At 37.5% G+C, this 144179-nt stretch overlaps 1 protein-coding gene across 5 annotated transcripts; it reads left to right on the plus strand.

Moving 5' to 3' along the window:
• The first annotated feature begins 11407 nt into the window (after window positions 1–11407).
• Window positions 11408–120400, plus strand: CNOT6L (CCR4-NOT transcription complex subunit 6 like). 5 transcript variants are annotated; one of them, XM_063610359.1, is made up of 12 exons: window positions 11408–11734; window positions 57269–57390; window positions 58941–59127; window positions 60497–60582; window positions 76675–76764; window positions 85214–85282; window positions 88620–88777; window positions 91171–91349; window positions 102278–102429; window positions 104737–104964; window positions 107437–107639; window positions 113164–120400. In XM_063610359.1, exons 2-12 carry the CDS (start codon window positions 57279–57281, stop codon window positions 113374–113376), a joined length of 1677 nt encoding a protein of 558 aa, XP_063466429.1. In that variant the 5' UTR covers window positions 11408–11734; window positions 57269–57278; the 3' UTR covers window positions 113377–120400. The 5 variants fall into 5 exon arrangements, with proteins under 5 accessions (XP_063466429.1, XP_063466428.1, XP_055153212.1 ...); XM_063610358.1 differs by lacking the exon at window positions 11408–11734 and adding an exon at window positions 11840–12017; XM_055297237.2 differs by lacking the exon at window positions 11408–11734 and adding an exon at window positions 11847–12088 and having other exon boundaries at window positions 91195–91349.
• Window positions 120401–144179: the final 23779 nt, after the last annotated feature.

Raw genomic sequence — 144179 nt, forward strand, 5'->3', positions numbered from 1 at the left:
TGGTCAATATATTTGAGAAAACACTATTAAAGTTAATCATATTTCTTTAGGTAAGATTTCTTAATTGTTTAACTTGAGTATCATGAGTTTTCAAGAGAAAAAAATGCAGTGTGTAGCATTTCCTACATTTATTTCAGCATAGAATCTCCCCTCTCCACATACCCTGAGAATCTCAAGGGAAATTGTGTTCTGCATAGCAGGTGTTGTGACACACTAATTTAAGATGATGTATGGTATTTTAGAAGTTTTTATTTTCAAAGGAGTCAATCTCCATGCTGAATTTTCAGGCATTATAATATGCAATGGTGAAAACAGTTTCAGGTAGTGATTCTCTTAAATCACATCATATGTTGGAATCTTAACTAATCCTTGTTAGTTCTGTTTGGCATAAAGAAGGAACTGAAAAGGTTAACTAGAGAACACAAATTAAAATGTATGATGAGCGTAAGTCATTTTAGAATCAAAGAGTGAAATACAGGCTCTATCTTCACATCAAAAGATTTGCTCTATTTCATAAATTCTGTAAAAAAAAAAAAAAAAAATAAAGTTTGGTTGGCCCATTGAGTTAAAACAGTTAAATCTAAAAGCTGCTTATGAAAAAAAAAGCACAAGTTATAGAAAGAATATACTATTATATACGGAAGATAAATAGGAAGAAGTTAGAAGATTTGAGATGTTAAAAATATTGTTCTTTCCTAGCTATTTTTGGGATTGGAACACCAATATAGACAAGCTAAATAAAAAAGTAGAATACAATTCTGGAAAGAATGCAAATAACGAGATTATTCCTGTTGCAGAAAAGCATAATTCTTTTTACTAATGATTATTTTAAAGGTCAGCTGGTGGAAGTTTACTGAATTTGTTTTGTGTAGGTGTACCAGCCGTTGGTATTAGTTTAAAACAAAAACAAAGTTTAATGCTTGACATTTAAGGAGTTATTTCATATTATATAAATCTCAAAATTCTTTCTTTTTTTTTTTTTTTTTGAGGCGGAGTCTCGCTCTGTTGCCCAGGCTGGAGTGCAGTGGCGCGATCTCCGCTCACTGCAAGCTCCGCCTCCCGGGTTCACGCCATTCTCCTGTCTCAGCCTCTCCGAGTAGCTGGGACTACAGGCGCCCGCCACCACGCCCGGCTAATTTTTTTTGTATTTTTAGTAGAGACGGGGTTTCACCGTGGTCTCGATCTCCTGACCTCGTCATCCGCCCGCCTCGGCCTCCCAAAGTGCTGGGATTACAAGCGTGAGCCACCGCGCCCGGCTTAAATCTCAAATTTCAAAATATAAATTATTTAGTGGGTGGAATATCTGTTGTAAAATTTTAACATCTAGTTTATTTTCCCTGCCATACAGTATGTTTCCGTGCGACAGTCTTCAGCACAAGATGGTGTATGAAAACTAATTTTAGGCCGGGCATGGTGGCTCACGCCTATAATCCCAGCACTTTGGGAGGCCAAGGTGGGTGGATCACTTGAGGTCAGGAGTGCGAGACCAGCCTGGCCAACATGGTGAAACCTCGTCTCTACTAAAAAATACAAAAATTAGTTGGGCGCGATGGTGTGCGCCTGTAATCCTAGCTACTGGGGAGGCTGAGGCTGGAGAATCGCTAGAACCTGGGAGGAGGAGGTTGCAGTGAGCCGAGATTGCGCCACTGCACTCCAGCCTGGGTGACATAGCGCTTCATGAAAAAGGATGGGAGTAAGCGCTTGAAGGATGTGCTTGATGGTGTGGAAAAGGAAAGTTGAGAAGTAGAAGCCATGAACAATGTGAACAAAGACACAGAGTTGGAAAGTCAGGGCGTGTATTGCGAACAAGTTTGGATAAGACTAGTGTGAATGTTTGAGTCCAGATTACAAAGATCCTTGAAAGAAAGGCAGTGGGGAGGCTTTGTTAGTTATCATATGCTTAGAAACACAGGTACAGGCATAATGAACACAATACTAAACTTTCAATGCTATCTTGGATAGGAAAAAGAACTCCTGTTAAGAGGACACTTTTAAAAAAATTATAAAATGTAAGGGAATCCTTCTACTTGATAACTCAATTTAAATACTGATATCCCTTGGCATATCAAAAACAAACTTTCAAATAGAGAAACAGAAAGAGAGAAATTATCATCAGTTTCTAAAAACAGACTATGAATGTTTTGTTCAAAGTGTCTTGCTTTAATTCAGATAAACATAATTGTAAGATTGCTTTGCTAGAGTTAAAACTCTTAGTTACGAAACTCAACAGAATGCTTTATTTCTTTGGACTCATCAACCATTAGACGTTGAAGTGATGAATCGTTATCTGTGCTGCACTTAGACCGTGGCTATCCAGTAGTTTATTTATGTTGGCAGTGTATCTCACCAAAACACTATGCTTTCCAGCTTCCCCTGCAGCTACTCATGTTCTTTCATTGCTTCTGGTCAGTGAAATCTAAGCAAGTATTTTTTGGGTGAGTCTTCCAGGAAAGTGTTTAGGGGTGGGGTTAATTTTTGTTCTGCCAGGAAAATGAGTGGGATAGCTGGAATCATGATAGCCATGGCATCTCTGTTAATGTTTTTGGTGCCTTTGAACAGAATAGGAAGAATCCCCCATCTTTGCAGATGAGTTAGAAAATTTCCTCCTCTGGGTAGAAGGAATCCCTCAGAATACACAGCCCCCATTCATTTCTTGGTCAGGTGTCTTCACAGTAAATAAACTACACAACTGTAAGGAAAGGAGGCCATGCTCTAAAGATAGCAAACCCAAGGAGAAAAGCAGCCTGGCCTTTGCTGCCCATGGATGTGCCATATCAGCATCAGCCCTGCATTGGCTACTTCCAGACTTCCTTTATGTGAGAGAAAAATAACATTTATTTTGTTACTGTTATTTCTGATTTATTTTACTAGCAGCTAATTGCTAGTAAAGTTAAGACTACATGGTATGATTTGAGAATTGCTATCATTAATTAATTAAGCAATTGTTCCTTGTGAATTCTGTATCAGAAATTCTATGATGTACTAGAGATAAACACAGAATTTGCAACTAGGATGTGAAAGACAGATATGTACACATACAGGTAATTATAGCATAATGTCATATGCTTGTTCAGTTTGCATACTGGATAGAGACATCTGGGCAAAAGGTTAGTGGGGACTGTGCTTTGATAGACTGCATGCACCCAGAGGGAAACATATCCTAATTCATCTCCACAAATGGGTACCTCTTTTTAAAAATGCTTCAACCAATAATAATGCTTTATCATTTAGTTCAGTGATTACCAAACTTATTTTAGCAGCCATTAGCCTTCTTTGAAAGAATAATAATACAGAAACACAACTTACTAGTTCAGATGTTTTGGAGAGATCTAACTCAGATTAGATATAAAAGAGAATTTGCTGGTTAATTTAACCACACTTACTGTAAGACTTGGGCACAGCCTGTTAAGGGAGTACATAGCAGGGTTTTTAGAAAAAGCTTCACAGAGGAAGTGATGCTTGAGATGAATCTTGAAGGATGATTTTAAGAAAAGGACAAAATGGGAAACAGCATACTATGCTGAGGAAAGATACTATACTTTGCATATGCAAAGATATCTAAAAGAGCACATCCTGTTTAAGAAGTGACAGGTGGTTCATTAAAGGCAAGGGTGAGAGAGAGAAGCTGGTGGTTAAATGGCTGCAGGTGCTGGTGGTAAGAGAAGGGCAAATCATTAAGGAACATATATGCTTGTGAAGTTAGGCTTTATTTTATAAATTATGTGAAGTCATTTAAAGAGCAGAGTCATTAATATGAACAGGGTATGTTTTAGGAGGATTTTGGGATTATACTTAGGATACTAAAACAATAGACGAAATGCAAAAAGCTCAGGCAAGAGCTGACAGGCTGACTTATAACTCTAGAGTGCATTAGGATGAAGGGGCTAGATTAATGAAAATATTTACTAGGCAGAATTGGTAGATCTTGGTGAGGCTGGGAGAGAAAAGTGAAGGATTACTCCTAGGATTCTGCATTAGGTGACTATTCATATTATTACATGATTTTTAGCGTGATAGTACCATTTTTTTTTTTTTTTTTTTTTTGAGACGGAGTCTCGCTCTGTCGCCCAGACTGGAGTGCAGTGGCGCAATCTCGGCTCACTGCAAGCTCTGCCTCCCGAGTTCACGCCATTCTCCTGCCTCAGCCTCTCCGAGTAGCTGGGACTACAGGCACCCGCCACCACGCCCGGCTAATTTTTTTTTGTATTTTTAGTAGAGACGGGGTTTCACCGTGGTCTCGACCTCCTGACCTCGTGATCCGCCCGCCTCGGCCTCCCAAAGTGCTGGGATTACAAGCGTGAGCCACCGCGCCCGGCCTACCATTTTTAATAAGAGAGGGTCATGCAAGACCAAGAATCAATTTTGGGGAAAAGACAATGAGCTCAGTCATAGACATATGTATCTTGCAATGTGTACAGCCTGTCTAGGTGGAGATATCCAGGAGGAAAGTGACAGTATAGATATAAATGTGTGATGAGAACTCTGGATTGAAGATGTACATTTGGGAGTCATAAGCATAAAGATGGTAGTTAAGACTTGTAGATGTGATCATCTAAGATTTAAAGCTTGTTTGGGTCCAATATGAGAAAGGGGCTCAAAGAGGAAAAGGGATCCATTATGGCCTCCATGCCACCAAGTATCTTCCCACTATGTAGTCAGTGTCTGAAATTGCCGTTGTTTTGATTTATTCTTTTAGGTTAAGGTTTATTTCTAAATAATTACCTCATAAAAATAGCTTTGGGAGGAATTAAACAGAGAAGCTTAATAAAGAGAACAAATGAACTAGGTATCCAGAGACCAGTTTCTAACACTGACTGCCTGGGTGATGTTCATTCAGCAAGTCATTTTGCCTCAGATTCCTAATGTGGAAAATGCAGAAGTAGGACCAAGTGATCTTCAACGTTTGGTAGACTACGATTCCACCAATCATAACGACTTAGTTTAGTTCAGTGATTTTCAAACTTATTGGGCAGCAATAAGTTTGAAAGAACTTATTGAAAGTTCAAAAGTTCTTTCTTTGAAGAATTTTGAAAGAACTCTCATGCAGAAACACATGTATTCAGATGTTTTGGTTGCAGAGGTCTAACTCAAGTTAGTTTGGATGTAGAAGAGAATTTACCAGTTAATTTAGCTACATTATGTGAAAAGGTGCAGCTGGGACCTCAGGGATCACCAGACCCTGAGACTGGTGCACTGACAGGAATTGTTCTCTACATTTCTCATTTGAGTGGTGGCTTCATTCTACACAAGGCCATTCACCATTCTGACTTCCTTCTGGGCTCTACTGCTATGGTGGAATAGCCCTTCTCCCCTTAGTTCCACCTGAAAATATCCTGGGGAAGAACTCTGCTTGCTTTGACTTGAGTCCTGTGTCCACCATTGTAACCAAGAAGTTGGGGGATTCTTTGAGCTGTAGCTGCACTAGAATTACCGATCATGGTGCAGGTAGAAACAGTTTCCCCAAAGACAAAGAGCATTGTTCAAAGAAAAAGGTTACTGGGCAGACAAATAGATGGTCAATATATTAACAGATAAAACACAGGCTTTCTTGTTCAGGACCCGTTTACCTTGTTCCGGACCCATTTACCTTGTTCCTTTCGTGTACTCTAGGTGGCTTCTGAAACATACCTTTGAAAACCCCAAGAAGATGCTTGGAGTACAGCTTTAAAATAGTTATCCCTCAGTATCCTTGGTGGATAGTTTCTGGACCCCCTCATACCAAAATCCATGGATCCGTAAGTCCCTTATATAAAATGGCATATATTTGCATATAACCTATGCATATCCTTCCACATACTTTAAATCATCTCTGGATTACTTGTAACACCTAATATAATGTAAATGTTATGTGAATAGTTGTTATACTTTATTGTTTATGGGGTAATGACAAAAAATAAGTATCTGTACATGTTCAGTAGAGACATAACCATTCACTTGTTTTTCTGAGTATTTTTGATCCTAGGTTGGTTGAAACCAAAGGTATGGAATCCACGAATGTGGAAACCACAGCTATGGAGGGCTGATTATAATCGATTTTATTAATTGGAAAGCATGCCAGTCACTTCCAAGGCCTAGACAAATTGAAGCACTGGATATTCATTGGTGGTGGTGGTGCTTGCCTAGTAAAACAATTTTGGGAATACAAGAGTGTGGTGTTAACTGGTGGGGTTGAGGTGGAGATTCTGAAGTATTCAGGATCAAGGGACTTGAGCTGGGAAGTGTAGAAAGGGGAGGTAGGACACCTGCCTTCAAAGTTCAAAGATGAACTCTGCTTACTTTATCATTTTATGGAGAACTGATGGATCACATGGCACACTATTAATAATGGTGAAAAATGTTCATCTTTGGCTAAGATAGTGGGAATGATCCTTGGTGACATCCACAGCCACTCCAGAGAAAGGAACAAGTAGGAGATGGATGGAAAGAGAGTTGATGACCCCAGAAAGGGGCAGAGGCAATGAGAAAAGCCACGTGTCTTGGACGAGTATGCCCACAGTAGATGGTAAGAAATATAAGAATAAGTGGGAGATGGGAGAGAGAGAGGAGGGAGGGAGGGAGGGAGAAAGGGGACTAAATATGTACAAGATAGGAAGATGGGGAAGACTGTAGTTCAGTAAAAGTAAGACTATGTCACTGAAATATAGTTTGGAGGTCCTGTCAGGAGGTCCAGGAAATAAAAATTTGTGATTATCTTGATTAATACTTGCTTTAAAGTTATTTTATTAATAAATATGATGTAAAATATATTTGTTACTAATTATACCTTACCGAATACACTTAAATGTGACATTTTTATTGTTATGTGGCTATTAGTATGGAGGTATGTATTAAATAAAATCAAATTTGCCAGGTGCGGTGGCTCACACCTATAATCCCAGCACTTTGACAGGCCAAGATGGGCAGATCACTCGAGGTTTTGAGACCAGCCTGACCAACATGAAGAAACCCCGTCTCTACTAAAAATACAAAATTAGCCAGGCGTGGTGGTGCATGCCTCTAATGCCAGCTACTTGGGAGGCTGAGGCAGGAGAATTGCTTGAACCTGGGAGGCGGAGGTTGAGGTGTGCTGAGATCGTGCCATCGCACTCTAGTCTGGGCAACAAGAGCAAAACTCTGTCCCCCTCCCCCCCCCAAAAAAATCAAATTTAATAGATTATCAAACAGTACTAATTTTCTTTTTCTTTTTTTTGAGGTGGACTCTCACTCTGTTGCCCAGGCTGGAGTGCAGTGGCGTGATCTTGACTCACTGCAACCTCTGCCTCCCAGGTTCAAGTGATTCTCCTGCCTCAGCCTCCCGAGTGGCTGAGACTATAGGCACACACCACCACGCCAGACTAATTTTTATATTTTAGTAGAGACGGGGTTTCATCATGTTGGCCAAGCTGGTCTCAAACTCCAGACCTCAAGTAATCCGCCTGCCTCAGCCTCCCAAAGTGCTAGGATTACAGGCATGAGCCACCACACCTGGCCAAATAGTACTAATTTCTTAAATAAAAAATTGAAATCTTTGTCTTTTGAATAAGCTGCTCAACAGAATTTCAGAAAAGAGACAAAAGAACAGTTACAAGAGATCTTATAGGACCTGCTACCTGTGTTACCAACAAAACATGGAGAGATAGGAAGATTTATTCAGCTCAAACATTAATTGCTAATTTGGAAAAGACACAGGTGGTCTCTAGAACACAAAGCACCTTTTTCTTTAATTGAGTAGGAATAAACCAATTCTCTAATAATACAAATAAACATAATTGTTATTTCAGAACAAATTGTACCTATACACTGCTGCTATTAAACCAATTTGGTCAAAAAGGCCACACTTAAGCCAGAAGCTTCAATTGGATAAATCATTTCTTTAAAGATATTTTTTTTTGAGATGGAGTCTCATTCTGTCACCCAGGCTGGAGTGCAGTGGCACGACCTTGGCTCACTGCAACCTCCTCCTCCAGGATTCAAGCAATTCTCCTGCCACAGCCTCCTGAGTACCTGGGATTACAGGTGCCTGCCACCACGCCTGGCTAATTTTTGTGTTTTTAGTAGAGATGAGTTTTCAGGCTGGTCTCGAACTCCTGACCTCAAGTGATTAGCCTGCCTTGGCCTCCGAAAATGTTGGTATTACAGGAGTGAGACACCACACCCAGCTATTTTCCTATTGCATTATTTCTAATCTTAAAAACTGCAATAACTGACAAACATGAAAAATCCTCAGAAATGAGATATCAAAAGCAGGTTACTCTCTGTAGCAAACTTTGATCCACTATAAAATTGCTTTTTTTTTTTTTTTCGAGACAGAGTCTCGCTCTGTCGCCCAGGCTGGAGTGCAGTGGCACGATATTGGCTCACTGCAAGCTCTGCCTCCCGGGTTCATGCCATTCTCCTGCCTCAGCCTCCCGTAAACTGCTTCTTAACAATGGCTAAAGTCCTACTCATTTGTTGTCATTTCTGGGATGTCTTTTGAAGCAGAATCTTATGAGGAACTATTTTTTTTTTTTTTTTTTGAGGCAGAGTTTTGCTCTTGTTGCCCAGGCTGGAGTGCAATGGCTAGATCTCGGCTCACTGCAAACTCTGCCTCCCGGGTTCAATTGATTCTCCTGCCTCAGCCTCCTGAGTAGCTAGGATTACAGGCGTGTGCCACCACATCCGACTAATTTTGTATTTTTAGCAGAGATGGGGTTTCACTATGTTGGTCAGGGTGGTCTCAAACTCCCGACCTCAGATGATCTGCCACCCGCCTGGGCCTCTCAAAGTGCTGGGATTACAAGCCTGAACCACTGTGCCCAGCCTGTTTGTTTTTTAATCTCACTGAAGACAATTTCTTGGTGTTTGTATAGTGCTATCTGAAAACTATTATTTCTCCAATGTCATTCTAATTGCAAATGAGAAAAACAGCAATCTATTTTTTGGATAATATAGTTAATATATAGAAGTATTGCTTGCCTTTTGTTTTTAGTGAGTCAATCAATTTGATATGGTATAAAGAGGACATCTTTGAGAGTAAATTCTAAACTTAACCTGCATTAAAATAAATGATCCTATGACAACATCCACTGTCCACTATTAACTCTGAAAGTTACAATTACCCCTCCCCGCCATGGATTGTGATGCATTTACTACTTAAAATTTAGAGGCCAACAAAGAACATCCCATACATAAAGTTGACCTTCAGGACCACCAAAGTCCACCATTTATTAGTGCTTCTTTAACATCCACAATGGCCCTGTGATTTTTCCCCATCTGTCACTACTGCTAGGCAGCCTGTGAGAGTGGGCAGATGTCAAATGGCTCACGTGTAAATGCCAGTGCTGTCAGCCCATCCTCCTAGACATTGTTGTGACTATTAATTTTGTGTCACCTCTCATACTTTCATTTCTGGTTTGTTCTGTGAGAATTTCCTGTTTATGTGTCAGCTTCCCCTACAATGATTGTGAGTTACTTAAGAAAAGGGACTATATATGCTTGGCTGTGTGTCTCCAATGCTAAACATAGAGTCTGGAACATAATATGCCCTCCATATGTGTTTATTGTATATGAATGAAAATTCATTGAATACTCATAGAAAATTCATATAAATTTATCATTATTTAAAGATGCTTAAATCTGTGAGGCTATCACATTATCTCATTTACATTTTTTCAGGTATTTCTTTTCCTCTTTCCTTCTATAATTGGTAGTATTTCTCCTTGGGAGGGAGTGTTTGTGTGCTAAGGAGAAATACTGTGGCAAGATGCCATTGAGGCAGGTCCACTATTTGGACTCGTGAAGCGACTTGCTTGGCTTTGCTGCTTACAAAGCCAAAGATAATTATTCATCTTATGTCAGCCTAGACTCTTAGATAGTTGGGAAAGAGTGAGACTTCTTTCAGGCTTAAGGCCATTTTGACATGTTTTACAGAAGATGGTGTGGGGCTGGTGTTGCTAGGGAGGGAAATGGAAAATCGACATAGGTAGAAAAGAAAGTAGTCTGTCGTCTTGTGAACTGAGGGGCTTTTTTACTCATTCATTCACCCTTCCTGGTGCCAAGATGAAAGTGGTGCAATAGTTCTGCAATTGTGGACTCTTGTAACAGCTGTTCAGTTTTAGCTAAATGATGATTTGCATTTTTACCGCACCTTTTCCCCCAAGAGATGAAGGCATTTTACATTCAGTAATAAGGCCTAAGATGAATTGCAACCAACGCAACGTGCTTAGTGTGCTAAACACTCCTGTGGGGGAAAAAATACTGAACATTGTTAATATACCCTTGACCAACACGGGTAAATACACGAGCCTGGGCATGCATTGAGAAAGAGACTAAAATTGTGCAAAACTGCAACAGCAGTACTCTGCCTCTACAGCCGGTGTAATTTGCTTTTTGGACTGCTGGCGGTAAAAGCTGAAGCTGGCCCACAAAAACAAAAACAAACCCCAGAAACTTAAAGTATCACAGCCACGTTCACCAAGTAAACACTACTATTTCTAATTTACATTTGGATGTTTTCATTCTGTAGATGGCATGGATAAACTACCAAACAACAAACTAAAGTCTACAACGAGAAGGGAGAATTAGAAAATAGGACCGGGTTATCTCTGAGCGTCACAGGTTCTTTTATTTACCTTTCACGATACAACTTACAGATGTTACACATTTTTAAAAAAATCCACCGAAGATGGCAGGAAACATTTCCTTCGGTCATTTCACCTCACCTGGCGTCTCAGCCACCTAGACCTACGCTCTGCTTCGCCGTCGGGTCGCCTCGGGCGAGGAGGGTGCAGTAAACAGCGCCCACACAAGAACCCGGGGTGAGGCGGTTTCCCGTCTCTTCCGCCAAGGCTATGTGGATGTGGGTTTTTGAAACCCTACCACTCTTCTTAGCCCCGCTCCTCGCTCAAGCTAGGAAAAGAGAGAGAAAAAACAGCCACAGCAAGACAGAAAACTAGCAAGAAGCCCGGGCCTCCGCGCGCTCACCGCGACAAAACACGGCGCACGGGGGGCGGGGCCAAGGCGCGGCGTAGGAGCTCCGCCCCGTCACCGCCCCGCCTCCTTCCCCTCACCCCAACCCTCCGCGCCGGGGAGTGACTGACTCCCGCCAGCCCCTCCACGTCAATCAATCCTCCTCCTTCTCGCACTCTCTGCACCTTGTTATTAATCTGAATACCGATATCGCCCGGACGCCTCTCCCCCGGCCCTCGGGGGTGTGAACGTGTGTGAGCGGGAGCGAAGGCACCGAAAGCTGGCGTCTCTGTTCAACCTCGGCCCCAGCAGCACCCGGCGCAGCGGCAACCCCCGCAGCGGCGGCAGCCCCAGCACCAGGAGGCCAAGGCCAAGGCCAGGCTCTGCGTGGCTCTCGAAGCAGTAGCCGCGGCTCCGGCCCTGCGGGGGCGCAGCTTCCTTCGGCTGGGGCCTTCGCGCCGGCGGCCGCGGCCCCGGGGCCTCTCCTGCGCGCCTGGGGTCACTGTCCTCGAAGCCCGGCGGCGCGGCCCTCGTCCCCCTTCCCGCCCCCTGGTCTGTCTCCTCCTCGCTCCCTTCAGCCGCCCTCCGCGCCGCCGCCTCTGCCGTTCGTCAGGCGGCCCGGCCCGGCCCGCCCGCCCAGCATCCCCTCCGGCCGGTGCCTTTCCCCCCCGGCGGGCTGCCTGCATGTCTTTGCTGCCCTCAGCCCCGCCGCCACCGCCGCCGCCGCCTCCCCCGCCGCCGCAGCACCAGCACCAGCCGCCCCGTCGCCGCCGCCGCCGCCGCCCGGACCCCGGCGCGCTGAATGCAGGTGAGGAGGGGGCGCGGACCCCCCGAGACCCCGGGCCCGGGTTCCCTGAGCGCCCGCCCGCGAGCCCCGGGTCCGGGCCCAGTGTGCCGCCGCGGCTTCCCCTCGGGGCGGGCGGGAGCGAGGCCCGCCGTGGGTGTTTGTGTTTGCGTCTGCGGCCGCGGCTCTGGAGGGGAAGCATCTGTGGGGGCCTGGTGCGCGCGCGCGCGCGTGTTTGTGTGTGTGTTTCCCCTGCCGCGGGGAAATGGCTGCTGTTGCTTCTTCTGGGCCAGAGGAAGAGAATGAGGTAGAGTGTTCTTTTGCCTCCGAGTAGGATCGAGAGTGTTGGGAAGAGGAGCGCGTCCCCGGGGAAATGAGGTGGGAGAGGGACAAATGTGCGTGTGGGTGTGCGAGTTGGGACTTTGGCGGGCGGGGAGGCGGCCCGAGGACCCACGGCGAGTGGGTGTGTGTAGGGTGACTGGAGGGGGCGGCGGGGCTGACCCGCGTCTCTTCAGAGGCGGGCGAAGGTTCCGGGGTGTGTGTGTGTGTGTGTGTGTCGGGGGTGGCCTGGGGCCGGGACCCCAGAGTGGCGTGTCCCTCCCGCTTTGTGGCTGAGGCTCCCGAGCCTCGCAGGTGAGAGCTGCTCCTCGGGGGCCGGCCGGGGAGGGCTGAGTGAGTGCGGCACACGCGCGGCAGCGGGGCTGGGAGAGCTGCGGGTCGGTGCCGCGCCGCCGATCCCGGGGCCGCCTTTCCCCGGCCGCAGCAGGAAGCGCGCCGGCCTGCAGCGCGGCCTAACTGCCTGGGCGCCCGCCCGCCTCCCCGGACGCCTCCCGGGACGCCGAGCCCGCGCGAGCCCACGGCGCTGCCTCGGGCCTGGGCAGGTGAGGGTCGGAGGCGGGACTCGCCGATTGCCATCGCCGTGGCCGCCTCCGCGTCTCCTGAGAGGCGAAGGCTTATTTTGGCGTTCCAGCTGCAAGCCTTCGCCCGGCCGGCTGTGGGACCCGAGGGAAAGTCAATCAGAACAGTCAGTCTTGGGAATACGCGGTGTCGTGTTCCCTTCTTTTCATCCTTCCCCTAAGGCTGTGTGGAGGGACTGAGTAAATATTTTGAATTTTTGTTGCAAATACTTTGCTGTTGGTAAGATTTTTTTTTTTAATTAGACAAACATTGTCTTGGAAGGGCTGAGGAAGAAAGGGAAACTGGCTTTTCCTGGCCTGTGGTATTGGTGGGATTGGATGGATTTTGTGCATTTGAAATTGTTTTATCCTGCCTCCTAGGGGGAGAGGCGTGTACGCGCCGCCGAGCTGAGGAGCTGGGTGAGGAAGAGGAAGTTACTGGAGCTGTCATCCTCCTCAACTCGGCTGGCTATTGAGCTTAGACTGTTTAGGTGGATTGTGTTCAGGGAGTTTAGCTGAGCCGTTTGTACACATTGGAAGCACAGTGTTACATTTTACCGTATTGCCTCTAGTTATCGTGTCAATCAGGATAGGCTCAACAAACACGTTTTCCTCAGTCTCCAAAAACTAGATCAAGCAACCTCTGTTGTCTACTCAGCATGTGCTGCTGGAAAACTATTTTGAGAATAGTCTAAGCAAAACCCAGTTGTAAAGATAAACCTGCTGCCAATAGGTCTACAGTGCATTTCAGAACCAAATACAAATGGCATTTGGATAATTATTTGCTAATGTGCTTTTCTACTCCAACCTCATTACATTTGTATGTAGTTAGATCATTTAGCTTGAACCCTGCTATGGATAAAATCATAATACAGTTTCGATCCTTGTAGGCTGTACTCTGTGTCATGGCCAGAGATTGCTCTTTGCACCTGGTCTCACAAAGAAATAGTGTATGCTGTTCACGGGGAAGTGGAAGGAAGAGAGGGAGGGGCGAAGAGCTGTTCTCTATTACCACTACTGGAAAAACAATTTAACCTACGTAGTGGGAAAAGGACTTGTTTTACGGACTTCAGTTAGCATCCCAGCTGTGTTTCTTAGCTGTTTGACCTTAGGCAACATATCTATAAGCCACAGTTTTATCAGTCACAGAGAGCTAATACCTTTATATTCATTTTGAGAATAGAATGAGAAAATATACGTTTGGCATATAGTAGATGCTTAGTTAAATTTTAGTTCTGCCTCCTGCAGCCCTGACTATGGGCATTGAAGAGCCTTTGCAAACACAATATGATTAATTATTTAGAGCAATATTAAGTAACTATAATGTAAAAAAGACAATGGAATCTTTCAGAGTCCTTCAATGTACAAAAGATATATATAAACAACTTTAATGTATATGAGAATTCGTTCTAATAATAAAAATAGTCATTAAAGTAGCCTAGTTATTTATAAAAAGTCATACTTAATTTTTTTTCATATTTTCAAATAGACCATCTCTCAGTTTCATTATTCTTTATGATTTTCGTTTTGTAGCCCTGGAAAAAAATTTTCAACCTCTATATAGCACATATATGTTTCAATACAGTTAAACATTAAAAAGGATCAAGGAACCAAAATTTACATAGATCCCCAAAGTTTAAATGCTACGAAAAATGCTAGCTCATGTTGACTGATTTGGTAAACAAAACCTCTTAGAATATTTCTCTGAATATAAGGTAAAATCTTCTGTCAACTTAATTTTCAATAACTTTCCAATTATGTTGTCTGGAGTAGGAAATGTGTTCATTAAATTTTAACTGTGCTGTGTGGAAAAAATAATGTCATGGAGAGGTATGGAATTTCAGGTAAAGATAACAGAAAAGTTAATATAAAGATTGTTTTCTTTTTGTTTTGGGAAAAGACAGGACAGAGAATGTGGGAGTTTGATTGGTTTAAGTTTGTCATGGCCTTATTTACAAATGCTAGGTCTCCCAGTAGGGCTTACGTAATTTATTTGTATCAATAATGATAAGCTTTAAAAAATCTCATTTTCTAAAATTCAAACTAAAATTTCAACACATTCAGTATAATTTTTATGCATATTTTTATATAAAAATTTCTGTAAAGGTAAGAGTCACAGGATGGGGAGGGGGAAGCTCTCATCATTGAGGGGCTTGAATTTTTATAAATAACTAGGGGCAACTATTAGAATGCAAAATGTGATTTTCTTAAAGTATGTGTTGTGGGAGTGTGTATTTACATTGAACAGAATCTTCTGCCATATGGTTATATTTAAAGAAATAATTCTTACCTTAAAACTATAAATGATACTTTTTAATACCTTAGAAACAATGAAATAGAAATGAATTTGCTCTTATTTAGTATTTGGTAAAGTAATTTTCATTGGACTTTATGAATTATTTTAAAAGACTATAATTTTTTTTTTAATTTGGGAGAACTGGGAAGAACATTTCTCTGTAGTAATCATGAAAACAGATGATATTGAACTATAAAGATATTTGGATATGAAGTGGAAGTATTAAGGTTATTATTTAGACTAAAGGAATTATGTTACAACAAAATCAAGGTGGAAACTTGTTTAGATTTTAAAATTTAATGTTACTTAAATGGGCTTTTAAGCAATCTTTCCAAAATATCTGTTATTAATGTCTGTAATTAGGGAGAATTGGAATACTTAGAAATTTCTGTATGTATTACTTTGGATAATGTTAATCAGAGTAATAAATACATTCCAAAATTTCAAAGAAGTTTACTTGCTTTCATGACACTTCCAGTGCAGATGTTTACTTGCTGTCATGACAGTTTACTTGCTTTCATGACAGTTCCAGTGCAGGTGCTCCTGGTTAGCAGGTTTCTTGTGGCTTTCCTCTATGTTGTTTAGGGACTCATACAACTTAGATCTTGTGACTCCAGCATTTCTTAGGGCCATGGAGTCCTCCCTATTGCCTGAAGACCATTTCTTAAGAAACTCCAGACTTAAATGACAACCATTCCTCCAAATTTTATTGGCAAGATTTGTCACAGAGTCTTATTTGAATGCAAGGGGAGTGGGAAATGTCCCTGGCTGGTGGAAAGCTTGGCTATCTCTGCTACAAGGGGCATTTCATGGTGTTATTTTAGATGTCAGTATATATTTATGAAATTACATCCAAAAGGTGAATTATGATAGTTAAGAATTGCTTTCCATCTTCAAAGAGTAAAATTGGGTGTGAGTGGAGAGGTGGGGAGAGGAGAAAGGAGAGGAGTCACAGGAGTGGGAGGGGGAAGCTCTCATCACTGAGGGGCTTAAATGACAGGTGAGTTTCTGTAGCTATTTAAAGATATAAATTTTTCAGAGAACATTACAGTTGGATTCTGTAACCTTTAGTGGGTCTCTCCTGTAGTATCCAGTTATTGATTGTCATTGTGCTTTAATGAGTTCTGGCAGTATGAGTTATTTCTCTTTGTATTTTGAAATCAGTTCAGATCAGTAGGACAAAACTCTGAATTTCAGTTTCTGGGTATAGTTTCATAGGAAACACATTTTTTGAATTTTCTTCCTCTGCTATTGGGATAGATGATGATTATTACTTTATACTTTGAGGGAAATCTCATTTAGGTGGACCTTACCATATTCTCTTGTTTGTTGCTGCAGTTTTTATAATTCTAAAGTTATTAAAATTAATACATGTGAGCCTTAACCCAGAAAGAACAATAAAATCATCAAGTAAACAACAGAGGCCTAATTATTAATTTGTGCTCATTCTTCGTGATGAAAATACTACAACTTTCTTTTACTAACTGCACTGACACTGGACCTTTAATACAGTAAGTGGCATTTTATCACTGAACAACTTTAATTTCAATTGAATCACAATTTATTCTGTGACTGCACAGGGTTATTATAATGTGAAACCTCAGCTGTATGTCACCTTTACTTATTTTTTATTCTAAGAGTTTGGTTAGGGATCTCTGGGGAGTTATATATAATCTCTTTATTTCCCAAAAGGAAGATTTTGGAGTAGTCTGGTTAACTTCTCCATGGTAAATACTTCTCTAACATCTTGCATCTTGAAAATTAAAAACCTAATCTGAGGACCCACTCTGTACCTATTATTATACCCAGTTCTGAAGAGAAGTATGAAAGATGTAGAGGCTTATAGTTTGTGAGTAAGGGAGATAAAGCATATAATTTAGTTATTTCAAAACAAATGAACTAGTGCAAGTCAATATGATATAAACTGTTTATAGACATTCTGAGACATAAAATGGAATGTCAGTTGGGTCAGGAATTACTTAAAGGGTTGCTTTTTTTTGGACAACTTTTATGAGGTATAATTTAGATACCTTAGAAGTATCCATTTAAAGGGTACAACTCAGTAGTTTTTAGTATATTAACAATTGTGCAACCATCGCCATAGTTAATTTTAGAACATTTTCATTACCTAAAATATAAATCCTGTATCTTTCAAGAGTCACCCTTCATTCTCTTATGCCCCTAGTTCTGGGCAATTACTACTTCCTTTCTCTATAGATTTGGCCGATTTTGGACATTTTGTACAAATGCAATCTTAATATATGGTCTTTTATGATAAGCATATTTCACTTACCATGTTTTCACGGTTCATCCGTGTCATAGCAAGTACTTCATTCTTGTAATGGCTGAATAGTATGTCAGCATAAGAATACACCACATTTATCCATGAGCTAATGGACATACACTTTTTGGCTGTTATAAATCATGCCTCTGTGAACATTCATGTACAAGTTCTTACGTATGTACGTTTTGAATTCTTTTGGGTATGTACCTAAGAGTGGAATTGCTGGAACATATACCACTTTGTGTTTAAATTTTTGAGGAACTTCTAGACTGTTTTCCAAAGCAGTCGCAGTATTTTACATTTCCACCAGCAGGGTATGAGAGCTCTAATTTATCCACTTCATGCCAACAATTGTTATTATCTCCTTTTTTCATCATAGCTCTCCTAGCAGGTGTGATTTGATCCTGGTTTTGATTTGCATTTCCCTGATGGCTAATGATGCTTTTTATGTGCTGTTGGCCATTTGTGTATCCTCTTTGGAGAGAAGTGTGTGAAAAGACTCAAATTCTTTGCCCATTTTTATAATGAGTTTTTTTTTAAATTATTGAGTTGTAAGAGTCTTTTATATACTCTAGATGTGTCCCTTATATATGATTTGCAAATGTTTTCATCCATTTTGTGAGTTGTCTTTTCATTTTCCTGATGGTGTCATTTGAGGCACAAACATTTGTAGCTTGATGAAGTGAAATTCTTGTTATTATTTTTGCTGTGCTTTTGGTGTCATATCTAAGAAATAATGATTTCTTTAATCTAATCGATCTATCTATTTCTAATCTATATCTAATCTATTTCTAATATATCTAATCTAAGGCCACAGATATTTACTTCTCTGTTTTGTCCTGAGAGTTTTATAGCCTTAACTCTTACATTTACATCTTTGATCCATTTTGAATTAATTTCTGTACATGGTCTGTTGTAGAAGTCTAGTATCTGTTTGCCTGTGGGTATTTAGTTTCCCCAGTACTATTTATTGAAAAGACTATTCTTTCTCCATTGAATTGTATCACCACCCCTGTCCAAAATTAATTAACTGTAAGTGTGAGGATTTATTTCTGGACTTTTAATTCTATTTCATTGATTTATATGTTTATGTATGGTCTTGACTACTGTAGCTTTGTAATTGAGAGGTCTGAGTCCTCAAACCTCAAAGTTTTTCCTTTTGAGAAGAAAAAAAAAAAACTCTTTTTTTCTTTTTCAAGATTGTTTTGGCTATTTGAATCTCTTGTATTTCCATATCAATTTTAGGATCAGGTTGTCCGTTTCTGCAAAGAAATCAGCTGGAATTTTGATGGGGATTGTGTTAAATCTGTACATCAATTTTGGGACCACTGCCATCTGAATATTAGGGCTTCCTGTCCATGAACATGGGATGTTTTTCTATTTATTTAGATCTTCTTTAAGTGTCAACAGTGTTTCATAGTTTTCAGAATATAAGTTTCATACTTCTGTTGCTGCATTTCTTCCCAAGTATTTTATTCTTCCAGATGATATTGTAAATGGAATTAAAAAAATTTGGGGGGTTTTTGCATGGCAAGTGTATAAAAATACACTTGATTTATGTTTGTTGATCTCGTATCCTGCAACCTTGCTGAATTTCTTAGTTCTAATAGTTTTTTTTTTTCTTCTTTTTTTTTTGAGACAGAGTCTCACTCTGTTGCCCAGGCTGGAGTGCAATGGCGTGGTCTCGGCTCACTACAACCTCTGCCTCCAGAGTTCAAGTGATTCTCCAGCCTCAGCCTCCTGAGCAGCTGGGATTACAGGCACCTGCCACCATGCCTGGCTAATTTCTGTATTTTTAGTAGAGATGGGGTTTCACTGTGTTGACCAGGCTGGTTTTGCCGACCTCGTGGATCCATCTGCCTCGGCCTCCCAAAGTGCTGGTGTGAGTCACTGCACCCGGCCAGTTCTAATAGTTTTTAAGTGGATTCCATAAGATTTTCTACATACAAATATCATGTCACCTGCAAACAAATGAAGTTCCAATTCTGCTTTTCCAATATGGATGCATTTTATTTTCTTGCTTAATTGCCCCGGATAGAACCTCCAGAACATTACTGAAAAGAAATGTCAAGAGAAGTCACTTGACTTGCAGCAATCCTAGTCTTGTTCCCAGTCTTAGGGGGAAAACATTCCATCTTCTGCCATTAAGTAGATATTAGCTGTGATTTTTTTTTTTTTTTTTAACTGCTCCTTGTGGAGAAGGGCTAGCCCATACACAGGCAGTGTGCGGAAAGTAATGTGCTATAAATTTTTCATTAATAGCCTTTATCAGGTTGAGGAAATTCATTTCTTAGATTGTTGAGTGTTTGTTTGTGTGTGTGTGTGTTTGTGAGAGAGTGTTAGGATTGAGTTTTGAGAGAATTGTGAAATGTGAATTAGAAAAGTAAAGATGCTATGTCAGGTAATAAGGGACAGATAATAATGCTTATCTTGCTGGAGGAAGCGGGGCTAGATTTTCCTCTTTTTCTCTCTCCCTTTCTTCCCCATTCCTTTCTTGTTTTTGTTTTGAGACGGAGTCTTGCTCTATCGCCCAGGCTGGAGTGCAGCGGACTAATCTCAGCTCACTGCAACCTCAGCCTCCCAGGTTCAAGCGATTCTCCTGCCTCAGCCTCCTGAGAAGCTGGGACTACAGGCTAATTTTTGTGCTTTTAGTAGAGATGGGATTTCACTGTGTTGGCCAGGCTAGTCTCGAACTCCTGACCTTGTGATCTGCCCACCTCAGCCTCCCAAAGTGCTGGGATTACAGGCGTGAGCCACCGCGCCCAGCCCTTTCTTGATCTTTAATCATCTTCCCATCAGTCCACATGCACATTTGGAGAGGACTTATAGTCTTTTACTGATCTGAATAATTAAGATTTTTTGAGCAGTGGAAGTATCCTTTCTTTTGAAAAATACTAAAAACTGTGTGGAGAATTTCTTACTGAATAGCTTGATAGCTAGGTTTGGAGGGCATCAGAGAAGATACTAAATTGTAAATGAAGTGCCAACCATGGACTTACAAAGAAGTGAACACAATGGAATACTTCAGCCATAAAGAATGAAATCTATCTTCAAAAAGAATGAAATCCTGTCATTCTTGGCAACTTGGATGGAGCTAGAGGACACTGTGTTAAGTGGAATAAGCCAGGAACAGAAAGGTAAAACACCACATATTCTCACTTATAGGTGGAAGCCAAAAAAAGTCGATGTCATAGAAGTAAAAAGTAGAAAAGAGGATTCTAGAGGCTGGGAAGGGTAGGGGGAAGAGGGCTGGGGAGAGAAATTGTTAAAGGGTACAAAATTATAGCTAGATGAGGGAGTAAGTTCTAGTGTTCTGTAGCACTGTAGGGTGACTATAGTTAACAATATTATTATGTAGTTTCAAATAGCTAGGAGGAAAATATTGAATGTTCCAAATGCAAAGAAATGATAAATGTTTGAGATGATGGATATGCTGATTACCTTGATCTGATCGCTACACATTGTATGTATGGAAACATCACTGTGTACCCCATACATATATACAATTATGTGCCAATTAAAAAATTTAAAAAGTAAGCAAACCTTTGCCATATTGGGGGGTATGGTTACTAAAAAATTTTATGTTTAGTTTAACGTACTTTGAATCTAGCTGTCAGCTGACATTCTCCCACCCTAAACATTTCAGCATCAATGGCTTTGTTTTTATAAGTTTTCTTTATGATTTTCTAAAAAATTTAATAAATTTCATATGAAACTTTGCTCAGTAAGGTAAAGTTGTGTTTCGCTTTGATGTGGTGATTACCCTTTGTTTACTTTTTGAAATTTTAATTGCGTTCCCATGCATCCACATTCTGATTAGATAAATATTTTTAAAAATTTTTATTGTAGGCCGGGCGCGGTGGCTTACGCGTGTAATCCCAGCACTTTGGGAGGCCGAGGTGGGCGGATCATGAGGTCAGGAGATCGAGGCCACGGTGAAACCCCATCTCTACTAAAAATACAAAAAATTAGCCGGGCGTGGTGGCGGGCGCCTGTAGTCCCAGCTACTCGGAGAGGCTGAGACAGGAGAATGGCGTGAACCCGGGAAGCGGAGCTAGCAGTGGGCTGAGATTGTGCCACTGCACTCCAGCCTGGGTGACAGAGTGAGACTCTGTCTCAAAAAAAAAAAAAAAAAAAAAAAAAAAAAATTATTTTTGTCTTTCATGTATAGCTCTCAGAAGTTAAGATAACTTTGAGTTTAGCTAAGAATATTCCTGTTAACAGGTGAAATTGGAAAGTGGTAATAGAATTTTTGTTTTGTATTTTTGTTTTGTAACAGGTTTATTAGTTTTCATTAATTCTTTTTAGTCTGCTTTAAAATTTTAATACAGATACAATTTATAATTATTTTTAAAGAAATAAGTAGTTTGTTTTGCTCTTTGAGAAACTCATCATTTGTACTGAATAGATGCCTGGTAATTTGTGGCTTTCAAATATTGTTTTCATTTATTAACAGTTGAAATTGGTGACACAAGATAGAGATTAAAACACTTTATGTTCCTTATATTCATCTTTTGCAGAGAGAACTTCCCTCTCTAATCTTAAAGTTTAAACTCTATTTTTCTCTTTCCCATATCACTTAAATAGATTTCCTAAATGAGTAACATAAATTAGAGTTATATAATACCAGCTACAAATACTGCTAAAAGAATAGAACTAAATTTAGTATATCCCAACCTTAATGTCTCTCTATACAAAGACTTTGTTGGAATCTCATATATCCATTTCTTTCTGATCATAATGTTTATTATATTTAACAAAGCAAAACTCAGAAATTACTTACAGGGTATGTTCTTCTATAGGTTCATATTTAGTACAATCTTCTGCAATATCTACATATAATTTTATGAAACAACATAATGTGAGTTATATACAGAATGGTAGCCTTGAAACACTGTCAGAATTTGAATCACCAAAATATAACCTGTTAATTAATATTTATTAAGCTTCTATTTGTTATAGACTATTGTATTCAGGGTTCTGGGGAATAAAAAGAAATGTAGAATAATCTTTCTACCAGGGAATGGAGCTAATATTTTTTTGACTACTGAGTACCAAGGAATGTGAAAAGCCACTCCCCTCCTTCCCTTTAAGTGTGTAATCTAAATTATTCTTCATGAAAATCCTATGAGAGAGGCAGTATGATTCTCATTCTGAAGCTGGTTAAGAAAGTGAGCCTTGGGTCCTCCACTTTCCAGCTCTACGGAAACTCATTTAACTTCTCCATGCTTCAGTTTTCTCATCTGTAATAGGGAGATAATATTCCTTATCTCGTAGAGTTTTGTGAGGATTAAATGATGTAGTACTGTAAAGTATTTAGGACACTACCTGGCACATCTGTAGTAAAAAACCAAACTAAAAAACAACACACGTACACTATTACTGTTTCTTATTAGGAAAGAAGTTAATTAACGTGCCCAAGATTAGACAACCAGATCTATTTGAATTTAAAACACTCTTATACTATAATGCTTACACTTATAGGATGTTTAAGTCTGGATCTAATAAACAGGTGAAGGCAGAATATGCTAAGTGACTAACAAGTGCTATGACATACAGAGCACATATGGATTTTAAACTACAGGGATAAGTAAGAGAGGAGATAGATGTTGCTCTTGCCTTTATCATGAGAAGAAAGGCAGGGAAAAAATTAATAGACTACTGCAATATCTTCCTTGCTAGTCTACAACTTCCATTATATCTCCTTTAACATCTTTTCCTTTGTACACATTGTCACCAGAGAAATCCTTGTAAAATTCATCCCACATTGCTTAAATTCTCTACTTACAGTCGTTTAATAATAATAATTACTGTTTTCTGGTTACCTACTGTGGGCTAGGATAGGAGACAGCAAGCTTCTCTTCTTTTCTCTCTTTTTTTTTTTTTTTTTTTTTTGAGATGGCAGAGTTTCACTCTCACCCGGGCTGGAGTGCAGTGGCACGATCTCAGCTCACTGCAACCTCCGCCTCACTAGTTCAAGTGATTCTCCTGCCTCCAGCCTCCCGAGAAGCTGGGATTACAGGCGCACACCACCACACCCGGCTAATTTTTGTATTTTTAGTGGAGATGGGGTTTCACCCTGTTGGCCAGGCTGGTCTCAAACTCCTGACCTCAAATGATCCACCCGCCTCAGCCTCCCAAAGTGTTGGGATTACAGGCATGAGCCACCTCGCCAGGCCTAGCAAGCCTTTTTCTAGAAAAAATGAGTCCAGGTTCAAGGGTGGTGGTGAGTGGGAAAGTAAGTAAATTTCTGGTTAACTTCTAGGTCTTGAGTGGGAACATGAGGTTAATAAGGCAAATTGGAGAATGATCATGGAAGGGCTTGAATATCTTGGTAAGGAATTTTAATTTTGTGCTAGAGTCATTGATACACAGATTTCAACTCTAGAGCAGCAGGTGTTTTTTAAATCCATAACCTGGGTTCTCTTAACACACAAATTGTATGTTGTAATATTGCTTTAGATATTTTATAGAACATTCATTACCTAAACAATTGTTTTGATTAATAGATACTGCAAGATGTAGCTCTAGAATATCATAATTATCAGTACTACTGTTAAAGACATTGGGAGCCATGGAGTGATTTTGAACAGGTTGGTGGCAGTTTGAAATTAATTTTTTTTTTTTTTTTTTTTTTTGAGACTGAGTTTTGCTTTTGTTGCCTAGGCTGGAGTGCAATGGCGCAATCTTGGTTCATTGCAACCTCCGCCTCCCGGGTTGAAGCGATTCTCGTGTCTCAGCCTCCCAAGTACCTGGGATTACCGGCATGCACCACCACGTCCGGCTAATTTTGTATTTTTAGTAGAGATGGGATTTCTCCATGTTGGTCAGGCTAGTCTCGAACTCCCGATCTCAGGTGATCCTCCAGCCTCAGCCTCCCAAAGTGCTGGGATTATAGGCATGAGCCACCATGCTGGCCTGAAGTTAATTTTTTAAGAAGATTAATCTAGTTGAGGTATTCACAATCAGTTGAAGAGATGGGACTGGGAAGAAGGAGGCCTTTTAAAAAAAAGTTAAAATATAAAGTGATAAGTCAATGATTGACTATGAGGAAGTCAGAGACGAATAAGAAAAACGGAAGAGGCAGGTCAAGGAAGGAAATTGTGTATTTTTTGTTGGTTAAATTGATTGCTGTGAATTCTGTTGGAGTGATTTCTATTGTTGCCTGAATTTGGGCTCTGCTTACTTTGTGCTTGAATAATTAGAATACTCTTATGATTGGTTTCCCTTCCTGCCGCTAATTCATGGATTCTTAATCTTTGGTGCTGTGGACCTTTTTTCAGTCTGGAGAAGGCTGTGAATCCATTGTAGAATAACAATTTTAAAAGAGTGAAATAAAGTAAATAGGACTTGAAAGGAACTTGTTATATTGAAATGCCAAAATATGATACAGTAATATATATGCTTCTCTATTAATACTGTTAAGTAACATCTTGCAATGAGTCTAATAGCTACCATAATTTTGGAGTACTGGTACATATAGATATTTTGAGATTTCTGTAACAACTATAATATGAAATGAAAATGTACTTCTGTTAGTGACAGAAATCACAGGTACTGCTAATACTATTATGGTTGATTGTTTAGGTTTGTGTGAAAATTTTAGAGATTAGTGAAAATGGTGATGTAATTTTTTTCTATATAAATTCACAAGTTTCCTGAGATTAATGGAACCTAGGTTAATTATCTTTGCTTGTATTGTCTCCTGTTTTACTCTCTTCTATGTATTTTTGTCATAGTAATGTACTTTTCTTTGCAGATGATAGTATTTTTATTTTGCGTCGTCTGGTTTGGGAAATAATATGTACTCTTTGTAAAAAAAAAAAAATTCAAATGGTAATAAAACGCATAATTTTCTGGTTATCCTGCTTCATGGCGATCAAACTTGTTAGTAGTATAATATATACAGTAGTCTCTTGGTATAGAGAGGATTGGTTCCATGACCCTTGTGTATGTCTAAATCCATGCATACATACTCAGGTCCTGCCATGTATATGAAAAATTGGCCGTCTGTATACATGGGTTTCTCATCTCACGAGTGCTATATTTTCCATCTGTGTTTGGTTAAAAAAAAATCCCCACATGAGTGAACTTGTGCAGTTCAAACCCATGTTGTTCAAGGCTAAGCGGTAGTACTGTTATCTGTTTCTGGTCAATATATACTTACATAACCACAAAAACATAACTAAAATAGATTCATACTGTGTATACTTTTTTTAAATTTGCTTTTTTTCATTTGAAAGCATTATCTTTTTTTATTAATAAATACACCTCATGCTTTAAAAAATTGTAGGATAAAAGTTGAGATATGTATTACATAACACAAACATTCATCATTTTAAAGTGTATATTTCAGTGGTTTTAGTACATTCACTATGTTGCCAACCACCACTACTAGCAAATTCCAGAACATTTCCATCACCCACAAAAGAAACCTCATAGTTAATATCAGTTCCAGTTACTCTATCCATTGACAATTTCTATTCTACTTTCTGTCTGTATGGATTTGCTTCTTCTAGGCATTTAATATAAGTAGAATCATATCATATGTGACTGTTTGTGTCTGCTTTTTTCACTTAGTATAATATTTTCAAGATTCATGTTGTAGCATGTAACAGTATTTCATTCCTTTTTTTTTTTTTTTTTTTGAGATGGGGTCTTGCTGCATCACCCAGGCTGGAGTGCAGTGGTGCAATATCGGTTCACCACAACCTCCGCCTCACAGGTTCAAGCAGTTCTCCTGCCTCAGCCTCCCGAGAAGCTGGGATTACAGGAGCCCGCCGCCACGCTTGGCTCATTTTTTGTGTTTTTAGTAGAGACGGGGTTTCACCATGTTGGCCAGGCTGGTCTCGAACTCCTGATTTCAGGTGATCTGCCCACCTTGGCCTCCCAAAGTGCTGGGATTACAGGCATGAGCCACCGTGCCTGGCCAATATTTCATTCCTTTTTATGAGTGAACAATATATTATTATACATACTTGGTTATAAATAATTCCCGTATATGGTTTTGTGAAGACGTATGTTTTCATTTCTCTGAGGTGTATACCTAAGAGTGGAATTGCTGGGTCATATGTATTTCTGTGTTTTAACTTTTTGAGGAATTGACAAACTTTTCCACAGTAGCAGCGCTGTTTTACATTTCCACCCCTCACACTTTTTTCTTTTTTTTTTTTGAGACAGAGTTTCACTCTTGTTGACAGGCTGGAGTGCAATAGTGCGATCTTGGCTCACTGCAGCCTCGGCCTCCCGGGTTCAAGCGATTCTCCTGCCTCAGCCTCCCAAGTAGCTGGGATTACAGGCATGTGCCACCACGCCCGGCTAATTTTGTATTTTTAGTAGAGATGGGGTTTCTCCATGTTGGTCAGGCTGGTCTTGAACTCCCGATCTCAGGTTATCTGCCTGCCTCAGCCTCTCAAAGTGATAGGATTTATAGGCATGAGCAACCGCACCTGCCCTACCTCACGCTTTTTAATGGCTTCATTGTAATCCATTTTATTGATGTCCTATCATTCAGTCCCCTGTTGATTGACAATTTATTTCTGTATTTTTGATGATTATCAACACTAATGCAGTGAAAAAACTTGTATAAACACCGTTTGCACACTTTGCTAAAGTATAAATTTTTAGGAAAGGAATTGCTGGATCAAAGTAATTACACATTTAAGATTTGATACATCTTGTCAGATTGCCCTTTAGAAATGTTTTATAAAATTTTACTCCCAACAATTGTGTGAACAATTGTGTGATATATGCTTATTTTCCCAAACTTATATTCACATTATTAATTTTTGTCATTTTGATAACAAAAAGTCATATATATTTTAAATTTTGGAATTTGTTAATTATAGTGGAGGTAAATTTTTTTTCACATTTTTTTTTTGGCCACTGCATTCTTTTGTGATTTGCCTGATCATGACCTTTACCCTAAATTTTTCTATTGGGTGTCTATATGTTTTTCTTATTACTTTCTTAATAGCTGTTTACATTTTAGAAACATTACCTTATTGCTCATTATCAATATTGCAGAGACTTTGTTCCAGTTTCTTGTTTATATTTTGACTTTATGACTTTGCTCTTTGCCTTATAGACATTAAATTTTTAAAATACTATTTATCATTCCTTATAAAAGGCCTTTGCCTTGCTTAGAATAAGTTTTCTGCACCCCAAGATTATAAAATATTTTCTCCGCATTTTCTTCTGGGAATGTCTAAAATTTGGCGTGATTTAGTAGAAGCTTGGTTTTTGTAGTTGGTCTTAACTATGTTCAAATTCCCGTCTAGCCACTTACTAGCTGTGAGGTGTTAGATGTCTGCACAACTTCTCTGTATCTCACCTTCCTCCTCTGTAAAATGATAGTTGATAATTAGGGTCTATACTTTTGGTTAAGTTAAATGCAATAATTCAAATTCTCTAGTGTACCATCTGGCCACATACTGGGTGTTCAGTGCATGTTTTCTTTTCTCTCTCACCCATAAACTCCATCTTCTATCAGTCTAGTTAAAATCTGGTCCAGAAGGTAAGGGAGGGGAAAGTTTCAGGAAATAATGTTGCCCTTAGTTTTCAAAGCCAGAGAAGCCATGTGGGATGAGTACTGGCTGAAAAGGAGATTGAAAATTCATTTAGTAATTAGGAAGTAATTTATGTTTAATGAAAACATTTTTTAGTAGCATGATAAGAGGCATATTTTAATACAAAGAAGACTAAAACCTATATAACATACTTAAAGGATATGTGCATGTGCAACATGTATCCATCATGATTTGTAATATTTGGGAGAAATAGTTGTAACTCTATTCTTTTCTTATTGTTGGAATACTGGTAAGAGGATAGAGAATCAATGCTGGCATACATATATTTATATTGTATGTATAAGTTGTACATAAATTTAGGTAATTTTTACTATTAATAGTTACAAATTATTGTATTTGTAACACACCTCACAATCATCAACTTGTATTAGAACTACTGCTCCATTGGAATCTTCTTAGTAGCATTATAATGGACTTTAATGGAATTTACACATATTCTTCACTAAATTTATGTATAAACAGTGTTATATTTCTTTTGGGGAAAGCAACTTTAAATACATTTTAGAAAGAAATGGGAAATAAATGTTTACAATATGGTAGTCATTGTTTACATTTTTCTCATCTTGTTTCCTGGACTATAAGGATTTTAGGACAGGGGGACATAGTTTTTGCTATATTGCACAGGCTGGAATACAGTGGCTATTCACAGATGTGACCATAGTTCGCTATAGCCTCGGGCTCCTGACTTCAAGCAATCCTCCTGACTCAGCCTCTGAGTAGCTGGGACTACAGGCACATGCAAGGTGCGTGGCTTATAATGGGTTTTTGATAAATATTTATAAAATGTTATATTTCCCCCCCTTTTTATCTTCTGGTAAAATAATTTCAGAATAAAGGTTTTAAAATTTGTTAAGAAAAATAAACCTTCCTCAAGTGCAGTAATAATAGACATGGATTCTGTGCAATTTGTTTTCAGAAAATGATATCAAACTCTATTCCTTGACTCTTAGTAACTGTCTAAAAATTTTTTTTAGTATGTTATATGTATATTGTCATTATTTTGTCAGCTTCAAAACAAGAAGAAAATTATTCTGTATTGGTTAGCTCAGGAGGAAGGTAATGAGTTTTAAGTAACAAAACAGGAAATTAGCTCCTCTGTGACCTTTGATGAGTTTGTGAAGCTGGCGTTTTGAGTGCAGGATTGAAATTGTGAAGAGCATTATATGTATTTTGCTTTGTTGCTTTTGCAGAGTATCTATTTGCCAGGAAAACCTAGGAATTGAAGTTAAAGGCTCTGCTACCTTTGTGGGAAATGAACAATACTATTCCTTCTGCTGGCAAAATCTGGGTGTCTACTTTTCAGTGGCTGGTTTTTGCTTTCACATAGGGTCAGAGTATCCTTTTCCTGGAACCAAGCTTGACTCAAAGCCATTTTAAGTTCTCTTGTTCTTTATCCTTCTAATCAACTATTTTAGGAGCAATTTTAAAGTTGACACCCCTTCCCTTCTAACCTTTCCGCTCAATACAAAGCACCACCTTCTTGGCAGTCGTTTATATGAGTAGAGTGGATACTTTTGTAGGCATTTTATTCATGCCAAAAAGTTAAGGGTTAGCTCTTTGTTTAATGCTAGTTGTTTTGGATCAGTGTGAGTCAGCATTGGCCTTACCTTTCTTTTAAATCCTTTTGTAATTAAGATGTTGGTACCTTGGAACCCTTTCCTGGATGGAGCTTTTCTTTATACTTTATCAAGTTTTATCTCAGACAGTTGGGTTACTAAGATTTTTCTGTTTTACTCTACTGTTTTTAATGGAGACTTGTAGAGTTTAGATACGGCTTATACACATTCTAAACCCTGGTTCTCAGAATAGTCGTACCTAGTTTTAACACCTCTTTACACTTCTTTTATGTTTATCTAACATTAAAAGATTGTATAATTTGGTTCAGATCAAAAGTGTGGGATAGCTGTTACAGCTATTCAGACTTTCATATTGTTCAAAACTTTGTATACAAGTCTTTATTTTTAAAAATTTTTTTTTTAAGAGACAGGGTCTTGCTTTGTCGCTCACATGCCGGAATGCAGTGGTGTGATTATAAGCTCATTGACCTCCTGGGCTCAAGTAATCCTCCTACCTAAGCCTCCCAAGAAGCTGGTGTTCACTCACAGTCACATGCTACTGTGCCTGGCTACTTTAAAAAAAAAAATTTTTTTTTGGTAGAGATAGGGTCTCACTATGTTGCCCAGGCTGGCCTTGAACACCTGGGCTCAAGCGGTCCTCCCACCTTGGCCTCCGAAAGTGCTGGGATTATAGGTGTGAGCCATAATACCAGGCCTTTGTACAAGACTTAATTTAAAATATTTTCCTGAAGTCTCAAAAAAAAAAAAAAGAAATAGAAAAGCTAAAGTAATTAGCTTTATGAAAAGGATTCATTAGTTCAGTTTTTGATACTATCAAGTTCAGTTTTCTAGTAATTAAAACCAATTTCTTGAATTAGTTTTTTTTTTGTTGTTGGCGTATAACATTCTTAGTTTATATACAGGTGATTGTTTATATAAACAAACAGATATTAAATTTGTGAAAAAATACTCAATTCTTGGATTTGCCATATACCACCAGAGAGGCAGAGCCTGAAATTGGAAGGTAGGAAAAGGAAAAAGATGAAGGATTTTATATGAAGTGTTAGAATGTTACTTCAGTTTTTTTCACATTAAAACATGGACTAAATCTACTAGAGGATTTATTACTTTGAATGAAAGAGCTCTCATACACTTGGCTTATAATAGATGATATGTGATCCTTTTACAGGTACCCTTGCAACTTCTTAGTTTGAGTCTGAACATGTTCCTTTTTTTTTTTTTTGATACAGAATTTCACTCCCCTCACCCAGGCTGGAGTGCAATGGCACAATCTCAGCTCACTGCAGCCTCTGCCTCCTGAGTTCAGGCAATTCTCCTGTCTCACCTCCTGAGTAGCTGGGATTACAGGCACCCACCACCACTCCCAGCTAATTTTTGTATTTTTAGTAGAGACAGAGTTTCACCATGTTGGCTTGGCTGGTCTTGACCTCTTGACCTCAGGTGATCCATCTGCCTCGGTCTCCGAAAGTGCTGGGATTACAGGCGTGAGCCACCACACCCATCCTGAACATATTACTTTTGACCTTGTTTATACTAGCCTAGGCTGGAGTGCAGTGGCATGAGCGTGTTACTGCAGCCTCAACCTCCTGGGCTCAAGTGATCTTCCTGAGTAGCTGGGACTACAGGTGCATGCCACCATGCCCAGCAAAGTTTGTTTTTTTGTAGAGACAGGGACTTGATGTGTTGCCCAGGCTGGTCATGAACTACTGGCCTGAAACAGTCCTCTCACCTTGGCCTCCCAAAGTGTTGGGATTACAGTCATGAGCCACTGCGCATGGCCTGTTTAACAGTTTCCAGTTTTGGGCTATTATAAATGAAGCTCTAAGAACATTTGAGTTCAGTTGAATCTTTGGGTGAACAAATGTTTTCATTTTTCTTGGGTAAATATCTAGGAGTGGAATGTCTGGGTCATATGGTAGCTGCATATTTAACTTTTTTCTTTTTTTGAGATAGGGTCTTGCTCCTTCACTCAGGCTGGAGTGCAGTTGTGTGATCATGGCACACTGTAGCCTTGACCTCCCAGGCTCAAGCAATCCTTCTACCTCGGTTGCCGTAGTAGCTGGGATCACAGGTGCACACCACCATGCCTGGCTATTTTTTTTTAATTGAAATGGGGTCTTACTATGTTGCCCAGGCTCATGTTGAACTCCTGGCTCAAGCAATCCTCCCACTTCGGCCTCCCAAAGTGTTGGGATTATACGTGTGAGCCACCATGCCTGGCCTGTTTACCTTTTTAAGAAACCTTCAAACTTTTTCCCAAAGTTGTAGCATTTTGCATTCTCATCTTTAGTGTATGAAAGTTCAGCCATAAGAAATGATGAGTTCGTGTCCTTTGTAGGGACATGGATGAAACTGGAAAACATCATTCTCAGTAAACTATCGCAAGGACAAAAAACCAAACACCGCATGTTCTCACTCATAGGTGGGAATTGAACAATGAGAACTCATGGACACAGGAAGGGGAACATCACGCTCCGGGGACTGTTGTGGGGTGGGGGGAGGGGGGAGGGACAGCATTAGGAGATACACCTAATGCTAAATGACGAGTTAATGGGTGCAGGAAATCAACATGGCACATGGATACATATGTAACAAACCTGCACATTGTGCACATGTACCCTAAAACCCTAAAGTATAATAATAAAAAAAAAAAAAAAAAAAAAAAAGAAAGTTCTGGTTGTTTTCTCGGCTCGGTTTTTTAAAAACTTAGCCATTCTAATAGGCCAAAGTATAGAGTAGAATCTCATTGTGGTTTAATTTTCACTTCTCTGATGACTAAAGCATCTTATGTACTTTTTTACCATCAATATATCTTCTTTGGTGAAGTGTCTCTTAAAATGTTTTGTCCATTAGAAATTTTTTTATTACTGAATTTTGATAGTTCTTTATGTTGGATATACATTCTTTATCATATACGTGATTTGTAAATATTTTTTCCCAGTGTGTGGGTTATTTTCTTTTTTTAAAAAAAATTATTCATCTATTTTAGAGAAAAGATCTCAATCTGTTGCCAAGGCTGGAGTGCAATGGTATGATCATAGCTCACTGCAGCCTCTGGGCTCAAACAGTCCTCCTGCCTCAGCCTCCTGAGTAGCTAGGACTATAGGCGCCTGGCTGATTTTGTATTAGTTTTGTAAAGACGGGGTCTTGCTATATTTGCCCAGGCTGGTCTTGAACTCCTGCTCTCAAGTGCTTCTCCTTCCTTGGCCTCCCAAAATGTTGAGATTACAGACAGGAGCCACCATGCCTAGCCTATTTTCCTAATAATGTTTTTCAAAGAGCAAAAGTTCTTGAAAGTCTAATTTATCAATTTTTTGTTTTATGGATCATGCTTTTGTTTTGGTGTTGAAGAAATCTTTGCGAAACTCATAGTCACCAAGGTTTTCTCCTGTGTTTTCTTCTAGATATTTTATAATTTTGGCTCTTAAATTTAGGCCTGTGATCCATGTTGAACATAGAGTAGTCCCACCCTTATTTGTGGAGGATATATATTCCAAGACGCTCAGTGGATGCCTAAAACTGCAGTTACCACATGAATTTCTGTTTCCTTCTTCACAATGTCATAGGTAGAAGATTAATTCTTGCCATAGATTTTGGCAGCCTCACTATATGATTTTTTTCTTCCCTTATTAAATTGAGAATTTTCACCTTTTCACTTAAAAAGGAAGCCCCTTATGGTTTCTCTTTGGCATACCTGAATTTCCAGCATCACTACTCTTGTGCTTTGGGGCCATTATTAAGTAAAATAAGGGTTTCTTAAACACACTGTGAGACTGACAGTCTGATAACTGAGACAGATACTGATTGACTAATAGGCAGGTATACTAAACAGTGTGAATATGCTGGACAAAGGGATGAATCATGTCCAAGCAGGACTGAAAGAGACAGCATGAGATTTCATCACACTACTCAGACTGGCACACAATTTAAAACTTGTGAATTGTTTATTTCTGGAATTTTCCATTTAATATCTTTTGACCCAGTTGGCTACAGGTTACAAACTGTAGTGAAACTGTAGATAAGGGATGGAGATGGGGGGGCTACTGTGTTTATTTAATATAGTATGAGGTAAAGTTTGAGGTTCATTTGTTTAAAATATGGTAATCTAATTGCTTTAGCACTATTAGTTAAAGATTATTCACCCCACTGAATATCCTTGGCAGGTTTTTTTTTTTTTTTTTTTTTTTTTTTGAAACAGGGTCTTCCTCTGTCAGGCTGGAGTGCAGTGGCACCATCACAGCTCACTGCAGCGGCACCATCATGGCTCACTGCAGCCTGGACCTCCCAGGCTCAAGTGATCCTCTCACCCCAGCCTCCCAAGTAGTTAAGACCACAAGGACACCACCATGCCCAGCTAATTTCTTACATTTCTCTGTTAGACATGGGGTTTTGCCATGTTGTCCAGGCTGGTCTCAAACTCCTGAGCTCAGGCAGTCTGCCTTCCTCACCCTCCCAAAGTGGTGGGATTACAGGCATGAGCCACCACACCTGGCGTCCTTGACAGTTTTGTTGAAAATTAATTGACCATATATGTTTGTGTTTGTTTCTAGACTCTGTTCTCTTGATGTTAATCTTTGTCAGTACCTTATTGCCATGATTACTGAAGCTTTGTAATAACTCTTGAAATTACATAGTTGTGTTAGTCTGTTCTCACACTGCTATAAAGAAATACCTGAGACTGGGTAATTTATGAAGAAAAGAAGTTTAATTGACTCCTGGTTCGCAGACAAGAAGCATGACTGGGAGGCCTCAGGAAACTTAGAATCATGGCAGAAGGTGAAGGGGAAGCAAGCATGTCTTAGCATGGCAGAGCAGGAGAGAGAGAGAGTGAAGGGGGAAGTGCCACATATCCCCTTCAAACAACCATCTCTCATGAGAACTCACTATCACAAGAAAAAGCAAGGGAGAAGTCCTCCCCCATGATTCAATCACTTCCCACCAAGCACCTCCCCCAACACATAGAGATTGCAATTTGAAATGATATTTGAGTGGGGACCCAGAGCCAGACCATATCAATAGTGTAAATCCTCCAATTTTATTTTTCTTTTTCAAAGTTGTTTCAGCGCTAGCTTTTCTAGGCCCTTTGTATTTCCATATATATTTTAGAATAAGCATGTTGATTTCTATAAAAAAATATGTCATGGGGGGAGCAGGGCTGAAAAACTACCTATTAGGTATTGTGCTTACTACCTAGGTGATGCGATCATTCATACCCTAAACCCCAGCATCACCCAATATACCCATGTAACAAGCCTGCATGTGTACTCCCTGAATCTAAAATAAAAGCTGAAATTATTAAAGATAAAAGGAAAGAAAAAAGATCACTTTCAATGAATAAAAAAAAACCACCTTATGTATTTCACTGGGATTGTGTTAAATTTGTAGATCAGTTTTGGAAGAATAACAGCTTAATATTGATTCTTCTGACCCATGAATATAATATATGTCTTCATTTATTTAGTTCTTTAATTTTTCTCAGTAATGTGTTATAGTTTCCAGTGTACTGGTGTATTAGTCCAGTCTCACACTGCTGTAAAAACATACCTGAGACTGGGTAATTTATAAAGAGATGAGGCTTAATCAGCTCATGGTTCTGTGGGCCCCGTACAGACTTCTGCTTCTGGGGAGGCCTCAGAAGACTTAACAATCATGCTGGAAGGTGAAGGGGAAGCAGGCACATCTCACAAGGCCAGCAGGAGAGAGAGAGAGAGAGAACAGGAGTGAAGGGGAAAGTGCCACATACTTTTCAAATAACCAGCTGTCTTAAGAACTCTGTCATGAGAACAGCAAGGGAGAAGTCTGTCCCCATGATTCAGTCACCTCCCACCAGGCCCCTCCTCCAACACTGGGAACCACAACTGGACATGAGATTTGGGTGTGGACACAGAGCCAAACCATGTCAACTGTTTTGCACATCTGTTTTCATATTAATCTCTATTTTATTTATGTCATTGTAAATGATACTTTAAAAAATTTTACTGGCCGGGTGCAGTGGCTCACACCTGTAATCTCAGCACTTTGGGAGGCCGAGGTGGGTGGATCACCTGAGGTCGGGAGCTTGAGACCAGCCTGACCAACATGGAGAAACCCCTTCTCTACTAAAAATACAAAATTAGCCAGCTGTGGTGGCACAGATCTGTAATCTCAGCTACTCAGGAGGCTGAGGCAGAAGAATCACTTGAACGTGGGAGACGGAGGTTGCAGTGGGCCGAGATGGTGCCATTGCACTCCAGCCTGGGCAACGAGGGAAACTCTGTCTCAAAAAAAAAAAAAAAAAATTTCTTTTTTTGCTTTTGCTTGTTACCTGTATGTAGAAATAAATACACTTGATTTTTTTGCAGGGGGCATATTAATCTTGTATTCTGCCACCTGTTAAACCTGTTCATTAGTTCTGGTAGATTTTTTTGTAGATTCTATAGGATTTTTTACATAGACATAATTTGTTTGTGAATAAACATGAGTTTAATTCTTCCTTCCAGTCTCCATGACTTTTATATCTTCTCTCTTGCTTGATTGCATGGGCCAGAACTTCTGGTGTAAACTTGAATAGAAGTGAGAGCTAACATCCTTGCCCTGTTTCTGATCTTAGGAGAAAAGCATTCAGAATTTCACCATTAATGTTAGCTATAGATTTTTCATTGATGCCATTTATCAGGCTAAGTAAATTCCCTTTTGTTTTTTAAATGAAGGTTTTCTTTTTAAATAGGAATGGCTGTTGGATTTTTCAGATGCTTTTTATGCATCTATTGAGATGATCATGTGTATTAAGTTTCTTTTTTTTTTTTTTTTTTTTTTTTGAGACGGAGTCTCGCTCTGTCGCCCAGGCTGGAGTGCAGTGGCGCGATCTCGGCTCACTGCAAGCTCCGCCTCCCGGGTTCACGCCATTCTCCTGCCTCAGCCTCTCCGAGTAGCTGGGACTACAGGCGCCCGCCACCACGCCCGGCTAATTTTTTGTATTTTTAGTAGAGACGGGGTTTCACCGTGGTCTCGATCTCCTGACCTCGTGATCCACCCGCCTTGGCCTCCCAAAGTGCTGGGATTACAAGCGTGAGCCACCGCGCCCGGCTGTATTAAGTTTCTTAATAGGTGGTTATTATTATTTTGAACGTTAAATCAACCTTGCTTGCATTACTGAGGTAGTCACCACTTGGTATAATGATGGATCACTCTTTTTTTTATATTGCTGGATTTGATTTGCTAAACTTCAAAAAAAACTTTATTTGCATTTATGTTCATGAAGCCCATAGTTTTCTTGAACTCTTAATTGTTTCATTTGATATTAGGGTAATGTTTGCCTCAACTTTATGGAAGAGTTTATGTGGAATTGGTATTGTTTCTTCCATAAAGGCTAACCAAGGTTGAGAACTACCAGACTATAATCTCTCTTTCCTTCTATTTCTAAAATCTTTTTTTTTTTTTTTTTTTTGAGATGGAGTCTCACTCTGTTGCCAGGCTTGAGTAGAGTGGTGCGATCTGGGCTCACTGCGGCCTCCGCCTCCTGGGTTCAAGCAATTCTCCTGCCTCACCTTCCCAAGTAACTGGGATTACAGGCGCCCACTACCATGCCTGACTAATTTTTTGTATTTTTAGTAGAGGTGGGGTTTTACTATATTGGCCAGGCTGGTCTCGAACTCCTGACCTCAGTTGATCTACCCGCCTCAGCTTCCCATAGTGCTGGGATTACAGGTGTGAGCCATGCACCCGGCAGGCTATATAAAATTAACAAAAATTGTTTTACAATTTTTAAGTTTCATGGGAGACATATTAGTAAAATTTATAACGCATATACCTGTACACTCTTACCCCATAGAAAGCTTATCTGTCTTCTAATCTTGAGCAGTTTCTATAGTAATCATGTTGGCCATGTCTTTCTCAGCTCCCCTACCCAACACTCAGAAATCAGTGGCTGATGCTTAGTACTCAGGGAAATGCCCAGAATTCCTGTCAAGTTTTTCTCTGTTCTCCTTCCTGCTCTGTCCTCAGAGTTTTCCAAGTCCATCATATGAGACAGGGGCAGCATGATGTAGTCTCTGCTGCTAGGACTGTAGAGCCAGACTGCTTGGATTAAATCCCACTGTGCCACCCACTAACCATGTGACCAAAGGCAAATTTCAGAATGCCCCTATGCCACTCTGAAATAAAGATAATTAAAACACCTCCAACTTAAAAGTTGTGATTACTGACACGTAAAACACTATGGATAATGTTTGTCACATGGTTGGTGCTCGTTGAATGATAGTTATATCCTATTATTTGTCTCCAGTTGGAAATTGCTGGGATGCTCAGCCTTTGGTGGAATAGCTGTCTGCTTCTCAGCATCTAGAGACACTTTTGATGGCTAGAATATCATCATCTTTTACCAAGAATTTGGAAATAAATACAACTCATAACCTCTGGCTTTTTCGTTTCTCTCTGATATAATGATTTCTTTGCATGGTACTTGATTTTCTAAATGCTTTTTTCAACAGATACTATACTCTGGACTCATGCTTAGGTCATATTTGTGCAGGGATTTTTAACCTTAGCACCACTGGCATTTGGGACAAGATATTTCTTGTTATGGGGGCTGTCCTGAGTACTGTAGGTGTTTAACAGCATGTGTGACCTCTACCTACTAGATTCCAGTAGCACCCCTGCCAACCCACCCAAGTTGTGTTAACCAAAACCATCTCTAAACGTTGCCAAACGTCTCCTGAGGGGCAAAATCACATCTGGTCGAGAGTCACTTTTTTAGAGGGGACTTCAGTATGTGCTGCCATAGAAAACTGTGATTTGTTTTTTTAGTATTTCTTGGAGAGAGCCATGACAGTTACTAATCAATACTTATTTTCTAGACTGTCTTTTTTTTTTTTTTTTTTGAAACGGTCTCACTCTGTTGCCCAGGCTGGAGTGCAGTGGCGCAATCTCGGCTTACTGCAACCTCTGCCTACTGGGTTCAAGCAATTCTCCTGTCTCAGCCCCTCAATTAGCTGGAATTACAGGAGCATGCCGCCATGCCCAGCTAATTTTTGTATTTTTAGTAGAGACGGGGTTTCACCATGTTGGCCAGGCTGGTCTTGAGCTCCTGACCTCAGGTCATCTGCCCACCTCAGCCTCCCAAAGTACTGGGATTACAGGTGTGAACCACTGCCTGGCCTATTAATTTTACTTAATACATTTTTCTCATATTTTCAGTTTAGCATAGCTACTTGATTTAGTTGCTGCCACTGGGATTGGTCAATAAGGGCGTCTGTATTTTTTTTTAATTTGCTGATTGTTCAAACTGATGGCTTAAAGTATATAATTTTTGCCTCTATAGTTGCCATGGATGTAGGCACCTAGGGAGGTTATCAGTGGTTAACAGCATCCAAATCTATACTTTTTTATATGTCATTGCACTTTGGTTTCAAAAAGAAGAGACATAGCTTACTGATGATTCTACTTATGTTATGCCTAGAGGTTGTTGGGAAAACAAGTATTTTCTATCTCAAGACAGGATATTACTGCTTGGGGATAATCTATTATCCATGGGCATTTATAAATTACCTTTAGGCGCTTCTAAACAAAGTAAAGTAACTCTGGGTAATTTTATTTGAATTTAAAATTATTGAACAGCTGATGAATAAATACAGTATAAAGTATCTTTGTTTTTAAACATGCTTTTGAATATGATATTTATGCTCCAAGTATATGTATGTACGTACATATATATTCTCTGGGAGGAATATGGTCTTGAATCTATAAATTAAGAAGATGCAGTGTTTCCTTTAGATGCAAGGTTTTCCTTATCGGAATATTTTTCACAATACCAAATGATTTTTAAAATATTATGGGTATGTGAGTGATTTACAGTCAAAAATACCTACCATTTATTGTTTAAATAATACCCAAGCAAAATCAGATTAATTTTTCTCAATCAGAATATGAAAAAAACTTAGAAAAATATCATGAGTACAACAGAAGAATGAGCCTTAGAGAAATTATATGCCATTAGTATTAGGCTTATAATAACAAAACATTTTATAAAAACCATAAATGTTCTGCTTTTGATCAAAGAAAATATGGATGTTTAAATGGACACTGAACTTTTTACATACCCATTTATTTTGTGAATCTGTAAGTATTCTTAAACTACTTCCTCTACTTGGCAGTATTTTCTCATTTTATTAATCTTTGCTTTTTTTTTTTTTTTTTTAACCGTACACATTTGTTACTTATCTTGATAGTTTGCAGATATCTTTAGGTAATATATAGCTTTCTCAGTGTTGATAACATGCTAGGCTATCAGAAATATGACAAAGATGATGCTGAAGATGATGATTATGATTATTATTTGGAGACGGAGCCTGGCTCTGTTGCTCAGGTTGGAGTGCAGTGGCGCTATCTTGGCGCACTGCAGCTCCCACTTCCCGGGTTCGTGATTTTCCTGCCTCAGCTTCCCGAGTAGCTGGGATTACAAGTGTGCACCATCACGCCTGGCTAATTTTTGTGTTTTCAGTATAAACGGTGTTTCATGATGTTGGCCAGTCTGGTCTGGAACTCCTGACCTCAAGTGATCCGCCCGCCTCAGCCTCCCGAAGTGCTGGGATTACAGGTGTGAGCCACTGCACCTGGCTAACAAAGATTGTTTCTAAAAATGTGAAAGTTTTGGCTGGGCGCAGTGGCTCATGCCTGTAATCCCAGCACTTTGGAAAGCCGAGGCGGGTGGATTCGAGACCAGCCTGGCCAAGATGGTGAAACCCCATCTTTACTAAAAATGAAAAAAAAAAATCAGCTGGGCGCAGTGGTGGGCACCTGTAATTCTGGCCACTCGGGAAGCTGAGGCAGGAGAACTCTAGCCTGGGCAACGGAGCAAGAATCCTTCTCAAAATAAAAAAAAAAGGGGAAGAAAGTTTTATGCATATCTTCAAATATAGTCAAATGCCTTTTTATTTTTTAATTAAAAGAGCCCTTTGTAAACAACAATGAGATACCAGTGTACCTTTTAGAATGGCCAAGTCCAAAACACTGACAACACCAAATGCCAAGGAGGATGTGGAGCAATGGGAATTCATTGCTGGTGAGAATGCAAAATAATACAGCTAATCTGGAAGACAGTTTGGCAGTTTCTTACAAAACTAAGCATACTCTTACCATATGATCCAGCCATCATGCTCTTTGGTATTTACCCAAATGAATAAAAAACTTATGTCTACACAAAAACCTGCACATGAATGTTTATAGCAGCTTTATTCATAATTGTCCAAACTTGGAAGCAACTCAGATGTCCTTCAGTAGGTGAGTGGATAAATAAACTGTGGTACATCCAGGCAGTGATGTGTTATTCAGTGCTAAAAAGAAATGAGCTATCAAGCTATGAAAAGACATGGAGGAAACTTAAAATGCATAATACTAAATGAAAGAACCCAGTCTGAAAAAACTACATACTGTATGAGTCCAACTAAATGACACTCTGGAAAAGGCAAAACTATGGAGGCAGCAAAAAGATGAGTGATTGCCAGAGGGAGAGGGAGAAGGAATGATAAATAGGCAGAGCACAGGATATTTAGGGCATGCTTCATATTTAAAAATTTGTATGTTGTATTTAGCAGATGGGAATTTTTTTTATTTTTTTTTTGAGACAGTGTCTTGCTTTGTCACTTAGGCTGCAGTGGCACATTCACCGGTCACTGCAGCATCCACTTCTTGGGCTCAAGCAATCCCCCCACCTCAGCTTCCCAAGTAGCTGAGAACATAAGCACATGTCACAATGCCCAGCTAATTTTTGTATTTTTTTGTAGAGACAGGGTTTTGCCATGTTGCCCAGGCTGGTCTGAAACTCCTGAGCGCATGCCATCTGCCCACCTCTGCCTCCCAAAGTTCTGGGATTACAGGCATAATCTATCATGCTTGGCTTTTTTTTTGAGATGGAGTTTCCCTCTGTCACCCAGGCTGGAGTGCAGTAGCATGATCATGGCTCACTGCAGCCTTAACCTCCTGGGCTCTCAAGGAATCTTCCTGAGTAGCTGGGACTACAGGCACGCACCACTACCCCAGCTAATTTTATTTTTTGTAGAGACAGGGTCTTGCCATGTTGCCCAGGGTGGTCTTGAACTGCTGGCCTCAAACAGCCCTCCCACCTCGGCCTCCCAATGTGCTAAACAAAAAAAGACTGGCTTTTTTTTCCCCTTTGGCTAACAGTTCCTTGCATTGTATCTGAACATTTTGTTAACGAGAAAATTGAGTTGACTAAATGGTTGCATTGGGGCGAGGTTGGGGGGACGTAGTGGGGGAGCTGTGTACTCAGCATAGTCAGTTTGTAGGATATCTTAAGTTTTTCCTTGAAAACAAGCAGTTAGAGGGTTTACTATCACTTTGGGTTTGACTAAGAGCTGTATGATTAGCTAAATAGTTTAACAGTTTGGGAGACAGCTCTGCATTGAATCATTCTGTGTTGACCTTAATTCTGTTTTGGCCTAAAATCCATCCCATTCAAGCATACCAGTTTTAGCTGCTTAAAATTAAAAAATTGAAAACATTATCTTCATCGTAGTGAAATACTGTTGATGTGTGGAAGGGGAGTTGGTGGAAAATTTGTTTATCTATTTTTTTATTTTTATTTTATTATTATACTTTAAGTTTTAGGGTACATGTGCACAATGTGCAGGTTTGTTACATATGTATACATGTGCCATGTTGGTGTGCTGCACCCATTAACTCATCGTTTAGCACTAGGTATATCTCCTAATGCTATCCCTCCCCCCTCCCCCCACCCCACAAGAGTCCCCGGTGTGTGATGTTCCCCTTCCTGTGTCCATGTGTTCTCATTGTTCAATTCCCACCTATGAGTGAGAACATGCGGTATTTGGTTTTTTGTCCTTGCGATAGTTTGCTGAGAATGATGGTTTCCAGATCCATCCATGTCCCTACAAAGGATATGAACTCATCATTTTTTATGGCTGCATAGTATTCCATGGTGTATATGTGCCACATTTTCTTAATCCAGTCTATCATTGTTGGACATTTAGGTTGGTTCCAAGTCTTTGCTATTGTGAATAGTGCCGCTATAAACATATGTGTGCATGTGTCTTTATAGCAGCATGATTTATAATCCTTTGGGTATATACCCAGTAATGGGATGGCTGGGTCAAATGGTACTTCTAGTTCTAGATCCCTGAGGAATCACCACACTGACTACCACAATGGTTAAACTAGTTTACAGTCCCACCAACAGTGTAAAAGTGTTCCTATTTCTCCACATCCTCTCCAGCACCTGTTGTTTCCTGACTTTTTAATGATCGCCATTCTAACTGGTGTGAGATGGTATCTCATTGTGGTTTTGATTTGCATTTCTCTGATGGCCAGTGATGATGAGCATTTTTTCATATGTCTGTTGGCTGCATAAATGTCTTCTTTTGAGAAGTGTCTGTTCATATCCTTCGCCCACTTTTTGATGGGGTGGTTTTTTTTTTCTTGTAAATTTGTTTGAGTTCATTGTAGATTCTGGATATTAGTCCTTCATCAGATGAGCAGGTTGCAAAAATTTTCTCCCATTCTGTAGGTTGCTTGCTCACTCTGATGGTAGTTTCTTTTGCTGTGTAGAAGCTCTTTAGTTTAATTAGGTCCCATTTGTCAATTTTGGCTTTTGTTGCCATTGCTTTTGGTGTTTTAGACATGAAGTCCTTGCCCATGCCTATGTCCTGAATGGTATTGCCTAGGTTTTCTTCTAGGGTTTTTATGGTTTTAGGTCTAACATGTAAGTCTTTAATCCATCTTGAATTAATTTTTGTATAAGGTGTAAGGAAGGGATCCAGTTTCAGCTTTCTACATATGGCTAGCCAGTTTTCCCAGCACCATTAATTAAATAGGGAATCCTTTCCCCATTTCTTGTTTTCATCAGGTTTGTCCAAGATCAGATAGTTGTAGATATGTGGCATTATTTCTGAGGGCTCTGTTCTGTTCCATTGGTCTATATCTCTGTTTTGGTACCAGTACCATGCTGTTTTGGTTACTGTAGCCTTGTAGTATAGTTTGAAGTCAGGTAGCGTGACATATCTCAAAATAATAAGAGCTATCTATGACAAACTCACAGCCAATATTATACTGAATGGGCAAAAACTGGAAGCATTCCCTTTTGAAACGGGCACAAGACAGGGATGCCCTCTCTCACCACTCCTATTCAACATAGTGTTGGAAGTTCTGGCCAGGGCAATCAGGCAGGAGAAGGAAATAAAGGGTATTCAATTAGGAAAAGAGGAAGTCAAATTGTCCCTGTTTGCAGATGATGTGATTGTATATCTAGAAAACCCCAACATCTCCTCAAGCTGATAAGCAACTTCAGCAAAGTCTCGGGATGCAAAATCAATATACAAAAATCACAAGCATTCTTATACACCAATAACAGACAAACAGAGAGCCAAATCATGAGTCAACTCCCATTCACAATTGCTTCAAAGCGAATAAAATACCTAGGAATCCAGCTTACACGGGATGTGAAGGACCTCTTCAAGGAGAACTACAAACCACTGCTCAATGAAATAAAAGAGGATACAAACAAATGGAAGAACATTCCATGCTCATGGGTAGGAAGAATCAATATCGTGAAAATGGCCATACTGCCCAAGGTAATTTATAGATTCAATGCCATCCCCATCAAGCTACCAATGACTGTCTTCACAGAATTGGAAAAAACTACTTTAAAGTTCATATGGAACCAAAAAAGAGCCCGCATCGCCAAGCCAATCCTAAGGCAAAAGAAAATTTAAATCAATTGATTTACTTATGAAAAGAGAGAAAGGAGTCTTGTACTGTTATATAGATATGGCTGTATTTTATTTAACTACCTTATTGTTGAGAATAAACTCTTGTCTTTAGGCTTAGGTTAAATTCCTGAAAGTGGCATTGTATTTTATTGCCTCATGTTTTCCATTTAGAATGAGGTTAATTTTTTTATATATGTATTACACATTTGTACTTTCATCAATTGCATATTATTATTATTATTTTTTTGAGACAGAGTCTTGCTCTGTCGCCCATGCTGGAGTACAGTGGCGTGATCTTGGCTCACCGCAACGTCTGCCTCCCAGGTTCAAGCAATTCTTTTGCCTCAGCCTCCCGAGTAGCTGGGACTACAGGCACATGCCACCACGCCCGGCTAATTTTTTGTATTTTAGTGGAGAGGGGGTTTCGCCGTATTGCCCGGGCTGGTTTTGAACTCCTGAGCTCAGGCAATCTGCCCGCCTTGGCTTCCCAAAGTGCTGGGATTACAGGCGTGAGCCATCGTGCCTGGCCGAATTGCCTATTATTATAATATGTTCTTTCTCATTTAAAAAGGTGTTATGCAATCTCTTAGTGTGTTTAAAACTGTTAACCTTATCATGCATGTCATACATATCTTCCCTATTTTACTTGCTTTTCATTTTGTCTTATATAATGTACAGGAGGTTTGAATTTTTAGATAATCATATAAATATGTCTTTTTATGTTTCTATTTTTGGATTCCTGCCTGAAGAGATCTTTTCCCATCCAAGTTTTTAAAAAACTGTTCGCTTACATTTTACCTTAGTATGCAAAAAAATTAAATCTTGAATATATTCATTAAATCTTGGAATGTGATCGAGCTATTTTAACTTATTTTTTGCCAAATTGTGGAATGTAGATTTCCCACTAATATTGGAATAGAAAAGAAGTTTAGTCAAAGAAAGTAGATTTTCAGATTTATGATACTAGTATGGGAGATCATTTTGAAGGTTTTCAAACTTTAAAGACAAAGGATTTATTGAAGGCATATATCTGAGGCAGATCAATGTAGTGGAATTGGATTAGAATTCCATTACTGCTGCTTGCCAGCAAGCTTCTAAACCTCTTTATATTACAGTTTTCTGAATGCTAGAATTGGAATAGTAGTACCTGCTTACAAGATTGTTGGGAGAAATGAATTAAGTGAAATAAAGTTAGGTAAATAACTTATATGTAGTAGCTAGTAGTTGGTAGTTGCAGTGATGGTGATTATTGTCATCATCATTTGCTGCCCCTAAAGAATCCCAAATTTAGAAATACATAGTGTAGTCTCCTTTAAGTGGATTCTCTGAGTTTCAAAGAAGAGTTTGAGTACAGATTTTAGATTTGAGTCTCGTGCTAACTGAACGAATCTCTTCACCACACTAGTGATTATAATTGTGTATGCTGAGAAACTGGGGGTAAGTGTAATGACAGTGAAATGCCATGCTATAGTTTGCTTTTATGATGGCAAGTGACAAGAGTATTTTATATTTAATATAAGTACAGGGATTTTAAGGCATTTATAATGTCTTTAAGAATGTGATAGCGAAATCAGTAGAGGATATAGGCTCACTCAGATGTGTAACTAGAAGCAATGTTGTTGAGTAGAGGAAAATAAAAGGGAATGAAGGAAGGAGGCAACTAGGATTAGTAGTGTCGTTTATTATTATTATTATTGTTGTTATTTTTTGAGACAGAGTCTCTCTTTGTTGCCCAGGCTGGAGTGCAGTGGCACTTTCTTGGTTTACTGCAGTCTCCACCTCCCAGGTTCAAGCGATTCTCCTGCCTCAGCCTCCCAAGTAGCTGGATTACAGGCGCCCGCCACCACACCCGGCTGTTTTTTTGTGTTTTTAGTAGAGACGGGGTTTCGCCATGTTGGCCAGGCCGGTCTTGAACTCCTGACCTCAGGTGATCCACCCACCTCGGCCTCCCAAAGTGCTGAGATTACAGGCGTGAGCCACTGCTCCCAGCCCCATTTATTATTAGACTCTTATGGATGGCAAATTCTTTACATGAGGAAAATGATTTATAGGAAAGATTCAGTAAAATATAGGCAGATTTTTGAAGCTTTCTATCTTTACATATAGAACGTCATCTCTCCATGACTCTGGTGATATTTTTCAGCAACCCCGGTGAACAGCTTCTCTCCTCATATTGTTTCCTTTTTTAAAAAAATTTTTAGGCCAGGTCTTGGCTCACATCGTAATCACAGCACTTTGGGAGGCCAAGGTGGGCAGATCACTTGAGCTCAGGAGTTCAAGACCAGCCTGGGGAATGTGGTGAAATCCTGCTTCTACAAAAAATACAAAAATTAGCAAGGCGTGGAGTGGTATGCACATGTAGTCCCAGCTACTTGGGAGGCTAAAGTGGGAGGATCACTTAAGCCCAGGAGGTCAAGACTCCATTGAACCGTGACAATCCCACTGCACTCCAGCCTGAGTGACAGAGTAAGACCCTGTCTCAAAAATCTTTTTTTTTAAATTTACTTTTATTTTCTTTAGCAATACAGACAGGGTCTCTCTCACTGTGTCACCAGGCTGGTCTCGAACTCTTGGACTTAAGCGCGATCCTTCCATCTCAGTCTCCCAAAGTGCTGGGATTACAGGTGTGAGCCACTATGCTCAGCATCCTCATGTTATTTCTTTTTTCTTTCTTTCTTTCTTTTTTTTTTGAGAGGGAGTTTCGCTCTGTTGCCCCAGCTGGAGTGCAATGGGGTGCAATACCAGCTCACTGAAACCTCTGCCTCCCAGGTTCAAGTGATTCCCCTGCGTTAGCTTCCCCAGTAGCTGGAATTACAGGTGCTCGCCACCACGCCCAGCTAATTTTTGCATTTTTAGTAGAGACGGGGTTTCACCATATTGGTCAGGCTGGTCTTGAACGCCTGATCTCAGGTGATCCACTCTCCTTGGCCTCCCTAAGTGCTGGGATTACAGCCATGAGCCACCATGCCCGGCCATGTTTCTTATTTATGTGTCTTTGCTTATGCTTTTATTTTTGCTTTGTCTGTCCCTACCACACCTACAACCCCCTTCCTTGAGGGAAATGCTGATTCCTGTTCATTCTTTAAGATTCAGCTTAGTGTCACCTCTTCATGGAAGTCTTGCATCATCTCTTCTACTTCAGCACTGTGGCACTTTGAGACAAGTTTTCTTTTAATCCCTCTTGTTTTGTGCGTGTGCATGCAGACCAAATCTTCCTCAGCACTAGATATTGTCAGTTATTAAATTTAATCCTTCTAATGTGTAGCGATATCTCATTGTGGTTTTTAGTATTTCTCTGATGCCTAATGTTGTGCATCTTTTCATGTGCTTATTTGCTATCCATGTATCCTCTTTGAAGTATGTTCAAATATTTTGGTAATTTAAAAAATAAAAGATTGCTTTATTATTTTGTTTTGAGAGTTCTTTATATATTCTGGAGTGTTTTCTTTTTTTCAGATACGTGTTTTGCAAATATTTATTCTTAAACCCTGACATATCTTTTCCTTCAAATTTCAAAGAGCAGAAGTCTTAACTTTTCTTGAAATTTAGTTTATCAGTGTTTTTTCTTTTATGGATCATGCTTTTTATGTTATATCTAAGTAATCTTTGCCTAATTCAAGGCCACAAAGATTTTCTCTGATGTTTTCTTCTGATGTTTTATAGTTACTGGTTTTATATTTAAGCTCATGGTCCTCGTAAGTTTACTTTGTGATGCAAGGTATGGATTGATGTTTATTTATTTTTTCCATACGGATATACCATTGTTCTAGCACCATTTGTTGAAAAATCTGTGCTTTCTCTATGGTTACCTTTTTGTTGTAAATCTCTTGACCATGTATGTGGGTCTATTTCCAGCTTCTCAGTTCTGTATGTCTATTCTTTCATTAATACCAAACTCTCTGGATTACTGTAGTTTTAGTAAGTCTTGAAATCAGATAGTGTGCACATCTATGTTTATATCTTTTTGAGAAGTGCACTGGCTATTTTAGATTGTCTGTCCATATAAATTTTAGAATTAACTTGATTTCTGCATGGGGAAATATAAATTTTAGAATTAATTTGATTTCTGCATGGGGAAATATACTGAAGAAGAGGTGAAAGATGACTTAAGCCAAGAATGATGAAAAAGAAGTTGATACCCATTAAAAAAGATGAAAACGTACATATCAGAGGAGAAAGAAAACACAAACTAAATAAAAAAGTGGAAAGAAGGCTGGGTGCAGTGGCTCATACCTGTAATTCCAGCACTTTGGGAGGCTGAGGTGGGTAGATCACTTGGGCCAGGAATTCAAGACTAGCCTGGGCAACATGATGAAACCCATCTCTACAAAAAAATACAAAGATTAGCTGGATGGTGGTGGTGTGCACCCGTAGTCCTTGGTACTCAGAAGACTGAGGTGAAAGGATCACTTGAACCCAGGCGGTTGAGGCTGCAGTGAGCCGAGGTTGCACCACACTGCACTCCAGCCTGGGTGATAAAGTGAGACCAGTCTCAAAAAAAAAAAAAATTAGATTAGATTCAGTATCTTTAGATGAGTGGGAGGCATTAAATGCAAGGCATTAAAGCATTGTAATTGTTAGGTGGAGACTAAGACTTAATTTGGAATTCTGGGAGGAAAATCATAAGCTTAAGTTGTCCATATTGATAATGAAATAAAATGAAACATGTCTATAGTAGCATTATTTTTGAAATTTTGAAGTGATTGATAGATTTATAACCCCAGGTCTGGTCTCAGTTTTTTATTTTAGTATTTATTTATGTTTCATGTTGTTGCTGCTGCTGTTGTCTTGTATCTCAGATATGGGAGAAAGTTTCTAAATATGCAGAAAAGGAATTGTATTCGATTTCTTTCTCCTTTATTTCCTCCTGGTAGTACTGTAACTGATGAGTAGACTATGCCCTCATCGCTTTCCAGAACCAGAAGCTTCCTGTAAGTTATCTCTGGATTGCCATAAAGTTATCTTTGGATTACGTTTGGAAAGATGTATAACAACCAATAACGTTTTCTCATATTCATATAGGGGCTTTATTGCCACATATTCGTATGCATTTTATTTGCACAGATAACTAGTGTTTGACTTGAGATATATTTGATAAATAGAGCCCCAAGAATAAACTGACTAGAAATAAGACATATTGAGTCCAAATATTTCCTTGTTCCTTGGGTTATCTAATTATTTGGTTTGCTAGCAAGGATTGTAGAAAATAATATTATCATTGATTTAGGAAACCAGTTGCTATCATCTTAAGTTAAATGTACTAGTATGTGTTTAACCTATTACCTTCAGTCCCATTCCCCAATATTAGGCCATTTAAAACTACCCATTCTTGTCCTGGGAACTTTGTTCTCTCCACCTATTCTTGACCATGCCAGAGGTTATCGGTTATTCATCACCCTCATCCTTTGTGATAAGGATGTTTTCTTTTCCCTTTAGTTGTTCTACTTATTTTAGATTAGTGACAGTAGAGAACAATGCAACTACCTGATGAGGGAGAAAAAGGAAGTAGTAACAAGAAATGCCAAATTCCTTGCAGAATTATTGAAAAGCAAAATACTGTATAGCTTTTCTTTTTCAAGTAGTGCTGTGAAAACAGTATATGCTCCATGAGGGTAAGGACAATGTCCAACTTGTTCACTATTGAAGCACCCTAGTGCTTGGTACAGTAAATGTCAGTCGTAAGCAATAGGCATGCAATAAATATTTCTTGAATAAATGTTAAACTGATCAGAAACATTAGACTTCAAAAGTCTGAAGGTTTTTTTTCAATAATGATGAGTGACTTTGCCATTATAAAACATGTTTTTTTTTTTTTTTTTTTGGAGTGGTCACAGAGCTGGAGATGTCATGAATACTTGGAATTAAGTCTTTTTTTAAAAAATGTTTGCATTATTTTATAATGTATGGACTTCAGTTGAATATATAAAGAAAGACAAATGCCATCCACAGGCCTTTGGTATGGAAATGGAATGGGGTTGCTAATGAAATTGTTCTTTATCCCAGGGCATCATTTAAGCTCTTGTGATTGCCATAAATCTTTAATTTTGTCAATATGATCTTACTATATGCAGTATAGTTTGCTAGGGGCAGTTTTTGTAGTATCAGCTGCTTATCCCATTCAGGTGAAGTACAAATTTAGTATGACAGTTGTAATGATTAATAGTTGTGTATAGTTAAAAATAAATATTATAGTTGGGTGTAGTGGTGACACCTGTAGTCCTAGCTACTTGGGAGGCTGAGGCAGGAGGATTGCTTGAGCCCAGGAGTTTGAGGCCAGGCTGGGCAACATAGGTAGACACTGTCTCTTTAAAGAAAAAAAAAAAAAAAAAAAAAAAAAAGGCTAGGCACTGTGGCTCATGCCTGCAGTCCTAGTAGCACTGGGAGGCCAAGGCAGGAGGATCTCTTGAGGGCAGGAGTTCAAGACCAGCTTGGGCAACATAGTGAAACCTTATCTCTACTAAAAAAAAATAAAATAAAATTAGCTGGGTGTGATAACATATGCCTGTAGTCCCAGCTACTGGGGAGTCTGAGGAGGAAGGATTACTTGATCCTAGGATTTCAAGCTTGCAATGAACTATGATTGTACCACTGTCCTCCAGCCTAGGTGACAGAGCAAGACCTTGTCTAAAAACAACAACAACAACAAAGTTATTGATAAGGAAATAGAAACTTTAAAAATGGCACAGTGCAAGAGTTATTTGCTTTGTTAAGCAAGATAAACACAGACACATTTTCTCAGGAAGGAAGCTCATAATGGTTAAGACCAGATGGGAAAGATATTTACTTATTAAGATGCGTATGTAGTAAGACACAAAAAAACATGTTTTCCCTTCTGTAACTTTTGGGAATAAATGCCAGTATAAGACAGATTTATCTGAGAATGTGTAAAATGGAATAAGTTATTGATATTTACTCTGAGCTCTAAATTAAGCCTCATATAGGCTTAATTTTGTGTTCTTTCAATTTTAGGAACTCTGCCAGCATCTGTGTCTCTGCCTATGATTGATTTTGCAAACTATTGTTGAGATAATTAGTGATTTGTATTTTGGATTAGATTTCATTGAGTTAGCAGTCTGATTCATTATGAAGCACTCTGGTGCTTGTAGGATTTTTAGTCTGAATCGTAAATGAAATAACATTAATTGTGCCAAACTACAGACTGAGGTAAAATGACCTTACACTTAGGGTGATAAGAGAGAAACTGTAATTTAACACTATAGGACTTACATCTTTACATACACTATAGAGGCTTCTGTTTTTTTAAGCTACTCTAGATGACCAGTATTTACAGAAGCTTAGTTCTAGCTTTTACCAGTTTGCCCTGATTTGGCCAGCTTGTTTTTTCAGGGGGAGTTATGCTACTTTATTTTCCTAGTGCTACATATAAAACTTGAGATTTGGGGTTCTTTAACAATAGTATATTTGTATGTATTTCATATGTATTTTTAAAATATACCTTTCATTGAAATGGCATGTTATGTAGATTTATTTGCAGTTTTGGAAACTCTAAATTTAAATTTTTCTGTGCAAAGCAGACCTAGCGTTACATATAATATTGCTTATAAATTAAAAAACTAAAATACAAAAACCCCTTAAAATACATTAAATATTTTTTATTTTTAATGTTTTTAAAAATTTTACTTTAAGTTCTGGGATACATGTACAGAACATGCAGGTTTGTTACATAGGTATGTATGTACCATGGTGGTTTGTTGCACCTATCAACCCGTCATCTAGGTTTTAACCCCTGCATCCATTAGGTATTTGTCCTAATGCTCTCCCTCCCCGTGTCCCCCACCCCCTGACAGGCCCTGGTGTGTGATACTCCCCTCCCTGTGTCCATGTGTTCTCATTGTTCACCTCCCACTTAGGAGTGAGAACATGCAGTGTTTGGTTTTCTGTTCCTGTGTTAGTTTGCTGAGAATGATTGCTTCCAGCTTCATCCATGTCCCTGCAAAGAACATGAACTCACTCTTTTTTTATGGCTGCATGTTTTTTTTTATGTTTTTTAGAGGCAGGGTCTTGCTATGTTGCCCAGGCTAGAGTGCAGTGGCTATTCAGAGGTGTGATTATAGTGCACAATGGCCTTGAACTCCTAGCTGCAAGCAATCCCTCCACCTCAGCCACCCAACTAGGTGGGACCACAGGAGTATACTGCTGTGCCCAGCTTTGAAATACGTTTTCTATGAAGTCAATATTTTACAGACTTATCTGAAGTTTTTGTTTAATAGAACCAAAGACAAATTTATTGAAGTCTTCATTCTGTGGCAGTCTTTAATCAGCCTTTGGTGATGGAGATTAAAACTTTTTAATGTAAGGAGTATATAAGAAGTAGGAGAAAATCGGGTTCCTTATCTAGGACTGATGGTTACTCTCAGAAATTTTACTCAGAGTCTCTGAGGCCTTTGTAGGAGACACGCTAAGAAATAGTGAATGGATGGCAGACTCAAAGCAGCTTGTGTAGTATTTGAGAAACTAAGTGGAATGTTTTTCGTACTGTTGAAATGGAGTTAGATGGCAAAGTTGGAAAGGTGTTGCTAACAGGCTTTGTTATGTAATCAGGATTCCCAGTATAAATTTGGTTGATGTAATGGGAGGATCTTTTGAGAATCTATGTAAGTTGCTGGAGAAATTAGAAACTCTTGGAAAAACTAATTCAAAAACCTGCCTCTTCATTAGTTTGAAATTAAAGATAAGAAATTAACTGTGCTACGTTTTCCCAAATAAAACATTTCTCTTTCTTGGATGAAAAATGTTAATTACTCAGTATTTAAGTCTTGAACTGAGCTGTATATGAGACTATTTGAAACCATATGAGCAGTGTCACATTTAGAGATTTAAATTACATTTGAATAATTTATTTCATAATTTTAAGTTATTTTGAAATAGATTTTTGTGGTATGCCTACAGGGTGGAAAGTTGATGCCGAGACCTGAGAGGGGAAAATACAGCTGAATGGAAGGGTTTAGTAATGTTAATTTCCTGAAATTGAGTTCTCTGTTATTGATTGATTGATTGAGACAGGGTCTCACTGTGTTGCCCAGGCTGGAGTGCAGTGGGAGAGTCTCGTCTCACTGGTGGGGGCGTCTCGTCTCACTGCAAGCTCCGCCTCCCGGGTTCACGCCATTCTCCTGCCTCAGCCTCTGGAGTAGCTGGGACTACTGGGGCCCGCCACCATGCCCGGCTAATTTTTTGTATTTTTAATAGAAACAGGGTTTCACCATTTTGGCTAGGCTGGTCTGGAACTCCTGACCTCAAATGATCCGCCCGCCTTGGCCTCCCAAAGTGCTGGGATTACCGGCGCGAGCCACCTTGCCTGGCCAAGTTGCCTGTTTTTAATAGCACAGTGAAAACCCGATTTTGGGGAGAAGGACAGTAGTGACCAGAACTATACTAAATTACTTAGTAAACTCAAATGAGAAATTTTTTAGCTTCAGTCACTTTTTTTTTTTTTGAGACGGAGTCTCGCTCTGTTGCCCAGGCCGGGGTGCAGTGATGTGATCTCAGCTCACTGCAAGCTCCATCTCCCGGGTTCACGCCATTCTCCTGCCTCAGCCTCCTGAGTAGCTGGGACTACAGGCGCCCGCCACCACGCCCGGCTAAATTTTTGTATTTTTTTTGGTAGAGACGGGGTTTCACCGTGTTAGCCAGGATGGTCTCAATCTCCTGACCTCGTGATCTGCCCACCTCGGCCTCCCAAAGTGCTGGGATTACAAGGCGTGAGCCACTGCGCCCGGCCTTCGGTCATTTTTATTGGCATCCTAATCAAATCCAAAAGAGACCTCTGACCCCTAATATGGCAGTATTGATGTTACTTTGGGTTTTACATATTATAGATATTGGTAAACATTTTATGGAACTTTTTTTTAAGGAAGAGATTTTGTAATTTTAATGGACTTACAATGATTGAAACATGAAGAATTAAAAAATAGAAATCTAGTTCTATATAATATCTGTTTTAGAGATTAGAATTGGAGCACCAGAAAAGATGGTAATTATTTTCTATCTAGATTTTTAAAATATCTGGGAAAATTGAACATGTGGATGAATTACCATTTCTTTGTATCAATTTTTAGAAAAGCATTGGGTGTTAATTGGCTGTGAGATGAGTAGGAAGGGAGGAAGGTGGCAGATTTTAGGATTACAAAGCATGTGATCATTGATCATTCCACAAATACATGTTAAGTGCTTCCTATGTGGCGGGAACTGTATAGAGATATAAAAAGGATATGCCTCCACACAGAAACATAGTCCCCCTAAGGAACTATACATAGTCCCCCTAAGGAACTATACCATCTAGTGGGAGCCGTGATTAAAAATACAAAAAATTAGCCGGGCGTGGTGGCGGGCGCCTGTAGTCCCAGCTACTCGGAGAGGCTGAGGCAGGAGAATGGCGTGAACCCGGGACGCGGAGCTTGCAGTGAGCCGAGATTGCGCCACTGCACTCCAGCCTGGGCGAAAGAGCAAGACTCCGTCTCAAAAAAAAAAAAAAAAAAAAACAGATTAAATTGCCTTCTAATCCTATGCGTGTGTGTGTGTGTGTGTGTGTGTGTGTGTGTGTGTTTGATACGGAGTCTCGCTCTGTCGCCCAGGCTGGAGTGTAGTGGCGCTATCTCGGCCCACTGCAGGCTTTGCCTCCTGGGTTCACGCCATTCTCCTACCTCAGCCTCCCGAGTAGCTGGGACTATAGGCGCCCGCCACCATGCCCCGCTAATTTTTTGTACTTTTTTTTTTTAGTAGAGACAGGGTTTTACCGTGTTAGCCAGGATGGTCTCGATCTCCTGACCTTGTAATCAGCCCGCCTCGGCCTCCCAAAGTGCTAGGATTACACGCGTGAGCCACCGCGCCCAGCCTGCCCTGTGTTTTATAAAAATGATCTAAAATTGGGCAGGGTGCCGTGGCTCATGCCTGTAATCCCAGCACTTTGGTAGGCCAAGGCGGGCGGATCACAAGGTAAGGAGTTCGAGACCAGCTTGACCAACATGGTGAAACCCCCATCTCTACTAAAAATACAAAAATTAGCCAGGCGTTGTGACACACGCCTGTAACCTCAGCTACTCAGGAGGCTGAGGCAGGAGAATCACTTGAACCTGCGAGGCAGAGGTTGCAGTGAGTCGAGATCTCGAGATCGCGCCACTGCACTCCAGCCTGGGTGACAGAGCAAAACTCCGTCTCAAAAAAAAAAAAAAGATCTAAAATTAGTGAAACCTGTTTTTGTAAATTTAGGGTGTTTTACCCATTCTCGTTGTAGGTAATAAATTATGTAGTGTGTCTTTGGGTCTAGATCTGTTTGATTTGGCTTTGCTTAATCTTGTATTTTTTTGTAGACACTTATGTTATTACCCAAAAGTACCCAAAGAGACACATGTGCCTTATGGTGTACAGAAGAAATTCTGAAAACCTTGTTACCTAAAAACTTTATTTTCAGAAGTATTATATATAGGCTGAATATGGTAGAAATCAAATTTTTCTCCTGTGGAAAATGATCATATTCTTTGTGCCATATGAAGTTCTGAGACATTTATGGAAAATAAAATACGGTTTAGCATTGCCCAAATTGTGTAAGATTAGGGTTGAAGAGCTTAACCTGGAAAGTTGGAAACTAATTACTGTTAACATATGAACAGATATGGAAAACTTTCTCTTTACTCCTTTAAGTAAGTGGAAAGGAATGACTATTTTCCCTTTAGAAATGTGAGAGAAAATGATAGTATGGGAAATTTTCATTGCATTCTTATGAACTAGCTTTTTGATTTCTTGTTACATGATAGAATATCTCTGTTTTCTTTAATCTCTATATGTAACAAATTTCAGATGACCTGAAAGCAACTCTTCAATTTGGAATATAAGTTCTAAACTTTACTTGGAAACAGTTCCAGATTCAGACACTTGGTTTTCGGGTGTGTGTATATATGTTAATATATGAGCAAAGAACCCAATATAAATACTATGTGGCGATTTATTGAAAGCATGCAGGAGTTTAATTTAGGCTCAGGACGTTGTGTCATTTGCTATTGTTAGATATGAACTGGATTTTATTTTGTCTACTACCAAGCAGTACTTCTTATATTGGACCCCTTGAATAAGGTTACTTTTAGAGCCATTTGTCACCTACTTCATACGTAGCACATTTGATAAGTTTTATGTCTAGCTGGTCATCATTGATGATTGCTCAGTGATTATTTTGGAAGTTAATAGCAGGAAGATGGCACAGTATAGTCATGTGCTGCATAACTACGTTTGGATTGCCTAACAATGCATTTCTCAGAACATATCTTTGTTAAATGACACATGACTGTACTAGTTTTGATTAGGGTGGCCATGTAACTCATCCAAAGTGGACTCTTTTGAGCATGAAAAGGGATGATAATAATAATTGCTTCAGAACAACAGATATAAACCAAGACTGACCCAGGCAAACTAAGATATGTACTCGTACTAATTAGGACACTTTTGATTACTAGTAACAGAAAACACAATTCAAACTAGCTTAATAAGAGAACTATATTGGCTTGTGTATCAGAAAAGGCCAGTATTTGGGTGTGCTACAGGTGTGATTCAGTGAGGACTCTGCCTTTGTTTTTCTGTTTTCCAGGCTCTGCCTTCCATGGCTGACTTTCCTTATCGTTGTTGCATGGCTGCCAACAGCAATTTGGGCTGTATTCTTCTTTGTTTATGACCAGCAGGAGAGAGAAGCCTGCTTCTCCTATAAACATAGAATGAGTTCTGCGGTTTTGTGATTATTAGATTCTCCTGAACTAAATCTCTGCAAGGGGAATGTCATGTGCTGATTGTCTTAGGCATGGGATATCTGAATATCACTGAGGAAAGGAGGATGGAATTACCTGATTCTCTTAGACTAGTCAGAGTCCATTCATGAAACTGCTGTGTGGGAAAGCAGTGCAGCTAAATGAAGGGAAGGGGTTAGGAAGCAACCATAATGTTCATTGCAAAGTCCAGTGCTGTTGCTTATTTGCATTTTCCCTTAGGCATCTGATAATGAGTTCCTGCAAGATCCTAGCATACTGCAGATAATGTGTGTGTTTTATTTTTCTGCAAGTGAGAATTTGTAGTATAAAATGACTTACTAGACTGGTAATGGGAGAGAAAAGGAGTTTACCATCCTATTTTCTCTTTTTTAAAGTAAGACTATAATAATTGTTGATCTCCTTTTTTTTTTTTTTTTTTTTAAACAGACTAATAGGGATGCCAAAGGAAAAATATGATCCTCCAGATCCTCGCAGAATTTATACCATCATGTCAGCAGAGGAGGTAGCCAATGGGAAAAAATCTCACTGGGCAGAATTAGAAATCTCGGGTGAGTGGAATCTGAAGCATTTAATCTGGAATGTAATAGTGATAATAAAGTTGAGTATTGCTATATTTTTTGTACATTTTTAATTAGATGGACTCGTTGAAAAGCTACAAGATGGTAAGATACTAGTGTTTAATTTATCTGTTTTATGTGTGACTGAATATCTTTGTTTCCATTCTTTGAGATTAATTACATTGAGCAGGCATCTGGAATTGAGGATATTGATTTAGTTTCTAAGTAAAACCAGGTTCTTTGATATAATATATTTTGTTTAGGCTATTTCAGAGTAATTATTTTTGCAAATTGAAATCTTTGCCATCCTCCTATCTCAGTGTCGGCAAAGAAGGAAACCTGGAAGCTATCTATTTATTCTAATAAATATATAGTAACTGTGTTACAGGACCTTAGTACCTGTTTAGGATTTGGTAAAATAGAATGTGATTCCCAAAAACTCATAATTCCAGTCTAATAATGAGAAAAACATCAGACAAACTCAAGCTAAAGGACCTTGTGCAAAATACCTAACTTGATTAATACTCAAAATTGTCATGGTCATGTAAAACAAAGGCTGAAACTGTCACAGACCAGAGGACACTAAAGAGAGGTAACTAAATGCAAAATAGTAGCCTGCGTTGAATCTGGAACAAAAAAGCATAAAAACTGGTGAAATCCAAATAACGTCTAGAATTTAATTAGTAGTAATGCACCAGTGTTGGTTTCCTAGTTTTGACAAATGTACCATGGTGATGATGTAGATTCTAATGTTAGGAAAGCTGAAGGAGGGGTATATAGGAACTCTCTGTGTTATCTTGGTAACTTTTCTGTAAATCTAAAATTATTACAAAATTTAAAGTTTATTAAAAATAGAATATAAGTATTTTTCTTTTATGAATTGGTATAATACAGATTATATATAAAATGCCATTTTTTCCCCAGTAGGCATTCATTTGGAAGAGTTAAACCCCACATTGTAATGTCAATAGCAAGAATTACTTATACATTTAGCTAAAAGGGAACTGGGTGGATGGATGATTGGTAGTCAAAAGAATGAATATGAGCCAATCTTACTAAGTTAATGTAGGGTTTCTTAGCCTTGGCACTACTGACACTTTGAGCTGGATAATAGTGGAGGGCTGTTGTGTGCATTGTAGGATGTTTAGTAGCATTCCTGGCCTCCACTCACTAGATAGCAGTAGTACCCCTTCAGTTGTGGCAACCAAAAATGTCTCCAGGCATTCCAAAATCCTTTGAGGAAACAAAATTGCCTCTGGTTGAGAACTACTCAGTTGAACTCCAAGGGTTTCTACATTTTGCCACTTCTCATTTAATACATGGAAGGTTCATGAGAAAGAGTGGTTGTCAGGTGAAAGTGGCATGAATGTAAAGGAGGGCCAGGTGTGTTTGGAAGCAATCAAATGGCATTAAATAAAAAATTAAAATGTCAGAGATACAATATCCATGTGTATTTGCAGCCTCTCTTACCACTTTTAGTCCTTGTAATTTAGGTGTCATCTTGGGCCTGGGGTTTTACACTTCAGTATTTTGCCTTTTAGGTAGAGTGCGGAGCCTAAGTACATCACTTTGGTCATTGACACACTTGACAGCGCTGCACCTAAATGACAATTACCTTAGTCGCATTCCACCTGATATTGCCAAGCTTCATAATCTGGTTTACCTGGATCTGTCATCCAATAAACTCAGAAGTTTACCAGCAGAACTAGGAAACATGGTGTCTCTCAGGTGAGAAAGTAAAACAGACATGACTCACGATATAAAATTCTAAATTTAAGAAAATGAGGGGATGTTACTCAATTACAGTAGGATTTCTGTGTGTTGTAACTATCAAATTATATAAACTATCTAAGCATAGTGCTTGAGTTGGCCTCCGTTGAACATTTCTTTTCCTTTCTTTAAATTTGGAGGTTCCTGAATTAGAGTGTGCTTGTATTACCAGTTTCCTTGACAAACTTGAGGTGGGGTGGGGCTAAAATAGTAAGTCTCATTATCCAATATGATAAGACTGATTAGAAGTACTTGAAAAATGAAGATTTGCTGATGAATACAACTTATAAGAACATATCTCAATTATATGAGTCAAAGTATATTTATATTTCATAATACACTCCTTAAGGAAACCTTAAAACCTGATGAAATGGATTTATTTCTAATTTTTAGGGATTCTTTAAAAATTCCCTAAAGAAATTCTAAAAAAATTTTGCAGGAATCTTAAGATCTTATCTGAATGTTTCCAATGATTATCTGTTGAGTAATAATTTTTAAAAATTGCTATCACATGTTTAAAATTAAACATACTGTTTTAAAATCTTGTTCTTCACTATCCTTTACTTGCTTTTTTTACTTTTAGTCATCCACTAATGAGAGTGCTATTTTTTTCTATAGTCTGCTCAAAATTTCACAATCATAAAGTTAGATCTTATTTATGCTATCCTATTCTTGTCTGTACTATCTATGCTTTATTTTAATATTTATGTTTCATGTCAGTGATTGTCGATCATAGTATATTTTTTCATCTTTTCACATTTTGTTTTGTCTTCTTTAATATACTTCACCTGTTGTTTCTTATTCTTTTAATTAATTTTTTGGTTTGTTTTCTAAGTATTTTGATATGATTAGAGTAGTATTCAGTTACTTAAAAAGAGATACAGGTGATTGGCTACTAATTACAGTTTATTCCTGAAGTTTGTGTAAAAATTTGTACTTTTTTCTATTAATTAGACGAGGTTCAAGGATATCTGTTGTTTAGCTACTAAGGATATCTGTCACATTTGCATTTGATAGGCATTTTGGGTGAGCAAAAAGGGGGTAGATTTAGCCTGAGAATGATATGCAGTTCCTACACCTCCAACTTTAATGTGAGCTAGCCAATGAGTAAATTGTAGAAATAGAAACATTGTTAATAGTTGTGGCAATTGCACATTTTGTAGTACTTTAATATTGTGCAGTGTTTTTGGATGAGCACATAGAAATGTGCCTTGAATATAAACAATCACTCATAGTATGTTAGAAGGAGCCTTAAGAATGGCAAATACAGATGTTAATAAAACTTAGTATATTAAACTAATTTTTTTTTTTTTTTTTTTAAAAACAGGGAATTGCTTTTAAATAACAATCTGTTACGGGTTTTGCCTTATGAACTTGGTCGGCTCTTCCAGCTACAAACTCTAGGTTTGAAAGGTAAGTGATTTTTAAACAGTTTTGAGGTATTCTGAGCCTTTTAAAGAGCCTTTTGGCCTTTAAAAAGGTAAAGTTTTAGTATGATTTTTAGAATGTGACTATGTGTACTTTCTCTTGAAAGAAAAGTAGTTTTTTTGTTTTTTTTTGTTTGTTTGTTTGAGATGGAGTCTTGCTCTGTCACCCAGGCTGGAGTGCAGTGGCGCAATCTCGGCTCACTGCAAGCTCCGCCACCTGGGTTCATGCCATTCTCCTGCCTCAGCCTCCCAAGTAGCTAGGGCTACAGGTGCCCGCCACCACACCCGGCTAATTTTTTTGTATTTTTAGTAGAGACGGGGTTTCACCGTGTTAGCCAGGATGGTCTGGATCTCCTGACCTCGTGATCTGCCGTCCTTGGCCTCCCAAAGTGCTGGCATTACAGGCATGAGCCACCGCGCCTGGCCTAAGAAAAGTAGTTCTTTATGTATCAGATTGAACTTGAAGATTTCAATATGTGCCATCATTTTAACAAACTTGTAAGGGGAAGATTTTTTGGTTGTTTTTGTATCTTACCTTTAATTTTCTATAAAACTGAAATTTCTTAGAACAGATAATTTAAATTAACACTTAAAAAAAAAAGGGAATACGGCTGGTTTGAGACCAGCCTGACCAACATGGAGAAACCCTGTCTCTCCTAAAAATACAAAATTACCTGAGTGTGGTGGTGCATGCCTGTGATCCCAGCTACTTGGGAGTCTGGAAAATCGCTTGAACCCAGGAGGCGGAAGTTGCGGGGAGCCGAGATCGCGCCATTGCGTTCCAGCCTGGGCAACAAGAGTGAAACTCCGTCTCAAAAAAAAAAAAAAAAAAAGGGATTACTTTACCTAATAATAGTCTAAACCTCAGCCAGAATGCCTCATGTTTAGCTAAAATAGATAAAATAGCATTGATGTGATTACAGGAGAGAAAACATTATAATAGTAAAATTAGCTGTACCTATTAAGTAAATTATTCTAGGTAACGTGTTAGTTCAAAATGCATGCTTCTCTAACCATCTTTCTCAGTCAATTTGGGATGAAAGGCATACTCAATTCATAGAAACCCCGAAATTTTTATAATTTTCTCTTATGGCATAGCATATAAGAGTTTATGAATTAATAGGACCAAATACAAATGTTCTGTATTAGTTAAACATTTTCTTCTGTGTTCATGAGGAATAAACATCAGTCAAAGCCTTGTAAAGTATACACTTTCATAGATTTTATTTTCCTTCTTCAAAGACTATTTTAGTTTCCATGATAATGTTCTGCCTGCATTTGCTTATGTCATATAATGGATCATTAAGAATGAAATTTGAATAAGAATAGAAAGAATGCTGATTTTATTGGTTGAAATAACACATGATAATTAAGTTTCCTTATTCAGTTTCATAAATTAGACAATTATATGAATGGTTTGAATCTTGTGTTTGTAGTTTCTCTGTAGGATTTTATTGATTTTTTAAATCACATATGAAGTAGAGAGGGAAAGTATTTATATCTAAAATATTTTCCTAAGGATTGAGGATTAACCCAAGGCGTTTGAAATTGTACTGTTGAGACATTTCACCTCATTTTCTTTATGCTCAGTCTTACTCTTATATAGCTGAAATAGCCATTCAGCTAGAGTTGGAGTAGGTGCAAGTCTATTCCTCACTAGCAGCTATTTTCTTCTTCCTGATATTGATAGAAAGCATATCAATGACAAATGAATAATTTACTTTTTTTTTTTGAGATGGAGTTTCACTTTTGTTGCCCAGGCTGGAGTGCAATGGCATGATCTCAGTTCACCGCAACCACGGCCTCCCGGCAACCTCTGCCTCCCAGGTTCAAGTGATTCTCCTGCCTCAGCCTCCCAGGTAGCTGGGCATGCACCACCACGCCTGGCTAATTTTTTGTATTTTTAGTAGAGACGGGGCTTCTCCATGTTGGTCAGGCTGATCTCGAACTCCCGACCTCAGGTGATCCGCCCACCTCAGCCTCTCAAAGTGCTGGGATTACAGGCGTGAGCCACTGTGCCGGGCGAATAATTTACTATTGAATCCAGTGGACTTACCCTTTGTATTAGAAACATTCCTGAAAAAGCAACTGTTAGTATTTCTTACTCTTTCATAACTCTGTTTCATATCATCTCAAGTACAAGCATGTTTCCAGAAAATTTGTACTAAGTATCAACTGAATGAGTAATTTTGAATATTATCTCCTTAGTCCTTCATTCAGTTTTTCTAGTTAAAATGGTAGTTTTCCAAACGATTGTCTTTGGCTGGCCTTCGATTCTAGTGACATTTTGTCTACTGATTTACATTCTTTAAAATCTATCAAGTCAGACACCAGCTCTGCTTCACCAACTGTAGCTTAGCTTTGTTTATGCCTATGAATAAATTCTTTTTTATTAAATTTCAATTTGCTATATGGTAAGTACCTATATGTAGCCCTTTTCTAACTTCTTTGAGAGTCTATTTAGTTTTTTGTCAGTGCCACTTTCCAAGGTGATCCAGAAAACCAGATCTCTTCCTTTTAAAAAAGTTTAAGGATGGTAATAGCAAGAGTGACTTTTGAAGCAATTGAAGGGATACAGTGTTGCTAATGAATGGTAGTTTTATATTCTTAGGAAGGTAAAATTTGAAATAATTTCAAAGTCAGTTTTATTAGCCATATGGTACTTTATGTCAAAAAAAATGGAATGGAACATTTGAAATAGCACTGTGATATAGTTAAAAGAAATGAGAATGAACTGCTTCTGAGACATTTTGTCTTGAAACTGGAAGATTTTTTTTCTCTATATCCTTTTCTTCCTTTGAAACTCAGATACTGAAATCTTAGTAATGATTTGGGTCATGCTGGCTCAACAAGCTAATTTTTAGAAATTTTATTTTGAGATTTGAGAAGAGCGTGGAGAGTAGGTTATTTGAGGAATTAGGATAAGAAGGCCAATTTTAAAACTATAGACACAGACACGGCCATTCTAGTAAGTTGGAAGTGTTCTGTGAAGTCACTTAGAAAAATAAAAATGTATTAATTTTATGAAGAAAAGGCATAAGTAGAAGCAATTCTCATACAGTTATTTTAAAAGAATTTAGAATTCATGTCCTAAGGTGTAAGGCAATACTTTATCTGACGTACGGGCCAACAAATTGTCCTTGAGCAATAAAAATTGATGTCCCAGGTCATAAAAATATGTAGGACCTCACTAATTTTGAAAATTTCTAGCTTTCTTCCAAGGATTACTTGGTCCGTTTATGGACCATGTCAGTGAAAGACTTTCTTTTACTTTGTAAATTTGTTTTATTCTTGAAATATAATATAAAAGAGTAATTAACATAGATTTTAAAGAAAATAATTAAATGAATAGTTGTTCTCCTATTAGCCAATATTTTAAATACCTGTTTTAAAAAAATGCACTGGGAAATATAATTGTCATTTATATAGGAGGCAAAATACTTATTTTTGTGTTGTATGTGAGCTTCTAAAAATCAATAAGAAAAAACAGTCTAGTAGAGAACATATTAATAGTTCATACCAGATGATGTACAAAAAGGTCTAAAATTGGACTTGATCAGCCTTATGCATAATAATAGTACAAATTGAAATTATATTCAATTACATTTTTCATCTATCAGATTGGGAGAATTCGAAAAATTTGACAAAATAGCCCTGTTGGTGATATTATGGGGAAATAGGCACAATCACACCTTGTCATTATAGATCCCCTATACCTTTTATGTTTCCTGCGTTTTCTTTCACGATTACGTCTTTCTCCCAGATGTTACTACTACCCTGAATTTAGATATTGGGGTTATGTATGCATCTGTTAAAGGTGTTCTAACCTTTTTATGAATGGAATCCTACTGAATATAATTTTTATGACTTGGTTTTTATTCAGCCTTATGTTTTTATGATTCAGCCATGTTGATGGATACATCTAATGACAGTTCTTTGTTTTACTGCTGTATTGTATTCTGATATGTGAATATGCTATAATTCATTCATTCTGCTGTAGATATTTAGGTTGCTTCCATTTTTGTTTTTGGCTACTATAAGCAGTACAGCCATGAACATTCTCATACATGTCTCCTGATATACTTCATAGGAGTGGAATTGGGATGTAGAGGTCTGTACATCCTTAGGTATTTTAGGCAATACCATAATGTTTTACAAAGTAGTTGTACTAAAAGATTCTACTCAAAATAATACAGTTTTCATTTTCAGTCTTTTCTCCAACACTTGATATTGTCAGATTTTTAAGTTTTGCCAGTTATTGAGTATGAGTTTCTAACTGTACTCTTAATTTACATTTTCCTAATTGCTGATAAGATTTTGCATCTTTTCATGTGTCTGTTGGCCATTATATTTCTTTGAAATTACTGTTGATGTTTTTAACCTATTTTCTATTCGATGGCTTCTTATTGAATTGGAGGAGTTCTTTTTTCTATTTTGCGTTATAAGTGTCTTCTCCCACTCTATGGCTTTTCCTTTTGTTTTCTTTCTGGCATCTTTTTAATGAGTAGATTATATATATATATTTTAGACAGTCTCACTCTGTTACCCAGGCTGGAGTTCAGTGGCGCGATCTCGGTCACTGCAACCTCTACCCCCTGGGTTCAAGTGATTCTCCTGCCTCAGCTTCCCAAGTAGCTGGGATTTACAGGCATGCATCACTATGCCTGGCTAATTTTTGTATTTTTAGTAGAGACGGGGTTTCACCATGCTGGCCAGGCTAGCCTTGAACTCCTGACCTCAGGTGATCCTCCCACCTCAGCCTCCCAAAGTGCTGGGATTACAGGTGTGAGCCACCACGCCCGGCCAGATTTGATATTTTTAATGTAGTTGAGTTTTAAAATCTTTTCTCTTGTAGTTAGTACATTTGTGTCTTGTTAATAACAGAAACCTTGCCCTTCCCAGATCAGAAATATATTCTCTTGTATCGTCTTTTAAAAGTTTTGAGGTTTTGCTCTTCGAAGTTAATTCTTTAATTCATTTGTAATTGATTTTTTTTTTTTGGGGGGGGACAAAGCCTCGCTCTGTCGCCCATGCTGGAGTACAATGGTGCAGTCTCAGCTCACTGCAACCTCTGCCTCCTGGGTTCAAGCAATTCTCCTGCCTCAGCTTCCTGAGTAGCTGGGATTACAGGCTCCCGCCACCACGCCCAGCTAGTTTTTGTATTTTTAGTAGAGACGGTGTTTCACCATCTTGGTCAGGCTGGTCTCGAACTCCTGACCTTAGGTGATCTACCTGCCTCAGCCTCCCAAAGTGTTGGGATTACAGGTGTGAGCCACTGCACCTGGCCCTTGTAATTGATTTTTAAATATAGTATGAGGGGTCTAATTTGGGGAGGAATTTAATTTTGTTTTTTCCCTATGAGTGACCAGTTGTCTCAACATCATTAGTGAATAGTTTTTCCTTTTCTCAGTGATCAGTAAAGTCACTTCTCTTATGTATTAACTATGTCTAGGTCTATTTTGGGAATTTCTTTTCCTTTCCAGTAGTAAATTTGTCTAACCTTGTACCAATTAGCATATTGTCTTAATTATGGCTTTATATTAAAACTTGATACCTGGTTTTGAAAGTCCCCTCACATTTTTCTTTAGCAGTGTCTTGACAATTTGGGCACCGTGGTTCTTCCTCATACATAAGAAACAGCTTGTTAAGTTTCATGAAAAACTCTGAGCTCGAATTGCATTGACCGTCCGGATCAATTTAGGAAGAATTGACATCTTAATTGTATTGAATCATCCTATTCATGAATTTGGGCTCTTTGTCCATTTATTTAATGTCTTCTAATAAAATTTTATAGCTTTCTACACCAATCAAGTACATCTGTTAGACTTATTTCTAGGTACTTTATACTTTTTTTTTTTGTTTTTATTGTAAACCACAACTGTCTTTTTTCCCTTTTTTTTGTTTTTTTGTTTTTTTTTTTTTTTTTTTTGAGACGGAGTTTCACTCTGTTGCCCTGGCTGGAGTTGCAGTGGCGCGATCTTGGCTCACTGCAACCACTGCCTCCCGGGTTCAAACGATTCTCCTGCCTCAGCTTCCTGAGTAGCTGGGATTACAGGCTCCTGCCACTACACCCAGGTAATTTTTGTGTTTTTAGTAGAGACAGGGTTTCACCATTTAGCCAGGCTGGTCTCAAATTCCTGACATCAAGTGATCCACCCTCCTTTGCCTCTCAAAGTGCTGGGATTACAGGTATGAGCCACCGTGACTGGCCAGCTGTTTTATTTTTCTTTTTTTTTTTTTCTCTCTTCTTATTTCCTATTTGCTATTGGGTATAGAAATACAATTGGTTTTGTTTTTTGTTTGTTTTAAAATTAATCTTATAGTAAGCCTTCTTGGCTAAACTCTCATTCTTCTAAAAACTTGTCTGCAAATTTTTTGGAGTTTTACATGCAGTAATCATTTCATCTGCTGAAAATTACAGCTTTTTTTTCTTTTCCAATTCTTACATATTTAATTTTTTTTCTTATTTTAATGCACTGACTTTAGGATAATTCATATGATGTTGAGCAGAAGCATTAATACTGGGCATATCTGTTGTTTCCACTTTTAAAGGGAATGCTTCTAATAGTTTTTATTAAGAATGATACTTGCTGTATGTTTTTATTAAAAAAGTTTTTTACATTTTAGAATTTTCCTTCCATTCCTACTTTGCTAGTTCATTTTCAGATATTTTATCAAGTACTTTCCTCCTGTAGAGATGATTATATTATTTTTCTCATCAAAAGTTAATAAGGTTAAATATATGGTAAAATATATATATACATGTACATACACTTTTTTTTCCAATTTTAAGCAAATTTGCATTGCTGAGATAAACTCAACTTAGTCGTGTTGTTACATACTTTTATATAATACTGGATTTAATTTGATAAATATCTGTCTAGAACTGTAAAGGCTTTGAGATTTTACCCTACTTAAAAGCTCATAAGTTAGGCAGTTACTGGTTCATGGATGGTGGCAGAAGACATGAGATTCCTGGGTCAGAGAAAAGGAACATTATTACTCAAGCTACAAAATGGGCCCAGATGCATACTGTGTACACAGTCAGTTTGTATTGCATGCAATTGAGTAATCCAGGTCTGGGGTCCAGCACTTTTTAAGTAAGCAGCAAATATTGTAGCAAAATAGCACAAAGCTACTAGTCTCGCTTCCCCAGGATAACAGTTACATGATAGTAATGATGGGTTGCCTTGACCTATTTAGTTGCCTATATAAGTAATTATAGAAACTACTCAGTATGAAGAGACAGATAACCCTTGGAATCAGTCACACTAACCAAGAATGCAGAGGGAGGCACAAGGCCCATAGTAGACTGATTCTCCTAACAATTTTTTAAAGGATTTTTCTGTGTATGTTCGTGAATAAAGTAGACCTGTGTCTTTCATGCATGTGTATCTAAGGCTTATAATGACCGTAGAAGCAGTGGGGAAAATTCTGTATTATTCAGTTCTCTGAAAGAGTTTATGTAAAATTGAATTAACGTATTCCTTGAAATCTTGGTAAAACAGTCCTGTAAAACTGTCATTGCCTGGTGTTTTCTGTTTTCATTGATGAAGATATTAACTACTATTTCAATATATTTTAGTTATGAGAACTTTTGAGAAATTCTTTTTTTTTAAGTGAAAGCAAGTTTATTAGGAAAGTAAAAGAATAAAAGAATGGCTACTCCATAGGCAGAGCAGCCTTTAGGGCTGCTGGTTGCCCATTTTTATGGTTATTTCTTGATTACATGCTAAACAAGGGGTGGGTTTTTCATGCCTCCCCTTTTTAGACCATATAGGGTAACTTTCTGACATTGCCATGGCCTTTGTAAACTGTCATGGATCTGGTGGGAGTGTAGCAGTGAGGACGATTGGAGGTCACTCTTATTGCCATCCTGATTTTGGTGGGTTTTAGCCAGCTTCTTTATGCAACCTGTTTTACCAGCGAGGTCTTTATGAGCTGTATCTTGTCCTGACCTCCTATCTCATCCTGTGACTTAGAATGTCTAACCATCTGGAAATGCAGCCCAGTAGGTCTCAGTCTTATTTTACCCAGCCCCTACTGAAGATGGAGTTGCTGTGGTTCAGAGACCTCTGACATTTCTCTGCTCCCTTTTATAAGAGAACCTTTAATCCTAAGGGTTGCAGAGGGACGAGAGTGCATCTTCTGTAACTTCTTCATGCTGAACAGGGGCGATGATACTCCTTTCTAACTTTTAGGGTTTCTTGTATTTGGGGTAGAGAGGAGCTCAGTCAGAAAGCGTCAGTATGTTGAGAGCCATTCATAACTCCGAGTTCAGACAAAAGGTGATACCTAAAGTTGGCCGATTGCTGTTGTGCGCAGATGATTTTCTTTTGGGTCAGGGGTCTCTTCACTATTACTGCTTCCATGGTTTGCCAGAAAGATGTTACTGGAAAGGGGTCCCAATTCCAGTTCTTGGATCTCCTGCAAGAAAGAGTTTGGGGCAAAGCAAGTAAAGTAAAGTGAAAGCAAGTTTATTAGGAAAGTAAAGGAATAAAATAACATGACTACTGCATAGGCAGAGAGCCAAGAAATTTCTAACTGTTAATGAGTCAATTTTGTTGGATCATCTCTGTGATGTTTTCTCTTTTCTCTTTTTAAATGGGACATATGATTTATTCATATTAGATTTACATGTTTTATCTAATTTTATTATCTTTTTCTGAAATATGACATCCAATAAATGCAATATATTAGTAAAGTGATTCATATATAGTTACTATATAATTATCTATATATTCATAGTCCATTTCCAGCTATTGTTTAGCTGGTATTAGACTGTGATACTTAAAATGTGGAGATTATTATGCCTTTAATTCCATATTACCGCGGAGCTTCTTCTGGGTCTAACAAGACAGCAGAACTCAACTATGCTAAAGGCATCAGCATATGTTGGTGGCAACTATGCATTGTTTGGTTCTGGAAGTTGAGATAAATGTGTACCTATACTGGATTATAGATTTACATACTTTCAAATATAAGCATTTAAGGCTACAGCTTTGCCTGTTTGGCTACTTTTTTGTTGCATACACTATTTTGATAGGAAGTATTTCATTACTGTTTCAGTCTAAGTATTTTTAATATGGGTTATCATATCTCCCTTGACTTGTTGGTTATTTAAAATATTATTTAAAATTTCCATGCATGTGATTTTAAATTTATTTTTATTGTTAGCTTTAAACCTAATTGCATTATAGACTAATGAACCAGTTCTGTGACATTTGTTGATTCTTGCCCTATGGCATAGTATATGATTGGTTTTTGTAAATTTTTAACCTGTATCTGAAAAGAATTTTTTTTCTCTAATTGTTGGGCACAGGATTTATATATTTGTCCATTAGTTCAATTTGTAAGTTGTATTTCTCAGATTTCCTATGTCTTTAGAAATTTTTGACTGTTGACTTTTTCAGTATTTTTGTTAAAATTTCCATTAAAATGGAATTGTTTATTTTCTTATGTAGTTCAGTCAGTTTTTGCTCTATATATCTTGGGTTTATTTTATTAGGCAGTACCCACTTAATATTGTTACAGTCTTCTGATGATAGTGTCTTTCGGTGAATTGAACCCAATACTAGATACTGAGCTTCTTATTAGGATTTTGTCTTATAGTCTGTATTTCTAATATAGCTATGCCAATTTTCTTTTGGTTAATGTTTGTCTAGTTTATCTTCTCTCATCCATTTACTTTCAGCCTTTTGTGTGCTTATGTTTAGGTATAGCTCTTATAAATAGTATATAGCTGGACTTTGTTTTTAATCCATTCTACTCTTTGTTTTTAATGTGGGTTCAGACCAGTTGCCTTACATATAATTATTGATATTTTTGTTATTGCTGTCCTACCTTTTGATTCCACTGTGTGTAATTTTTTTCTGCTTCCTCACCTTTCTAAAAGTAGGTTTTTTTCCATATTTTTCATTCTATTTCCTTTCTCTTTGTTTGAAATTGCTCTATTCTGTTTCTAGACTCCTTGTGTTTATTCTTGAAATGGTGCCTTGAATATATTTTTTAAAAGATTACTTTTAAAGTAACTTTAAAAATTGACCTGCTATTTATATATAGTGAAATTCTTACCTCTTTGGTGTATAGTTCAGTGAATGTTGACAGACATGTAGTTGCATAACCAGCACCACAGTCAAGAAATAGAACAGTTCCATCACTCTCCAAAATTCATTTATGCCTACTGAAGTCAATGCCTTCTCTCAGCCCTTGACAACTACTTTTCCAGAATGTCATATATTGGAACATACAGTATGTCACCTTTTGAGTCTGGATTCTTTGGTTTAGCATAATGTGTTTGAGGTTCATTCATGTTGTGTGTATAACACCTGTGGCACATCCATATAATGGAATATTACTTAACAATAGAAATGAAGGCAAATTTGTTTTTTTGAAATTTTATAGTTTTAGATTTTACCTTTAGGTTGATGGTTTAATTTTTATATATGGCACAAGGTTTATTATTTTGCATGTGCATATCTAGTTATTCTAGCACTATTTGTTGAAAAGATTATACTTTCTACATGGAATTTTCCTTGCAACTTTGTCAAAATTCAGTTGCCCCAATATGTGTGGATCTGCTGCTAAACACACTATTCTGTCCCATTGTTCTATGCTAATACCAAAATGTTTGATTGTTTTAGTTTTATGATCAGCTATGATACAGGGATTATGAGTTTCCAAACTTTGTTCACAGTTTTCCAAGTTGCATTGACATTTCTAGATGCTTTGCATTTTCATATACATTTTAGAATGAACTTACGATTTGTGCAAAATATCCTGCTGGAATTTGTCATGGGATTATGTTGAATATACAGATCAGTTTGTGGATAATCAATACCTTAATCTTGAGACTTAATATTGAGTCTTTCACTCCAGTATAGCTCTTCATTTACACAGATCTTCTTTGCTTTATTTTCGTATAAAGTTTTGTAGTTTTCAGGGTATAGATCTTATAAATATTTTGCTAGATTTATATCTACTTACTTGATTTTTTATGCTATTGCAAATGGTACTGCTTTTTAAATTTTCAGTTATTCATTGTATAGAATTAAATACAATTGATATTTAATTGTATTGGCCTTGTCTCTTGTGATATTTGTAAATTTACTTTTTCTTGGAGCTTTTTACCAACTCTTGATCTGTGAACAGTTTCATTTCTTCCTTTCTGATACATATTTTTAATTTCCTTTTTCTTGCTTTATCACATTGGCTAGGACCTCTAGTACTATATTGAATAGAAGTGACAGTGGTGCACATCCTTACCTTGTTCTTGATTTTAGGGGGAAAGCATTATCTTTCACCATTAATATTAACTGTAGATTTCTGGTAGATATCCTTTCAGGTTAAATAATTTTTCCTTCTTCCCCACATTTGCTGAATGGTTTTTGTCATTAATGCAAGTTGAATGTGGGCAAATACTCTCTCTGGAGGTTGTTGCTATTACTTTTATTTTCAGGAAGAGTTTTCAGAATGCTTTAGAACTCAAAACGTTTCTATTACTGCTTTTTTAAATGATTGGTAGCATTTTCCAATAAAACCGTATGAGCTTGGAATTTTCTTTATGGAAACATTTTTAACTTCTACTTCTATTTCTTTTGTAGATACAGGTCATCAAGGTTATCCTCCCACCTTTTTCTTTTTTTCCCCTATAGCCATGTCAGCTCTCTCCTGCAGTCATTTGGTTAATTCTCAGTGTTCTCAAATAGTTGATTCTGACAGCTTTTTTGTTTTGTTTTGTTTGTTTGTTTGTTTGTTTGGATTTTTTGGTCGTTGTTGCTTGTACAGAGCAGCAAATTTTTGGAGGTTTTTACCCTGGCATTTTTGCTGATGTTTTCTATCCATTTCATTTTGAGTGAGCTTTGGTAGTTTCTGTCTTTCAAGGAATTTGTCCATTTCTTCTAAGTTGTTAAATTTACACGCATATAGTTTTCTTAATATTTCCTTTTCCTGGCCGGGCGTGGTGGCTCATGCCTGTAATCCCAGCACTTTGGGAGGCCAAAGTCAGCGGATCATGAGGTCAGGAGATCGAGACCATCCTGGCTAACACAGTGAAACCCTGTCTCTACTAAAAAAAAAAAAAAAAAAAAAAAAAAAAAAAAAAAATTAGCCGGGCGTGGTGGTGTGCGCCTGTAATCCTAGCTACTCAGGAGGCCGAGGCAGGAGAATGGTGTGAACCTGGGAGGCGGAGCTTGCAGTGAGCCCAAATTGTGCCACTGCACTCCAGTCTGGGAGACAGAGCGAGACTCTGTCTGAAAAAAAAAAAAAAAAAAAAATTTCCTTTCCTTTCACTGTCTTTTTGGCTGTCCTTCATTGTTGATATTTATAATTTGTGTCTTTTCATTCTGGTCAAAGAGAAAGTGTATCAGTTTTATTGCCTCTTTTTCAAACTGTGCCACATTTTGAATTTGGTATTTTTTTTTAAATTGATTTCTGCTCTTAGTTTCTTCTGCTTGCTTTGGGTTTCATTTGTTCTTATCATTGAATTTAGATCTTTTTGTTTCTAATATCAGTATTTAAAGCTGTAAGTTTCTCTCTAAAAACTGGTTTTCCATATCCTACAAATTTTGATAATGTCATGTTTCCATTTTAACTCAAAACATTTAATTATACTTTTATTTTTTGAGACAGGGTCTCAATCTGTCACCCAGGCTAGAGTGCAGTAGCCTCTAACTCCTGCACCCAAGCAATCCTCCTGTTCAGCCTCGTGAGTAGCCGAGACTATAGGTGCACACCACCATGCCCAGTTACATAAATTTTTTTGTTTGTAGAGATGGGGTCTCACCATGTTGCCCAGGCTGGTCTTGAACTAGGAGCCTGGCTCATGGAGTTCTCCCACTTTGGCCTCCCAAAGCACTGGGATTACAGGTGTGAACCACCATGCCTGGACCAATTAAAACATTAAAAAATCTCCTTCTGACATCCTTTTTGGCTCATGGATTATTTGGAAGTGTGATGTTTAATTTCAGAATATTTGGGAACTTTCCAGATATTTGTCTGTTGGTATCTAGTTTTATTTCGTTAGGCCATGACTGTATGTTTTGTATGATTTTATTTCCTTTTTAATCTGTTACAGTTTGTTTTCTGGCCCAGAATATGGTCTCACTGGTGAATGTTCATGTGCACTTGGAAAGAATGCATATTTTTTGGATTCTGAGTGGAGTATTATGTAAATAATAGGCCAAGTTGGTTGATAGTGTTCTGTTCTTCATCCATACTAATTTTTATGTGTGCTTTTTTCTGTCGATAACCATAGGAGTGTTTGAAATCTCAATTACAATTCATGTAACTCTTTGGAGATACTATTTTATTGTATTCTAGCTGCTGTTGTCGCTGTTGACACGTCATTCTCCTGTTTATTCTTTTGATATGATTGGTTCTTTCAACCCATCTTGGTTTTTTGTTTTTTGTTTTTTTCTTTTTTTCTTTTTTGGAGACAGAGTCTCGCTGTGTCGCCCAGGCTGGAGTGCAGTGGCGCAATCTCGGCTCACTGCAAGCTCTGCCTCCTGGGTTCACACCATTCTCCTGCCTCAGCTTCCCGAGTAGCTGGGACTACAAGCGCCTGCAACCACACCCGGCTAATTTTTTGTATTTTTGGTAGAGACGGGGTTTCACCGTCTTAGCCAGGATGGTTTCGATCTCCTGACCTCATGATCCGTCCGCCTCGGCCTCCCAAAGTGCTGGGATTACAGGCGTGAGCCACCGCGCCCAGCCACAACCCGTCTCGTTTTAAAGTCTTCTGTTTGTCATTTTCTAGTTTGCACTATAATCTGTTTTTAAATGAAATCCTTTCATAAACTTCTTTGTATATATTGTGCATCTTGTATCAGTTCATTTATTTAAAAAACTGGTTTTTGAAAATTTGCAGCCTTTCCTCTTCAGATATTGCCTTTTCTCACTTCTCTCTCTCATCTCTCTTTCTGGCTAGGAGTTAAATATGTTTACTGTTTGCTGTAGGTGTTGATGTAGTGGTAAGGTGTGGAGGGAGAGGAAGTGCCCTATAGTCCTGTAATTAGGTTTGCCTTAGTGAGCCAGAGCTGACTATTTCCCTACTTGATGTCAAAGGCTAGAGAGGGCATTTATCTTACTCTAGGTCTGTTAAGCTTTGGGAAAACTTAGATTCTGGTAAAATAGTTTCCTTTGAAGATAGTTCTTATTAAGGAGAACATTACTTTCTGCTGCCCCCTTTTGGAAGAATGAGGAGATTTTTCTCCAGTCTTTATAGTGAGAGCCTGGTAAGACTCCTGGAAGTAAAACTTAGGAAAGTGTGGGAATGCCCTAAGACTAGGCCCTTTTGGAGTTTTTAACTCTCAAGCTAATCTACATGGAGCCTCCAGTAATTTGTCAGTTACACTTTAAAGTGTTCTAGTTCTAGTTCTAGTTCTAGCTGTGGACTTCTGCTGCCAGTAAGTTGTGATTCTCTGTATCTGCTTGTTTGTGTTTGGGACAGCAGTTTGTCCTATAACCTCAATTGTGAGGACGGGAGTGACAGCTTTTAAAATCTTTACATGTTTGATCAGAACTTAAGTCTTGTTCTTCTTTCTAGAACTCCGATTTCATATAGTATTCTAACATCTATATCTTTTACTGTCTTATGTTTTCCATCTTTGTGATTCTCAGTGATGCATTTTGGATAATTTTCTTTGAATCTGTTTTTCTTGATGACTGATTTTCTTTTCAGCTGTGTCTAATCTACTGCCTAACTCATTCATCAAGAGTTTTTTTCCCCTAGTACTTGGAGTTATAATCACATTCAGTAAAATATCCAAATATTTAAAATCCAGTTTCACTAATATTGACAAAGGTATACACCTTAATAGCCAGCACCTAAATCAAGATATAGAGTATTTCCATCACCCTAGGAAGTTTCCTCTTCCCACTTGCAAGTCAATTAGGAACTACCAACCAGACTTCCAAAGTATTCATACCATTTACCAGTAATCGAAGTAGAAGAGTTCAAGGTATTCTGCATTCTTTGTAACATTTGGTTGGTCATTAAAAAAATTTGTTTAGGCCAGGCACAGTGGCTCATGCCTGTAATCCCAGCATTTTGGGAGGCCGAGGCGGGCGGATCACTTGAGGCCAGAAATTCAAGAGCAGCCTGGCCAACATGATAAAACCCTGTCTCTACTAAAAATACAAAAATTAGTGGGCGTGGTGGCGGGCGCTGGTAGTCCCCAGCTGCTTGGGAGGCTGAGGCACGAGAATCACTTGAACCCGGAAGCTGGAGGTTGCAGTGAGCCCAGATTGTGCCAGTGCACTCCAGCCCGGGCAACAGAGTAAGACTGTCTCAAAAAAATTTGTAGCTGTGCTGGTGGGTATGTGTTGCATTGAAGGTTTGGTTCATTTTTTATTTAACAGAACCTTCAATTTTGGAAGTTCTTTGGTTTTTATTTTTTCAAATTTGAATGCTAGACTGTTGTTTCATGCTTGTCTTAATGAACACCTCCTTTATTTCTTAAGGGACTATATAGTCTGTTACCAATAGTGTGTTCTTTGATGTATGATAAATCTGTACTCTTAGTACTCACACGTTCCTAATTACTGTTACAACAAAATTCTTTTCTTCTCACATTTCACTAACATATCTTGGTAACACATTTTCTTCTTACTCGAAATGTGTTTGTTTTCCCTAAATGTAATATGAATATTCTAAGAAGACCCCTTCTTTTTTAAGATATCACTCATTCTTTCTCCTATAGGGCTATTTGAGTTTGTCTGTGGTCTTAAAAGATAAATGCAGGTTTTCAAAGATTAATGTAGAACCTATAGGATTACTTCAAGGTGCCAGGTTGTGATATTACTTCAGAATTGACTAAGATTAATATATATGCTTTTATGTATATGTGTATATATGTTTTGGACAAGCCCAAATTTTAGAGTTTGAAGATTCTGAAGTTTTTCTTTATGACTATCTTAAAGAGAATATTAATTTACACATACATTTTTAAAATATATATAATAGATTAAATACAGTAGAATTCAATTTAAGAAATTAGTATTTTATTTTGTAGTCTACATTTCTGTCTTGCCTTGCAGTTGTAAGTTTTACAGGTTTTATTTTTATCTTCTGCTTTAGGCAATCCTTTATCACAGGATATTCTCAACTTATACCAGGACCCAGATGGAACCCGAAAGCTACTGAACTTCATGCTTGACAATCTCGCAGGTACCTGTTAGTGACAAAGCTGTAAAATACATTCTACAGATATTATTAACTAGCTAATATATGTTGCTCAAGAGCATCTGACTGTTTTTTATAATTGCTTATGGGTTTGGAGTTCCTTCCATTGTATATCCTATGTTAGTGGAACATTCTTCTTTTCATATACTGAATATTTTCTATTTACCAAACAATATGTTAGGAGATTAGTTGCATTATTTTGTTTAAGAACCTGGGACATAGGAACTTTAACTCACAGTTTAGAGATGCAAATTCTGAGATTCAGAGACTAAAGTAATTTATTTATACATAGCTAATCAGTGCCAGAGCTGTGAATCTAAGATTATCTTGCTCTTAATCACAAAAATACAGTTATTAGTTGTTTGCATTTGATGCAAATTACTTGGAACCCACACATTTTACACATTTTTAATGAATGAAATGACTAGTTTGATTCACCACACGTTTGTGGAAATTTTGCAACTAGGTTTTAAATTAAGAACACCAGATTTATTTAAATACAATTTAAAATCATTGTATTCCAAATGGAAGTTTTCTTCTATAAGAAGACCAGGCCAGATGTGGTGGCTCACACCTGTAATCCCAACACTTTGTGTGGCCGAGGAAGGCGGATCACCTGAGGTCAGGAGTTCCGAGACCATCCTGGCCAACATGGTGAAACCATGGTGAAACGTCTTTACTAAAAATACAAAAATTAGCCAGGCGTGGTAGTGCGTGCCTGTAATCCAAGCTACTCCGGAGGCTGAAACAGGAAATTGTTTGAACCTGGGAAGCAGAGGCTGCAGTGAGCTGAGATCGCACCACTAGACTCCAGCCTGGGTGACAGAGCGAGACTCTGTCTCAAAAAAATATTTATTAAAAACAAAAACAAAAAAAGAAGACTATTAGGTATTTGATTTAAAACTTTTTTTTTTTTTTTTTTTTTTTTTTTGCTTAAGCTCTGAAAATATGGGTAAAAGTATGGAGGTACTACTACATACAAATATTTTTCTTAGCATGATGTCTTTCTAAAATACAGAATTCTGAAACCGCTAGAAAAATCGTAAGTTCTGGCCTAGTGGCAATGATCACATTTTGGCTATATTCTTTTACAATTTTCATCATAAGATGCCCTTCTTCCCCACTCCTTCACATAAAGTAAGGTTTATAATAAGGTAAAACTAAATTAATATTATCTGAAAAGTTTATGGCTAAAAAGACTAAAAGTTGATCAATAGAAATCAGCAAATTTATTATAGAGGCCTTGTTAGTAAAAGAATTAGGAATATGTGGCAATTTAATTAAGCTGTATACATAGCATGTGTATGCTGTTTCTAACTTACTTTAAAATTAAATATCTCTGTCGGGCGTGGTGGCTCACGCCTGTAATCCCAGCACTTTGGGAGGCCAAGTGGGCAGATCACGAGGTCAAGAGATCGAGACAATCTGGCTAACACGGTGAAACCTCATCTCTACTAAAAATGCAAAAAATCAGCCGGGTGTGGTGGCACGTGCCTGTAGTCCCAGCTACTTGGGAGGCTGAGGCAGGAGAATTGCTTGAACCTGGGAGGCGAAGCTTGCAGTGAGCCAAGATTGCGCCACTGCACTCCAGCCTGGGTGACAAAGTGAGACTCTGTCTCAAAAAAAAAAAAAAAAAAATCTCTTGTCTCTATAGATGTAGCCAGTCAGTCCAGCCATATGTGTGTGCTGTGTGTGTGTCATTTGTAAGGAGTTCTTGTATGTTTTAGATGTAAGCTTTTTTTTTTTGGTAATATGTTGCAAATATATGCTTCCATGCTGTTATTAAATTTTTCATTCTCTTAATTTGTCTTTTGACAAACAGAAAAATTTTAATGTACTCCAGTCCAATTTGTTGATCTTTTCTGTTATGGTACAGCTTTTATCCTTTTTAAGAATTTTTTCATACCACAAGATCATGAGTATATTCTCCTATGTCATTATCTAGAAACCGTTTTTTTTTTTTTTTTACTTCTAATGTTTAGAATTAGATTTTATGACTTTTCCATATGTATTTTATATTGACTCTGAGCCATTTATTGATTAGGTTGTCCTTTCACTATTGTTTTTTAATGTCATCTTTGTCATAAATCAGGTGTCAATGTATGTGTAGGTCTGTTTCTGGATTCTTTATTCTCTTCCATGAGTCTTTATAGCAATATAACAGTGTTTAATTATGGACAGCTTTATAAAAAGTCTTGAGATCCAGTAGAGTAAGTCTTCCCCCTTGACCTATTCGAAAGAATCTTGGCTAGTTCTGGCGTCTGTGTTCTTTTACCTTGTATTTTTATTAAAATTTTTAGAATGCGGTTTTTAAATCTCTCCCCTCTCCAAAATGTAGAGATTTTATTTGGGATTATATTGAATCTATAGATGGCTTTGGAAATAATTGATACGTTTACAACAGTGGATCCTATTCTTTTATTTGTTATGCTTTTTATAATTTCTCTCAATAGTTTTAAGTTTCTATGTAATGGGCTTGCCCATATTGTATTACATTTATTCTAAATACTAACTTCTTAATTCTCTTAAAAATAGTCATTTTAAAGATACATCTTACTAACTTAATGGTTGTTACTGATTAATGGAATACAATTGAGTTTTGTATATTTTTGGTATTCAGTCATCTTCCTAAACACTTACTAAATGCCTTGCTAAAGAACATATTCAACCACTTTGCTAAATAGTTTTTAATGCTAATGCATTTTTTATTTTAATGTATACAATTATGTCATCTGCAAGTAATGAGAGTTGTATTACTCCATTTCTAATCCTTTTAATTTTCTTGCCAACCCGCACTTACTGCACTAGCTATCGAAAAGTGGTGATAATGGTCATCCTTGTCTAATTTCATAATTTCTGATTAAGTATCATATTCACTTCAGTTTTTATATAGATAAACGTCATCAGATGAAGGAAGTTTTTTCTCTTCCTAGTTTGCTAGGCAAGTTTTTTTTTTAAATATGAGTAGATTTTGAATTTTATCAAATGCTTTTGTTAAGATGAGTAGATTATTTTTATCCTTTAATATGGTAATTATATTGATGGTTTTTTTGTATGTTATACCACCTTTGGTATTCCTAGAATAAAGCCAACAAGGTTATGATAAATTGTTATCTTTTTATACCCTAGATTCAGTTTGCTAATATTTTATTTAGGATTTATTTATTTATTTTTATGAGATGGAGTTACGATCTGTCACCCAGGCTAGAGTGCAATGGCGCGATCTCGACTCACTGCAACCTCCACCTCCCAGGTTCAAGCAATTCTCCTGCCTCAGCCTCCTGAGTAGCTGGGATTACAGGCACGCCCCACCACGCCTAGCTAATTTTTATATTTTTAGTAGAAACAGGGTTTCGTCATGTTGGCCAGGCTGGTCTCGAACTCCTGACCTCAAGCAATCGGCCCGCCTTGGCTTCCCAAAATGTTGGGATTACAGGTGTGAGCCAGTGCGCCCAGCCTATATGGGATTTTTTGCAGCTGTGTTTATGAGTGAAATTGGCCAGTACTTCTTTTTCTTCAGTGTCCTTGTCAAGTTGTGATATTAAAGTTATACTGGCTTTGTAAAATTTGTTTAAGTATTTCCTTATTTTCTGTTGTTTGGAAGAATTTATTTAAGGTTGAATTTTTTTTTTCTTTCTGGGTTTTTTTTTTTTTTCTGGTAGGAAGTTTTAAATTACTGATTTAGTTTCTTTAATAATTACAGTACTATTCTGATTTCCATTTCTCTATAAGTTTCTGAAAGTTGTGTTTTCTGGAAATTTGCCCATTTTATCTACATCTTCAAATTTATGGGCCGAAAGTTGTTCAGAATATTTTATGATGTCTTAATATCCATAGGTTGTGTAGTGATGTCTTTTTTCCATTTCAGACATTAATTTATGCAGACAATAAATTATGCAGGCATTTATTAATATTTTCTTTGAAAAGAAGAACCAACTTTTAGCTTCATTGGTCTTCTTTATTGTATGTTTGTTTTCAATATTATTAATTTCTTTATTTCTTCCTTTCTTCTGGTTTCATTTGCTATTCTTTTTCTAGCTTAAAGTGAACATGCCTTAATTTCCAATCTTTCTTTTTTTTTCCTCAAATATATTTATGTATATGTTTATGTAAAAATATTTCTCGAAAGTGGCTTTTAGCTGTATCTCACAATCTCACAAGCTTTAGTTTGTATTATTTTCATTATCATTCAGTTCAGCATATTTTCTAATAGCCCTTATTTCTTCCTTGGCCCGTGAGTCATTTAGAAACTTGTTTCTTTATTTTCAGAGGAGTTCTTCTAGTTTTCTTTGTCATAGGTTCCTAGCTTAATTCCATGGTGGTTAGAGAACATACCTTGATTAATTTAAATGTTAAAAATATCTATTACCTCTGCAGATGATTAATTTTTGTAATTAAGTATGCACTTGAGAAGAATGTCTCTTCTCATTAGATGCAGTATCCTGTATGTTAGTTTGTTTGTTAATTACATTGTTTGAATGTGTTAGATGTACTTAATGATTACTTTGGTTTTATTCATTACCAATAAAGCTACGTCAAAATGGTAGGTTTGTCTTTCTTCTTGTAGTTATTTCAGCTTTTCAATTACATATACTTAGGGTATATTTTCATGTGTTTTATATTCATGGTTCTTCAAACTTTCTATCTTGCTGCACATTTAGTTTACTGATTCCTTGTTCTTTCCTTTTTTGTTCCATTTCTGTTTTTCTTGATATTTAGAGAGTTTCCTTAGCTCACTGCAGCCTCCAACTCCTGGGCTGAAGTGATCGTCCTATCTCAGCCTCCCAAGTAGCTAGGGACTACAGGCTCACATCACCATGTATGGCTAATTTTTAAATATTTTTTAGAGATGGGATCTCACTGTGTTGGCCAGGCTGGTCTTAAACTCCTGGCCTCAAGTGATCTTCCCGTCTCAGCCTTCCAAGGTGCTGGGATTATAGGTGTAAGCCACTGCATCTGGCCCCCTTTTAGCTATTTTTTAAGGGCAGGTCTGCTAGCAATGGAAGTGTTTTCCTTTGTTAATGTCTTTATTTCCCCTTGATTTCTGAAGGATAGTTTTTCTGGATACAGAATTTCCAGTTGACAGTTCTTTTCTTTCAGTCCTTGAAAAATATTATACCACTTCCTTAGGCTTTCATGGTTTCTTAAAAGAAATCTAGTGTCATTTGAGTTGGTGTCCTATAGGTAATATGCTATTTCTGTCTGATGTTTTTAAGGTTCTTTCTTTAGTTTTCAGAAGTTTAGTTACGATCTGCCTTGTCATGGATTTCTTTGGGCTCTTGATATTTGAAGTTTGCTCACCTTCTTAAATTTGTTAGGTGTAAGTCTTTCACATAAATTTTGAAATTTTCACCTGTTCTCTCGTAGAATACTTTTTTAGCTCCACGTCCTTTCTCCTGTCCTTCTGGAACTCTGATACTACGAATCTAGATTTTTTTAAAAAATTATAGTTTCACAGGTTTTTTCAGGCTCTGTTCATTTGTTTCAGTGTTTTTTGTTTTTCAGACTAAGTTCTCCTGATTCATTCTCAAGTTCACTGATTGTTATCGTTTGGCATCTTTATTATTGTGCCTTTCCAATGAGTTTTAAAATTTAAGTTACTGTATTTTTCAGTTGGATAATATCTATTTAATACTTTTAAAATAATAATTTTTCTGTATTTGCTGGATTTTTCTATTCTTTTCAGGGATATTTGTAATTACTTGTTCAAGCAGTTTTATGATGGCTGTTCTAAAATCTGTCAGATAATTTCAACATCTGATTCAGCTCAGTGTTGGTATCTGTTGGTCTTTTAACACTTAAGTTGTGATTTTCCTGGTTCTTGGTATGACCAGTGATTTTTATTTGTACCCTTGACATTTTGGATATTATGTTAGGAGACTTCTGATGCTTTTTAAATCTGTGATTTCAGCAGACAGTTACCCTGTTTAGGTTTAGCATGTAGATTTGGTTGTCTCTTCAGGTTCAGCTGACACCTGCACTGTAGGCAGATCAGGCCTAGTGCTGCCAGTCAGTGTTAGGTGTGGGGAGGAAGGTTGGCTCTCTTGAGCTCTGTCGAAGATTGGGTCACCAATATATTTATTTACTTTATGTGATAGTAGCCCATATAACTCTTTATTTCTTTGTTTTGTCATATCATTGGCCATGTAGTTTCATCTTTAAAAAACCTGATTTTAGGCCAGGTGTGGTGGCTCATGCTTGTAATCCCAGCACTTTGGGAGGCTGAGGCAGGCGGATCACAAGGTCAGGAGATCGAGACCATCCTGGCTAATACGGTGAAACCCCGTCTCTACTGAAAATACAAAAAAAATTAGCTGGGTGTGGTGGCGGGCACCTGTAGTCCCAGCTACTCGGGAGGCTGAGGCAGGAGAATGGCGTGAACCTGGGAGGCAGAGCTTGCAGTGAGCCGAGATCGCGCCACTGCACTCCAGCCTGGGCGACAGAGCGAGACTCCGTCTCAAAAAAAAAAAGATTTTAAATGCATGTCTCACATGAATATATTATCCTTTTGTAAAAAAAACGTTAAAATTACTGTTATGATTAAAATTTCTTTTAATCATTACTTTTAATCACAGTCCCTTCCATGCAGGTAATCATACTTGTGAGTTGGGTATATATCCTTTTACTTTCTGGTAGGCATTTACATACAAAAATTATACCAGCAGAAATTTTATACTATTACTTTTGTGTGGTTTAAACCTTTTTAAATAAAATCTATCACATTTTGTTATTCTATTTTTTCTACTTCTTTTTACTTAACAGTATTCCATGGATATGTTTCCACTTGAACACATATTTATCTTTTTTCTTTTTAAACTATAGCATAGACTTTCTTAAAATGGATATTATTTAGCCATTTACTATTGCTTTCATTAATATAAACAATGGTGTAAGGGATATCTTTTTGAATCCTGCTTAAAGAAGATAGGGCTGATCCCAGGAAATAGAATTTTGCTCAGTCATAGGGATATGGATGTTTTAAATTTTAAAAGATGCCAGTTTGTTCTCAAGATAGCTGTACTAATTTATATTCCTACCAGCTGTACATGCTGTTTATCGCCATCACCAGTCCTGGATGTTATTGGACTTAAAAATTTTGTATGAACTTGGGTAACAAATATGCCGTCTCATCTTTTTAATTTTGCTGGTTGGTAGTGAGATAGAGTATTCGCTCATATTATGTTTTTGGCTCTTTGGATATTGTTGATTGCATTATACTTAAACTGCTACATTGTGAAACACTAGTTAAGATTTAGAAGCACCAAAACGTTGATATTATATTACCTGTTTTATTTTAGAAGTTTCTGGATTTCTGAATTTTTAAGCAAGCCAGCTTAGGTAGATTTTGCTAATTAAGGATCCCAATAGCTAGAAATTTTTTTGCTTACTTTTTCTGTTTCTATATTTTTCATTTTTGAGACACTTGCTGTGACTCTGCCATGGCACTCACATAGCCAGAAGATTGTTTTCTGGGATTCAGTATGTTGAACAAGCTGGATGATTTGTCTGTCATCTTATAACCTTCTTTTCTTTACTGGCAAGATATGGAATATATGAAATAGTGTTCATTCTACTCTGTGAAAAGTATGGCTGCTAAAACAGAGTACCATATAGGTAGACTTTCAGAACACTAAAACTGTTAGTAAAGTGACAGTTTTAAAGATCTAGGCAACTGTGGTCAAAATTTCTGTGGCTAGATAAAGATGGAGTGTTTTTTGTTTTAAAGGAATACATTTCTCAGCCATTACTACCATGGGCAAATCTGCAAACTTGAATCAAGTTATCCTGTAATTTCAAAGATTTTGAAAGGAAAAGAAAAGGGGGTAACTTATCTGGTAGTTAGGTAGCATTTAGTTCCATAGTATTGATAACCATATCTGAGCAATTAATGTTTAACAAGTGCCTTTCTTTTTTCTGCATAATGTAGTTCTATCCTTATCTCTTGTTTTGTGTTGACATTATAAAAGAGTAAAATCAGGAAATGAAGGCCCCACTAGAAAACTCACTAAGTTTAATACATCCATATGTACTTTTTTCTATTTTAAAGATGTTTGACTGTTTTAATTCATCAGGGTTGGAATTTCAGATGGCTTTGATTTCCCACAAGGCTAAGTCAATACAATTTACATATATAATTAGAGACTTAAGATTTTACATAGGGTTTTAAATAGGTACTTTTTATAAATACCATGTAAGTGAAAATGCCATTAATGAATTTCCTAATGTTATTTTCTTGTATTAGTTCTGTGTTCTCTGCATAGCTTTTCTTAAATTTCCTTTGGCTCCTAAATCTTCATTAAATTTCAGCATTAGATTAAGTCAGTTTGCAGGCCGTTACAGCAGAATAGAAAACAGAAATGTTTTTGACATTATAAACACATTTCAGATTTCAGAAACACATGAAATTAACCTATATTTACAAACTTTTTTTCAGTTCATCCAGAGCAGCTTCCTCCGAGGCCATGGATTACATTAAAAGAACGAGACCAAATTCTGCCATCAGGTAAATAGTTTTTCTCATTCTTCCTTTTTTATTTTTCAGAAATACTTAAAATGTTATTTGGGCTTCATGATCTGTAATAAATAAGCCTTCATTCTTACCTCTCATGGGTAGATGCTTTTAAAAATACTGATGGATAGACTTTTAAAAAGTCCACATTAAGATAGACCTGTCAATAGGTGCCTTTATCTTTCACAGCAATGCAGTCCTTGGTTTTAAAATTATTTCTATAATACAGCTTTCCAAATGGCATCTTCACAGAGTATTGGGTGATTTAAGAAAAATGAGAACAATGATTTTTCTTGTGAAAAATTTTAAACTACTGAGAAGTACTTGATCTTTCTTGAGAGGTAGATAACATTTATGGAAGAATAATGTAGACTGAGCATATATTTACTATACTGGCAACAAAGTATAATACCAGCCCAGGGGTGTAGAAATAGTACATGGTATTTGATCAATATAAGGATATAATCTAGCATTTCTAGAACTGAAGTAATGTAGAAAACATAAGCCTTTATCTGTTTGCAGGGACCAATAATGGTTTGACATTCTTCATATTTGATATTTTAGGCTTGGGAATTCTACTTAAAATAAGTTATGAATTACCGTTTTTAGAAATGTCTTTTTTAATCAAGAGTAATAATTTCCATGATATCTAATTTCATTTTAAAATTAAATGAAAATTGTAAGTGTTTGGATATGAAGATTAAACCAGTCACAGAATAGTACTACATTAATAAATTTTGGCTGGGCACTGTGGCTCATGCCTGTAATCCCAGCACATTGGGAGGCCAAGGCGGGCAGATCTGTTGAGGCCAGGAGTTCAAGATTAGCTTGGCCAGCATGGTGAAACCCCATCTCTACTTTTAACACAAAAATTAGCCAGGTTGTGGTAGCGCACTCCTGTAATCCCAGCTACTCAGGAGGCTGAAGCACGACAATTGCTTGAACCTGGGATGCGGAGTTTACATACAGTGAGCCAAGATTTTGCCATTGCACTCCAGCGTAGGAGACAGAGCAAGACCGTGTCTCAAAAAAACACAAGATAATTAATTGTTAAAGGGTAAATCACAATTAGACTTTATATATATTTTGAGCAATATAAAGTCCTTTTGTTTGTGAGTTTTGGGCTTTTTTTAAGTTAAGAGGATTCAGAACAAGTCTTTAAGTATTTGGAAATGTGGGATATGTAGCCTCTTCATGGTTCTATTTGCATTTTAATAACACTACAAAATATTATAATATGCAGTACATTTTTGTGTCTTTCAGAGGTAATAATTTTAAAACCAAACCACTCCAGAGCTGTAATATCAGCTTGTTTTAAGAGGCACTGTGTCAATGTTATGAATAACATTTTTACTATCAGGTTGCATGTTGGTGTTTAAGTGAAAGGAGTACCTAAGGTTTTCTACAAAACTTAAAGCTAGATAGATTTATTTTATACTTGGCCTTTCCTGTTGTATAATTAATTATTCCCTTCTGATGTTAAAAACACCATTTTCTAATTCTTCGTAGTAATCCCTTTTGAATATGAGTGAACACAGTCTTGAAGAAAAGATTTTCTAATATTGCACAGCTACATTTCCATTAAGAAAAGAAACAATAGAAACAAATTTTCATTAATTGCTGAATTCTCAAAGTAATCTGTTCTTGGGTTTTCTTTATTGAAAAACTAGTGTGGACTTTTCTTGTGAGGTATGGTGCTTCTCTGAGTAGGATCTGAGTGCTGAAAAAAAGTTACTGTTAAAAATGCATTTTAGTTCTGATGCATAGAGGGATGTGTATAATTATAATACTTCATGGTGGCTAAGGGTGATTTATTGCTTAAAAAAATGATAAACTATATGGAAATCAAGCCTAGATAATGAAAAAGGTCCCAGATAGAAACAGAGTATAAGAGATGAGTGGTAATAACACTTAGGTAGTTTTCACTTCTGTTTAAAAATTGCTGGTTCATTCTCAGGCACTGGCAGGGATATAAAGAGTTTTGGCTATATTATAAAAATTGAGATCTCTGATCTTTTTAATGAAATCTCATTTTACAAAGTCTTAGGAAAAAACTGAATGAAGCAAATGGCAATCTGCCTCTTTCGCCTTACTTCCAAATGGCATTTCAAATCCTGAGAAGCATAGTAAGGTAAATTCAGGGTGCTTACTTCACAGCGTAGTGGCTTGGAAATGATGCTGGGTCATTTCCAAGATAAATATTCAGAAAATACAAGTCAACTCAAATTGAAATTTAGCTCCCAGTGTACAAAATGGTCACCAGTCAGACCCCCAGGGGACTGAACTGAGTTTCTCTTAATACCTTTTCCATCATCTGAAACAGAACCAACTTGAATCAAGTGTCACTTCACTTTGAATTCCTCACGTCTTATTTAAATAAGTGATTCTCAACCATGTCTGTTCATTATAATCACCTGGGATGCTGGGATGCTTTTTAAAAATACGAATAGCTAGACTCTTAATATTCTGACTTAATTAGTCTGGAGTCAGACCCTTACTTCAGCATTTTTCTTTATAAGGTCTACAAAGTGATTCTACTATGCAGCCAAGATGGAGAATTACTGATAAAAATTAGGGCTTTTCAGACTTTAACATGCAAGTGCATATGAATCACCTGGGGGTTTTGTTAAATCGTACATCCTGTCCAAAAGAGGTGTTTATGGGGCCACAGATTCTGCATTTCTAAATTCCCAGGTGATTGATTACTGATGCTGCTGGTCTTCACAGCACACTTTTGAGTAGCAAGGATGCAAACCATCTTCTACTATTAGTTTGCTCACAGTCTTTTTATAGTTAAAGGACATTTTAAAATGAGCATTTTACTTCAGAAATGAACATTTGATTGACAAAAACGATTCTCTTACAACTAAATTTTGTTAGTCCATACTCTTCTGCTTCAAAGTAATGATAGCAGTAGGAGGCAAAAAAAAAATACTTAGATATTTTGTTAATAAGAAGTAATGAGATTAGAGCTCTTTAATTAAAATGCAACTACAGTTTACTTTTGTTCCACTCATTTAAAGAAGCTTTTCTCAAAGTTATAAGCAAAAAATTAGCAGATTTAAAATTTAAATTTTTTATTAAAATAAATTTCCTTAAAACTCTCAAATATGAACTGTTAGTCTAATTCTAGACTTAGTAAAATAAATTTTGTATGATGGACTCCAATGATGTTTTAGTAGATTAGCAATCTTAATCTTGCCTAGGCATTTTACAATGATGATATGTGGCGTATGTGTGTGTGCTTGTGCAGGTGTACACATGATATTGCTTTAGAAAAAGTTGCCTAATTTTCTCCCGTTTGTCTGTTGTTTTTTCTCCCACTTCTTAGCATCATTCACGGTTATGTGTTACAATGTGTTATGTGATAAATACGCTACCCGGCAGCTATATGGCTATTGCCCATCCTGGGCATTAAACTGGGAATACAGGAAAAAGGGAATTATGGAAGAAATTGTTAACTGTGACGCAGATATCATTAGTCTTCAGGTAACACCATAGAAATTAAACTGTCTTTAACTTAAAAGGTGAACTTAAACATAAGAAAAGATCTGACCACTGGGAGAGATCCTGTGTTTAGAGCCAAAGCTCAAAAAGAATTGTTTTCTCTCCTTCTCTTAAAAAAATGGATAATTTAAATAAGCATTTAAGACATTTCCATAGTGAAACTATTTTGCTGACTGAATACAACCACCTACTTATATTTATTTACTATTTTCTTAAGTGGAAATAATCTTACCCATTATTCATGTTAATATTCACCTCATGATCATTGGTATTGCTGAAAGAGAAAACCACAGAAGATTGCTAGTCTTTTAGGAATATAAATTTACCTTGTATTGGAGTCTGTTTAAAAAAAAAAAGCTTGCCCACAGTTATTCCTTAAACAGACATATTTTAATATATTGTACTATAAATCATGCATATTTGCCTTACCTTACTTTATAAACCATCTCTGAAATTTAGATTCTTCTGTTTTATAGCACTTTATTAATTGAACTTTACTGAAGAAGCAGCATCTTTTCATGAAATGTGTTTTGTTGCTTCAAAATTTAGCTAATGATTAGCCAAAAAGACGTTTGAGTAGGTTTTAGTAACCTTTTTCTTAGCAACTTTCAAAACATGTTAAGTGCTTAAAGGTTTAAAAAGTTTTAATTGACAAATAATTGTATATGTTTATGGAGTACACTGTGATGTTTTGATACATATATTTTTTTAAATGATCAAATGAGGCTAATTAACATATTCATCAACTCAAAAACTTACTATTTCTTAAAGGTGTTTAAAAATGTTATGTGTTACAGGCCGGGCATGGTGGCTCACGCCTATAGTCCCAGTACTCTGGGAGGCCGAGGCGGGTGGATCCCTTGGGGTCAGGAGTTTGAGACCAGCCTGGCGAAACCCCATATCTACTAAAAATGCAAAAATTAGCCAGGCGAGGTGGCGTGCACCTGTCATCCCAACTACTTGGGAGGCTGAGGCATGAGAATCGCTTGAACCCGGGAAGCAGAGGTTGCAGTGATCAGTGATTGCACCACTGCACTGCAGCCTGGATGGCAGAGTGAGATTCTGTCTCAAAAAAAAAAAAAAAAAAAAAAAAAAAAAAAAAAGTTGTGTGTTACAATTTCACACATTCTTTTCATCATAGCCTGAGAGGAAAAATTATTAAAAAAATTTTTATGTAACAGAGTAGCTTGATAATGTATTTTTATGTTGCTTGGGAAAAAAGTAAAAATCTTTTAAAATTAAAATAAAGTTTCTTCTAAATACTGAGACTAACAGAGAATTGGGGAGAGGAGGAGGCAAACGAAATCAGGCTATTGTAGTTTCTTGTCTACTTCTTGGTTTAGTGTTTGTGGTGATAACAGCCTCACACCTTCCTAAATATAGCAGTTTGAAGGATAAAACATAATTTAAGAAAGTTGTCTTATTATAAAAGCAATGCTATAATACTATACTGTATTAAAAAGAGATCATTCTAGAGAAGTTGAAAATTTTGAAAAAATATAAAGCATGATGGAGGGAAATACCTAATTTCATGTCATAAGATAGTTGTGTTAAAACTTCTGGAGTATTTTTCTTCTACACATTAAATAAACAAAATATACTTACAGATACATTTTGTTTCTTATTTATTGTACTTAATGGATTTTCCATGTTACCAAAATTCTTCAAAACTCATTAATTATATGAACGTATATTGATTTAGCTTTTCCCATACCATTGGACACATTTAGTTGTTTATGGGTTTTTGCTGTCATAAACTCATGCTGTTAGAAACATCTGCATACATAAATTATCTTCATATTTATTTCATTTCGAAAGACCTGTTAAAATATTTTATGAGTCAAAGAATAAAATAGACTAATAATTATCAAATTAATAGAGGCCATTGGATGATTGCGATTTAGGTACTTAAAAATTTCTTAAAGTAGAATTTTTTGTGGATATATTTTATGTTTCTCACTCTTGGGTATCATTTCTTTCCACCATAGTTCAGAAGGATATGCAGTTTTTTAAATTACCTTTTTATATATAAAACATACTATTCCCTATCACAGAATCTATCATATACCCAACTTGCTTGTTTAGTTGCCAGTCTTGAGGAAGTAAAGTATAATGGAATGAACTATAAGTTGGGAATCAAGAGACCTTGGGATGTAGTCCTACTCCTGTTACTATCTGTGTGAGCATGAGAAAATCATGCCACCTTTCTGGTTCTTTCATGTTTAAAAAGCTGCCATTGTCAAGTAGCAGCTGCTAGCGATCAGGTAAGATAGTAAGATAATATTTGCTATGTGAATTATTTTTACTAAGTTACATCTTACTCATAATGCTGAACATCTTTATATCTTAATCAGCATTTTCCCTCTGTCATGTAGATGATAACTTTTCTTTCATCTCAGGAAGTGGAAACAGAGCAATACTTCACTCTCTTTCTGCCAGCATTGAAGGAGCGTGGATATGATGGATTTTTTTCTCCAAAGTCACGTGCCAAAATCATGTCTGAGCAGGAGAGAAAGCATGTAGATGGTTGTGCAATATTCTTCAAAACAGAAAAGTAAGTTAAGGAAACAAAGCACAGTGGTGTACTTTTATTTATTTAAATTCTTACACTTTAAAATTGTCTTTGGTTTGGCCCTATAAAATCAACAGAAAGCTAGAAAACAAGTATTATGCAACTTAAAACTGTTGTTAATGTTTCATTTCTCAGGCTGTGTACTTGAAATAAGGATATTTATTGTATTATTCCTTATGCTTTTATTACCAAATAACACTAAACATTTTAAGAGATACAGACTCGAATGGTCTCATATTTCAGAACATATTTTCATGAAGTAAAATATTAGTTTTTGTGTAAAAAAAGAAAGTGATACCTTTTAAGGTTAGCCATAAGTGATCTGGGTTTCTTTTCTGTGATTTTTTTTTTAATAACTGATTTTTGAGAATCATTCATTTTAAAATCATTTATTCACTAAATGTATACTGAGCATTTGCTTTGTGATAAGTCTTGTGCTAGACACAACAGACACAAAGATAGTCAAGACATAGTTCCTAATCTCACTGAAAGCTCAAATCCAGTAGGAAAAACTAGGCATATAAGACAATTACAATATCATATGGTGTAATATAAGATAGAGATCTGCTTGGGTAGATAAGAGAGGCAGGCACAGAGCATATGGAGGTAGAGAGTTAAAAGGGTTGACTGAGACAGGGCAATGGAAAATGAAACATGACATCTGATAGAGGTTGAATCCCATGGTTAATAGTTTGGATTTGATACATTAGGGAATCATCTTACAGGATAAGCATATACATGCTTACAGTTATTTTCCAGTATTTTCCCATTTTACATCTATTTTATCAAAGCGAACCTGTTTTTATTGATCCAGGCATATTACCAGCATGACGTGCTATTTTAAGTAAACAAATTCAGTGAATTTGAAAGATATTTGGTCCACTTCCCATTTATACTATGCCTACTTTCCTATCTTTTCCATGAATTTGTAGTAGAGATATTCTTATTTTGGTTGATAATTAGTACAAAGCCTTGTAGTATTTGAGGTCAGAATATACTAAATTCTTCTAATGGTTTGGTAATTTTTTATGCATTTTAGAATAATTCTGTTAAAACTACATATCTCTTAACTACAGGAATATGTTCTGAGAAATGCGTCATTAGGTGATTTTGTTGTTGTGGGAACATCATGGAGTGCACTTACACAAACCTAGATGGTACAGCCTACTATATACCTAGGCTATAAGGTATAGCCTATTGTTCCCAGGCTAGAAACTTGTACAGCATGTTACTGTAGTAAACAGACAATTGTAACACAATGGCATTTGAGTCTAAACGTATCTAGACGTAAAAAAGGTAATGTGCTGTGATGTTAAGACAGCTACAGCATCACTGGGTAATAGGAATTTTTCAGCTCCATTGTAGTCTTGTGGGACTACCATCGGCATGTAGTCCCTTGTTGACTGAAATCTTGCTATCTGGTATATGACCGTACTTCCAGAGTGTTTACCATCTGTCAGCCTTTTCGAATTGTGTATATTAATTGTCTTGTTCAAATTTTAAAGCAACCATTACAGGCAGCTATACAGCTATTTCCTTGTTTTTAAAGATGAGGAAACCAAGGTACAGACAAGTTCAATAACTTGCTCAAGTTACACGGTAGTCTGATTTCATAGTCCATGCTTTTAACTACTGTAATAAACTGAATCTTCAGGCTTCTTGTTCGAGCTTTTGATATCACTAATAGCTCTTATAAGATTACCTCATTTAGAAAAATTGCTCTGAATTTGACATTTGCTTTTGTTTTTAGACAGGGTCTCAGAGTCTTACTCTGTCACCCAGGCTAGAGTGCAGTGGCGATCATGGCTCACTGCAGCCTTAACCTCCCCAGGCTCAGGTGATTCTGTCACCTCAGCACCCTGAGTAGCTGAGACTACACGTGCATGCCACCATACCTGATTAATTTTTGTATTTTTTGTAGAGATGGGGTCTTGCTGTGTTGCTGTAGACTGGTCTTGAACTCCTGGGCCCAAGCAATCCACTCACCTCAGCCTCCCACAGTGCTGGGATTACAGGCATAAGCCACCGTGCCTGACGATATTTGTTACCTATGTTCATACACAAATCCCCTTGAAACACCATAGCTTAAAAAAAAATGCACCAGTAAACTTGAGACATCTAACATCAGGCTATTTTTCTATTTGCTATAGTTTCTTTCAAGATAATATGGAAGATTTTTATTATTACTCTCACAGTTTTGAGAGGAAAAATCTAAAATTCCTTAACAATTTACTAGAAGTAGTTAAGGCTTTGAAATAACAATTAGAACTGTTATCTGGGTATTTGCAAATTGATTCTTGAATTATTAAAAATGCTGTGAACTAGTTAAGTAATGAGCACATAGGAAGTACTTAGATACATCACCTGTTTTTCTTTTCTTCCTCAACTCTTTTTTCCTGAATAGTAACATGGATCTGGCAACAGATTAAGACTGAGTGTGATACATGAGTATATTGTACCTCTTTTCAACTTCTTTCCTGGAATGACAGGACTGTAACCTCCTATAGGTAGAGCAAAACCACCTTTCGTCCCAGTATCGGATATTTATCCGTGTCTTAGCTGACTATTCAGTGCCAACTATTTGGAATTTAAAGTATTCTACCCTGCCTTTATTCTTTCTTCAGATTGGAAATATAACATAGGGCAAAAAAAAGACTGTGAGTTTTGAAGCCAGGTGCTTCTTCTATTTATTTAGCTATATAATATTGAAAGACTTACCATTTCTGGACCTGTTTCTTCATTTGTATATTCTTATCTTGTTAGATCATTTTTGTAGAGGTTACAGAACTAACAAAGATAATTGTGGAAGAGTAGTCGACACTGTACTTACTCTCAGTCTCTTTCTTCTGTAGTCAGAGTATCTGATCATTCCTCATCTTCATTGATGACTGTTTAATCATACAAGAAAAACTGCTACAGAATACACAATGATAAATGGAAACTACCATAATTACCATTTATAGCAAAATACTATAATAAAAATCTCTAATCCATCATGAAGAAAGGATAGAGTATTGTTTAGTAAAGGTTAGGACACAAGTTAACAATATTCAGATAATTAGAATATAATACACTATTCTTTAAATCATATTATTCTAGTTTAGTTTTGGGGGATTCAGAACCTACTTCAGGATTTGGCAGCACCTGTTTGGTCATCATTATGAACATCATTTTTTGGGAGTTAGATGCATAGAGATACTAGAAAATAGAACTTTGAGCGATAAAATGCCAGAGCTCAGCTTTTGCTTTGTCTTTTAACAAGTACTATTTACATTCCAAAGCATTTTATAAAATACATTGATACATATGCATATGTTTTTTATATGTATATAATGTATATGTAGAAACTGAGTTGTAAATACATTTTTTTTTTTTTTTTTTTTTTGATACGGAGTTTCACTCTTGTTGCCCAGGCTGGAGTGCAGTGGCGTGATCTTGGCCCACCACAACCTCCGCCTCCTGGGTTCAAGCAATTCTCCTGCCTCAGCCTCCCGAGTAGCTGGGATTACAGGCATGTGCCACCATGCCTGGCTAATTTTGTATTTTTAGTAGAAACGGGATGTTGGTCAGGCTGGCCTCAAACTCCCGACCTCAGGTGATCTGCCCTCCTCGGCCACCCAAAATGCTGGGATTACAGGCATGATCTACTGTGCCTGGCTGTAGATATATGCTTTAGACTCATAATTTAAATTTCTCTTTTGCCATGTTTTGTCCTATAGACTTAACCATTAAGTAGAAATTGGATCTTGGAGCCAGATACATAACTTAATAGTAGGGGAAAAAATGAAGATGAAAGCAGACCTATATGCTAGACTTGCTGTTCCTGAGGTTAGCAGTTCTGACCTCCTTATTGCTTTATTTCAAGTCAACGAGAAAGGGAAAGATGAGAACAGCAATTTAGAACAGTGTGATCATTGCACTGTGAAGAGGCAATCTCTTATCATAGGATTGGGAACTTAGGTTGTCATGGCACTTAGTTCTTGCTGTACTTCCTAACCTGCTTCCATTCTCAGAGGTACCAGGTAAGGCCAAGTCCTTGCTTTTTTTCCTTCTATTATCACAGATAGTTTTGTGCTTGGAAAGAGGGTTTTCAGAGGTCATAGTATCATTCCAAAATGGTACAGTATCATTACTGTTGTGATACTCCTATCTCACTGGTCTCTCAGTTATTAATTTCCTGTGTCATAGGTGGTTGTTGCATTTAGAATTTGTACATAGGATTTTTTTGAAAATGAGATTTTGATTTGTACTCTTCTGGTAATTTCTATTCAATCTGGATCATAACATGACTTTGTACTACAGTTTCTGTACCTTTCAAATATAGATAATAACTGTTCCACTTTAGAGGTTTCTTATGGGGTTAAAATAATGAATGTGGATGCACTTTCAGTGGTTAAAAGAGCTGTACAGGCTAGGCACGGTGGCTCACCCCTATAATGGCAGCACTTTGGGTGTCTGAGGCAGGTAGATCACAAGGTCAGGAGTTCAAGTCCAGCCTAGCCAAGATGGTGAAAACCTGTCTCTACTAAAAATAGAAAAATTAGCTGGGCTTGATGGTGGGCGCCTGTAATCCCAGCTACTCAGGAGGCTGAGGCAGAGAATTGCTTGAACCCCGGAGGCAGAGATTGCAGTGAGCCAAGATCGTGCCATTGCACTCCAGCCTGGGTGACAGAGAAAGACTCCATCTCAAAAAAAAAGAAAAAAAAAAGCGGTACAAATATAGGATATTATTTATCTACTTCCTTATTTAACCTAGTCTCTCAGCTTACCTTTTCCAGTTAGTTACCTTCTGACACTCCCATGATTACTTAAAGGGACCAAGAACACATTTTATAGCATTTTATACTGAATATAGTAAGAACTTATATTTGGTTTGGTTTTAACAATGTTGGGATGTGATCCAGAAAGGGTCAGAGTTAACTTTTTGTGATTATACTATTGTCTGGACTGTGTATTACATTGTCCCTTTTTACTTGTAAATGAATTCAGGGAGGGAATATTACTTAAATCCTATAGATTGCTTTAGTTTCTCATAGTTGGCAGTCAGTGTCCTCTCTCTAGTATTAATTAATTATGTCACAGCCCACAAAGTTGTTTTTAGACTACAAGTTGGTAAGAAATTGAGTTATATCTTTATTTGAAGGACTGTTCTGGACGTGTTCGTTTTGCACATGAAACATCCAATCTAATAATACTTCTCAAATCATATAGGGGGATTTTTTGGTCATAGCAGTCTTTATTATATTAATATATGTTCTTTCTTTTACCCATTTGATCTTTCGTCTAGTTTTTTTTCAAAAATGTGAATATACAGAAGAATTCTTAGAATAAAATATCATCAGGAATAATGCTTTTAGCATCTGTATACCAGTCACAGAGTGTGAATAGTAAACTAATGTATCGAAAGAGACAAGTTTAAGATTTTCCATATTACCAAGGCTATATGGCTTGGAACAATGATTGGAAGGTAACTATAAACCAATATGTCTAATTGAGAAGAAACATCTAATAATAGAAAGAATGGCAGAAAACCTCTGTATTTCAAAATGTTATGGAATCTGTATGGAAATCTGTGAGAAAGAAAGTAGATGCAGAAAGGACAAAAAACCAAACACCGCATGTTCTCACTCATAGGTGGGAATTGAACAATGAGAACTCATGGACACAGGAAGGGGAACATCACGCTCCAGGGACTGTTGTGGGGTGGGGGGAGGGGGGAGGGACAGCATTAGGAGATACACCTAATGCTAAATGACGAGTTAATGGGTGCAGGAAATCAACATGGCACATGGATACATATGTAACAAACCTGCACATTGTGCACATGTACCCTAAAACCCTAAAGTACAATAAAAAAAAAAAAAAAAGAGGCTAAACCGGAAAAAAAAAAAAAAAGAAAGTAGATGCAGAATAGAGTGCATTTGGTTTGTATGGGAAGGGAATGTAAGAAGTAGCATTGTTAAGGTAGTAGGGATAGAATATGGGTAATTATATCTTACTATATTATAAATTTATTCAAGTTATAAACAAGGAAATAAGATAAATTGTAGAAGATTACAGCCATCAGCACTAATGCTAGAAATCTCATTCTTTTAAAAACAGACTATGTGAGAAAGTCTTAAAGTTCAAGAAACAAGTCAACACTCTTATTTACTAGAAAGAAGGAACTTTATTTGGTTCAACTAGTTTTCAACTCTCTCTTTGGTTTTTTCAACCCTTGGTGAAGCTGAAGTGATAAAACTTGAGTGAGAATGTGTGCCCTAGAGTTTCTCAGTGGCAGTGGAAGGGAGTGTTAGTTATAATGACATACGCATCCTGTTTAGGACGACTAGTTTTGCTTTTCTGGACTTCTGAAACCAAGACACTAAAAACCAGATACCTTTAAAAGGTTGAGAAGTTTTAAAAGTCAAAAGTATGGCAGTATATACCAATGAGAAGGAAAGTTGGAAGGATAGTTGCAAGCATCTGATAACCCAGTGGTTGCTCAAGATTTATGTTTAAAGAATTATTTAAATGAAGAAAAATCAATAACTAATCATGTATTTTTAAAAAAGTTTTATGAACCTATGATCATTACCAAGAAACTTAAGAAAAAGAAAAGGCTGGGTGAAAGTGCTAAGGCAATGAGGAGGATATTTTAACTAACATTATGCACTGTAAATAACAAGGAAGGAATGGACCCACTGCAGACTGTATCATCAGTAATTGACGATCAACAGAAAACAGCTATATACAATTTATGTTTTGCTTTCATGATTTCTATTGAGAAGAATTTTCCTCAAAGTAGAAACACTAAGACCAGGTAAAGAGGAGAATGGCAAACCAAGGTGAGATTGGTAAGCCAAGAGAGTCGCTAAACTGCACTAACTAGTTAGGCTTTCAAATGAAGATAATTATATCTTATGGTATTAAAGATCTTACAGAAGTGTGGTTAGAGAACTGGCAAAGGTAATCTGTTATAAATATTGGATTAGAGAAAAAAATTCTAGGATTTGGGGGATGGATGAACTATCAAACTTTTCAAAAAGACAGACTTGCCCAGCCTCGGTTTTCTTCATCTTTGTAATGGCAATAGTAATACCTCCTGCTGCAATGTGGATTCTCCAGAAAGAAGATTCAGAGATAGTTTGGTGTTCAGGAGTTTATTAGATATCAACACCTGTGGAAAGAAAGGGGAGGAAGCAGAATTGGACATATGGAGAAAAGTGAAGTGTTGCAGGCCTGACTGCCTCAGGTGACTCAGAAGGGAGCTTTAGAGCTTATGTGGCCTGTCAGAGTTAAACCACAAGGGGCCCAAATCCCTGGACTTTTAACTTTTGCTTTTGATTTCTAATTGGATGGTGGTGCTCCTAGAAGTATGTGACCATGAGTAGGCAGCTTTCTGCAACTGAAGCAATCCCTGAAGGACTGATGAGGAATCTGAGCAGTATATCTCCATGTGCAAATTTTAGGACTAACATATTTGAAGTACTTAACACAAATCTTGAGATTGGATAGATCCTCAATAATGGTAGCTTTCATTATTATTTTTATTATTCTGTCCTATTGAGAAATTTATTTTGAGAGAAGAGAATGCATGCTCATAACATTTATAAATGTCCAAAAGCTGGCAGGGATATTTAATCTATTAGAAAAATAGAATTATATCCAATAGAAAAATAGAATTATATCCCATAAATTTGTACACCTGTCTTATATATCTGTAAAAATTAAAAATTAAATAGGATGAAGTTTCAGAGCACTTAATATCCGAATAGGTGAACTAATGAGCAGAAATTCATGAAGTGATACTTAACTGAGGTAAAGATTGCTGCTCTTAGATTATTAATGGAAGGAATAAAAAGAGGGAGGGACAAGAATCAGCTGAGACCACAGAAAAATATATGTAGCAATGTTCATTACGGCATTAGTTAAAATGTGTAAGAAGTAACTTAAATGTCCAACACAGGTTAAATAAATTATGGTGAATCTGTAGAGTGGACTATAATCCAGTCATCAAAATTGATTTGGAAGAATATTAAATGTTATAGGAAATGTCCCTGATAGGATAGTATTGTTCTAATTGCGTAAAAATATCTGTGTGTGTATGTGTGTAGAGAAAAGTCTGGGGAAATATATTAACTTTTAAATGGAGGTATTGGGTTATAAGTGACTTAGTTTTCTTTGTTCTCATATCTCCACAATAAACATATTTAATGTATCATTTTTTCCACGTGTTTTGAAGTACCTATAAATGCAGGACTGACAAGACCTTGTTTAAGAGCAAAAAGATCAAAACATTTCAGATATATATTAGTTCCTGTTTGGCTTATAATTAATATGGCTGTCCCCAAACTGAAGTTTTACTCTTTATTAACAAAAGTACAGTTAAAAAATGAAGAAGGCTGTAGTTCATTTATGCCCAGTTATAGGTACTGCACCTTTGGGTAAACTTGAGTTGTTCAAATGAACTTTTCAAAAAGACAGACCCAGTTGTCAGTTCAATTTAAATTTGTTGAGCAAATTTAAACAAATTGTTCAGATGAACAACATCACACATCATATAAGTAACTGATCATGTCTTTTCCGGAGAAGACATGGAGGGTGGGAGAGCATTGACATCTACTGTCAGATATTTAAAGTGGTGTCATTTAGAAGAGAAATTAGATTTAATGTATATTCTTTTAAAGCAAAGATCTAGAGCTAGGTTTAATGGAAAAAATGGGAGAATACAGGAAAGCAAATTTTAGTTAAGATATTTCTTTTAGAGTCCTGTGCTCCCCCACCCCTCCCCCCCAAAGAATGACCTAGCTTTGGTAGAAGTAAAATTATTCCAGTTATAAAAATATTATAATTAACCGGATTTTTAAGACTTTTTTACAGAATCCTAGGTTCCTGTAAGTATACCATAGAAGTTCTGTGAATATTTAGAAGATATCTCAAAAATTAAATATGAATAATTGAACTGTAATTTGAAAATAACATGTTCATTCACATGTTTCAAATACAAGTTTTAACATTTTGGAAATCATTAACGTGTTCATAAAGTACTGCTTAGTTAACTTGTTTTTGGTGCAGACCTCTGAATCAAATTTCTTCATGCCTGCTTCTTTTTTCTGAGTATAGGGCCAGTTATTTACCATTTATAGCTGTGTGCATCAGGATTTTTAATAATACTCTGTAACCAAAACAAAATACAAAAATTGGTCACTGAGACTGATATAAAACTATATCATCTCTGTCCTCTGATTTCAAATTTTTATACTCATCAAAATAGGTTGCTTGTTTTCAGTGGTTGATTTATTCTAACATAATGCTGCTTTTATCTGTTTTATCTGTGGGAATCTCACCAGAAACTGTAAAAGGTATTCCACAGCTTAAAATTGTTTGAAGAAGTCTGATATGGACAATGGTCAATCCTGTCTATAGGACACATTTTGAATCTGCTTACTCCTCTTGATTTCTCTTGCCTTTGTTCAAGCCACCATCATTTCTCTTTCAGATAACCTCACAGACTTTCTAATCTGCGTCCCAGTTATCAGTTCTTTAATTGAGCAGCTAAAGTGATCTTAAAAAATATAAATCAAATGATACCATGTCCTGGCTTGGAACTTTTATCTCTCCTCTTCAGCATCATTTCATACCCTTCCATTCTTTTCTAACACATAAACTTGCAATGCTTTTTGCTGTCTCAGGACCTTTCACATCTTCTACCTGGGATGCTCTTAAGCCCATTCTTCACCCTAGTAACTTTCATCTTTCATATTTAAGCTTATAGATTACCTCTTTAGGGGGTAGAAACTATAGTCACTTTAAGCACTCTGGGTTAGAAATAGGCACATAAACTGACCCTTTACACTTGTCAGCCCATCTGACACATCCAGAATTGGAGGAGGGAAGGGAATATTGCTTCATTTAGTACAGCATCCTGTGGCATAGTAAGTCAATATTTTTGAAGAAACAGAAACTAGCTTCTGTTTTCAAAGCTTGAAGGAAAGTGGGGAGGGGATCTGTTATGAGACTAAATATGTCTTCTCTCCACTGAACACCTAGTGCAAGTAATATATTTAGTAGATTTTGATTACTTATAAATATTTCACAAATTAATAAAATTAGACTGAAAAAGGTTAAATGACTTGACCAAGATCCCACTGCGATTAAATGTCAGCACTAAACTAATTCTATTAAATCCTACAACTCTACAATACTTAATAATTTGGCATTAATGAAGGAAAGAAAATATTATTAGTGCAGAAGCTGTAATCACAGAGAGAGTCATTTCTTCATCTTGCAGAATCTGTTTCTCAGAATACTTATACCCCATTGCAACTTTCTAGTAAAAGTCAGATGGAAAAATCAGTTACTCTTTAGCTGAGATAAAGGTGTGCCCCTGCATTTTGTTGACACATATCTTGATGTGGTAGAAATAAAACTACAAACAGGGTAGGTGGATTGTATTCTTTTTATCTTTTTCTCATTAACTTAGTTGAGATTATGTGCACCTTTAAATACCAGAAAATTCTAGCAGTAGCTTAAACAAATGAGGGAAGGGTGATTTTCTCACACAAGAAGTCCAGAAATAGGCAGTCCAGAACTGGTTCAGCTGCTTCCCCATCTTTAGAAGGTTGGCTTTTGCCTTCTTGCTTCATATTTCATGGTCACAAGATGGTTATTATTTCTCCGAGCACTAGCTGTAAGGGGCAAGGTATAAAAGCATGAAGGAATATATATGCTATCTTTGTTAGGTGGGGCCTCTGAGAAACTTTTTACAATAATCAGACTTCTTGTGTCTTAGTGGCCAGAACTGTATCACATGGCCACTTGCAGCTAGAAAATGACAAGACAATGCATAATGTCATGTTTCTTTCAGTTAATATCTTTCAGCATGATAGTCTAGGTGCCTAAAATTATTATAATAATGTACCTTTTAGATTTACATTGGTGCAGAAGCATACAGTGGAATTTAACCAAGTGGCGATGGCTAATTCAGATGGATCCGAAGCTATGCTGAACAGAGTGATGACAAAAGATAACATTGGTGTCGCTGTGGTATTAGAGGTCCACAAAGAACTATTTGGAGCAGGTGAGTGCAATGTAAAATATTCTTACTAAAAATAAACACCATCCCAAGTTTTTCCTTCTCAAAACAAGTGAAGAGAATTTTGCTGTTATTTATTGCAAAGTTATTTTCTTTTGAGGAAAGTTAAGGGATATGGGCAGGAAAATAGCACCATTGTATAAAGCATCATATATTTGTTGGGATATTTTGTGCTCTCTATCACAGTCTTTTTTACTTACCAGATAATCTGTGTAAAGTCTTTTTTAATATGCCATTAATCTCAAACAGTTCTTTTAAATAGGCAATATTTTGGTTAGGCTGAATTTAGAAATTATGATGACTTGGCCCTCTTTTTGAATCATATTTTTAGCTTCTTGAGTGTGATTCTTTTGTCTTTAAGGTTAAGGACTTGGCACATTTCCTCTAGTTTCTTTGTTACATCTCAGTCATTGTCAGGGTAAGAGCAGGATCTTTTATCTACATGGTACTTTCTTTAGCATTTTAGATTATTTATAGCTTCCTTCAGAGTCAGAAACTCATTATGTACTTAATACACAGACCTTTTTTATCCTTCCTACTGCCTGCCTTTGAGCATTTCATTGTTTACTAGTACATTTTAAGCAACAAAGGAGTGAGACCACATCAGGGCTTTTTTTCCCCTGTACTTTTTGTAGACGAAAAGATTATTTTGGCCTGGAGTATTGATTTGAATTATTCAGACCATGCATATGTGTCAAAGCTTCTTTTCTCACCATACTTCAGTTTATTCATTATCAAAGGTAATCTTTGATATGAAATTTTGAACTTTTTACTTTTCTTAGTCCCTCCGTTTTTATTTACTTTTATGTCCTTTACAATCTTATTCTTCCCAAAGTTTGGTACTTTTTTTTCTGATATTGTGGAGAATATCTTTTGGAGTTTTACTCCCCTTTTAATTTGCAGAAGAGTAATTCTAAATAGTAGAGACTTTCACGTTCTGAAATACGTATCTCTTGTACTCATAGAAGGGGAATTTAGTAATATAGTGCTTATGGCTCTTTGAAGGGGAAAATTTTTAATATTGTGAATACTTAATCTATAGCTAAAAGTGACACTATAAAACTTCTAGGAAAAGAAGATAGCTTAGAAGATTTGGCTACAGATATTTATCTTATGATCAAATTGCTTTAAAGGTGACTATGTCAGATACAACAGATACTTCAGTTTCTTATTTTCTCAACATTGAAGATAATTATAGGTTGGTGAGACTGGAAAGAAACTTTACCAAACTAGTAGACTTAGAAAATTAGGTCTTTTCCCCCAAAGCTTATATTCCAATAGAAAAATTTGAGACACTTCTATAGAAATTAGAAAAATTAAATTTGTATGTTTACGGATAGTCCAATGGTTTAAAGGTATGTAAAGTAAAAAGTGAGAGATCCCTCATGTCATTCATACTCTAGATATAGCTCTTGTTGATTTCTCTAGAGTTACTAACATACAGAATGTGAGTATGTGTATTAATAGTTTTATATCTTGAATATTTTATGGACATCTGTCAGTAAATGTTAACTATGTTTAAGTTTAATTTTCAAAAATCTTAATGTATTCCATCTACCATTTGGAAAGTACTTTGTTAATGTTTAACATAATTAAAAAACATAGAATTATGGGAATAAAAAAAACCTTAGAGATATTCTAGTTGAATATTTCATTTCCCAAAAGAATCTGGTTAAATTACTGACCCAAGACTACATAAAATAATTAGTAAGAAAGCTAAGTCTAAAACCCAAGTGTCCAGACTTTTATAGCACACTACTCTCTAATTCTGATTTTAAAAATAATGTTATTTCGGTATGTGGTGTGAATTTGTTCAGGTAGCAAATGACTTTCTTATTTTATCATATATAGGTTAATATAATTTACTGCCTTTACTACTGACCTATTACAATTGTGCTGTGTTGTGCTTGGGAAATGCAAGGTGAATGAGTACTAGACAGTAGTAAGAATTTAAATTGAGGTTTAGGTAACTCAACTGAAAACCTGCCTTACTACATTATTGTGCTGTTTAAATGACAGATATTTAAAGGGCTGTACCAAATTTGTGGGCCAGATTTAGCCCATGGGCTACAGTTTGCCAACTTGATCTAGGAGAGTAATTCCCATAGTAGGATTACCAGAATCTCAGCCCTTTAGCTTCTAAGAATTACTTTATGAGATAAAAGGGAAGTTATAAATTCTTGGAAAAGAGTAAAGAAGTAGCTATGGATCATATTGAGAAAACCTGAGGATGCCACATTTCTTCAAACATAAAGCATAACTTTGTCTTCTTTTTGTAATGTTTAAATTTAGGTATGAAGCCTATTCATGCTGCAGACAAACAGCTGCTTATAGTGGCAAATGCCCACATGCACTGGGACCCAGAGTATTCTGATGTGAAGCTCATCCAGACCATGATGTTTGTCTCAGAGGTTAAAAACATTCTGGAGAAAGCCTCTAGTAGGCCTGGCAGCCCAACTGCAGATCCTAATTCCATCCCGCTGGTGCTATGTGCAGATCTTAACTCATTGCCAGATTCAGGTATTTATAACATCATTTCCTCACTGCTGTCAATTTCACTTTTACTCTTGGTTCGGAGGCCAGCTAGCTCCTAAATTTTGAGTAGATAATTTCTCTTCTAAATTAAGGAATGTATCAGTAAGAATCCCATGGATGGGACATAAGGTAATAGAAGAGAGTTTAATAAAGAAGCTATTTCCAAAGATGTTGGCTCGTTTAAGGGAAACAAAGCAATAAATGATGCAGTACTCTGCCACTAGGGGATTTAGTAATAGATCTCTTTACCACTCCTCTACCTAAAAGGGAAAGTGGTGGGAGCTGTCTGTCATTAGAACTTGGAAAAAATACAGTTGTAGGAAAGGGCCACATAATAGGAGTGATGGCTTTGAATTGCATGAAGCGGTCAATCCCTGGCAAACCAAAAAGAAGCCAGGGGAATATATATTCTTACCTCACTCTGCTTCTGTCCTCTCATCTCCTGCTAGGCTGCCCATTGATCAAATCCAACCAGAAGCTAGAGCGGGCAGGGATTTGCAGTTGATGCAATAAAGATCAGCTGCCCGAGGGACAGAGTGTACTGCAGAAGGGTGATCTGAAGGGGCAGCCAGAAAATATTCATTACATGTCGCTATCTAGTTTAATAATGTTAGCGACTTTTAAGTGAATTCATTAAATGATATTTGGATAATGTTAATAGTTACAGAAGAATGATCAAAATTATCCTAGGGCTTCATATTACTTCTTGAGCTCCACTGAAGTACTTTATGTCTGAACTTTTATCATTTTACTTTTTTAAAAATAATTTCCACATTTTAGGTATCAAATGGAAAACATTAGACTATTACTCTTTTGCCAATACCAAAGCATATGCTAAATTTTGTATATTATCACTACTAGGCTATTTTAAGTTACTTAAAGTAACAATAAGGTTACTATAAGATAACCTAAATGCCTACACTTGGAATATTAAAAAAAAGTCACTGAACTTGAAAACATCTATTTCTTCTTAGCAAATAATGCTGAAATCGTTGTTTATAAATGTTTGTCTTTAACCTCTAGCCTAATTGGTACTTTAACCACATGCTCCTTTCTTAATCCTTTCTCAAGTTGAATTACTCTCAAGTGCAAGTTTTTCTTCCATTGTATTCGACTTATTAAAACCAGTTAGCTGTCATTTGGCAACACAACGTAGTGAAACGACTTTGCTACCAGACTGTCATGGTTGGATCCTGATTCTGCTACTTATGAACTATGCAATCTGTGACTAAGTTCCTCATTTTTCCTTTTTTTTTTTTTTTTGAGACAGAGTTGTGCTCTTGTTGCCAGGGTTGGAGTGCAGTGGTGCAGTCTTGACTCACTGCAACCTCCGCCTCCCGGGTTCAAGCGATTCTCCTGCCTCAGCCTCCCAGTAGCTGGGATTACAGGTGCATGCCACCACGCCCAGCTAATTTTTGTATTTTTAGTAGAGACAGGCTTTCACCATGTTGGCCAGGCTGGTCTCGAACTCCTGACCTCAGGTGATCCACCCACCTCGGCCCCTCAAAGTGTTGGGAGTTTTACAGGTGTGAGCCACCGCACCCAGCCTAGTTCTTCATTTTTAACAAGGGGGGAATCATGTTATCTACTTCATAGAATTGTGAGATTTACATGAATAAAGCACTTAGAACAGTGCCTGGCATGTAGCAAATACTAGACAAATGATAGTGCCTTCTGAGCTATTTACAATACTGATATTGTGCTTATCACACATTCATTATATCTTACTATCAATCCTTATTACAAATAGAAAGATGACTCTTAACAGTGCACTAATCATCATAAGGGTTTTGATACTGTTTTCATGTTTGCTAATTCAGTGGAAGCAGTGCACTTTTCTGAATGCTATTCTTCTCTTCAGCCTTGTATTTTTACCCAAGTGGTATACTTCTGGCATATAATATTCTTTGTAGTGTCAGACTGAGAAAACTCACTCTAGCTCAAACTAAAGAATGATATTGTCTAGCTGACATTAGATGTTGAAATGTTGAAGATGCAAAATCCGTTTTTGTTGTAAACGATTTTTTATTAATGTGCTCTACTTATGTATTCACAAAGTTGTTGATTGCTTAGAATGGGGAAATACTAAAGAGATAGTGGTTTGGAATAATTTTCCAAAAACATTTAGGGTTAATACCTTCCTGGTGAATGCCATCCTAGGTCCTGGAAATGATCTTCAGCCTGAAGAACCACTAAGAAAACTAAGGATATCTTGAGTGTTCCTGATATATTTTGTTCTGAAATAGGCAGACATCCTTTGATTCATTTGATTGACTCATATGAAATGGCTGGTATTTGATTTTTTATTTTTAAACAACGACAAAAGGCAGTTTTATATGGCTTAACCTAAGAAAACTACTCTGAGCCTGGTGGATTAACCTGGTAACAAGTCTTGGCTGTGAATCCTTGTATAAGGTCTAAATGCTAAATGGAAGTGTCGCCTCTTTATTCTACCAGGTGTTGTGGAATACTTAAGCAATGGAGGAGTAGCTGACAACCATAAAGACTTCAAGGAACTAAGGTACAATGAGTGTCTTATGAACTTCAGCTGCAATGGAAAGAATGGAAGCTCAGAAGGGAGAATCACACATGGCTTCCAACTTAAGAGCGCCTATGAAAATAACTTGATGCCTTACACCAATTACACCTTTGATTTCAAAGTGAGTGGCAGCCTTTGGGCAGGTGTAGAAATTATTTCAGATACAAGCATGTAACAAAAAAGGTGTAAATTCTTTATGATTAATTGTATAATCTTCAGGAATTTTTAGATTCTTAAAATGTCTAGGCTAAGTATGCACCTAAATATAAGTAGGTTTATTGGGTTTTGTGGCTATTGTTGTCTTAAATTCTTCTTGCTCTCTTGTTTGTTTAGATTTCAAATAATAACAAAAACTTCTAAAATGCTCACTAGGTACCAGGCACTGGTCAAAGCACTTTGTATATATCAATGTAGTTAACCCTCACCTGCTCAAACTATCCCTAACTTTCAGCAGTAACCTCCCTCCCCCCACCCCACAGAAAAGCACCGAATATAGCAAAACTCACTTTGAATGAATTTATATAGTATTTTCTCAAGATTTTCTTTCTACTTTCCATTGATGTCTTAGTATCTGTAAATTTTTCAGGCTTCTTTTGGGTATGGGGTTAGAGAAGGTTGTACTTTGGTTCTATTTTATGTCCATGTATTTATACTAATATATTCCTAGGCAGTGGGACACTCTAAAAGGAAGACATTTTTTGACAAATATGAAAAAAATGGAAAGGCTGATTGTACAGGACCAGCTATTCTTTAGAAAGACAGATTGTGGTGGCTTTATGTAATCTCTTTCCCAGTGCTGGTTTTCTGATCACTCTGTGTTTCTGTAGCTCTGCTATTGTACCTCTCTTTGACTTTCTGGCATTTCAGGCATTTATAGTAGAATCTTATACTATCCGGAAAAATCCAAGTGTTAGAAAGCGGTTTGGTATAAGAAGCCTAGAGGGAATTTAATAAAATGCGAAAGGAAATTTACAAATGGCCTCCCTTATATCTCCAATAACCTTTTTCTATTTTTGTGTGGGTTAGCTCCTTTCCAAGAAACAAATAGGAGGAGGAAAAGAAATTCATGTGTTACTAATCAGCTTTCATAACCATGAAGTGAAAAAAAATTGCTTAGAAATTGAATCTAATTTAGTATTTTTGCTATTAGAAAAGATAATTCAATCCAGCGATAGTTCATTTTGTTCCAGCCACTCATATGTTGTGATGTGCTGGTAAATATTTAATAATGAGCTTTTTGGGAAAAAGCTCTGATTTGTGGTGTTTCCCGATTTCTGTGGTTTAAGTACTTCTGTAGCAGAATCCTGTCTCCCAACATGATACCATTGAACACAGAGTTCGGAAGAGGTGCTAAGAAAGCTAGTACTAGCTGACTCTAGCACATCATTGCTTTTATGTAAGCTTAAAGGAATACCTTATAATGATACACAGTTTACCACAGCTTAAATCCTATCCTTGTAACTGTAGTGATATATATCTCCCAGTATAACCCAGAAAACCTGTGATAAAGTTCCTGATGAAAATAAGTGTTTAGTAATTCTGCAACTATTATTATTGTTGAGGTATGTGTGTAGGTAAAAAGAAAAAAATTTTATTCTATTTCACATAGCCCTTTTTTTTTTTTTTTTTTTTTTTTTAAGATAGAGTCTCAATTTGTCACCCAGGCTGGAGTGCAGTGGCAAGATTTTTGCTCACTGCAGCCTCAGACTCGTGTGCTCAAGACATCCTCCTACCTCTGCCTCCCAGGTAGCTAGGATTACAGGCACACACCACCATGCCCAGCTAATTTTTTGTATTTTTAGTAGAGACAGGGTTTTGCCATGTTGCCCATGCTGGTCTCAAACTCCTGGATTCAAGCCATCTGCTTGCCTCAGCCTCCCAAAGTGCTGGGATTACAGGTGTGAGCCACCACACCCAGCCTAGACTTTTTTTTTTTTTTTTTTGAGACAGGGTCTCGCTCTGTCACCTAGAGTGGCACAGTCATGACTCACTGCAGCTTCACCCTCCTGGGCTCAAGCAATCCTTCCACCTCAGCCTCTTGAGTAGCTGGGACTACAGGTGTGTGCCACCATGCCTGGCTAATTTTTGTATTTTTGAGGGGTTTTTTTGGTAGAGACAGGGTTTCACCATGTTGCCCAGGCTGGTCTTGGGCTAATTTTTGTATATTTGAGGGTTTTTTTTTTTGTAGAGACAGGGTTTCACCATGTTGCCCAGGCTGGTCTTGAACTCCTGGGCTCAAGCAATCCGTCTACCTCAGCTTCCCAAAGTACTGGGATTACAGGTGTGAGCCACTGGGCCCAGCCTAGACTTTTTTAAAGCTTACTTCCTCCTTGTCCGTAAATAAAAAATCAGAGAAACACAATTTGGGAGATTAATCCACCTTCCTCAGTCATCTGAACTTGTTTAAAATTATTTATTGACGGTCCTTCAAAAGCTCTTACATGTGTTAATAATTGAATCAAAAATCCTATTGAGCTATTTACATTGTTCAAATAAGTATGGCTAAAGAACTAGAAAAATGCCTGGCTCAGAGAGTGTTTGATGTTTGGATGTATAAGATAGGATCAGAGAGAAGGATAAAGGTATAAGTTGGTGGGAGAGAGTAATATATGGGAAGATAAATAGGCTGGCTGGATAGATAGATGGGATGAGAGGATAGAATAGTATTTCAAGGAAGGATGGCTAGAGACTAAGGGCACACCTGAGTAGAGAGAATTGAGCTCTTAGTCCAAGTAACAGAAAATGAACTTTTCAGTTTTATACATATATTTTACATAATTAATGCTATCCCAATATTGAAAGCAATCAGTAAAAAAGGATAGGTAACATCAAATATAAAATGCCATGTGATCAGCATTGAATGCAGATCCAATGGTATTAGTGAGGGGCCATTGTATCAGTGAGGTGTTAAATTTTGTTTACTTAGCTTAGTATTTGTTTACTTTCTTGGTCTTTGAACAAGATAGAAATGTAGAAAAGAGGTATTTAGAGCTCAGATTCATTTAATTGTAAACTGATTTGGAATGAACTGAAGGGTAAACAATTAGAAGAATTACTCCTTTTTCAACATTACTTTCAGACCAGGTAAGTTTAATAAACAGCTTAATTCAAACCTACTGCTGCTGCTCCTCACCCCACGTTTATCCTCTAATCTGAGGGTGTGCCCAAATCATTTAATAAAAAAAGGGAAGGACAGCTTTTATTTTATAGCAAATAGTAAACTTTTCTGTTACATTATGAAATTGATATTGTAATTTTCTGGCATTCTTTTAAAAAAGCTTAGCATAATGGTAACTCAGACTATTAATATTTTTGTTGTGTTTTGACTTTTTGTTCAAATACACTTCTATAGACTTATACAATAATAGTCTTTACTAATATAAAGAGTGCATTTTCCCACATTATTAGTATTATATCTTTTAAAAAAGAAACTGACTCAAAAGGGTTAAAAGTCATTAGTCTATAACCTTCTTTGTGCATATGATCAAAGTTAGGGATCCTCCTCATAGATGCATATGTACAAATATGTTGGGTGAATTCACAGACATAACCTGGCTAAGAGTTTTGATAAGAGTTTTTACTCTGGATATTTCAAACCAAGAAAATAGTTACAAGTGATGCATTCAATTAAAAGCATCTTACTTCCTGGAGTGTTTAACTTTTTCTTGGGGCCTACCTTTGCAAAGAACTCTAGCAGTTGATGTGCATGACGGCACTCTAATAAGGTTGTAAGATGTAGGAGGGTTTGTCGCCCAGGTTGGAGTGCAGTGGCATGTTCTAAGTTCACTGCAACCTCTGCCTCCCAGGTTAAAGCAATTCTTGTGCCTTGACCTCCCTAGGAGCTGAGACTACAGATGCATGCCCCCAGACCCAGCCATTTTTTTTTGTATTTTTAGTAGAGAGGAGGTTTCACCATGTTGGCCAGGCTGGTAATTAACTCCTGGCCTCAAGTGATCTGCCCGCCTTGGCCTCTGAAAGTGCTGGGATTACAGGCATCAGGCATGAGCCACTGTGCCCGGCCCTATAGGAGATTTTATTCAACATAAGTAATTGAGATTATTTCACGTGTTTTATTTTAGAATTGAAGCAAAAAGTTGTCTCATAAGGAGAAATAAAACTACCGTGATCCTTGTTAACTCATTTTCTAAAATATCACTGTAAAACTAGGCATTATAACCAAAATGAAGGGATAATATCTTATGATCCTATCATTTTTTGACTGTTTAAACTTGGAGTCCCCTGGACTCATGTAAGTTCCTTAATTTGTGGTAAAGTAAGGTTGGATAAGGGCTTCTTTTTGTTTCTTTTCTTTTATTATTATTTTTTAAGAGACAGAGTCTTGCTGTCAGCCAGGCTGGAAAGCAGTGGGACAATTATAAGTAGCCTCAAACTCCTGGCCTCAAGTGAGCCTCCTGCCTCAGCCCTCTGAGTAGCTGGGACTATAGGTGCCTGCCGCTACACCTGGCTAATATTTAAATTTTTCATAAAAACCTGGGTCTCATTATGTTTACCAGGCTGGTCTTGAACTCCTGGACTTAAGCCATCCTCTTGTCCCCACCTCCCAAAGGGTTGGGATTACAGGCATGAGACACTGCACCTGAATCTTGTCTCTTAGAAGAGGAACCGTTTTGGTGTTTTGATATTGGTCAAATGAAAATCAACAAACTGAAATGATTGTGTCCAAAATCTCACAATAAAAAAATTTGTTTTCATTAAAAGTTTTTATTTTTTAAGTAGCCCATTTCATTATTATACCAGTTAAAGTATTGGCTGGAACTCATGTATAGTATTTGTAAATAGGTTTTTACAGGTGTAGAAATATTTCTCCCTACTTGGGCTCAGGCTGTCTTGATATGAATAGGAACTAGATAGGAAGAAATTTGATTTTGCTGCCTTGCATACACAACCTGGGATAATAAAAGCCCCCTGGTTTTAGACTTACTGATCAGACAAATCAAGTCATCTAGCTCTGAGAGATAAAACTGCTATGTATGGCTTCCTGCTGAATGATTTTTGCTGAGTTACCCTTATGTAGCAAGGAAATCCAGAATTTACACATATTCCAGTATTTGTGAAAATGAGTATTTTAAATTAGGAATAGAATAGTTAACTGTGTAGTGTTTTGTATGTATATAGCAAATCTGGGAAAGCTAAACTAGGATTAGCAAATCCATAAACATGGTTTACTACAGCTTCAGTCAGGTGTGTTTGGATATCTTGATATGCAAATAATTGAAAATAATACCATTAACTATGTATGTGCTTATATAAATATTATTTTCTACTTATTATAGCCAATAGGATTAGTACAGGCTCCATTATATTTATACTGATATGTTGGATTTCACTAAACCAAGCAGGCCAATTCTAAAGATGACTAGACATAATTTAATGTGTTTAGCTTCTCAAATTATCACTTACACACAAATGGAAGGATTTATAATTCCAATAGCGTGCTGTGTTTCCCTATTGAGCCACCTTTATTTCATGTAATACCCATTGAATATTTGAGCCTTATTTGACCCACTATCAAGACAACAGGTACCAGAAGAAAGGGTATTCAGTTTTTTAGTTTTTATAAATTATGGATTGTTCTTTATATATGTTGAATTTTTCTTTTTTTCCTATCCCCAATCTCTTTCCAGGGCGTGATTGACTACATTTTCTATTCCAAGACTCATATGAACGTGCTTGGTGTCCTGGGGCCTTTAGATCCTCAATGGCTGGTTGAGAACAACATCACTGGGTGTCCACACCCTCACATCCCTTCAGACCACTTCTCACTGTTAACACAACTTGAACTCCACCCTCCACTCCTGCCTCTTGTCAATGGTGTTCACTTGCCTAATCGGAGGTAGTGGAGTACTGCCCCGCCAAGACGGGGATCTGTTGCTATGGACCTGTACAGTTGTAAATCAAAGTATGTAGGAGTGAAGTATGGCCATCCTTAAGCTGCTTCTTCAGGTTTCTTTCATTATGTGTTTGCTGTAAGACTTTGTACACATTTTTGTGCATATTGGTATCATTTGGCAGTAGGGCTGGAACCAAAGTATTACTCTCTTTCCAAAATTTTAATTGAACATGTTTTTAAATTGGACCTTCTTTATATTGTATTAAGAGCCAGCATTCAAAACTGATAAATTACCAATTTGAGACCCAACAACAGTGTATTTGTTTTTCCAAAACAAATACTTTCTTTTGAATGGTTTCAGTGAGCCAATCATTTTATAAAAGGCAATTTTTAAAAACTATAAATGCAGTATTTTAAACTGAATGATGATATGCCTTCCAGAGAAAACCTTGAATTTTTCCTTTATAACTGATTTTTGGATTCCCAAGTCATTTGCACATTAACAGAGTACTTAAGTTAGCTTATTCTGTACATAAACTATGATATAGCCTCTATACATTGTAAGAAAATTTGAAAAATTAAAGGTGGTTGCACAGTATGCTTTCATAATCAAGCATGTAACACCACATGACAATTTGTTGGCCAAATGCTGGTTTGGAGTTTTTTGAGGAATCACTTTATTTTTTTTGTCCTGTCTATATAGCCTTATTGGAAGTATTAATTCTAAGCCTGTCTCTCAAGTTTACTTATAGAGAAAGAGTAAGTAATCTGTATTGCCACATACCTTGAGAAGAGAATGCGGTATGTTTAGGATGCCCACAGAATGAATTTTTCCTTATTCCAATTCAGCCTTCTTTCTGTCTGGTTGTGCCAGGAAAACAGATGTTATATGACCTATATCATTTTTGCCATTATAGTCAAATGTTAAAAGAAGAAAAAAATCTGCTGAATAAAAAGGCCTTGATCAAAGTTTCAGATGGGGAAAATCATACAGATATTTTATGTGTTTCCAACATGGATTATGTGGCTGTTGGTTTTTTGAGATGACAGTGCAAAGGATTTGGGAGAGAGAACAAATTTGGGGCAGTAGTTGAAAACGTTGGGTCATTTTCCTGACTCTAGCTGCCAAATGGCCATCATATGCTTTTAATCTTTGTTTCAGTTGTCTGTCAGGGTTGAATTAAGAAGCTACTGGTTTATTCCCAATTGTTGATGCCTTTAGGTATGTTGGAATCTTTTTTTTGCCTAGGAGGGGCCAGTTGAAAATCTGTGACTCAAGAGGCAGTGAACAGAATACTGTTTTCTGGGGAAAAATTGGTTGGCTACTTGATGTTAATTATGGCACAGTAACAGGAAAAGGTTGTGTCTGTGTTTTTAAGTTTTTCTTTATTCTGCTTTTTTGCTGCTATAAGAGTTTTCTGAAATTTATATTTTAAACTTTTCATGCACTTTACTGTTTCTAGTCTCAAAATGTGATATTTTTAATAAACAAGAAATTTTCCATTATGTGAATGAAATTTTAAAAGACAATAGCCTATATTTGTGTCTCACTAATATATAAAGTACAGGTCAAATTTAAATTATTTAATTAGTTTTAAATATACACAATTTGTCTCCTCTTTCAAACCTAACATCTTAGGCTGTTTTATTAGTCTTAAATGATGCATTTACTTTGGTCATTTTATGCTAATTTCTTCCATAGTAAATTAATCAGGCTATATAAGGTAATATTTCCCCAGAGGGTAATTTTAGTGGGACGAGGGTGGTGGGATGATGTCATACCATACATGGGATTGCATCAGAAGGGTTCTGTAAAGCCTAAACTCCCTTTTAAAAGTGCCTAGTGATAGAGGCGTTGTTTGTCATCTATTATAATTGGGATGTCATTGTAGTTCAGTGAATTTTGATGTAAATAAAATATCTTTTAAAAATGTTAAAGTACCAGAATAAACAAAAAGAAGCAACCCTTAAGATGACAGATTTTCCTCAACATGCAGGTTTCCCTTCTTATATACCTCAAGTATCCAACATCTAGCCATGCAAATTGATTACCTGAAGCATAGTACTGGAAAGTAGAATAGCATGAAAAACTTAATTTTGTGGACATTACCTTTTTTTGTAATCAGCTACTGTATGTTTTATTTTAGATCTTTTGTTTTGGGTGGGTTTTCTGCTCTGGAGGTATATGCACTAACAAAACATTTTCCTCCTTTCATATACGCATGTTAATTAGCAATGTGAGCAATATTTCCTACCATACTTCACTCCCAATATTTTTTGAGATGTTTGTATAAAATGGAATTTAAAGTTCACTTATGATTGTATATGAACCACAGAGGAGCCCATTTATTAATAAAAAACTTTTTTAATAGTTAAATGTAGAGGGAAAAAATAAAAAAAATGGGAAACATTGTAAACAGCTTAAGTTTATTTTGTGTATGATCGAGGCACTCTGTTGCAGGAAGGTGTGTAATTGGGTTCTCTCTGCTTCAAATGCGCTCTTTCAAACCATTCATTATCCTGTGTATTTTTAATGTGGTTTTAGTAAATGTTGGTAGTAGCTCTGTTGAAGTAGGTAATTGTGTTATGTTTTGGGTGGTACACACTTGGGGCATGGTAACCCAAATTTCATGTGCACGGTTTCCCTTTAGCCCACTGCCCAAATTTCACATACCCTTCACCCTTTGTTCCCTTTGTAAAAGGAGTGGTATCTGTTTTGAGCTGCCAATTCAGATGATCAGAAATGCTGCTTTCCTCAGCATTGTCTTGTTAAACCGCATGCCATTTGGAACTTTGGCAGTGAGAAGCCAAAAGGAAGAGGTGAATGACATATATATATATATTCAATGAAAGTAAAATATATATGCTTATATACTTTCTAGTTATCAGAATGAGTTAAGCTTTATGCCATTGGGCTGCTGCATATTTTAATCACAAGATAAAAGAAAATCTGGGCATTTTAAGAATGTGATACATGTTTTTTTAAAACCGTTAAATATTATTTTGATATTTGTCTAAGAACTGGAATGTTCTTTAAATTTACTAAAACAGTATTGTTTGAGGAAGAGAAGACTGTACTGTTTGCCATTATTACAGTCATACAAGTGCATGTCAAGTCACCCACTCTCTCAGGCATCAGTATCCACCTCATAGCTTTACACATTTTGATGGGGAATATTGCAGCATCCTCAGGCCTGACATCTGGGAAAGGCTCAGATCCACCTACTGCTCCTTGCTTGTTGATTTTGTTTTAAAATATTGTGCCTGGTGTCAACTTTTAAGCAACAGCACTGCCTAAAAGCAAGCAGAGAACAGAATCCCAGCACCATTCTATAGGCAACTTTTTAGAATTCAGATATAGTAAATCTGTTCCAGATTTATGATGTTTTATGTAAAAAAAATTTTGTATAATAACATAGCTGAATATTTTTGTTTCATTTCTTTGATGTAAGGCGTGTGAACATTCGTTTGAATATCACATGTTGAAGTCAGGTATGGCACAATGGGTTCTGAGACCAGCTTTTCCTCCCCTCCCATTTGCCTTGTTCCAAGCTCTTTCTTTTCAAATTAATTTTCTGATATTCATAGGCAGGTATTTAATTTTACTAATTAATTAGCATCCTGTGTGAATGTATTAAAGAAGCCACTGTGTTTTAGTGTACTTGGCAAAAATATAAAAGCTGTTTCTTATTTGCCCCTTTTTTTTTGGTGTTTTAAAATTATATATTAAATCACAGAGAAGCAAGGGAGAAAGTTGAAAGATATCTAAGGCTCATATCACTTGATTCTATGGTAGATTATATTAGAATTGAGGATGTGGCACATTAAAACTGGAACATGGGCAAATACAGTGTTCCATTTTAAAATTCTAAGTTTATATTGTTAAATGGGTGAAAATTTAAGTTTGTATTTGCATTTCCAAGCGTTTCTAAAAATCACTAATGCCATCTATACTTTTAGTATGAAACAGCAGAGTATAGAAAGCACAGGGAAGAATAGGCTAAATATGTTCTTTGAAGAACCAGAGGCATATAACCATATCATTATGTCATTCCTAATACATGGCTAGATTTTCTAATGATAAAATCGACTGTGTCCCAATGCTTATTTGATTCTAAGCTTTTTTATTCTGTTTCTGAGATATTTTAATAGCTTTGCAAAATATGCTGACCAGTTTTTGGAAAATAATGGTTTTTATAGCAAGCAAAGACTTTATGGCACATTTTCAAAATAGCACTCGTACATACTTACATTTTGACAGAAATGTGAATTCTCACATTGGTAAGATATTCTTTTTCCCACCTGCCCTACCCTTTAAAAAAGGTCACTTTTCTAATGTGTAGCATATTCATTTACACCTTTCCCTTCTTTGAGTCATATCATGTTTGGAGAACTGTGTGAACTGTAGGTAGACAAATTAACTAGGGACGCCAGAAACTTGAACTAAAGTTTTAAATTTGTAGGCAGATGAGAACTTTTATACTATGGTTGCTTTGGGTGATTCTAATTTTGTAATAGCATCATGATCACCAAAATTAATTCAAACATTTTAGTACATCTTTAACCTGTCTTATTTACCAAAGTTCTAATCTGTTTAAGAACAGGATGCGAAGAGCATCTTTCATTTTATAGAATGATATGCTCACCTTTATTTTATAAGTGTCACCTAAAAGCTTGAGGGTAAAAAAGAAGCAGCCCATATATCTAAACTACAGGATGTCTTGAACAAGATTCACAGAAAGAAAGAAAAAAAGCAGTTCTTTCCAGGAAGGTGGTAAGGAAGAGCATGCATATTTCTTGTTTTAACCAAATACCTTTTTTATGTAAATGTCTCTATTAAACCACAGGTCCTACACCAGGAAATAGGGTGATACCAGGAAAATACCAAGCTTTATTAACCCAGTTGGCAGTTCCTTGTGGCATACATTTGGTTAGACTTGGGTTTTTCTTGAAACCAAGGGAAAATAAGCATATTGAGTTCTTCGTTCAACAGACATGACATTGAAGTAATGGAATATTTTTTAAGCAAAATAGTTTTCACTTTCAAAGCATATGACATAAGGACATTTGTGCTTATTGTTAATTTTTATGGTACATTGTATAAACTGAGTAGCATTGAACTGCATTTAGAAGTATGTCATCAGAAACAAATCACATTATGAAAAGGATATACAAATGCCAGGTGATATGACTCTTTTGGCATGGTGGTAGCATGGTCCATTCAGCTTTCAGAATCTTTCAGAGGCTCTAGTTTGGTGCCTATTACTAGTTATTTTTGTTAGAACAATCTCTCAAAATTTAGATAATTTTCCAGTTGTATGTCTGTCACTTTTAACTCTAAAGCATAAGAATCATGGTAACCCTCGCAGAAGTGGTCCTTTCTTGCTCATTTCAGTTTCGTATTAATTTCAAATCACATGTATTTTCTTTCAAGCTATCAATTGTTATATGTACCACATTTAATTAGTTTATAGTTACCTGAAGTCACAAAATTGATTCAGCATTGATGTCAAACAATGGCTTTGCTTCTTACCAAACAGACTTAGTATCCTGCTGCTTGTTTCAATCTTGATGCAGTAAGTGATGCAGTATCTGGGTTTGTATTTACTTAGAAACTGTACTGTCCTTTCTCTGTGCTTAAATTGCTAAAAATATATTCCCTTACCTGTGAAATTCCTGAGCGGTGCTCTGCCAACTTTTTGAGGGGAGGGATTTGGATGGCTGTGTTACTGCACGCTGGATCTGGAATTGTTCAGGGTTATGAGTGACAAATTTCTTAAACACCAGCAGCACTGAGATGTGCACTATGGGCATTCGTACAGTTGTCCAAATGCAAACAACTTTTTCATCTTGGAGAAGCTGAGATACAGAGTTCAATAGAACTACTTGGAATATTTTGAGAAGGTTGAATGTTTCATCTTTGGCTTTGTTGTCTCTGGAGTGGGGAAGTATGGAGGGCTTTTTTTTTTTTTTTTTTTTTTTAAAAGAGTGTGTATGTACTTTTTCTCTATAAGGGCCAGGGTGTCGGTCAAATTCACCATGGATTAATTTATATCTTCTGTTGTGATTTTTTTCAACTATATAACAAGTGCCAACTAATTGTCCATGGGACAATCTACTTTTCCACTCAATTTATCATTTTGAGTAGGGAAAGGTTAATTTATTTTCATTACCTGGCATTAAGTTAAAGAATTCATTATTTTGCATACATTTGAGTCATTCTGTGGCCTATAAAGTGTTTTTGTAACTATCTAATTCTAATGGTTGGAAAGCAAAGCACATGACTGTAAAACCAAGCAAGGTATTTTAGTAACTTTTTCCCTGAATACTTGGTAGTTTCCATTGATACTATTCCAAAACAAATTCTGCTCTTTTAGGTTGTATATTTACTTTGCTTTTGTTCTAAGAAAAAGCCAAGGACTAAATCAACTTGTTATTGTGTTTCAGTAATCAGTTTAAAATCTAAGATTTTTTTTTAAATTAGAATATTTAATGAAGTGCCATGTAATTGTAGCTTGCTAGTGTTTAATGTTTAATAGACTGGTTCTATAGGTGTTTTAACCATTTAACACTCTCTGCCATCCCTGGAGAAAGTGGTTCTATTCTTACTGAACACATTCTCTCTGACAAAATCACCAGCTGCTTTATTTTTCTATTTATTACAGTTAAACAGTTGATGAGGTCTGAATCTTGACCAAAACTGCTCAGCTGAGATGTTTTTCACAATAGACACTGTACAAAGTGTGCGTGCAAAAGGACACGGTTGGTAGTATTTTTTCATTAATGTGAACATTGACTAAAAAAAAGCAGTCCTGCCTTTTAAATCTTGTGGCAGCTCAGAAGGGAGGTGCTTAAGAACCTTAACTACTATGTCAGATAACAAAATATTTTTTTCCATTTTGGAGATTGGTTACTGCTCACACATGATGTATAGGGCTAAATATATGCTTGTTTCCTTGCACCTGTGTACTTCCCCTCTCTCCCTCCCTTTCCTTCCCCTGTAGGCAATAAATGGCCATTTTGCAACTGCATACCTTTGTCTTGGTTTTTGACTCTTTATTTGTGCAGTATAAACCTCTGCTTTTAGGTTGATACGTCTCTTCTAAAGTGAAGTAGGGAGCCAAGATAATTCAGGGGAAAATACATAATTACAAATTCATGCTACATTTTTTTTTTTCTGGTGAAAACTACTAAGTACATTGTTTAAAAAAAATTCTGAAGCTAGTTATATGACTTGCTTTGCCTGAAGAAACCAGTGCAAAGCACTGTCTGTCACTTCTGAGTGGAAGTTTAAGGGCCGGTCTTTAATTTGCCATATTTCCTTTTCTTGCCTGTGTGATCATAGAAGTATATGTTGAGATGAAACCTCTCATTCCAGATCCTTAAGTGACTTTGTTGAAGAGAACTCCCCTGCTGTCCTTTGGACATGTAGTGCAAGAAACAACTGCTAAATCTCAGTGTGTTAATACAATAAAGTTGTGTTATTAGGGCTTAATTTAGTCAATACTGACTGACAGACAACCACCAGACAGATTTGCTGAGTTACCAATATTGAAAAAACTCAACAGCTGGACCTGCTAAGATCTCAAGTAAATTGATTCAACAAACATTCAGGTATCTTCTGTGAACAAGGTGCTGTGGATATATTAAGATGAAAGACATCTTTATAATGCCTATCCTCCGAGAATTCATATTCCAAATACTCTCTATGACACAGAAGATATTCCAGTGTTTTAGTCAAAGTAAAGGTATCTTAAATCATAGAATCTTGGAAAGAGTGAGAGAGAAGGCATATAGTGAAATAATTAGGAATTCTGCAAACTATGTTTACAGATATTCGGCTGAAAAATGACTTTAAAATAAGGTGTGATAGAGAACATATTATTTTTAGTGAAACAAAACAGCTGTGCAGCTTAATAAGTGCTTGGAAAAGATAATGGTAGATTATTTTGGAACAGATCGTCAACATTGACAGTTCAGTGCCTATTGACTTGTTTTTACCAAGGATCCAATGTGAGGAGGCTGTCACTGACCCTGAGGAACTTGTCTTCACAGAAGGCTTTGTGTTGGCCAGCCTTTAGGAAGTCCTCCAAAAGTGGACTCACTCTCACGTGAAGTGAATCTTGAAATTGTCCAGATTTCAAGATAACTGCCTGGTTAAGATACCTTTGTGATGAGGCATTGAAGACATTCACCAAGTGTCCTTTCATTTCACCATCTGGCCTTGGGCAAAATGTAGGCTCAATGGTAAAGTGGAGATGAAGGAAATCTCACGAAATCGGTCTCCCAAAAGCAGAAACCAAGACAAGGGTTTGCATGGAGGTAGTTTCTTTGGGTAATGGATCTCAAGAATGAATGGAAGACAAGGAAGAATGAAATAGGGAAGGAGAGAAAGCCAAGTCAAGAATGTGTTATAGAGCTGATCACTTCTGTGGGCAACTGGGGAATAAACATGCCAAGGACCCTCTGTGGAGCTGAAGAGAAGCCACCTGAAAATTATCTTCATGAGGAATGGGATGAGGCAAAGTTTACTCCATGGGTGTTCTTTTTCCCATCCATGTTTGTGCCTGTATCAAATTCACTTAGCAAGTTCCTGCAGGTGTCCCATATAGTGATAATGGAGAAATGGGATGAGGGGGTGGGTGGTGCAAAAAGCGAGAAATGTTTGGTGTGGCTCAGGCAAAGTGTATCAAGTTACACCGGTGTGCATCTGGCTGCCAAGGTAATAGAATAAGGAAGTGAGCTGAGAGGTGCGAAGTGAACATAAGAGGGGTCCACTACAGTGTAACCCCTTGTACCACCGAGATCTGTTTGGGCCCAGGGTCAAGTCCATTTCATCCTAGCCTACATTGTGGCAGGCTGTAATCTCAATAAAAAAATAGATGAGTAGTGGGACAAAGAATATAGTCCCCTGCTGCGGGTGGTTCTGAGGCTGTGATTAATATTTGTCTTCCCTCTTCTGTTACACATTTCAGATTTTACACAGCTTTGCAGCAGCCTGTCAGTGGGTCTAGGTTGCCTCTCAGGTGGTGTGCCCAGACCTTCATCCCAACAAGATATAATTACACTTGCTGGGTGACGGTTGCTTTCCTGGACATAAAGGAACCAAGAGATGCCCAGTGAATCTTGGGTTTCAGACTTGCTTCTTTCTGCCTCCTATTGTGGGAGCAACCCCACCTTCTCGTCAATATGATGAGTCTGTGTATGCCAGCATTGTGAGCCCAAAATGACCCCTTTCTGGGAGCAGCCAATATATTTCCCGTGCCTAGGTTTGGGTGGATATAAATAAAGTCTGGGTCTTAGCTCACCTCAGCAACTCTGAAGGGCCTTCCCACCTTCAAAGTTCCCAGGGCGCCTTTCTGCATTGTCCCCCTGAACTCTTTTCTCAGTCAAATCCTAATTCCTTTCCGTTTTACAGGGTTTGATTCTGAGAGCACTCACTGATGTTTCCTGCATGCTAATCTCCATCTGAGTCTCTTCCCAGGGAACACAACCTGCAACACTGAGCTCCAAGGAGGCATGCCAGCAGTATATTAGGACTGCCTCCAGGACTCCTTGCTTGATCCACTGGAGAGTGCCACCATGTCAATAAAATGCAGTCTTATTCTGGTGCCCTGGTTCACACTTTGAATATCTACTTTTACATGTTTCTTCAGTTCCTAGTCATGTTAGCCCAGACCTTAGAATTCTTTGGGTGTGTACACTGCATTCTTCTGGTGTAGATACTATATTCCTTGCTCAGACTGTAATGTGATGATAGTTACTGGTCACAGTCAAGGAGAGGAGGCAGGAGTGGATCTAATGGAGGATGAGCATCACCTTGTGAGGCACCTGCTACATGTGAAAACTTTGCGAGTTATGCAGGCAAAGAGAGGTTTCTTTCCTCTAGCAAGGAAGAGGGGACTGGGGGCTAAGAATATCTGGGGATTCAATCGTCTCTAGCTTTTCTACCCAAATATCCCCAGCCCAGGGTTTAGGGTTCACTTTGAATGCACAACCTCAAAGATGATGTCTGTATTCTTTGTGGCTCTGCTATTATTGTGCAAATGCTGAGCCTGATCTTTGGCACTGTTTGCCCTATGGCTGCTGAAATGATAGTCTATAAACACTGCCATGGATGCATTCTTTCACAGTATGCCCTGAGTTGTGGTTAGCTAATTTGAGCCTGTCATTTTCTTTTTTTCAAAGTGTCTAAACTCCATTTTGAAAACCAGGTAACCTTACAGTCCTTAGACTTATCATTGCCCCTAACAGTTTAAGTGCCACTGTTTCCTTTCCACTTGCACTTCAACTTGGCTGCTCCCAGAAAGGGGTCATTTTGGGCTCACAATGCTGGCATACACAGACTCATCATATTGACGAGAAGGTGGGGTTGCTCCCACAATAGGAGGCAGAAAGCAAGTCTGAAACCCAAGATTCACTGGGCATCTCTTGGTTCCTTTATGTCCACTTGCACTTCAAACCCACTACTAAGGAAAGTGCACTAGTGCACTGTCTAGTCACTTCACCAACCAGCAATGAAGTGTCTAGAGAGTGATACAGGTCCAGAATCCATCTAAAGCCTTTGCTTCCTTGGGCTATTTCTGGTACTAATTGTCCTAGGCTAAGTTCCTCTGGAGGACAGAGCCTGAGAGATCTTCCTTGTAGGTAATTTATTTTGGGATGTGATCTTCAGAAACGAATAGGGATTGCAAGGAGTCAAATAGGAAAGGAAAGCCAATTTAGTGGTGAGTTATTGAGCTGATCACATCTGTGGGCAACTGAGGCTTGATCCTAGCAGGATCCTTCTGAGGAGCTACGTAAAATGCACCTCAGAATGTCCACTGGAGGAGTAAAAGAGGAGAATATACAGTGGCTCCTATACCCCATTGGCCAAAGGTCACTTACCTAGGTGTTAACTCTCTCCCATATCCAAGTTTAGCTTTTCTTATGACAATGGTGAAGGATTCTGAACTTCATTTGAATCAAATCCAGGGAATATACATAAAATTAACTACAAATGATGTTGTTCTTATTGAAATAAATTTAAATGGCTGGACATGTACTGTAATCCCAGTACTTTGGGAGGCCAAGGCGGATGGATCACCTGAGCTCAGGAGTTCGAGACTAGCCTGGCCAACATGGCGAAACCCTGTCTACTAAAAATACAAAAATTAGCCAGGTGTGGTGGTGAATGCCTGTAGTTCCAGCTAACTGGGAGGCTGAGGCAGGAGAATCTTTTGAACCTGGGAGATGGAGGTTGCAGTGAGCCAAGATCGCACCATTGCACTCCAACCTGGGTGACAGAGCGAGACTCCGTCTCAAAAAAAAAAAAAAGAAAAATGTACGCATAGTTCTGTGTTTTCTAAGCATATTGTATATACTTTTATTCCTTATTTGTAGATCATGGCAAATTAATATAAAACTTAGAATTTACTGTTGTATGGTTTATGTGCCAGGTACCATTTATATGCTTCATATAAACTCATTTAGTCGTCACAACAACATAATAAAATATGTACTGTAATTCTCTTAATTTTCCAGATGAAGCTGAGGCCCAGAAAGATTGGTAACTCAATAGCTATGTAATCTTGGGCATGAGTTGGTACAGGAAAGGGCTCTGCAGCATGTCCAGACTATAGTGAAAAGTAGCCCCTCCCACTGGGCCATCGAACCTTACAGACCTATGGTGTTAGAGGTTGAGCTGCTGTCATACAGTGGGGACAGGGAGGAATAAATCTGGCACCCAGGAGTATGCGTGGGCAACTCTTGTACTCTTTTGTCCCATTTTGCTGTTAAATTGACAAGGACAAGAATCATGGCTTGAAAAGAGCACAGTAACTGGGTTCTGGGTTAGCCCACTAGGTCAACCAACAAGACCAGCAGAGGTGCTAATTGATGAAGAGAAGCCATAGGTGAATGGGTCATGAAAGAAGGAGATGATGAATATCAGTTGTAGCCCCAGAACAGCTACAACAGAAGAGGCTGTAGGTTACCTCACTAGCCTTTCCCTTCTACGTATCCCTGGGGGATGTGGGGGCACAGGAAGAGGGAGGAGGTGCTTTCAGAAATTATACAGGTGGGATGTGGTGGCTCACACCTGTAATCCTAGCACTTTGGGAGCCCGAGGCAGGTGGATCACTTGAGGTCAGGAGTTCACAACCAGCCCGGCCAACATGGTGAAACCTCATCTCTACAGAAATACAAAGATTAGCCGGGCATAATGGCAGGTGCCGGCAATCCTAGCTACTTGGGAGGCTGAGGCTGGAGAATCACTTGAACCCGGGAGGCAGAGGTTGCAGTGAGCCGAGATCATGCCATTGCACTCCAGCCTGGGCAACAAGAGTGAGACTGCATCTCAAAAAAAAAAAAAAGAAAAAGAAAAACAAATGTATTATACAAAACAAGTAGCTCTGAGTGTCCCAAGGTGAAGCTATGGTGATTGCTCTGATTGCCCTCTTCAGGACTCAAACATTCATATTTTTTCAACAATATAGGAAGCTGGGGGCTTTCTGCTGAGATCTTCCCTGAGGAGGGAGCCCTGTCTTGCCCAAGGTCATTCCCCATCAGGGAGGAGGGTTCCTGTCTGCAGCCAATGACTGGTGAAGGTGGCGTTCTTAAAGCTTAGCCCCTTTGCCTCAATATTTGGCAATTCTGAAGGAACAGGCCAGCTCCAGAGCTCCTTATGCAAATGTCTGAGGCCTTTGTTGTGACTACATTGCTTTTTCCACTTCCCAAGTTTGATCCTGACAACTGTCATAAGGACTTCTTGAATGCTAGTTTCTACTTCAAAATCTGTTTCCTGGAGCGATGTCTATCCTGTGGCAAAGAGTAACAGGTTTCGCATGGCAGGTAATATTAGTGCCCCCAGATTATAGAAAATCTTGCCACAGAAAACCGTAATACTTGGCATATAAGTTCCGTGTTTGTGTGTGTATCATAAGGATATATTGAATACTTAAAACTGTAAAACATCAGGGAAAAGTAGGTAGGCTCTATTTAAGAGATCAATGTAGATCAATTTGTGGGGATTTGTGATCTCTTCCCATGGATTAGAGGTGTCTATAATAAGGGATTGCATTAAACAGAGTTTGGTTGAATAAACAGAAGCTACCTTATGTTAATCAAGATAAATATAATGCAGTGAATCGTTACATGGGCAAGGGAAAGATGAAGTCAAATAGTAGATGGTGATGCAAACCAGAAATAAGCAACATCCAAAAGCCACTATAAGCTTCGAGACACTAGATATTGGGAAGAGATGCCACTAACAGATACAGGAAACTGGTTTGCCTGTCACGAGTTAGAATCATGGCAAGGGCTGTCCATAGGAGGTGGTATCACAGAAGGAGGGGCTGTCTTTTGAGGGCTGGGATCAGAGAAGGCTCAAGCTCTGCTGGAAATGCTACCTGAAGTAAGAGAAGAAATTCCCTGGCTTTCCCTCCACTCTTCCCTCCAGTTTCCCACCAGGTCTCCCATTGGCTGAACCTAACCGTAAGTGATGATGGGTAAAGAAGCCTGGAAAATGTTGCTTCCTTGACACATTCAGAACAGAAGAACAGTGGGGAATGCATGCAAGACAAAGCAAGCAAATGATTAGTACATATGCTGTTTTTACTACTCAGCATCCATTCTCACACTTGTAGCCATTTTAAACTGTGATACAACCACAAGCTAATGCTGCTATATAACAGGATGCAACTGTCCTTTATATGAGCATGCTTCCCTCACCAATGCATTTCTTAACAACCTGGTAAAAGGAGAGTCCCCTGGATCCTTCAAAGCAAGGGTACGGTTGGCAGTGGTTAAGCAGTTTGCACGCTGTGAATCCATTCCAAATTTCTGATTCTCCAGACTCCTTTGCCGGTACTGTGCTATCTAATACTACAGCCACTAGCCTCATGGTTAGTGGCTATTGAGCACTTGAGATAATTTGTTAAAAACATATTAAAATGTGGGTGCTAGAAAATTTTAAATTACAGTTGTGGTGTGTATTTTATTTCTGTCTGAAAGCATTGTTCTTCAGTGTGCCAAGCAAGTTCTGCCATCTCTACTTCATATCTTACTGGCCTTATTCTACTAAACTAGCAGGTGATTGATACCACTGCTGGTGCTTGAGCCACCACAGGAAATCCTGAATCCAGGTTTATGTATCTATCTCAATAAGTTCAGCCTGATCCAACCTTTGTTTCATCCTTTTGAATAGTCCTTTAGAATATATTTTCATACATGTCCCATACATTTAACATAAATTAACAACATTTTGCAGCTCCTTTGGTGTATTTGCTATTTCATATGGCAGCAGATCATACACTTTCATCTGGGCTATGTTGGATCAAACTCTTGTTATGAGATTAGAAACAATGATGGGTGGTTTGAATGGGCTCTGGGAGAATAAGCATCCTCTTCTAGGGCATCTGCCACTAGTGAAGTCATGCAATGATTTTATGCAAGTGAATATTATTTGCCTCAGTTCGGGTGTTAAATTGAAAAACTGACAAAAGGAGAGCTGCTTTTGCTGGAGAGGAAGGCTCAGGGGAATTCAGCATTCAGAACCTCATCCCTGTCTGCCCTTTCAAAGTCTCGGGTACCACTCCTTCCCAACCAGGTCCTTTACCTCAGCATAAAATACCTGATAGGACTACACATGTAACTGATGATGCATTATCAAGCCTTGGGCCTGATACTCAGTCATCTGCCTTATGATGATGGAGGTATGGAATGTGGCTATATAGCTTGATTTTTGTGTTAAAAATTTAAGGCCTTAGGCTTATCGTTTTCTTTGTGCATACTCTTCAGGGCAGTCAAAAAATCCATCCTATGTAATAATTCTTGTTAATTATTATTACTATCGTAATGGTCAAATGCAATAGTTACTTGACCAAAGTCTTGCCTTCAACTTGTACTATGCCTCGAGAAACTGCAGCTTATAGTTTCAGTATGATATCACTGCATACCACAAATTACTAGTGTCCCATTTCTTGCCTGTAAGGAGGTCATCACTGCATTCATGATCAAAAATGACAACACAGTCTTAGACTTCTATGTGGAGTATCAGTAAGAAGCCCCTCAGAAAACCAGAAATCACTCTGCGTATAGCAGACAGAAGACATTTAGTGCAGGGGACTTGTTGCACAGGTAATAGAAGAGTTGTGAAGCCAAATGAGAAGATATTGAGGAATCCTGAAACTAGGAAAAGCAGGAAAGTGCTACCACCATTTTGGCTGATGGGGTAGAAGGGAAGACATAGTGTTTTCAGAGCTCAGAAACTGAACCATCTAGTAGGAGCTAGAACTTCTCAGTGGCTGTCTTGTGAGATCTGGAAATACATAGAATTATCCCAAAGGAGTTGCTGTTATAGGAAAATGTCACTAGGCTGGGCGCGATGGCTCACACCTGTAATCCCAGCACTTTGGGAGGCCGAGGCAGGCCGATCATGAGGTCGGAAGATTGAGACCATCCTGGCTAACACGATGAACCCCTGTCTCAACTAAAAATCCAAAAAATTAGCCAGGCATGGTGGTAGGCGCCTGTAGTCCCAGCTATTCGGGAGGCTGAGGCAGGAGAATGGCATGAACCCAGGAGGTGGAGCTTGCAGTGAGCCATGATCATGCCACTGCACTCCAGCCTGGGCAACAGAAGGAGACTCTGTCTCAAAACAAAACAAAACAAAACAAAACAAAACAAAACAAAACAAAACCCAACAACAAACAGTCACTTCCAGAGGGGCCACTAAGAAGACAGAGAAAAGGGAGAAATACCCTGCCTGCTTCTCTTCTCCAGGGTATTTCTTCAAGCAATCCAGTAAAGCTTCCCGTTTGCCAAACCTATTCAGAAGCCACTTGTTAAAGGAGCCTGAGAAATGTAGACCTTAAGATACAGGAGAACTAGGGAAGGATGAGAATGAATCTGAGAACAAGCAGGCAAATGACCAGCACAAGAAGCATGTCCCATTCTCAGTTATGTACAAACTATGTGCTGTGGATAGAGTCCTAGAGATGATATGGTACTTCAGAGGAGCTTGCAAATATATGGCCATATCATATATATTATGTATGTTGTTAGTAGTAACAGCATGAATGCTAGATAAATCTTACGTAATTCTAGCATTGGTTCTGATTAGGGCTAGTACCTATTTTTTATACAGTATGTAGGTGAAATTATTATACGTACCATCTTATGAGAGGCATGAAATTACTTAAAATAGCAAGCTTTTAAATAAGATTCTACCTAAGTACTTTCCTTACTCAGAAACCCAAAGAACAACATATATTTTCCCTTCTATGAGCTTGGCTCTCTTTAGTGATTTGCAACTACATAGCCAAGATGATTTGTCTAAACTTAGGAGACTACAAACGACGTGTGAAAATGAGGTACTAAACATATGGAAAGGAAATAGTATGGCGCCTCCTTTGAGATATTTATTTCTGCTGAAACTTTAATCTCTTAGTATTTTCACATCTATAAAATATTCATTGTGGGGGAGGGGGAAGGAAACTCCCCTCTGCTTTAAGAGTCCCATTTTAAACCAAAAATGCACTTGCCCAACTTTTTATTTATTCCCCTTAATAGTTTTAAACTGTACCTATGGAAAGTCAGGTAAATTCAGAAAGGTTGAGTTTAGATATTTTACATCCTATACCACGCTTTCAGGGGAAAAAAAGGACTTCATATTTTGAATATGTGAATTCTCTAGCCTGTGGTCAGGAAGTTAGATTCAGGCATTGATCCAATGATCCCTGGAACATCTTCCACTTTTTTCCCAGCGGAAGGAAGAAAGATTTGCTAGAGGGGCTGACAGCATGAGAATGTGCTGCTACTTTTAACCCTCCAGATTGGGTTTCTGCCCAACACAAGTGACCGAGCAGTTGTTTCTGAAGAGGCTTGAATGATATCCACATGACCAGTTTCTCCATTTTAAATGATAATGTCTTCCATTAGTACTAAGGGGATGTCTTTGGTTAATTACTGCGAACACTTGAGTCTGCAAACTCACCCCTTACAAACTATATGACACTGAATACTAGATTAAATGTGAATAAGGCAAAAGATGAATGTTTCATCTACTATCCTAATGCAGGCCAGTCTCTAAGCATACTTTTTGTTGGGGGAGAAGGGGGTACAAAAAAAAAAAACGACATAGAGGCATTGGGAAATTCATAGGGTAAGTTAGGGAGGTGAGAGGACACTGAAGGTTTTTGCAACTACCCATTTTTGGAGGGTGGAACAGTTTTTTGGTTCATCTTTGCACAGAGTCCTCAATAAAAGTTTATTAAATTAATTAAAGGAGGCAAATATGACAGCCCTTCAAATACTTAAAATTGTTACATGGGAGAGGCATTAATAAATCTTTCTGTAATAGCCACTTTTTGTTCTTACTTTTATTCCCTTAAAGTCACACAGAATAATAAATGGGAGAGTTTCTAAATTATTGGAATTGTTTAAAAATTGACCACATAGAGACTTTTTTGCTATTACTTCTGGACAACCATAGAAGAAAATATGCTTTCTGTTGATGATCAGGCTAGACGACCACTAATTAGCCTCCCAACTCTCCCATTTAGAATTATAGAATCTTCAGTTTTCATTTTCATTCAGATTCTTGTGTTTGTATTCATTAATCAAAAATGTCTTCAAAGTATCAAAGAGTTAAAATATAACTGAAGGAATTTGGAGAAAGACCTGTCTCCAGGGCTGTTTTAGTAAATTAAGATATACCTGTATGTTGGAAAACCTAAGCAGGCATAATATGTGTTTATGGACAAAGAAAAATGGTCATAATATAGCATTAAGAAAAAAAAAGGCCAGTGATGGTTTAAAAGTAATGGACAGAAGGTTTCTGAAATTCTATTTTGAAGCTTTAATGTTTAAAAAATGTTTTTATCAAGTATGTGTATGATATATATAAATAAACTGGGACTAGAAGAAATGTAAATTCTAATTTTCTTATCTGGACCAATTTACTTATTTGGCATAACTGAACAACAGCTCAACTCTTAACATAATTGAGCCTCTTTTATTCTGCAGAAAGTTTGATTCCATTACCCTCTCACCTTGAAAGAAGGGAAATAGTTTGACAGTGAAGGAAAGGGAAGAGTCTACCCTTGTCCTTTGTTTCCCTCATCATACACTTAGTCTTTAAACCCTCTTTACCGGGAAAGAAGCATTTTAGTGGAGTAATGAATCCAGAAACCAGAGATGGACTGTCAATTCCCAGAAATCAAATTAATGATCTTGGGCCTTATTTTCCTCTACCTTTCTTTAGTACTCAGCCATGATAAGCATCCATTTCTTTTGAAAAGTCTCTGTTCTCTTGGCTTCTGTGAAACTTTAGAAGATTTGAAGATAATGTAGGAAAAATAATTTATATCTTGTTCATTTTCTCTGTCCACTGGTCTTGAATTATTTCAAGCATCAGGACTACCTGCTTTCTTTCCTTTTCATTTTTTCCATCCATTATTCCTATTTAAATGACTTCCTAATGTCTGTCTCCACTCCTAATCTCTTTTAGTTCTCTATTTCTAACTGCTTCTTGGGAAATTCTTGGGCACGCCTAATTTCACTATCTTTGAAACTAAATGAATCGTTCATCATTAGTCTTGTTCCTCCTCTTGTGTTTCTTAGGTGGGGTGAGTAAAAGATTCCAGTCAAGACTAGTTTAAAGTTTGAGGAGCCATGGAAAGAAAGATCAGTCAAGACCACTAGGACTTGAGAACTCCTATCTTTCTCCTCTCCATTTTATTCAGTACAGACCCATTATTACTAATTTAAGTTGCACAAAAGGCTATCAACAGTCTATTTACTGTGCTCTTTTATAGTTTTATTAATTTTATGGAACTTACATAAGTTCACCACTAATCTCAGTCTCTCATTCCTGTTTATGCGTTGGGCTCTTAAGGTTCCCAAATTCAACTTCTTTCTTCTTGTAGATATTCAGGAACTTAATCCATGGTGAGATGGTGGTATACGTGTGTGTTTGTGCTATAAGGGAATAGCGTATTGCTATATAATCAAGTGTGGGAACTCATAAAAATGGAAAACTTATCAAGGAATTAATTGAATCTGCACCTCTCCTCTGTACTCTTCCTCCCCAAATTCCAAGCTACAGTGGATGGGCAGAGTTATGAAACTATAATTGTCCTCCCTTTTTCTCTAATATTATCTAGAGTTATTCCTTGATCTGATTACATTCTGAATACAAATAGAATGACTGGAAATGGCTCTTTGTATAACGGGACTGAACTGTGTTTTGAACATCTGCTGCCTAAATACATATTAAAGAGGCTCCTCCAAGTAGATGCCAGTGTCTATCAGTAAAAATACTCAGCTGTCTGGTGGGACAAGTGTTAGGTCACGTGGGCTTTCAGCAACTATCACCATATCCTGAAAATAAATATCAGAAAAAGAAATAAGAAATTTTTTTTAGCATGTATGGTAAAGGCCTGAGAGTAACCTCCATTATGGTTTTGGGAAGCAAACAATATTTTTGTGCCAACTTTCTGGAATTAGGCAATTATTATACAAAATTATGATCTTGCCTGTCTGAAACTACAGTGGTAGGCCTGTCACCTTCCAATGGAATTGTGTATTCAGGGGCCACCAGTTTTTCTTTAGTGACAGTGACCTGTGTCCTTTCAGGGACATAAGGAGGAGAGCCCTGGTGAAAAGATAAAATGGGAGAAGTATTTGCTCTATTCTGCTGTTCTATTCCCCTTATCTGTGACTCAAAGAGGTGCCAAGAAAAGAGTCTGCGATGACTTTGGGAAGAAAGAGAGGGCAGAAGAGAGGGAAATAAAAGGGTTGATTTTTTATGGGGATGGCGTTGAAGAATTGCTAATGGAAGAAAGAGTTACAGGAGCTGGTAGAAGCAATAAAATGGTTTATGCTACCCGTTGGCTGTGTGTTTATGTTGTTAACATGCTGTACCTAGAGCAGAGTATTATATTGGCATTGACTCGTTACTACTATGAATATCTGAAAATGCCTTCTAAACTAATAGTTGTTTTCCTATCTTTAAAAAACATATATGTAGGAAAAAAATGGTTGGATAAAAGTACATCAAGAAGGTTACTACTTGTAAATTCTTTCTTATATTCTGTTTTTTTTCTCACTTAAGTATTTTTCCAGGTTAACACATATATGTCAAAACCACAGAATATTATGAAGCCATTCAAAATGATTTGGTTGTGCTATTATATGGCTTAATTTTGTATTAATTAATTGGATATTTAAGTTGTTTCTAATATTTTCCTATTGTATATCACTGAAACATAAATGTACTAGAATTTTTCCTTTTTAATATCAAAACTTACTTTGCTAATGTTTACAATGAGTGGAATTACAGAGGAGCATTTAGGTATCGTGTGACTTAACCAAGCTACATGTGGAAGCTTGAGTTTCTAATCTACCTCCACCATTGAAGTCCAGGGAGCCAGAGGGTTAAACTCCTTTCGGATGGTGCTGCTGCTAATGCTGCTGCTGACTGAGCATGTCAGGAATTTAAAGAGTTGCTTAAATAGGGTTAATATATGGCCTGTGGGAAGACAGCTGTTGTGTAGCAGAATTACAGGTCAGGAGGTTAGCCACATTTCCCTGAAAACAGAGGACTTGCCAGAGTCAGGATCAGTGAAAGCCATTTAGGGAAAGGAAAAAGCAGAAAGGTTCTATTTAAGGGAGCAGTTGAATGAGAGGGTAGAAAGTGCTAGGGTAGAACAGAATAACTACCAAATATAGAGGGGAATGGGGGAATGAAAGGAAACAGAAACAAGCATAGCAGAACACTGCCCCTACAGCCTCCACTCTGGAGATGCAGAGAGAGACTGTACCACCAGCCCATTTCCCAGCTCCAGAGTTTGTTGTCTTATGCTTTCACCAGTATAGGGATATGAGTTGGGAGAACTCTGATCCTGCCAGGCTATTAGACGTTTAACATGGCTAATTGGCCCTGTAAGAGGACACAATGGGATGCTACCAAGTTGGAAAAAAAAAAAAAAATTAGCCTCTTGGAATTAAAATCTCACCAAGTGGCTGATATCTAATGCAGTTCAAATTCTGCAAACACCTTGAGGGTCTATTCTTAGTGAAGCACTGTAAACGGGTATTATGGAGGTTTGAAATTTAAAAATGTGAAACACCCGTCTCAGCTTTCGGGTAGTTTATTATATAACACAAGGGTGATGAACAGAGGAATTAGATAAACCCATGACTGTAATACAAGGTGACTAAGAAAACTGCTACAGAGAAAGTGGCAGGAGAATCAAAAGCAAGAGAGAGACCAGGACTGGTGAAGAAAACAGTGAGTTTCCAAAGGATGTAGGAAAATATTACAAAGATGTAGGAGGGCATTACACGTGAAAGTGATCGCATAATCACAGGCACTGAGTGACTAGTCTATCCCTCATACATGTTCATTTTAAAGTACTCTGAAGTTTCCTTTTTTTTTTTTTTTGACAGAGTTGCCCAGGCTGGAGTACAGTGGCATGATCTCCACTCACTGCAACCTCTGCTTCCAGGGTTCAAGCGATTCTCATGTCTCAGCCTCCCAGGAAGCTGGGATTACAAGTGTGCGCCACCATGCCTGGTTAATTTTTTTTTTTATGCTTTTATTTTTCCGTGATTATAAACACAACTGAATATCAAATGCACAAAGTAAGAATTATACAGGGAAAAAAAATCAGATACATTCATATATATATCACCTTTTCAAGGCTATTTCCATCCAGAATAACCTTGGTTTGCCAGGGCCAATAGAAAGAAGTCACAAAATCGCCTTTAGTCAAATTTGTGTGTTTGTTTTCTTCTATAATTCCAATACCTCCACCATCAACAACTTGAGATAGCTCCAAGGTGTTATATAATCAGTGCCAGCGTCTTCATTCATTCTACAACGAAGGCTGTCACTTCACACTTGGAAGGTTGCACAGCGGCCAGGCAGAGGCGCTCCTCACTTCCCAGACGGGGCGGCCAGGCAGAGGCACTCCTCACTTCCCAGACGGGGCGGCCAGGCAGAGGCGCTCCTCACATCATGCCCGGCTAATTTTTGTATTTTTAGTAGAGACAGGGTTTTGCCATATTGGCCAGGCTGGTCTTGAAATCCTGACCTCAAGTGATCTGCCCGCCTTGGCCTCCCAAAGAGCTGGGATTGCAGGCATGAGCCACCGCGCCAAGCCTAACCTGAAATTTCTTTATGGAATAAGTCAGTCTTTCCTCGTATTCAATTTCTGGCATAAATGAGTATTCAATAAATATATTTTGAATATTTGAAGACCCCAGTTTTTATATTGGCCTATAGAATGATACAAGGAAAGACCATAGACTTTAATGCTAGATAGATATGGGTTCAAATTTCAATACATTTTCTCACCGTGTGACCTTGAACACAGTACTCATTCTCTGAGCAGTTTCCTTATCTATAAAAATGAGGAATATAAGGATGGACTTTGCAAAGTTGTAAGGATTAAGGAGGAAGACATGTTCATACACTTGCTTGGTAAGGGCTAGTGTTCTGCTTTCCCTTGCCTTCACTCTTGCCCTGACCGAGTCTGTGTAGCTGCTCGCCACTTCCTTGGTAACACCAGAGGGCAACATCGTCCCATTCTTATATCAAAGTTTTTCAGGAGTGAATGCTTCTTTGCAGACAGATTTTTTTTAAATGCTTCAGCAAGGGAGGAAATAGAAACTCCATGCTCCTGAATGTGAATAGGGCGATAAAGGCTAAGCCCTGGAAAGACTTTGGAGCAGCTGCTGTGTTCCTCTGTGGGCAACAGCTATGTGCAGATGCTGTCGGAGGCACTCCTTGAGCCGTCTATTTCTGCCGGCTGGGTTAAGAGGACTTCTGGTGTTAACAGAACCTTAAACTGGGAATCTAAATCAATCGGCTTGTTTACTACTAGAAAATCATTGTGCTTGTGTGATATATCTGAAAAGTCTGCTGGAATGTGTTTGCCAGAGTCTCATTACTATGGCGACTATGTATTCTAGTTAGCCTGGGACAGTCCTGGTTTATGCCTGTGGTCCCAGAGTAATTATTAGTGCCCTCTTTTACACTCAAAGTATCTCAGTTTTCAGGATAAGTTACATGGCCATCCTAGTCAGAACACTAAAAGGGATACTCACTAACGGTAAGGATCTGACCTAGAAAGAGTCCTCTGGTCGGTCTGGTTAAGACCGTGCATGGGCTTTGGAATCAGAAAGTGACATCTGGGTTAAAATCCCTGCTCTATCTGTGTGTCATTGGCAAGTTAGTTAACTTCTTTAAGCCTGTTTGTTTCCTGATGTATAGATTAGGGACAACAGAACATGAATGCATTGTCTCATTTAATCCTCCTAGTGAAAATGCTTACATGAGTCTCTGGGACAGTGATACATGGCTGCTACCCCTGGTATTATTTTTAAGATTTGCTGTAAGATTCAGGCTGTCACCTTAGCTGTATTGATTGGATCTCTGGATTTGAGGGAGTTGAGGGCAAGAGTGCAATGAATTGCACAAGGTTACAGAAACAATTATTGAATTGCTCAAGGTTAGAGCCAAAAAGAGCACCCACACCCATTTCTCAGAACTCTGTCTAGTGCACCAAGGTGGTTGCTGTTTCCATTGAGATAATTCAAGGTTAAAGATGTGACCCAATGTCTATCCTGAAGCCTTTAGCAAATACTGGGCACAGTATTATTCTGAAGCATAGGGGAGAATAGACATCTGACTATTCTACTGCATTATTCTTTTTATTTTATTGCAAAATGTTTTATATGTGAATAAAAACAATCTTGTAATGAACACCAGAAAATGCACCCCTATTAAATCCTAACATTACTCCATACTTTTATTTCAAAGAAATTAAATGTCCATGTCATATTCTATTCATCTTATCTGTCCCTATCTTCCCCTTCCAACAAGATAATAAAATAAAAATGTTTCAATAAGGAAAAATAGAAATTAAATGTCACATACAATTAAGACCTCCTATGCACCCCTCTTGTATACACTGTTCCCTTATTAGATAATATTTTAACAGGTTTTTAAACTTAATTTAAATGGTGTCATACTATATCCCTCTGCAACTTTTTTTTGTGTTGCTTAATATGTTATTGAGATTTATCCATGCTAGTAAGTATGGTATACTACGACATTATATGAATATTCTGCAGCTCATTTACTCATTTTCCTTTTCATAGATGTTTTTATTGGTTCCAGTTTTCTGTAATTAAGAACAATGCTGCAATGAGCATCCTTATGCATAAGACTCTCATACATGTAAGAGTTTTAGTATGAGTTATAGCCACAAGTGGACTTGCAGGTCTTGGAGTATGAGTATCTTTGACTTTACTCAAACTGCCAATTTTTGCCAAATATTACCAAAAATTCTCCAAAGTGGTAGTTCCAATTTTCATTGTATTTAAGTTTTTTTTTTCCCAGATGAAAATATATTATTTAGTTAAAAAAAGAATATGGACCATAGTTATTCCAGCAACCAAAGAACAGAAAAACACACTCGTTATAAAGTATATGCACTTTTAAGAGGTAGGGAAATGAATATTTATTGGATGTCTGCTATGGGCTGGGCCCTAAGCTAAGTGATTTACATTTATATTTTAATTAATCCCATTACCTATCTGTCACCAAATCCTCTTAATTCTACCTCGAAAAATCTCTTCTTTTCCCTTTTACTCTTTCCTTAAGAATTTTATTTTTTGCAGAAACACAGATGACACTTGCTGAGTTAAACCAACTGATCTTGCTTCTAGTCTTTGTCCTTGCCAATCTATCCCTTGCAGTTGTTAGATCAATCTTCCTAAAGGCATAAATGGGATCTTGTCACTCCCTTTGGTGGAAACTTTTTAGACATTTTCCATCGACTAGAGGATAAACTTCCAACTTTTTGGTTGGGGCCAGATTTTGAAAGATTTTGCTTTCCAACTTCACCTCATTCCTACTCTTTTACCCTTCATTATCCTGCACAACTGATGGACTAGCTCCCCGCATAGGCTGTGTACATTTCAAATTGAAAAAAGCGTAAGCAAAGCTGTGGAGGTTTGAATGTTCTTTCCATCACCCCCACCTCAGGCAGATTTACCACATCATAGGGCTTTGAGTGATTCATTCTGTCTGGAGCAGGGAAGGGAGGAGTGTTGGGATGGCTTGCTAGAGAAAGGAAGGGTGATTCAGTTATTTGTCATTAATAGGGAGACCATATAACTTAACTTATATTTAACGTGTAACTTAACTGGGACACCTTTGAAAGAGGGAGGTTAAAATAATAAAAATTATGTATTTTTTTGAATGTATTAACTATGTAACATATTGGCATTGTTACGTTGGTCTGTAATAGAACTATCTTATAGTTCTATTTTAAAACTCTTTGCAATAAAGTATCATATACTTATGTACATTAGTTCAAAATATTATAGCTACAAAAACCAAGTAAATTTGACATTTTAAACTGAAGTTACAATAGCATTCACAATAATGAGAACTATTTCACTTTTGTCAGAGTGAACTTCAAACCTCGATTTGCTGCAGCAGATGAAAACAATGAGCTATTATTGGACTTAACCTAACTGACTTTCTCTTTGAAGCATCTGAAGACTTAGATATAAAACTGGCATCATTTAACACTTTGAAAAGTTCTTCTGCTAATGGAGCCAACACATCGACAGTTCTCACTTCATTTTTGTACATGCAAAGAGCACTTGGAATTGAAAATGAGTGAAATGATGTAGAAGTTTGCTCTAAATGAAAAGTCATGTTTCACTGGGGGATATGTTAGCCCTGACTTCTGAAGCTGCACATCTTAAGTTGGTTTCTTTGGGTGTAGTCTTTATATAATAACTACTAACTTTTTTTTTTATTAAAGGAAGTACCTTGTCTCTTTTCTTAGTAAACACCCTATTGAAGTATAATTCACCTACTTCATATAAAACTGCATAAATTATAAGTATAGAGCTCAATGAACAACCTTGGATCAAAAAATAGAACATTGATAGCACCCATTCTCCCACTGTTATATACACACCCTCCCCAAGGGGAATTGTTATCCTGGCACCAGGCACCATCTTATAGTGCTGCCTACTTTTGAACTTCATATAAATGGAATCATACATTATGTATTTTTCTTGCTTCTGGCTCCTTTTCCTTAATATTATATTTGTGAAATTCACCCATGTTGCATATGGCAGGAGTTTGTTTCTTTTCTTTGCTACAAAGTATTCCTTTGTGTGAATGCCACAATGTATGTAGCCATTCTACTACATTTCTACTATTTATTTCCAGTTCTGGGCTATTATGAAAAATGCTGTTATGAATACTGTTGTACCATTTGGGGGGTGCATATGTACTCATTTTTGTTGAGTATATGCCTAGAAGTGGAATTGTTGGGTCATACGTTTCTCAAAAGAAGACATACAAATGGCCAACAGGATACAGTTGACCCTTAACAATACTGGTTTGAACTATGCCGTTCTACTTATATGTGAATTTTGTGGGTTCCACAGGGCTGACTGTGGGATTTGAGTATGCTCACATTTTGGTATTAAAGGAGATCCTGGAACCAATAACCTGAGTATATCTGGGAATGACTGTTCATGAAAAAGTGCTCAACATTACTAATTATTAGAGAAATACAAATTAAAACCACAATAAGATGATCTCACTTCTGCTTGAATGGCTATCATCAAAAACATGAAAGATAAGTGTTGTCAAGGACTTGGAGAAAGGGAACCCTTGTACCCTGTTCTTGGGAATGTAAATCAGTACAGCCATTTTGGAAAAAAGTATGGAGGTTCCTAAAAAATTTAAAAACAAAATTACCATATAATCCAGCAATCCCACTTCTGGGTATTTGCTCCAAAAGCTTGAAATCAGTTTGTCAAAGAGACATCTGCACTGTCATGTTCATTGCAGTACTATTAACAATAGCCAAGTTTGGAATCAACCTAAATGTCTACCAACAGATGAATGAATAAAGAAAACATGGTAGGCTGGGCATGGCAGCTCATTCCTGTAATCAGCATTTTGGGAGGCCAAGGTGGGGGAATCACTTGAAGCCAGGTGTTTGAGACCGGACTGGGCAACAAAGTGAGACCCAGCCTATATAAAATATAAAATACAAAAAATTAGCTCAGCATCATGGCATGCGTCTGAAGTCCCAGCTACTCAGGAAGCCAAGGCAAGAGAATTGCTTGAGCCCAGCAGTGCGAGGCTGCAGTGAGCTATAATCATGCCACTGCACTCCAGTCTGGGCAACAGAGTGAGACCTTATCTCAGAAAAAAATAAAAAAGAAACTCATCTGTATACACAATGGAATAATATTCAGTCTTAAAAAAGAAAAAAAATGCTGTGATTTGTGACAACATGAATGTAATTGGAGGCCATTATGCTAAGTGAAATAATTCAGGCACAGAAAGAAATATACTGCATGATCTTACTTACAGGTAGAATCTAAAATAATTGAACTAATAGCAGCAGAGAGTAGAATATGATAATATGCTTCTGTGGTACAAAGGCTGGGGCATGGGGAGAATGGGGAGATGTTGGTCAAGGGGTACAAAATCTCAGACAAGAGGGATTACTTTTTGAAGATCTATTGCACAGCAAACTATACTGAATATAGTTACAATATTTTACATTTTGAAATTGCTAAGAGTAAATTTGAAATGTTCTCACCACAAAAAATATTAAGAATTTAAGATGACAAATATTTAACTATATTATTCTACATTGTTTTCATAAATCATAGCATCATTTTGTGTCCCATTGGTTATATTATACAAATTACATACATTTATACCATTATAAATTGTCAATTTACAATTAGAAAAAAGAATTGCTGAGTCATAGAGTAGGCCTATGTTCAACTTTAATCGATCCTACAAAACAGACATTATGCATCTGGATCGCTCCAGGTCTATTTCCCACATGCATTTCACCTGTAATTTCTCAGGTTTCCTATCTGGAGGCCTGCTAGTTTCAGGCATCTCACAGGCTGGGGAATGGGCCACTGCATAATTGGCTAATACACCATTTGGCCACTGAGGGCAGCATCATGAAACAGTTCTCTCCCCTTATTTCTCTATAGAGAAGGGGTAAGCCAAAGAAGTGGGGCGTGGTGAGCAAGATAGGTACTGGTAAATAAGAATGTGTCTGGAGACTAGTATCTCCTTTCCTAGTGGGATATACTTGCTGCCACTGGGCTTGATGATTTGCTTTTACCTGAGGAGGGGAAAGATCAGGAAAGTGGTCTGAGACAGTGTGTGGCAATGCCAGGCAAGGTAGGAAATGTGTGTTTCCAAACAGGTACAGAAGATGGATCTAGCCTATGCTCATACATACACTCCAGAATTGGAACCACAGAGCATAGTCGAGATTTGGAGTCATAGGTTTGCTGTTACAGTGTGGGGAAAAAGGGTATGCACATCAGAGGAATACGGTACAAGGAACTAAGCTGGAAGGTGTGGCTGAGTATCTCAAGAGACTGCAAAATCCTAGGGAAGCTACTTGGGATAAATACCTCATTAATAAGCCGGTTAGGGCACTGGCTCCCCACACCGTGTCTATTACTGTGTCTATCACGGCTTCATCAGTGGCGATTAGCACGAGAATGGGAACATCAGCATTGCCTGGACGGTCCCATAACCAGACAACCTCTTTTCTCACCCTTCTGAGTTGGAATTAGGAGGAGGAAAACTGCAGGAAAGGAGGGTGTGGTGTGAAAGAGCCACCACACTCCATTTGTACTCCCCTAAGCTAAGTCTAATTGCATGGGAAGAAAGGGGAGCCTTGATCAAGTAAGTGATTCAAGTTTTAAAATAAACAGAACTGAGTCTTAAGCACAGACATTATGTTTTAATAACTGAAAGGGACGGCAAGTTATAGACTAGGACTGAGATCGCATTAGGGATCCTGCTATCCAGTGAGATGGAGGATTGACAGAGCAGAGTTGAAAACATTTACTGGAAAAATAAAACAGTTCTATGTTTATTCCCAAGTTGTTGAGACTGCTCAGTCAAATCGGTTACATAATCTGACATAAATTCACTCAATTAATGTAATACTGCACCAAGAGGACAGACCCTTTATCTATTTTGTCTCCTACTATATTCCCAGTGTTCAGCATAAGGCCTGGGACATGACAAATGTTAGTTCCATATTTATTAAATGGGTAGCATGAATGATCTGTTTTTCTTGTTACCACATTTTTGTGTTCTAACTAAAAAATTGCACACACTCCTAATGATTATTAAACTCTCCCTGAAGGCAATCATCTGTGAAAGCATATTAACGTATTATTCATTTTGCAACATCTTTTGAAACAGCTAGCTTTCAAATCAAAGAAGTAATTGAAGCAAGTTAGAGATTTTACTTTCAAATTGGAAACCAGTATTAATCGACTTATAACTTCATTACCCACATTGAGGAAAAAAAATGAACAGAAAAATGTGGTTAGCATATTAAGCAGGCACTTTATATGTCTACAAGCTTCTCTTCAAATGGGTTCACTTTGCAACTGGGAGCAGATTGGGTTATTGAATTGACTATTGCTACTCAGGGTTTGAAGTTTTGTGGTATTTTCATTATGTTGAGAAAGATTTTTTTCCAGGAAAATCCAAGTGTTAGCAGCATTAAATAACAGTGAGTTCAGCCAGTACCACAATGGGCAGGCAATACAGTAGGCCAGGATGAAGCTATTATCTGTTCCAGTTCAGTGTGTCCCAGGGTTTCACACTCAATTGTGAAACCCTGGGGAGAGGGATACTATTTGGAGCCTTTACTTACTAAGAAAAATGTAATGTACTAAGAGAAACTTATCCTAAAATGATCTTACTTATAAGTTACTTCCATGGCATGGACTCAAGGATATTATTACAAGGTGAATAACAAGTCATTTATCATCATTTTCTTTAATAAAATATTAAGAGCCTGAACTAGAGCAACAAGCAATATTCTTATTTTTTATAAACTTTTAATTTTAGGACAATGTTAGTACAGAGAGTTCCCATATACCCCATAACCTGTTTCCCTATTATAAATATGTTATATTAGTATGATATATTCATTAATGAACCAAAATTGACGCATTATTATTAGCTGAAATCCATAACGTATTCAGATTTTGTTTTTTTTTTTTAAAAAAACCTAAGCCTTTTTTTTCTGGTCCAGGATCCCATTCATGACACCACATTATATGTCGTTGTCTTATCTGCCTAGGCTCCTTTTGGCTGTGACAATTTATTAAACTTTGTTTTCGATCTTTACAGTTTTGAGGAATAGGGTTAGGCATGTTTAGAATGTGCCTCATTTGGGGTTTTTCTCATGATTGTCTTGGCATTATGGGTTTTTGGAAGGAAGATCACAGAAGAAAACGGCAGTTTTCATTGCATCACATCATGGGTACATACTCTGAACATTACTTACCACTATTGATATTGACCTTGACCACCTGCCTCAAATAGATCTTATCAGATTTTTCCCGTGTAAAGTTACCTCTTTCCTCTTTTTCCATACTGGAAGAAAGTCAGATTCACCCATTTTGGAGAGGAACTCAAATTACTCTGAAATTCCAGTTTTGTTTTAATTTTATTCCGGCATTACTTTCTGCACCAATCATACAGAGGTATGCACACATGCACAAGTGTTCACACACAAACTCTTTCTTTTTCTCTCATATCTACTCAGAAATACCAAAAAAGGTCTACACAGAGAGAGATCTCAAATTCAAAACACAGGCTACCAACAAGCTTTCCCCATACCAAAAGTTTATCAGTAACTATAGGTTGAAACCATAGATCAATACAGGAATTTTTCCCCACTCAAGTACATTCAAAGATGAAACTCAGAG

The sequence above is a fragment of the Symphalangus syndactylus genome, chromosome 10, assembly GCF_028878055.3.
Source record: "Symphalangus syndactylus isolate Jambi chromosome 10, NHGRI_mSymSyn1-v2.1_pri, whole genome shotgun sequence".
Classification (NCBI taxonomy): Eukaryota; Metazoa; Chordata; class Mammalia; order Primates; family Hylobatidae; genus Symphalangus; species Symphalangus syndactylus.

Excerpts from the sequence above, each read along its gene's own strand:
- CNOT6L (XM_063610358.1), top strand. Across the intron at positions 60,583-76,674 it reads ACAAACTCTAGGTTTGAAAG|GCAATCCTTTATCACAGGAT; the intron begins GTAAGTGATTTT and ends CTTCTGCTTTAG. Across the intron at positions 91,350-102,277 it reads ATATTCTTCAAAACAGAAAA|ATTTACATTGGTGCAGAAGC; the intron begins GTAAGTTAAGGA and ends TGTACCTTTTAG.